This window comes from Rhinoraja longicauda, chromosome 7 (genome assembly GCF_053455715.1).
Source record: "Rhinoraja longicauda isolate Sanriku21f chromosome 7, sRhiLon1.1, whole genome shotgun sequence".
Taxonomy (NCBI): Eukaryota; Metazoa; Chordata; class Chondrichthyes; order Rajiformes; family Arhynchobatidae; genus Rhinoraja; species Rhinoraja longicauda.
In genome coordinates this window covers 77,883,279-78,027,457 of record NC_135959.1, presented here as the reverse complement: position 1 = coordinate 78,027,457, position 144,179 = coordinate 77,883,279, and the positions used below count along the sequence as shown (strand labels likewise).

Sequence of the window (144,179 nt, the reverse complement as noted above, 5' to 3'; positions counted from 1 at the left end):
CATAGAAACATAGAAAATAGGTGCAGGAGGAGGCCATTCGGCCCTTCGAGCCTGCACTGCCATTCATTGTGATCGGCGGTGCTGGCTCGAAGGGCTAAATGGCCTCCTCCTGCACATATAAAATCATAAAAGGACTAGGCAAGCTAGATGCAGGAAAAATGTTCCCAATGTTGGGGGAGTCCAGAACCAAGGGATACAATCTAAGAATAAAGGGGAGGCCATTTAAAACTGAGGTGAGAAGAAACGTTTTCACCCAGAGAGTTGTGAATTTGTGGAATTCTGCCACAGAGGGCAGTGGAGGCCAATTCACTGGATGAATTTAAAAGAGAGTTAGATGGAGCACTAGGGGCTAGTGGAATCTAGGGATATGGGGAGAAGGCAGGCACGGGCTACTGATTGTGGATGCTCAGCCATGATCACAATGAATGGCAGTGCTGGCTCGAAGGGCCGAAGGGCCGAATGGCCTCCTCCGGCACCTATTTTCTATGTTTCTATGACTTATCTATAGAGCGAGGGGCTCTACAGTGAGAGAACTACTTCTCGCAACTCAGTTACCATTTGTATGCAAGTCAACAAAGCAGTGAAAAATATTATAAAAGTGTATACTATTGTATTCTACAGCTCACTTTGCTGTTACATATTTCCAAACAAAACAAGTTTCTCAGTATCAGTTTAAGAGTCTTTTATTAGATGACATTATCAATAATGGCTTTTTTTAGGTAATATTATCAGTTTTTATTTAGAGTAATGTAGAAGGGTCTGAAGAAGGATCTCGACCCGAAACATCACCTATTCCTTGTCTCCAGAGATACTGCTTTCCCAGCTTTATTTTGTAGGAATAAAAACTGCAGATGCTGGTTTAAATCGAAGGTAGACACAAAATGCTGGAGTAACTTAGCGGGTAAGGCAGCATCTCAGGAGAGAAGGAATGGGTGACGTTTCGGGTCGAGACCCTTCTTTAGACTGATGTCAGGGGAGGGGCAGGACAAAGATAGGATGTAGTCGGTGACAGGAAGACTAGTGGGAGAACTGGGAAGGGGAGGGGAAAGAGAGGGACAGAGGAACTATCTGAAGTTAGAGAAGTCAATGTTCATATCGCTGGGATGTAAGCTGCCCAAGCGAAATATGAGGTGCTGTTCCTCCAATTTGCGGTGGGCCTCACTATGACACTGGAGGAGGCCCATGACAGAAAGGTCAGACTGGGAGTGGGAGTTGAAGTGCTGAGCCACTGGGAGATCAGGTTGGTTAAAGCAGATTGAGCGAAGGTGTTGAGCGAAACGATCGCCGAGCCTGCGCTTGGTCTCACCGATGTTGAGAAGTTGACATTCTGGAACAGCGGATACAGTAGATGAGGTTGGAGGAGGTGCAGGTGAACCTCTGCCTCACCTGGAACGACTGTTTGGGTCCTTGGATGGAGTCGAGGGGGGAGGTAACCTCCCTTCCTTCTCTCCTGAGATGCTGCCTGACCCGCTGAGTTACTCCAGCTTTATTCTGTGTAGGTTTCCTTGAATCATTGGACTATCATTGTGCTCTCTTTGCCACAGAAGAACAATAAAGGTTTTAAGCAAAGTAATTTAGGCACTCGGGATGTTTGTGCACTTGAAAATTGAGGATTATTCAAAAAGTGCCAGCATGCAAACAACTACAGGTCCCTTAGTTTTGTGATTCTCCCACTGAGAAGGTGATTCACACCGAATGACAGACTTTGTTTCCGTGGTTGGAGCGTTTGTTGGAAGTTTGATAATGATAATGTTCACTGCAGACAGACAAACATAGCCACAAGGGGGATTTCTGCTTGGACATCAACACTGCTGGGTTAACTCTCAGTTGAGATTGATGAGACTAATAAATCAGGCTGCAAATCAGGCATTCTGTTCACTGCAGCTTTTACAGGACATCTAAGCATCTGCTCACTGATGCATCCAGAGTAAATACAGATGCAACTACTGAAAAGAGTGGAATACAAGGAGGAAGAGTGAAAGGACTGGATGAAGACTCTGTTGGGGTGCAGTCAGGCTGAGTGCGAGGGTCAGACCTGAGAATAAAAACAGCTGCTTTTATTGAATAAGCTCGTCAGAGCTCTTCCAAGCACACAGGCCTGAGCCACGAGCCACTGGGCAGAGAGTGTGTGTTATTTTTGTTTTGTGTGGTACTCCAGCCCAAGAGAACAATTGCCCTGGCTTAAACAAAAATCAATCAAGTGGTCTGTAAAGATGAAGATTTTTAACAAGCTTTTGTCTGTGATCAGTGCAGTTTTCCAAGCATCGTGTTAATTCATATCAATACATTTCTTTAGTGCCCCTCGGTTTTGGATTTGACATATAACCTTTACCTGAAGCGGACTAAATTCACAACATATATTTTGTGTGCAATATTTCATATACATGAAAATATGGATATGATTTTACACAGAACTGTTGTTTTTGGTCAAATCTGTGCCTATTGGCATTGTCTCCACAAAACTTCTAATCAGATTTCTGTAACTTAGAGTCATGGAGTGATACAGCGTGGAAATTTGCCCACACCGGCCAACACTAGTCCCACCTGCCAGCATTTAGTCCATATCCTTCCAAACCTGTCCTATCCATGTACCTGTCTAACTGCTTCTTAAATGTTGGGATAGTCCCGACCTCAACTACTTCCTCTGGCAGCTTGTTCCGTACACCCACCACCCCTTGTGTGAAAAAGTTACCCCTCGGATTCCTATTAAACGTTTTCCCCTTCACCTTGAATCTATCTCCTCTGGTCATCGATTCCCCTACTCTGGGCAAAAGACCCTGTGCATCAATAGTCCAACCTAATCTTGAATGTCAACTTAACTTTTAGCTCACCCATTAACCCTGGAAATGAATTCCACATCCTCATTGCTTCCTGATAAAGAAATTTCTGTTGTTATCTCTATCTAATTTCATTACATACAGTACAAACCTACAGCTATAGCTTCCTGCCTATGACCCTTAAAATGACTGGGAACAGTCTGCTTCTATCTACTCTGCATCTGCTCTCTATATGTGGTCATTGATAGAAATGATAATCATGCGTCATAAAGGTAGTGCTGCCCCCTTCCAGCAACAAACATATGCTCATTTAGAGTCCATATGTCAAGCTGTGTCAAGCTTCTAAATTGTTCAATAAGACATGGCACAGTGTTGTAGAGGTAGAGTTGCTGTTTCACAGCATCAGAGACCCTGCTTCGATCCTGACTATGGGTGCTGTCTGTACGGAGTTTGTACGTTCTCCCCGTGACCTGCGAGGGTTTACACCAAAATCTTTGGTTTCCTCCCACACTCCAAAGACGTGCAGATTTGTATGTTAATTGGCTTGGTGTAAATGTAAAATTGTCCTTAGTGTGTAGAGTAGTGTTAATGTGCAGGAATCGCTGGTCAGCAAGGACTCGGTGGGCCGAAGGGCTTGTTTCCGAGCTGTATCTCTAAAGTAAACTAAACTAAGATTGGAGGGGACGAGAGTTTTTAAAGTTTGGTACAACCATCACCACCCCCCCACTGCCAATATTCAATAATTGTTCAACTTGGTGTCAAGGTGTTAAACCAAAGTTATTAAATATATCTAAAGTGACGTCAATGGAAATTAAAATCAGGTGAATTCCACCACAGGTGAATGAAAAGTAAAACCAGTTTTACATACAGGGTAAAAGTGCAAAGCAACTTTTATGTCATCTTGATTAGACCAACATGACACTATTTGCAGTTTTAAATGGTTTTCGAGGACTGGCAAGCTGTAAACATCAACAAAAGCCTTTCCGGAGTAGGAATCTGTAAAATTTTATTTTTCCTCATTGCAAAGTACTGGCACAACATCTGAAATAACTAAATCATCACATTTCAAACCTGGTTCATTTTGATTAATGGGCAGCACAACACTTCAGCCTTAATGAGGGCGTGCAGCGTAGGTTTACTAGGTTAATTCCCGGAATGGCGGGACTGTCATATGTTGAAAGACTGGAGCGACTAGGTTTGTATACACTGGAATTTAGAAGGATGAGAGGGGATCTTATCGAAACGTATAAGATTATTAAGGGGTTGGACATGTTAGAGGCAGGAAACATGTTCCCAATGTTGGGGGAGTCCAGAACCAGGGGCCACAGTTTAAGAATAAGGGGTAGGCCATTTAGAACAGAGATGAGGAAAAACGTTTTTAGTCAGAGAGTTGTGAATCTGTGGAATTCTCTGCCTCAGAGGGCAGTGGAGGCCAATTCTCTGAATACATTCAAGAGAGAGATAGATAGAGCTCTTAAGGATAGCGGAGTCAGGGGGTATGGGGAGAAGGCAGGAACGGGGTACTGATTGAGAATGATCAGCCATGATCACATTGAATGGCGGTGCTGGCTCGAGGGGCCGAATGGCCTCCTCCTGCACCTATTGTCTATTGTCTATTGTCTATTAATGCTGCTGCTGCTGCCGCTGCTGCTACATATCTGCAGTCACCTGGGTTTGATGTTGACCTTCTGTCCTATGTGTGTGTGTGTGGGGGGGGGTTTGTACCTGTATCCTCAGGTTGCTCTGTTTTATTCCCATGTCCCAAAACCGTAAGGTTGGTTAATGGACCTCTATGAGTTACCCCAAGTGGAGATGAGGTGTCAGGAGGGTCAGGGGCAGTTGATGGGCCTGTGAGAGAGAATAGATTACAACTAAATAAGTGGAGGGATGGGATCGATGGGATTGCTTTGTGAACTGATATGGATTTGATGTGCCAAATGGCTTCCATCTACGTCAGGTTTTAAAATTTTAACCAAATCCCACGATTTGTCTCAGCAATAACATAAAACCTGGGAATGTTTCCGTCAGAATGGTGGGCAACCTGGGACGCTTAGTTTCATTTAGTTTACAGATACAGCGCGGAAACAGGTCCTTCGGCCCACCGGGTCCATGCCGACCAGTGATCTCCGCACACTAACACTATCCTACACCCACTAGGGACAATTTTTACACTTACGAAGCCAATTAACCTACATACCTGTACGTCTTTGGAGTGTGGGAGGAAACCGAAGATCTCAGAGAAAACCCACGCAGGTCACGGGGAGAACGTACAAAAACGTTCTTTCTGCCTTGTCAGTTCTGGCGATAGAAGTTGCCAGTTTGGGAACACACTGTTGGAAGAGCCCAGGTGAATAACTCTCCCGCATGTTAGAGATGGCACAACTGTGGTTCACCAGTTTGGGAACACACTGTTGGAAGAGCCTAGGTGAATAACTCTCCCGCATGTTAGAGATGGTACAACTGTGGTTCACCAGTTTGGGAACACACTGTTGGAAGAGCCTAGGTGAATAACTCTCCCGCATGTTAGAGATGGCACAACTGTGGTTCACCAGTTTGGGAACACACTGTTGGAAGAGTCTAGGTGAATAACTCTCCCGCATGTAAGAGATGGTACAACTGTGGTTCACCAGTTTGGGAACACACTGTTGGAAGAGCCTAGGTGAATAACTCTCCCGCATGTTAGAGATGGTACAACTGTGGTTCACCAGGAGTGGGGGGAATGATTGTTCAGGATGGTTGTTGGGATGCTCGGTGGATGTCTTAACCTGAATGATGCTGAGTTTCTTCAACATTATTGGAGCTGCACCCATCCAGGCAAATGGAAAATGTTCCATCACAAGTCTGACTTGCATCTTGAAGACAGCAGAAAGACTTTAGTGTCAGAAAATGTGATTTTTGCAAAAGGATTAGCAAACCTCTGATCTGCTCTTGTAGACAGAGTATTATATGGCTGCTCCATTTGGCTTTCTGCCCAAGACGTCCCTCTAGAACATTGAGGGTGTCATTTCAGTGAATGTTAAGAGTAGATGGTTATTCTCTTCATTTTTTGAAAGGCCCACTGCCTGGCACTTTGGTAGTGATATGAGTTTAGTTTAGTTTAATTTAGAGATGCAGTGGAAACAGCCTCTCTGGCCCACCAGGTCTACACCAACTGGCAATCCCCAAACATGAGCACTATCCTACACACTCGGGCCAGCTGACCAAAGACAATTATCCTACAAGCCTGTATGTCTTTAGAATTTGGGAGGAGCATTCGGAGAAAACCCACACGGTCACAGGGAAATGGCACAAACTCCACACTGACAGCAACCGTAGTCAGGATCGAACCAGGGTCTGCTGTAAGGCAACAACTCTCCCACTGCACCACCATGTCAATTCCTGCTTGTAACTATCACACCATGTCTCAATCACACTGCATGTGACATGAGCAGTTTAATGTGCTGAGGAATTGCCCGGGATGTATTGTCCAATTAACTTTTGAGTCACAGCTACCTTTGGCGAGAGCCAGAATGATTATTTTCCAGTGGCATCAAACAATAGCCATTGCCTACTGTGTCGATGATTGTTTCCATTAATTACCTGACCCTGTAACCGCATTCTGTAGCTCAGGAGGGTGCATTTGGTGGTGGGGGCAATGTCATTGTATAACGCGATTACCAATCCATTTCCTCAAGTCAGTTTAATATTTCACAAAATCATAACGTTTGTGTGTTGTGCCCTTGCCATCCCCAGGGCTATGGGAGCGTACAAGCAAGGCTTACCACGACACTGTTTTCAGAAATCCCCAGGCCATTTGTCATCAATCATGGTGGTCACTCACGGTGCAGTCTCTCAATTGTTCCTTTCAGTCTCCCTTTTCCTTTTGCTCTCCTTTCCTGCTATTCCTCATCAGCTTGTCTCAGTATATATATCCCTAAACAATGATCACCTCCTTGGGCTTCAGCTGAGCCCGGGCCCAGCAACACAGAGTAAACAAACCTATCTTTCATTTCACATACTTTCAGCACAGGAAGGAGTAAATGCAGATGAGACAGAATGGCACCAACAAAGTAAAAACTCACTGACCAACAATAATTCACTGAAGAAACAATTGGTCTTTAGTAAATGGTATACCAAATCTGTGCCGCTGTGAAATAAGGGGCTATCCTACTGATCCTTCAGATAACAAGAGACTGTATGCATTGTGCCCTGCTCCAAAATAAAAGAAACTCTCAAGCACATTTGCCGATTAATTCAAGCATATCCAATAAAATAAAACATTAATGTGATAACGCAACTGTAAACTTCAGAGTTATTTTATGCTGTTCATTCATGATTAATTCTGAAATAGCTTCTGGAAAAATACAAATGCAATTTAGATTTTACTTTCAATTCAAATTACACACACCCTGCAAATGGTAGTTGAATGCCAGTTTAATACCCATGCACACTCTGGCTCTGAGAGAATATGCAGTCCAGCTATATTACATTTTATGTTAGACTTACAGGGATTTATTTGCTTCCTTACATGAACTGTATTCACTTCAACAGTACAAATCGGCCCAGGAAGTCGATCACCTTGTGCATTGTTTTCAGTTTCATACCTAATTCCAGGTGTGTAGTGCTGTAGTTCTGCAATTTATTGTGGTAGTCACAAAATGCTGGAGTAACTCAGCGGGACAGGCAGCACTTCTGGATAAAAGGAGTGGGTACGTTTCGGGTCGAGACCCTTCTTCAGACTTTCTGTCCTGGACCTCCCCCACTGTCAGTGGGAGGCCAAACACAAGTTGGAGGAACCAGCTCCTCATATTTCGCTTGGGCAGCTCAAAACCTAGTGGTATGAAAATAGAATGTAAGAGTCCTGCACATTTTAATGTCATTTGCTTGAAATTGTTCTGTGCAAATACAGCCCACAGCTAAATCTGACCTTGACTAGGTGGTTAAAGCCTGCTCTGGGTCTCCTCAAAGGGGTTGAAGACTCTGAAAGGTTGTCGGAGATGCATCATATCGTATCATATCATATCATATCATATATATACAGCCGGAAACAGGCCTTTTCGGCCCTCCAAGTCCGTGCCGCCCAGTGATCCCCGTACATTAACACTATCCTACACCCACTAGGGACAATTTTTACATTTACCCAGCCAATTAACCTACATATCATCTTGAAGTAGTGTTAATGTACGGGAGACCGCTGGTTGGCAAGGACTTGGACTTTTAACATTTGGTACAACCATCGCCACCTCCGCACTGCCAATATCCAGTTGCCCAAGCAACCCAAGTTTCCAGCATTGCCTTTTGCCTATCTGTCCTTTGCCATTCCATTAATTGCATACTTTCTTATAAGTAATTCAGGGGGCTATTTTGACCCATTAAGTCTCTGCCAACTCATTGATCAATTCATTTCCCACTATTTTTCCCTTTACATAGAAACATAGAAAATAGGAGTAGGCCATTCGGCCCTTTGAGCCAGCAACCTATTCTCCCACAATTTCCATCAATTTCTCCAGGATTTCACTATTTACCTCCGTACAAAGGCAATTTACAGTGGTCAACTAATCCACCAATACCTACTTCTTTGAGATGTGAGAGGAAACTGGAGCATCCGGAGAAAACCTACATGAACACAGAGAAATTGTTCAAACTCCACATAGAGAACTCTGGAGATCAGAATCGGACATGGGTCACAAGAGCAGTGATACCACCTGCACCACTGTGCCATCCAGTTGAGCAAGCAAATGTTCTTAATGAACTACAATCTCCAATTTCTTTTTTGAGAATACCAGTCCAAAGCACACTGATCATATTCCCTTCCTGTCCAACCAATCACCAAGCCAACTGATTTCCTTGGCAGCTCCACAGGATTGACGACACATAAAATACACATAACTGTATATTTCCTGGACCTAATGGTTTGCAATTTACATTATAAATTACAATTTGTAATTGCATTGTGCCTTTCATATATTAAACTGATACAGGAGCATTAGCATTCATAAGGGGTTATTATGACTGGCAAAAATCATAAACAGTGGAATTAAAAAAATTATGAAGAGGCAGAGAAAGAGCAAAATGTACAAACTTCCAGGAAAGAAGTTAACAAGCAGAGGGCTAGATAGATGAATTTATCAGAGCCAATGATGGAGCAATAAGATAGATAGAAAATAACTCAGCGGAACAGGCAGCATCTCTGGAGGAAAGGAACGGGGTTGAGACCTTTCTTCAGATATCACCCATTCCTTCTCTCCAGAGTCTGTCTGTCTCACTGTCACTCCAGCATTGTGTGTCTTTCTTCAGTCTAAACCATCATCTGCACTTCCCTTCTCCTCATGGAGCAATAAGACTCAGACAAGTGCAAAAGGCTAGTTTAGAAGGCGTAGTAACACTGGAAGATGTTAAAGACCTGTTGAAAGATTATATAGACTTTGTGGGGCAGAATGGCCACAATGTGCTTTAAGGTCAAGTTCAATAAATTGAACATGGAGGCATTGCAGGACCTGGCACCAGTGGAAGTCAATGTCATTACTGTTACTTTAGAATGCTGTAAGCAGGAAACAATATTGGCAAAACACCAGCACCTCTCTGAACATTCTGAAAAGGTTAAAAATGTGCAAGACATTATTAAGCTAATTTCTCTCCAATGAGAATATTAAATAAAGCACGATTAGCATCATCAATGGAAAGTGGACTGAAATAAATGTAACAAACTGCTGGTTTATTTCTGATTACTACCATAGGCTTCCTGTGGGTGGGTAGAAGCTCAGAGAACAAAAGATTTATCTCAGTAGCAGCGCCCATCATGGTTGAATAACCTATTGATATCTATTGTCAAGGTTCACATGTGAATAATAGCTATGCAGGTGAGTTACAGCCACATGGGGAGTCAGGACAGACAGGGAAGGTAAACATAATATTAGCAAAAAAATAAATGTAAGATTTTAAACAGTGCTTCACTGACCTGCAAATTCTCCCTGAATCTTTTCAAAGTTGAGCAATTTTCTCTAGGGCGGCTGAAGTCAAAAGGATTTCAGCTTCAGAAAATGAGAGAAGGGAACTCCAGTATTGCCTATGTCACCTCACTTGACCTAAGCTCTCCACTGACTTATGGTACTGTTTCAGTCACAGCAGAAAGGTCTTCACCACACAGCCTCTGTGACTTACAGTGTATGGCAGCACAGAACAATGGGAAAGCCAGGCTGAAAAAGGTGGGTTAAAATTAAATTATTTCATAAGGACATGTTTGCAAAAGTTACAGAAGTTAAGTGATTTGACCAAAGTAAAAGAGGAAAGGAAACGAAACTTCTTAAAACTGGCATCCATTCTTTAAGATTTTAGCGAGCAATCTATTTACATGAGCAACTAAACAAGCTATCTGGATTTAAAGAAGTCATACAAAAGACACAGCTGCTGCCTGTAGATGTTATGCATGACAAGGCCATAAATACACCCCAAACAGAATTACCCTCATGAAACGTTATGTTACAATCTGAATGACTTTTATGGGGTGGATAGAAGAAGCCGGTTGACACCAATTCCTTTCCTTCTTTTCTAATTGAGTGTAAGTAATGAATATACATGTTGAACAGGTCCATTATTCTCCACTGATTTCACTCACCAGCCGTGGCTGAGGGTCTACCCAGGCCACTATTCTTTGTCTTTGAAGAGGGCCAATCACATTCTAAAGGATTGCCCTCCAGATGTTTCAAGCCACCCACAGAACTCCATCAATAGGCCACAAATTTGTGAGGAATGTGTGAACGATTTGCAAAGGGAATCAGGAGCTACCACTGTGCCGGGTGAAAAAGGAAAGTACTTCATCGGTGGTGCTGGTGACAGGAGATGAACAAACCCTTGAGTTTCATTGAAATCACAATCTGTCCTCAGACATAAATCTAAATGTTTCCACATTAGACCTCAGGGAGTGAATGTTGAGAGAAAACAATACCCCATGATGTCATGCTGCTGAGTGCCAATATACCAGTGAAATAAGTATATAGGCTGAAGCAATCAGACACAATTGGAGACAGACTATATTCCTTTGCACTTTTACATTCTGGTACAATTATTTTCTGTTGCCATCTATCATTATTCATCTACTCTCGAACCCCATCCATGCCTTTCTCTTGTTTATTAATTATTTCGATATGTTTCTCTCCACTTTTTCTAACTATGCTTGCTCCTCTTTATAGTTATTTATCCTTTACTTGTTATTAATATCTATTTGCTTTTTTTATGTTCTTACCTGTTTCTTTCCATGCATTGACTTGTTTTTATCTAGCCCTTGCCATCACTCAATCCTGTCCAATTATTTCTATCTCTATTTATTCACTTTCCACTAACTGCTATTTCCCTCTGTCCTTGATTATTTATTCCTCTCCATCTGCTTCCGATCTATAGGTTACTAGGTTAATTCCCGGAATGGCCGGACTGTCATATGTTGAAAGACTGGAGCGACTAGATTTAGAGATACAGTGCGGAAACAGGCCCTTCGGCCCACCGAGTCCGCGCCGCCCAGCGATCCCCGCACATTAACACTATCCTACACACACTAGGGACAATTCTTTTTAACATTTTACCCAGTCAATTAACCTACATACCTGTACATCTTTGGAGTGTGGGAGGAAACCAAAGATCTTGGAGAAAACCCATGCAATTCATGGGGAGAACGTACAAACTCCGAACAGACGGCGCCGGTAGCCAGGATCAAACCTGAGTCTCAGGCGCTGCATTCGCTGTAAGGCAGCAACTCTACCGCTGCGCCACCGTGCCGGGCTAGGCTGTGGACTAGGCTTGTATACACTGGAATTTATAAGGATGAGAGGGGATCTTATCGAAACATATAAGATTATTAAGGGGCTGGACACGTTAGAGGCAGGAAACATGTTCCCAATGTTGGGGGAGTCCAGAACCAGGGGCCACAGTTTAAGAATAAGGGGTAGGCCATTTTGAATGGAGATGAGGAAAAACTGTTTCAATCAGAGAGTTGTAAATCTGTGGAATTCTCTGCCTCAGAAGGCAGTGGAGGCCAATTCTCTGAATGCGTTCAAGAGAGAGCTAGATAGAGCTCTTAAGGATAGCGGAGTCAGGGGGTATGGGGAGAAGGCAGGAACGGGGTACTGATTGAGAATGATCAGCCATGATCACATTGAATGGCGGTGCTGGCTCGAAGGGCTGAATGTCCTACTCCTGCACCCATTGTCTATTGTCTATTGTCTATATATGTTCCCTTTCTCTTCCTCCAACACCATAGCACAATGTTTAGGTGCTGAGCATCCATATTAACCAGGTTAATTGAGACATGGTGAAAGAACTGTTGTATTCCTGGGCATTCCTGACCAATTCATGCACCAACATCTTTGTTTCAAGATCCCAGTGTTAGTTCCTTTCCCAAATGGTCACAGATGCAATGAATGTCTTAGTCTCCAGGTCATTTAAGGTGGCAGTGACTGGTCTATGTTATGTTTCCCATTTGACAGCACCCCACAGTATGTCTGGCTTTAACGAAAGACTCTACTCAACATGACTGTATGCCCCTCGGTACATGTTCCCCAGCATTTGCAGAAGCCTGAATGAGACTGATATGTTCATGGGAGATAACAGATTAGTTCAGCTTAGTGAGTGAACAATAGCACGCACTTCAAACATGCTCAGAACAGAGAGGTCAATATAGGTTTCCCAGGTGCAAAGCAATGTTATCTTAACAGTGGTCATTTAATAAGTTCAGAGTGAAAGCCCTCTCCTTTGCAGGGCAGGTTGAGGTTCACATGTGAAGACTATTATAGTGCACACTAGATTTTATTTTTTCCATTATCCAGGGAAATTCATGTGCCCCAATATTGCTGTTATGTACTCAAGTAGAAAGGCATAAGTTTCCTTTTCTTTAAGCAGAGAGATCCCATAACATTGTGCATACAGTGGTAGCAAAGAAGCATAGTGCATACGTGTTTACCTGATAAAGGCTTTTATCAGCAATTAATACCTGTGTAATTCACAAAACGTGTATTTAGACTACAATGTATTGATCAATGAATTGATATCAGTGCAGTGGAGCCATCGCACTGTAAACGTTACCATATCTCTCTTCCCATAGTCCACATGCACAAAGCTGTTGTCATTTGGCATTGATTTTCAGGGACGTTCTAACAACTGTTTTATAAATCATTGCAATGATGTTGGATTGCTATGGATGTTCTAATCCAAATGATCATAACACCAATGATCCTAGCGGACTACCTATGAGTATTGTAAGAGACAACTATTACTAAAAATCAAGGACTAGCAGAAAGTTTCAAAGAAGATTTTACAGGGTATTTATTTATCTGCTGAACCAACAAAAATCTGGCATTAGACATAAATTGCTGGAGTAATTCAGCGGAACAGGCAGCATCTCTAGATAGAATGAATGGGTGACGTTTCGGGTTGAGGCCCTTCTTCAGATCCGACCCAAGATGTCACCCATTCCTACTCTCCCCTGATGCTGCCTGTTCCGCTGAGTTACTCCAGCATTTTATGTCTATCTTTGATGTAAACCAGCATCTGCAGTTCCTTCCTACACATTTTGTCTGCAGTTCCTTTCTACACAAAACTTTGGGATTTTTGTGGAAATGTGAAATTCTCAAAGTTGTTAGCAGTTATATATGTCCAACGGTACCTTGTAGCCATTTCCCGGTAATTATGCTGGGGGATTCATCTGAGCAACATACTGCAGGTGAGGCCAGATGCACCACTGGCTTCTACTTTTATTGATAAGTGAACAACTATGATGACAAATCGAAGGTATTTATTCACAAAATGCTGGAGTAACTCAGCAGGTCAGGCAGCATCTCAGGAGAGAAGGAATGGGTGACGTTTCGGGTCGAGACCCTTCTTCAGACACTACACAACTATGATGACAAAGATCAGTTTTTGTTAATTTACCTTCTTTTTAAAGGTAATTCATTTGAATATTCTAATTGGTTTGTGTTTTAATGATATTTAAGTGTCACAAATATATGTTTCTGAAAATGAACATTTTGAACTTGTGTTAACGGCTTAAATATGCCTATAGTTTGCAAAACTATCTGATACTCAGAGACAGTCATAGTTTCTGATAGTTTTGATAGCTAGCCATGAAAAGAAGCATGGTTCAAGTGGCTGTTAAAAACCGATAATCTGTTTGGAGATGGGATGTGTAGGAAGGAACTACAGATGCTGGTTTAAACCGAAGATACTCCAAAAAGCTGGAGTAACTCAGCGGGTCTGACAGTAACTCTGAAGAAAAGGAATAGGTGACGTTTTTGGTTGAGTCTTTTCTTCAGACTGAGAGTCAGGGGAAGGGGATATAGATGGTGATGTAAATAGATGTAGAACAAATGAATGAAAGATTCATGGAGCCTCGGCCGCCTCGGCAGAGCAGTTTACTGGAGAAGAAGCGAAGAGGCAGGGAAGGATGAAACAGTTTGGCCTTCCATCACAGTGATGAGGATTGGAGGGACTCACTGTGATGGATGTTTTTGTGTTGGACTTGTGAATTGTGTTTGTTGCTTTATTGCTTTTTTGATGTTGGACTGCATGGTGGTGAATTTGAATTGCCCTTTGGGGACAAATAAAGTGCTGATGACTATGGCTATGACTATGAGATATGAAAAAAGTAACGATGATAAAGGAAACAGGCCATTGTTAAGTGTGGGCTCCGTGAAAATCAGTCCAGACAATGAGATTCAACAAGACGAATTTGAAGCTGGTACAACTTGGATTAGGGAGGGATGGAGAGAGAGGGAATGCAAGGGTTACTTGAAGTTAGAGAAATCAATATTCATCGACTTGTTTTGGTCCCCAAATCATGGCATTTATAAAAGCAAGGCCCTCCATTCTTTCAGTGTCTAGTTATTAATAATCCAGTTTGCTTGACAGCGTGTAATGTAATGTTCATCTTGATGCTGAACTCTGCGTTCGCAGAAGCAAAGGAAACATGCAGGGAAATGCATGAGGATCAGAGGTGTTAACACAAATAGAGGTCTACAAAAATGCATGAGGATCAGAGGTGTTAACACAAATACAGGTCTACAAAAATGGCATGTAGTTTCTCTTTCAAGTTTAATTGATGCAAGTGACTCAGAACTCACAATTTGTTGATAATTTTGTGGTTCATTTCAAGGCCTGGGGCCTGTGTCGCCTTCTTAGATTTGAAGGTCAAGGTCCCTTCTCAAATTCACTCAGTTCTCAGCCCTTGATTACCATTAGATTTCCTTTGGCATCAAAAGAAGGCTTATTTTTTGTGAACAATGTTCTTCCTCAAAACAGATCTAATTACAGCATTTGACAGGGAGCCAGATTACTTACCAGAAACATCAATCCAGCTTTTCTTTCATTAAACGTGGCGGATCTTTGAAATAGGCCAAAAAAAAGAAAGAAATAAGAAAGAAAAGTCCTAAAGGAGTGATGTTAATGTTCAAGAGTTTAAGATGATGCAGCAGTGACTGATTGTCTTTCTTCAATTACTCAGCTGATTCATCATTAGAGAATTAATAGAAACTGTCGCTGTCAGCATAGAAACACAAACTATGAATGTCCTTTTTTTCCCATGAGCTGCTAAATATGAACCCATTGTTTTTTTTTACAAGCACTAAATTTAGAATCAGAGCAATGATGATAACAACATCTTGTCCAAAACCTTTCAGTGCGCCTTTATCAAAGGTCATCTGTAATGATAAAAAAATACTTTAGGTGTCACTATCAGATAGATTGCTAAACATGCAATAGGATTGATACTGTTGACAAACTGTACTAACAATGCATTTCAGCAACCAGCCTTGCAAAGAAAATGTGCATGTTGCTGCATAACTCAGGGACTATTATAAATATTCCAGATATGTAAATGACCCATGGATTAGGAATAGGAATACTTTATTGTCACATGTGACGAGGCACAGTGAGATTGTTTGCTTGCATACACAATGCATACAAATAGCAGCCATCTGCAGCGCTGACAAAGTTACAAAGCTCCCCCTTTCGTGTCCCCCCCTCACGGCGGTCCCCCCACACCGAATCCCCATTGTCCTTTGCCCCTCCCCCCATTGTCCATTGTTCTCCCCCCACCTCTCCCATGGTGGTCCCCCCACGCCGGCTCCCCCTTTTGTCCCCCCCCCCCCTCACGGCGGTCCCCCCACGCCGGATCCCCATTGCCCTTTGCCCCTCCCCCCATTGTCCATTGTTCTCCCCCCACCTCTCCCATGGTGGTCCCCACATGCCAGGTTCCCATGGTCCTTTGCCCCTCTCCCCCATTGTCCATTGTTCTCCCCCCCTCACGGCGGTCCCCCCATGCTGGATCCCCATTGTCCTTTGCCCCTCCCCCCCATTGTCCATTGTTCTCCCCCCCCTCACGGTGGTCCCCCCATGCTGGATCCCCATTGTCCTTTGCCCCTCCCCCCCATTGTCCATTGTTCTCCCCCCACCTCTCCCATGGTGGTCCCCACATGCCAGGTCCCCATGGTCCTTTGCCCCTCTCCCCCATTGTCCATTATTCTCCCCCCCACCTCTCCCATGGTGGTCCCCCCATGCCAGGTCCTTCATTGTTCTTCCCCTCCCCCCTCACGGTGGTCCTCCACGCTCCCGTCGACCGCCGGCTGCAGAAGGGCATTCAATCCCTCAGCCTACTCTGGCATTCAATGTTCTAATCTATAGTCATCCCTACTTGCTCGCTGCAATTCCTCTATACCTCTATACAAAAATCAAAATCACAATGCTTCAATTAACACAATATTTGCAAAATTTTGTGGAAAAGAATTCAAGAATTTTTTTAATGTTTTCATTTAATGAGTGGTTCTTGGTTTCATTCTGAAATGATCCCTCTTTAATTTTATGCTTTATTCTGGTTTTGCACACTGGAGAAGTGCTTCTGTATCTATTTTACTTGTTTAGAAGTGTAGAAGTCCTCAGATTTCCTTTCTCTAAAAAATCCAAACTGGGTTAATCCAACCTTTCTTCGTAATTTAGTCCCATCTTTGTGGTGAATCAGCATCAAACTATTTGAAGATCGATGTACCCTTCCTAGTTGCCATACCCTCTGGTGGATTTATACTGCATTTTGAGGTCAATCAATTATAAATACCATATATTCTATACCAATACACCATCCTATCTGCTTGGCGAGGCAACGTTTCTGCCTAAAACAATGAGAAATTGTAAAAAGTTGTGAGTGCAGCCTAGTCCATCACCCAAAGCAGCCTCCCATCCATCAACTCCATCTATACTTCATAATGTCTCAGGAAAGCAACCAACATAATCAAGGACCATTCACACCCCTTATTCCCTCTTCTCCCCTTTCCCATCAGGCAAAAGTTACAAAGGCTTGAAATCATATACCACTAGATATAGAGACAGCATCTTCCATGATGTTATCAGATTCTTGTGTCTCTGATGTACTGGGGATAAATACTTGATCTTCCAATCTACCTGTTTGGATTTCTTGCTACAATATTTAATGTGACAATAATAAACACCAATAATATCAATGCCAATAAATTACATTTTCTGCCAATGCTGAGAAAGAAAATGTAAAACCCTTTATTAACTGATTTTTATTTACTCCTCGACAAACTTTTCATGATAAAAGGAGAGCAGTTTTTTTAAAAGCATTTGCTCAAGTTAACAAGGAATAGGATTGTGTAGAAATTGATGTTTGAGTTTAACATGATAGATACGTGTATACAAATGAACAATATCTTCATTGTCGACTCACTGCTAAACCATTAATGGAAAATTAAACTGAAAATAATGGCTAACTACAAATGATTACAAAGCACTAATCTCACAAAGGGGCCTCAAATTGCTTCACAATGACAAGTTTATTACTTTATCTACCAGGTTAAGATTTCAGTTCAGGGTTTTGTCATTTACTGCGAAATCCAGAGGGCAGATTTACTTCACTTTTTTTGTTTTCTTTGCAAATAACTTGTATATTTGGTTTAGTCATCAACCAGAGGTCAGGAGGAAATCCAGGTAAACCTATTCAATGCCCAATTTATCAGCTAATTTATTGCCTCATGTTTTAGATAAAGAAATAATTGATGATTTCAAACATTAAAATGATTTTAAAAAATCAATTGTGTGTGCTGTATGGCTTAGATCCTTGTGTTTTCACACAGTTTGCCAGACAAAGAGGGGAAAAAATATTCCCATGCAGAGTTTATTTCATGCAGTTCCGTCATTTTGGGGATATGAGTTGATATAAAGCATTGTTGTGAATCTTTGCATTGTGCCTGATTGATTGTTCTTTTTCAATGCTGGAGGAGAAGGTGCAAAGCCTCATAATTGCAGCAACCAACTAATTTCAATCAGTCTTCCTTCACAGGCAGGGAGGAAATTGCTGGAGTCTCCTTTTGCAGGGAGACTGAGGTTGCCTGTATTTTTAAGACACTGTTCTCATGGGACTACAAACTCTCTAAACAATGTGGTCCATGTACCAGGCAAGGATCCAAAATGAGTGTTGGACAATATGTGTGTGTGTGTGTGCCTAACCCAGAAATAACATTGTGGTTACAAGGTGCTTCATGATAGCAAAAGTCTAGACTAATTTCATATCTTAGTGATTTGACCTGGGAATTGTACACAAACATAATTTACTCTGGGTTAAATCAATTTTCAATGACCTACTGCTGAAAAGAAACAATGTAATGCAATTTCCAAGACAATAATAAAAGTATTATAGAAATCATTGCATGTCCCATCCACCATGGTGCACTGTGGTTGCAGTTTAACCTTCCACAGGATACAGCACAGCATCACAACAAGGTTGCTTCAGCACTTCTGGGCTTGCAACCTCTACCAGGAGGGCAAGAGGAAAATGACCCTGTCAGTGCAATTGCCTTCTGTGTTTCTGTTTACTTCTTCACGTGCCAATCTTACTTCTGATTATTGCAGGGAGTGTATTGCTGTGTTAATTTTAGAGCTGAACAATACACTGAGATAATGTGCAACTAAAAAAAACCCTCTGAGTCACTCCTTGTGGATGGGAACAAAGAGAAACAGAGCCTGCCGGAAATACATTTCTCATGTGACCATTTTGAGTGCTTTACTTGCTGAGCTTTAACCCCATCTGAGGTTGTAAAACAAATTTTAATCTCGTAAAACATAAGATGAACATTCTGGTATAAGCATTACTACCATTTGTCATTTAAAACAAACATGGCTTTTGTAACAGTGTAAGCAAGATGAAGGAATTGCCCGATATTTTCAAAGCTGGTGAACTGCTTGTAGTGTCACATCCACTCCAACAGAGGGAGCATTCGTACTGCACATTCCTGACCTGCAGGAAATGCTCAAGTTTTGTATTTTAAGCTGCACTGAACCCACTGTCCTCTCAGGTGAGGCAGAGGTTCACTTGCACCTCCTCCAACCTCAACTACTGTGTCCACTGTTCAAGGTATGGACTCCGATATATCGGCAAACTCAAGCGCAGGCTTGGCGATCGTTTCGCTGAACACTTCCGCTCAGTCTGCCTAGGCCTACATGATCTCCTGGTTGCTCAGCACTTTAGCTCCCCCTCCCATTCCCACACTGACCTTTCTGTCCTGGGCCTCCTTTACTGTCAGAGTGAGGCTAAATTCAAATTGGAGGAACAGCACCTCATATTTCGTTTGGGCAGCTTACAACACAATGGTATGAACATTGGCTTCTCTAACTTCAAGTAACCCTTGCTTTCCCTCTCTCTCCATCCCTCCCCCTTCCCAGTTCTCTGACCAGCCTGACTGTCCCCTGATTATATTTTTTCTTTGTATGCTTCGTTGTCAACTTCCCCTAGCTAACAGGATCTAGGAGTACAGGTGCATGGTTCCTTGAAGGTCAGGTCGCAGGTAGATAAGGTGGTCAAAAAGGCTTTTGCCACTTTGGCCTTCATCAGTCAGAGTATTGAGTATAGATGTTGGGAGGTCATGTCGCAGTTGTATAAGACATTGGTGAGACAGCATTTAGAAAATTGTGTTCAGTTCTGGGCACCATGTTATAGGAAAGATATTGTCAAACTTGAAAGGGCGGCACGGTGGCGCAACGGTAGAGTTGCTGCCTTACAGCGAATGCAGCGCCGGAGACTATGGGTGCTATACTGTAAGGAGTTTGCACGTTCTACCCGTGACCTGCGTGGGTTTTCTCCGAGATCTTCGGTTTCCTCCCACACTCCAAAGACGTGCAGGTATGTAGGTTAATTGACTGGGTAAATGTAAAAATTATCCCTAGTGTGTGTAGGATAGTGTTAGTGTGCGGGGATCGCTGGGCGGCGCGGACTTGGTGGGCCGAAAAGGCCTGTTTCCGCGCTGTATCTGAAATATGAAAGGGTTCAGAAAAGATTTAGGAGGATGTTGCCAGGTCTAGCGGGTGTTTAGGCTGGGTCTCTATTCCATGGAGCGCAGGAGGATAAGTGGTGATCTTATAGAAGTGTATAAGATCATGAGAAGAATAGATCGGATAGATACACAGAGTCTATTGCCCAGAGTAGGGGAATCGAGGACCAGAGGACATAGGTTCAAGGTGAAGGGGAAAAGATTTAATAGGAATCCGAGGGTAACTTTTTCACACAAGAGGTGGTGGGTGTATGGAACAAGCTGCCAGAGGAGGTAGTTGAGGCTGGGACTATCCCATCATTTAAGAAACAGTTAGACAGGTACATGGATAGGACAGGTTTGGAGGGATATGGACCAAGTGCAGGCAAGTGGGGCTAGTGTAGGTGGGACATGTTGGCCGGTGTGGGCGAGTTGGGCCGAAGGGCCTGTATCCACACTGTATCACTCTATAACTCTTTAACAATGATCTATTCTACATTTTCCTTGATCTTCATCTGCTTTGATCTCTCGTTCACATAGAAACATAGAAAATAGGTGCAGGAGTAGGCCCCATATCCCTTGATTCCTTTAGCCCTAAGACCTAAATCTAACTTCCATATCTCATTGTCTCCCTCTCCCCTGACTCTCAGTCTGAAGAAGGATCTAGACACAGAACGTCACCCATTCTTTCTAACCAATGATGCTGCCTGTCCCGCTGAGTTACTCCAGCATTTTATGTCTACTTTCGGTTTAAACCAGTATCTGCAGTTCCTTCCTACATCACTGACCTGCCACTCAGGATATTGTGAGCATGATTCTCGCTCATGTTTTTCTGATTAGACATCAAAATTAGTAATGTTACATAAATCATAGGCAAATTGTGTAGGAAAGAACTGCAGATGCTGGTTTATACCAAAGATGGACACAAGAAATGCTGGAGTAACTCAGCGGGACAGGCAGCATCTCTGGAGAGAAGGAATGGGTGACGTTTCGGGTTGAGACCCTTCTTCAGACTGAGAGCCGGAGTGGGTTGGAAATTGGATTCATTGAAGGGCACAAAGCCAATGTAAGGTGTGAAAACGACTCGTTGGAGACTCGCTAGGGGAGAAACATTTAACCAGCCTGGTTTTGGTATCACCTCCAATTTGGAGTAAGATGCTGCCACCGTTCTTTAGCTAAATCTGTTTGTGAACATGGAATATTGAGACGCTTTCTGTGTTGCTGCCTCGAGTGTTCTATGCGTGTGTTCATCGAGTCATGAACAGAAATTTGATTTGGCAGAGGAACTGTCTTTTCAATCAGAGTTTGTAAATGAATGTGATTCCATCATTCGTTGCTGGGATCTGGGTGATGTTGCAATTACTGTTTGGGAAACAAAGGGACAGCATGATAATTGAATAGCAGGTACAGTGTGGCCTTGATAATCCAGCATGCTCTGCACTTTGGCAGAGCTGGATGAGCAAACGTTCTGAACTACTGGTCAACGCATTTTTCATTCACCTTTCTAAGATATTGCACTGCATTATGTTTCAATTTAGTTTCAGTTTCATGTTTCAGTTTAGTTTATCATATGAGGTACAGTGAAAAGCTTGTCAGCGGAAAGACAAAACATGATTACAATCAAGACGTTCGCAGTGTACAGATACATGATGAAGGGAATAGTGTTGAGTGCGAAATAAAGCCAGTAAAGTCCGATCAAAGATAGTCCGAGGGTCTCTAACGAGGTAGATAGTAGTTCAGCACTGTTTCTGGTTGTGGTAGGATGGTTCAGTTGCCTGATAACAGCTGGGAAGAAACTGTCCCTGAATCTGTCCATATCAGCACACTAGGTAAATCAAATATCCTCCTTGTATGCTGTGGGACTGTAAAATATTTGCTAAAGCCTAGTGTGAAATGCCTGTGATACCAGAAGTACATTACAGTAATAAAACAAATTCCCTTGGAGGCAGACACAAAGTGCTGGAGCAACTCAGCGGGTCAGGCAGCATCTCAGGAGAGAAGGGATGGGTGATGTTTAGGGTCGAGATCCTTTTTCAGACTGATGTCAGGGGAGGGGGCGGGACAAAGATAGGATGTAGTCAGAGACAGGAAGACTAGTAGGAGAACTGGGAAGGGGGAGGGGATAAAGAGGGAAGCAGCATTTTGTGTTCGAAACGTTACCCATTCCTTCTCTCAAGAGATGTTGCCTGACCCGCTGAGTTACTCCAGCATTTTGTGTCTATCTTCGATTTATACCAGCATCTGCAGTTTTTTTCCTACACACGTCCTTGGAGGCTGCTGCTGTTGAGTGCCAGGCCTAAAGCTGTTCTGGAAATTTAATTGTGAATGAGGCACAGATCCTGCACCAAACTTACACAAAGCCACAATCTAATAGTGGACCGACCAGCTGTAGGTCAGTGAGTTTTAGATTTTGAAAGTCACAGTGAGAAATGGTTGTTGGCAATCCGGAGGCGGAGGTTCAGGAAGCTGTGTGATCACAGCCCAGGATTGGTAAGTCGGAGAGGTACAAGTGCAGATCAATGGGGAGGTTTGGTTGTCTGTGGGTGAGGTTTAATTATGGCTAGTACTCTGGAGAAGATTGAACACACGAAAGAAAGCTGGCAAGAAAATAATAGAATAACTATTGAAGGGTCTCTATCTGAAGAAGGGTCTCGACCCGTTCCTTCTCTCCAGAGATGCTGCCAGTCCCACTGAGTTACTCCAGCATTTTGTGTCTACAACAGAAGAACTCACCTGATTCAGGTTTGCTATCACCTTGAAACAGCCCATAAAGCTTGAGTGGTGTGAGAAAAATATAAATCACTCCTACGTTCCATGGAAATGGGATTGAATGCCAAGCAAAACCATGAGGTTACGCAATATCATGTATTTACTGTGGAAATAATAGCCCACCTACATGATATTTAACGTAAATTAAAATACATTTTTCAAAAGTGAAACAGATTGATGAAATTTTATTTAAAATATGAGTGGTGCAGCAGTTGAGTTGCTGCCTTACAGCACCAGAGACCCACATTCGATCCTGACCATGGGTGCTTGTCTGTACGGTGTATGTACATTCTCCCCGTGACCTGCGTGGGTTTTCTGCAGGTGCTCCGGTTTCCTCCCACACTCCAAAGACGTGCAGGTTTGTAGACTAATTGGCTTGGTATAATTGTAAATTGTCCCTCGTGCTAATAGGATGGTGTTAATGTACAGGGATCGCTGGTCGGCGCGGACTCGGTGGGCCGAAGGACCTGTTTCCACGCTGCATCTCTAAATTAAACTAAACTAAACTAAATCATGCCATTTGGAGACCCTGAGTTTATTTTATTTACTTCAAGAGTTTGTCTTCAGCCCTGAATTCTGTAATAAATTGGTGACTGCTCTCTCCTCGCAATGGTAAGGAAGATCCTTAACATTTTCTTATCACTGTTCTAATACTTTGGATGTTTAATGTCAAATTTGAATTAATAACTTTCTGATGAAGCATCTTGCCTCATTTTATGTAAGACACAAAAGGCTGGAGTAAGGAGAAGGGTCTTGGCCTGAAACATCACCCATCCCTTCTCTCCAGAGACGCTGCCTGAGCCGCTGAGTTACTCCAGCACTCTGTGTCTACCCATCCCTTCTCTCCAGAGACGCTGCCTGAACCGCTGAGTTACTCCAGCACTCTGTGTCTACCCATTCCTTCTCTCCAGAGACGCAGCCTGTTTTTACAGCATTATGGGCCCCCGGGCAAAGCAGTGTACTGGGGCCCCCACCGTTACTCTCCCCCATCCCCCTTTCCCTACCAGCCCCCCCCCCCCCTGTCGTGCCGGCGAAAAGCACTTAGCGATGGACTTAGGGTGCTACATTGTAGTGAAAAATACTTACAGATCGCTGTGAGAAGCACTTAGGGATGGAAAATGTTGCGAAAAAAGCACTTACAGATCGCTGTGAGAAGCACTTAGCAACCGAAAATGTTGCGAAAAAAGCACTTATTGAACCTACATTTTAAAAGTAGTATTTATTTATTGCAAGTCACTTAACATACACAGATCAGCATGGGGCCCCTATGCTCGTGGGCCCCCGGGCAAGTGCCCATCAGGCCCATGCGTTAAGACGGCCCTGCCAGCCTGTCCTGCTGAGTTACTCCAGCTTTTTGTGTCTATCTTCTTTAATCTTTTGTTTAAACCAGCATCTGCAGCTCCTTCTTACTCATTTTATGTAATCTCATCTCATGTAAAGATGTAATATAATTTCTTGTTATTCTTCAAAGTGTATATAATTGTTCCTGACATTCAGTCAGGCATTTAGGAGTTTCATATCTGTTGGAATTGCCATTGGTTCGGTTGAAGCATCCAATCAACAATGTCTTTTCCAACCTTTTATTATTCACTTGTTGACAGTAGGAACTGCACAGTTTTCTCCTCTGATGATAAATAAACAAACTACCCTATCTGAGAAATCATTTATTTAAAAGCCTGGATCTGATCAACTTTCCTGTTTCCAATCTCGCTCTTGTTGTTAATCTGCTGATGTGCAATGGTGGAGGCCCAGTGGAGTGGGCAACAGCAGCAATAAGGAGATGCAATGCTTTTGCCTCCTGGAATGGTGGTGTCTGTGACCTGAGATACCCATGAAACTGCTGCAGTGACATAAAGCTTCACACGTTTCTCACTATAAAGATGAGTGGACTGCCAATACTTGCAACTTGTAAACCTTCTCAATATTGTTAATTCTCAACTATGACTTGGTTAATGTGATTTCTCTTTCTCATAAGTTGTTACCTCAAGCAGATGGCTAGTGCAGCATTTGAATATTTAACATGTTCATTTGGTACAAAACATTTGTGACCACCTTGCCTATTCTTCATTGCACGACTAATGTGAACAAAAAAAAGGCTCTGGTCAGACACGGTGAACTTTATAAATGATATTCTTAGCTGTAAAAAGAGTTCTTTCTATTATGTTCCACACAGCAGAATAGCTATTATGAGGATGGGAATGTAACAGCTGTAGTTTGTGGTGGTTTTGTTGCTTTCAACATTGTGTGCCAACAGCTGTGAGCTCAGTGTCTATACCGCGCCACAATCTCAACAAAACATGGACCAAAAGGAACACTGTAAAAAAAAGCCATTACTCCTTCCTAATGTGGGCACATTTTCATGGGAATGTGTACCTTAGACTTGTTTGTGCAGACATCACACTGCTATTAAATAGTCTGGGCATCAAATTAATGTTTAAAGTTAAAGGTCAAAACATAAAAAAACGATTTCACTGTTATACTAGTTGACAAAAGAAATATTTACATGAACCTTAAAGTTTCTTAAGAATTTTCCTGTTAGAATGTTTGGATAAGCTAGTCTGCCTTTCCTAATATTCACACATTTGTTCAGAACCCTTGCTGCAGGAAGCACTTATTGTTTAAACTGGATTTAGTCATGTGATGACAAAGTGGCATTCGTCATTCACAGGAATGGAGCATTTCCTGTGCAGGGGTTTCACATGAGAGTTTCCTCCTCAAATTGAATAGACCCAAGTGAGAAAGAGTCGGCCATTATTTAATAAGGCAAACAATGCTGCCTTTCCCTTCGCCAAACCACATATTGTTCGAGCTTAAATAGTAAAATAACTTGACTTGCACTCAACTTTCTTGTCCCAAATTAACCCTATTACTGCCAACTAGAACCGTAATTAAAAAATGCATCCTTTTTAAGACAGATTTTTAATAGAAGGAGAATAGATTATGTGAATAGTCAAAGAAGAAAAAGCAAGTTTTGAAATATATATCATATCAATAATATGAAATTGTGCTTAGGTAAGAATCCAGCTCCTTCCTTCTGATTAAGACATTGCGTGACCAAAAGCAGCGGACACCAATCAATCCATTAGCTTTTTTTCCCCTCACTTGTTTCCCAAGCAGCTTGGAAATTCTTTATTGGCTCGGACAGCAACAGTAGGTGTAGAAACAGTAGGTGTGGCATGGTGGTGCAGCGGTAGAGTTACTGGCTTACTGTAGAGTTAGTGCCAGGGACCTGGGTTTGATCCTGACTATGGGTGCTGTCTGTACGGAGTTTGTACGCTCTTCCCTGATTGCTTGGGTTTTCCCTGGTGCTCCGGTTTCCTCCCACACTCCAAGGACGTACATGTTTGTAGGTTATTTAGCTTTGGTAAAGATTGTAAATTGTCCCTAATGTGCAGAATAGTGTACGGGGATCGTTGGTGAGCATGGACTTGGTGGGCTGAAAGGCCTGTTTCTTCACTGTATCTCAAAACTAAATGAAACAAAGTCGGTCACCAATGCTATCTTCTCTATCCAATTGCTACAAAATGTTATCATGCATAAGCCCAAGACATGTGCATAATTAAACAGGCCTTCCAGCCTTTATGTTCATGGGCCTTTCCTCCACTTGCTCTGCCTTTGCTGAAATGAAAATGCAGAGCCTGTGCTCTGAGGATGAAGGATAAGGAGGTTAAAACTTGACCAGATGGATGACACCCTAGGGTTAGCTGTAGAGACTGTGGAGGCATTAACAGTGATCATTCAAGAATCACTAGAGTCAGGAATGGTTCCAGAAGACTGGAAAATTGCCAATGTACCTCCACAGTTGAAGAAGGGAGCAAGGCAAATGAAAGGAAATTGTAGGTTAGTTAGCCTGAATTCTATGGTGGGTAAGAATTTAAGAGCCCATTGTTAAGGATGAGATTTCTGGGTACTTGGAAAGATTGGAAAGACTAGGCTTGTATTCACTGGAGTTTAGAAGGATGAGAGGGGGTCTTATAGAGACGTATAAAATTAGCACTCATGCGGATTTCGGTTCAGAGGGAGAGCTAATGCAGAAAAATGGTAACACATCATAACTATAACTTTACTATCTCAACATAAGTTTAACGTAAGCATGTCAGCTTGATAATCCTCAATGGAAAGACAGGGCAGATATTTTGCAGATATATGAAGAGTGCAAGAGAGGACATTCGACCACAGGAAAGTGACACTGGAGAAGCAGGAATGGCAGACAAACTGAATAGTTTTTTTTGTGTCATTCTTCACAGTGGAAAACACATAGCAACATCCCAGAAATTCAAGGGAGTCAGGGGACAGAAGTGAATGCAGTCGCTATTAGTAAGGAGAAGATGCTTGTGAATCTGGAGGATAAAACTTGACCAGATGGACGACCCCGAGGGTTCTGAAAGAGGTGGCTGTAGAGATTGTGGAGACATTAATGGTGATCATTCTAGAAACACTAGAGTCAGGAATGGTTCCAGAAGACTGGAAAATTGCCAATGTGCCTCCACAGCTGAAGAAGGGAGCAAGGCAAATGAAAGGAAATTGTAGGTTAGTTAGCCTGAATTCTATGGTGGGTAAGAATTTAAGAGTCCATTGTTATGGATGAGATTTCTGGGAACTTGGAAGCTGGTGATATAATAAGCCAAAGTCAGCATGATTTTGTTAAAGCAAGATCTTGCGTGACAAATCTGTGGGAAATGTGTGAGGAAGTAGCAAGCAGGATTGACAAAGGAGAGTGAGTGGATGTTGTTTACTTGAATCTTCAGAAGGCTTTCGACGAGGTGCTGCACATGAGGCTGTGAAACAAGATTGGAGCCTATGTGTTAGAGGCAAGGCACTTGCATGGATAGAAGAATGGCAGAAGCAAAGAGGCAGAATAAATGGGGCCTTTTCAGGTTGGCTGTTGATCACGATTGGTGGTGCACAGGAGAAGGTGTGGGGTCCACTACCTTTCACATTATACGTGAACGATCTGGATGATGGAATTAATGGCTTCATAGCCAAGCTTGCAGATGATACGAAAATAGGTGGAGGGTCAGGTGATGTTGAGGAAGCAGGGACTCCGCAGAAAGACTCAGACTGGTTGAGAGAGTGGGCAAAGGAGTGGCAGATGGAATGCAGCATAGCAGTGTGTAATCATGCACTTTGATAGTAGTAATAAAGGCATAGACTATTTTCTAAATGGGGAGAGGATTCAGAAATAGGTGGTGCAATAGGACTTGGGAGTGCTGGTGCAGGATTCCCAAAAGGCTAATTTGCAGCTTGAGTCGGTAGGATGGAAGACAAATGCAACATTACCATTCATTTTGAGAGGTCTAGTAAACAAAAGCAACAATGTAATGCTAAGGTCCTGTAAGGTGATGATAGAACACATTTGGAATATTGTGAGCAGTTTTGAGCCCAATATCTGAGGAAGGATGTGCTGGCTTTGGAGAGAGCAGCAAGGAGGTTTACGAGAATGATTCCAGGGATGGTTGGATTAACCTATGAAAAATGTTTCACGGCTCTAGCCTTGTACACACTGGAGTTTAGATGAGGGGGGATCTCAATGAAACCTATTGAATAATGAAAGGCCTAGATAGAGTGGATGAGGAGAGGATGTTTCCAGTAGTGGGAGCATCAACAAGAGGGCAAAGCCTCACAACAGAACGCAGCCTTTGAATGCAGATGAGGAGGAGTTTCTTTGACAGATGGATTGATAGGTCCTTGATAATTAAGGGCGTTAACGATTACGGGGAGAGTGCAGGAGAATAGGTTGAGAGGGAATATTAACCCGCCATGATCCAATGGCAGAGCAGACCTAATGGGCCAAATGGAGTAATTCTGCTCCTATGTATAATGATCTTGTGGAAATAAAGTCAGAAGCCTGAAAGGCAACTCATGGGGTTCATGAAACGTCCGACACGTAACTGCAATTATTTTAGTGCCCAAAGCTGCAATCTTGTCTTCTAGTGATGGAAGCATGTATTGAGAATACATGCCTGACCATGCAGGGCTGACCAACTTACTTTCAAGGTATTGAGATTGAGATTCAGAATTTGAAAGAGTGGCTGATGGCTGCTTCAGATCAGATCCTTGACAAGGAGCAAGATGATGAACAGTAGTGACAAATGAGAAGAATTGTCCTCCTAGAGGCCAGCTATACCAGGTGCTAGCAAAGAAGCCTTCTAGCAGATGTTCTGATAGTGCATGCATGCCAGATAATCTAATCTCATCTGTTTTGCTTCCAAATCCTTTCATGGTCATAGTCATAGTCATAGAGTGAATCAGTGTGGAAACAGGCCCTTCGGCCCAACTCGCCCACACTAGCCAACCAAGCGAGTCCCACGTGCCTGTGCTTGGTCCATATCCCTCCAAACCTGTCCTATCCATGTACCTGTCTAATTGTTTCTTAAACAATGGGATGGACCCAGCCTCAACTACCTCCTCTGGCAGCTTGTTCCATATATCCACCACCTTTTGTGTGAAAAAGTTACCCTCGGATTCCTATTAAATCTTTTCCCCTTCACCTTGAACCTATGTCCTCTAGTCCTCGATTCCCCCACTCTGGGCAAGAGACTCTATGCATCTACCCGATCTATTCCTCTCATGATCTTATACACCTCTATAAGATCACCCCTTATCCTCCTGCGCTCCTTGAAATAGAGACCCAGCCTCTCCCTTTCGCTCACACCCAGGCAACATCCTCATAAATCTTTTCTGAACGCTTTCAAGCTTGACAATATCTTTCCTACAACATGGTGCCCAGAACTGAACACAATATTCCAAAAAGCGACCTCACCAACGTCTTATACAACTGCAACATGACCTCCCAACTTCTAGACTCTATACTCTGATTGGTGAAGGCCAAAATGCCGAAAGTCTTTTTGACCTCTGCTCTACAACACCACCCAGAGGCCTACCATTTACTGTGTCCCAAAATGCAACACCTCACACTTCTCTGTATTAAATTACATCAATCATTCCTCCGCCCACCTGGCCAATCGATCCAGATCCTGCTGCAATCGTTCACAACCATCTTCATATCTGCAAAACCACTAACTTTTGTATCATCAGCAAACTTGCTAATCTTGCCCTGTATGTTCTCATCCAAATCTTTGATGTGGATGACAAACAGTAACGGGCCCAGCACCAAACCCTGAGGCACACTACTAGTCACAGGCCTCCAGTCTGAGAAGCAACCTTCCACCATCACCCTCTGCTTCCTTCCATGGAGCCAATTTGCTATCCATTCAGCTATCTCTCCTTGGATCCCATGCGATCTAACCTTCCAGAGCAGCCTACCATGTGGAACCTTGTCGAATGCCTTACTGAACTCCATGTACACAACATCTACAGCTCTGCCCTCATCAACCTTTTTGGTCACGTCTTCAAAAAAATCATCAGATTTGTGAGACACGACCTCCCACGTACAAAACCATGCTGACTATCCCTAATCATCCCTTGCCCATCCAAATGCCTGTATAACCTATCCCTCGGAATACTCTGCAGTAACTTACCAACTACAGATGTTAAGTTCAATGGCCTACAGTTCCCAGCATTTTCCCTGCAGCCCTTCTTGAAAAGAGGCACAACATTTGCCCCCCTCCAGTCTTCCAGCACCTCTCCTGTATTTGAGGACGACTCATAAATTTCAAACCGGGCTCCCGCAATTTCCTCTCGAGTTTCCCACAATGTCCTCGGATATATCTGATCAGGCCCTGGGGATTTGTCTACCATCATACATGACAGTACCTTCAGTACTTCTTCAACGGTAACCCTGACTGCTCTCAAGACACTTCCAGTGACTGCTCCAATTTCCTCCATCTTACTGTCTTTCTCCTCATATAACATATAACATATAACATATAACAACTACAGCATGGAAACAGGCCTGTCCGGCCCTACCAGTCCACGCCGACCATTCTCCTTGACCTAGTCTCATCTACCTGCACTCAGACCATAACCCTCTAATCCCCTCCTATCCATATACCTATCCAATTTACTCTTAAATAATAAATTCGAGCCAGCCTCCACCACTTCCACCGGAAGCCCATTCCATACAGCCACCACCCTCTGAGTAAAGAAGTTCCCCCTCATGTTACCCCTAAACCTTTGTCCCTCAATTCTGAAGCTATGTCCCCTTGTTGGAATCTTCCCCACTCCCAAAGGGAAAAGCCGACCCACGTCAACTCTGTCCGTCCCTCTCAAAATTTTAAAAACCTCTATCAAGTCCCCCCTCAACCTTCTACGCTCCAAAGAATAAAGACCCAAACTGTTCAACCTCTCTCTGTAGCCTAAGTGCTGAAACCCAGGCAACATTCTAGTAAATCTCCTCTGTACCCTCTCCATTTTGTCGACATCCTTCCTATAATTTGGCGACTAGAACTGCACACCATACTCCAGATTCGGCCTCACCAATGCCCTGTACAATTTTAACATTACATCCCAACTTCTATACTCGATGCTCTGATTTATAAAGGCAAGCATACCAAACGCCTTCTTCACCACCCTATCCACATGAGATTCCACCTTCAGGGAACAATGCACAGTTATTCCCAGATCCCTCTGTTCCACTGCATTCCTCAATTCCCTACCATTTACCCTGTACGTCCTATTTTGATTTGTCCTACCAAAATGCAGCACCTCACACTTATCAGCATTAAACTCCATCTGCCATCTTTCAGCCCACCCTTCCAAAAGGCCCAAGTCTCTCTGTAGACTTTGAAAATCTACCTCACTATCAACTACTCCACCTATCTTAGTATCATCTGCATATTTACTAATCCAATTTGCCACACCATCATCCAGATCATTAATGTAAATGACAAACAACAGTGGACCCAACACAGATCCTTGGGGTACTCCACTAGACACTGGCCTCCAACCTGACATACAATTGTCAACCGTTACTCTCTGGTATCTCCCATTCAGCCATTGTTGAATCCATCTTGCAACCTCACTATTAATACCCAACGATTTAACCTTCTTAATCAACCTTCCATGTGGAACCTTGTCAAATGCCTTACTGAAGTCCATATAGACAACATCCACAGCCTTGCCCTTATCAATTTCCCTGGTAACCTCTTCAAAAAATTCAAGAAGATTAGTCAAACATGACCTTCCAGGCACAAATCCATGTTGACTGTTTCTAATCAGGCCTTGATTATCCAAATAATTATATATATTGTCCCTAAGTATCTTTTCCATTAATTTTCCCACCACAGACGTCAAACTAATAGGTCTATAATTGCTAGGTTTACTTTTAGAACCTTTTTTAAACAAAGGCACAACATGCGCAATGCGCCAATCTTCCGGCACCATCCCCGTTTCTAATGACGTTTGAAATATTTCCGTCATAGCCCCTGCTATTTCTGCACTAACTTCCCTCAAGGTCCTAGGGAATATCCTATCAGGACCTGGAGACTTATCCACTTTTATATTCTTCAAAAGTGTCCGTACCTCCTCTTCTTTAATCCTCCTAATTTCCATCACTACTCTACTTGTTTCGCTTACCTCACATAATTCAATATCCTTCTCCTCGGTAAATACCGAAGAAAAGAAATTGTTTAATATCTCCCCCATTTCTTCCGGCTCAGCACATAGCTGACCACTCTGACTCTCTAATGGACCAATTTTATCCCTCACTATCCTTTTGCTATTGACATATCTGTAGAACCCCTTGGGGTTTACTTTTACATTACTTGCCAAAGCAGCCTCATATCTTTTTTTCGCTTTTCTAATTTCCTTCTTAAGATTCCTTTTACATTCTTTATATTCCTCAAGAACCTCATTTACTCCCTGCCGCTTGTATTTAATGTATATCTCCCTCTTTTTCCGAACCAAGTGTCCAATTTCCCTGGAAAACCACGGCTCTTTCAAATTATTATTCTTTCCTTTCCACCGAACAGGGCAATAAAGACTCTGTACTCTCAAAATTTCACCTTTAAATATCCTCCATTTCTCTATTATATCCTTTTCATAAAACAAAAATTTCCATTTCACTCCTTTTAAATCCTTTCTCATCTCCTCAAAATTAGCCTTTCTCCAATCCAAAATCTCAACCCTTGGTCCAGATTTGACCTTCTCCATAATGATATTAAAACTAATGGCATTGTGATCACTAGACCCAAAGTGCTCCTCAACATATACCTCCGTCACCTGACCCATCTCATTTCCTAACAGGAGGTCCAACATTGCCCCTTCTCTGGTAGGTACCTCTACGTATTGCTGCAAAAAACTATCCTGCACACATTTTACAAACTCCAAACCATCCAGCCCTTTAACAGAATGCGATTCCCAGTCTATATACGGAAAATTGAAATCACCCACAATCACCACTCTGTGCTTACTACTAATATCTGCTATCTCCTTACATATTTGCTCTTCCAATTCTCGTTCCCTATTTGGCGGTCTATAATACACCCCTATAAGTGTTGCTAAACCTTTCTCATTTCTGAGTTCCACCCAAACAGCCTCCCTAATCGAAACTTCTAGTCTGTCCTGCCAAAGCACTGCTGTGATATCCTCCCTGACAAGCAATGCAACACCCCCACCTCTTGCCCCTCCGATTCTATCACATCTGAAACAATGAAATCCTGGAATATTTAATTGCCAATCGCAACCCTCTTGCAACCATGTTTCACTGATCGCAACAACATCATACTTCCAGATGTCAATCCAGGCTCTAAGCTCATCCACCTTTCTTACAATGCTCCTAGCATTAAAATATACACATTTAAGGGACCCATCATTTCTTATTCTCAGTTTATTTCTTTTCCCTTCTTTCTCTCCTACATATTGGGTCTGAGTGTTTCCCTTTTCTGCCTCCTGCCTCACACACTGCCTATTAGCTATCTGTGTTTGAGTCCCTCCCCCCAACCGTACTAGTTTAAAGTCTCCGCAATTATTTTAGCAAATCTCCCCGCCAGGATATTGGTTCCCCTCAGGTTCAGATGCAACCCGTCCTTTTTGTACAGGTCATACTTCCCCCAGAAGAGGTCCCAATGATCCAGAAACTTGAAACCCTGCTCCCTGCACCAGTTCCTCAGCCACTTATTTATCCTCCACCTCACTCCATTCCTGTTCTCACTATCGCGTGGCACAGGCAGTAAGCCTGAGATTATTACTTTGGAAGTCCTTTTTTTTAACTCTCTTCCTAGCCCCCTAAATTCTCCTTTCAGGACCTCTTTTCTTATCCTACCTATATTGTTGGTACCTATATGTACCACGACCTCTGGCTCCTCTCCCTCTCCTTTCAGGATATCCTGGACACGCTCAGACACATCCCGGACACCGGCACCAGGGAGGCAAACCACCATCCGGGTCTCCCGACTGCGTCCACAGAAACGCCTATCTGACCCCCTCACTATAGAGTCCCCTATTACTATCGCTCTCCTCTTCCTTTCCCTACCCTTCTGAGCAACAGTGCCGGACTCCTTGCCAGAGGCCCGGGCACCGTCGCTGCCCCCAGGTAGGCTGTCCCCCCCAACAGTACTTAAACAGGAGTACTTATTTCCAAGGGGTACAGCCACCGGGGTACTCCCTAGTCCCTGCCTCTGCTCCTTGCCCCCCCTAACAGTGACCCACTTGTCTACCTCCCGTGGTCTAGGAGTGACCACCTCTCTGTAACTCCTATCTATAACCTCCTCACTCTCCCTGATCAGACGGAGGTCATCAATCTGCCGCTCCAGGTTCCTAATACGGTCCCTTAGGAGCCCCATCTCGTCGCACCTGGCGCAGATGTGGATGTCTGGAAGACTATCAGACTCCCAGATTCCCCACATCCGACACCCAGAACAAAAAACTGCCCTGGCACTCATACTCTCTAAACAAAGCCCCGCGCTCGGTTACTAAACCTACCGCCCGGCCGCTGCTCCAACCGCTCCAACCGCCCACCCAAAAGAACTGAGTGATCTCCTGGGAGAGGCGAAAAACCAGATTAAAAACCCAGGCCAATTTGGGAAAAAATCCGGGAACTTCCTCTCCGACCCCAAGCTAGGCGATCAAAACTTGTCCGGGAGATCACACAGGTCTTACTCCTTACTATCCCCACACAATCCCCACACAATCCCCACACACTACTTCCCAAGCAACACAGCTTGGTGCTGCTTGCTGCTGCTGCTTCTGCTGCTGATTGCTGCTGCTGATTGCTGTCGGTAAATACAGAGGAGAAATACTCATTTAGGACCTTGCCCATCTCCTGTGGCTCCACACACAGGTGACTGCTTTGATTCCTAGATGAGGTACATCTAAATCCTCTCAATCGGTTCTTTGCAAATGTGTTTTGGCTCATTGTCAAAGATGACAATGACATCAGTGGTGCGTGTCAAGATGAACAATGTGCAGGCTTGTGCCCCTGGATTGGACCACCCATTACACATTTGGTTGCCCTTGGCACCCTGGACTCCTACCCTGAGATCTCATCCACACAGAGCAACACATACATTCTATCAATGTTTGAACAGTGAACAATTACTCAGGAGATCCCTTGATGCTATTAATGGTAATATCAGCTTTTATCAGGCGTTCAAGATCTCCATTTGTAGGTGCCCACAGACTTAAGAAGTGATTGCAAATGAAGCAATCACTAGTAATAGGATGTATTGTTGTGTGTGTTGTATGTAGTACAAACTATGTACCATTTATTCACAAAATGCTGGAGTAACTCAGCAGGTCAGGCAGCATCTCGGGAGAGAAGGAATGGGTGACGTTTCGGGTCGAGACCCTTCTTCAGACTGATGTCAGGGGGGCGGGACAAAGGAAGGATATAGGTGGAGACAGGAAGATAGAGGGAGAACTGGGAAGGAGGAGGGGAAGGGAGGGACAGAGGAACTATCTAAAGTTGGAGAAGTCGACGTTCATACCGCTGGGCTGCAAACTGCCCAGGCGAAATATGAGGTGCTGCTCCTCCAATTTCCGGCGGGCCTCACTATGGCACTGGAGGAGGCCCATGACAGAGAGGTCAGACTGGGAATGGGAGGGGGAGTTAAAGTGTTGGGCCACTGGGAGATCAGTTTTGTTAATGCGGACCGAGCGCAGGTGTTCAGCGAAGCGATCGCCGAGCCTGCGCTTGGTTTCGCCGATATAAATAAGTTGACATCTAGAGCAGCGGATGCAATAGCTGAGGTTGGAGGAGGTGCAGGTGAACCTCTGTCTCACCTGGAAAGACTGTTTGGGTCCTTTGATGGAGTTGAGGGGGGAGGTAAAGGGACAGGTGTTGCATCTCGTGCGGTTGCAAGGGAAAGTGCCCGGGGTTAGGGTGGTTTGGGTAGGAAGGGACGAGTGGACCAGGGAGTTACGGAGGGAACGGTCTCTGCGGAACGCAGAGAGGGGAGGGGATGGGAAGATATGGCCAGTGGTGGGGTCCCGTTGTAGGTGACGGAAATGTTGGTGGATGATATGTTGGATCCGCTGGCTGGTGGGGTGGAAGGTGAGGACGAGGGGGATCCTGTCCTTGTTGCGAGTGGGGGGAGGGGGAGCAAGAGCGGAGCTGCGGGATGTAGAAGAGATCCTAGTGAGAGCCTCATCTATAATGGAGGAGGGGAAGCCCCGTTTTCTGAAGAACGAGGACATCTCGGAAGCCCTAGTGTGAAACACCTCATCCCGGGCGCAGATGCGGCGTAGACGGAGGAATTGGGAGTAGGGGATAGACTTTTTGCAGGGGACCGGGTGGGAAGAAGTGTAGTCCAGATAGCTGTGCGAGTCGGTGGGTTTGTAGTAAATGTCCGTCACTAGTCTGTCTCCTGTGATGGAGATGGTGAGGTCCAGAAACGGGAGGGAGATGTCAGAGATAGTCCAGGTATATTTAAGGGCAGGATGGAAATTTTTTACTCAGTTTGGTTTTTAGAAGGAACGTAGGCTTACAGATCTCATTGTGATTGATGTTTGAATGAGACAAAAATTGCTCCTAAGGTGTAGAGAGAATGAATTAACGTCATGGCAGTATTTGACTCTGGATGGTTTCGAGGAAGTTCAGTGAAACTGAAACATATTCCATCCTGATTCCCTTAAATGGACTCTTATACATCGGCGAGACCAAACATAGACTAGGCGATCATTTTGCTGAACACCTTCGCTCAATCTTGGACCTACCTGATCTCCTGGTTGCTAAACACTTTAATTCCCCTTCCCATTCCCACACTGACCTTTCTGTCCAAGGCCTCCTCCATGGTTAGAGTGAGGCCAAACGCAAATTGGAGGAACAGCATCTCATATTTCGTTTGGGCAGCTTACAACTGTTACACGGGAACAGGTTCAAGAATCTGACTCGTGGAACAGAAATAGTCTCACTCGTCTGTTTAGTTACAAATCAGATTTATTGGCAAGAGAGAGAACAAAAGCAATACTTGTCTCGGTGTGCTCGGAGCCAGTTTTACAGCAGCACACCTCCCTCTCTCTCTCTCTTGGTCTCCGTCCGTGGCACTGATCATGACCCAGCCCGTCAGTGAACCGCTCTCGTCAAGAACTATCTCATGGCGCCTGCCCTTATACCGGCAGAAATCCGCCCATGAAAAAAACGTCGTAAAGTTCAAATTCAAATTCAAACTGCAACCAATGGCAGGGGGCTGCATCCAAGCGAGCCCCCCCTCCCCTGTTTGGAAACAGAGTTTTAAACAAAGCGCTGTCAGCTACAATGCTATCAGCCATTGAACATCGCGCTACAGGCCACAGCGCTGTGAGGCTTTAAACATGGCGCTACCAGCCATGGACTGCTTACAACCCAGCGGTATGAATATTGATTTCTCTAACTTCAAGCAACCGTTGCATCCCTCCTCTCTCCATCCCTCCCCACCCAAGTCATACCAGCTTCGAAGTCGTGGTGTTGTGCTATACTCGTTTTCACCTAGATAACAGCTAACAATGGTCCTTTATCATCGTCACTTTTTTGCATATCTTTCATTCATTTGTTCTATATCTCTCTACGTCACTATCTCTACCTCTCATTTCCCTTTCACATTTCCCTGTTACTCCAGCTTTTTGTGAGTATCTTTGTGGGTGGACAAGAAGCTAATCTTTTCATGTCCACCACCAAGTACCTCAGGGGCCAAGGCCCATCCATCTTCATTAACAATATTTTTCATTTGCACAACACTCTTTATGTTCTGCAAATTTTTTAATAACATTTGCAGGAATGTCATCACACAAAAAATGGAACTAAGTCAAATCGAGATACTTGGGCAGTTGAGCAAAAGAAGAGCAAAAAAGAGGCGGTTTTGAAGAAATGTCTTATAGATGGAAAAAAGTTGTAGAAACATTTCAGGAGGTAATTCCACATGTGGCCGCACTGGTAAGTAAATAATGAGTTTGGGATCATCGAAAAGATCAGTATTGGAGGCCCCCATTTTCCTGCAAGATCTTTGGCCTTCTTCGCATTTATCCCATCCTGAATGTCAACCAAATAGTCTTTAACAATTAGGCAACACGAGCAACATGAATATCATAAGATCAGTGACCACCAAGTTCAAGAATAGTGTCTTCCCATCAACTATTAAACTCTCGAACACGACTCAGTACTAATCTCAGCAACTTCCATGGACTACCGACTTCAATTTTTGTTTTCTACACTAAGACTATGGTTGTTAATTTATTAATTTTTTGATTATTATATTTATGACCATAAGACATAGGAACGAAATGAGACCATTCAGCCTATTGAGTCTATTCTGCCATTCAATCCTGGTGGATCTATTTTACCCTCTCAACCCTATTCTGTTGTTGGTACATATGATAATTAAAGACTTTGCTCTTGTCTCTTGACATGGGAAGGTCAGGAGAGGTGATAATGAGATAAAGTTAAGTACCATCCCAATATATCCCACAAAAATTAGGGGTGGCACAATGGCGCAGCAGTAGGGTCCTGCCTTACAGCGCCGGAGACCCGGGTTCGATCCTGACTACGGGTATTGTCTGTACATTCTCCCCGTGACCTGCGTGGGTTTTCTCCAAGTACTTTGGTATCCTTCCACACTCCAAAGATGTACAGAGTTGATTGGCTTCGTATAAAAATGTAAAAATTGTTCCTAGTGTAGAATAGTGTTAATGTGCGAGGAGTTGGTGCGAAGTCGGTAGGCTGAAGGGCCAGTTTCCGCACTGTATCTCTAAACTAAACTAAGCTAAAAGGGCATGGTATTTTCAGATGATGTTGCTGAAGAACAACATACGGACGAAAAATAGGATAAGATCGTGATCAATCCTGTATATACACTAGGCATTGGGATACAAACCACATGGTGATCTTGTCGTTATGGTTGGGTAGGTGAATCTGTTCTCATCCAAACTCATGATCATATCGGAGCGTTCAAGGCAACATGGTTAGTGTGGCCAACTTTATCAAGGGTGACGGACACCTTAAAAGGTGAGAATAGGTTACCATTGTCCTCATAATTTTAAATGTTTTTGCCATCTTGGATCACAGCCGATTCCACACTGTAGCAAGGTGAAAACTTAATTGGAAAGATTAAATTAAGGAGTAAAATCAGCATGAATTTTGGTTTACAGCATATCCGAGGATTGTGGTGAGGAAAAAGAGCTTGGAGCTGTAGCAATAATGTTTTAAGGATGGAAGTATCAGCGTTTTTTTGTTAACGATGCAAATTTGCATCGAGACAATACTTGAAAAGAAAAGTAAAGACACAAAGTACTGGAGTTAGGCTGTGTGTTACGCAGCATCGCTGGCAAACACTTGAGGAGAGACAGCTAATATCGTCAAATAATGTGGGATCCAGGACCTGGGTGGTTAATGGTCAATAAGTAAATGGGTACAGAGTTCAAACTAGAAAAGCAGGAGTTGAGAACCAAAGTTGTGGGTTTGGAGGGGGGGGGGGGGGGGGGGGTCGGGGGAGGGCATTTGAAGTTGTCTCAGTGAGGGAATGGAAGAAATAGTAGAAGTCACTAACTAAATAGTAACAAAGAAGACTGTGTGTGCTTGTACTTGTTAATTCCCGAACATTTTACCATCATCTAGAAGGCATAGATCAGGAGGGGGATGAACACTTCCGTTTGCCAGGATGAGGTTTGCTCCAATAATGGTCAAGGTGGCCAACACCACTGAGGTGGACCCCATGCACCACCATAAGCTCCCTCAGGTTTCACCATGTACAGAACATACTGTAGAAGCTCTTCAAGGCTTCTTACATATAACGTAACGCAACAACCTAAAATCTCTTACCTCGACGGAGATGTGATTTTTCTCTGTGTTGTATCTCCGTCCCCACTGCGGCCTAACATCGAGGAGTTGGTGGCCTTTCCTGGAGACCGGCCCGGCGCTTCAAACCGCGGGCGAGGCGCGGACTTTAACATTGCGGAGCTGCTATCCTTTGCCGAGGATCGACTGTGGAGAGCTCCAACCGCGGGGCCTGTGGACTTTAACACCGTGAAGCCCGCGGTCTCTGGTAAGAAGAGGCCGACTCGGGAGCTCCATGCCGCGGAGAGAGTTTCAACCGTCCCGACGTGGGGAGTTTTGATCATCCCGACGCGAGGGCCTCGGACATCGGACAGTCGGCAGCGGTGTCTGTGGACGGTTCAACAGCCCCGACCGCGGGTGAACAAAGAGGAAGATGGTTGAACTTTATTACCTTCCATCACAGTGAGGAATGTGGAATCTGCTGTGGTGGATGTTTATGATAAATGTTACTTTATGTGGTTGTGTGTCTTGTTGCTTTTCACTTAGTATGGCTGTATGGTAACTCAAATTTCACTGTACCATAATTAGTACATGTGGCAATAAATTGATCTTGAAATCTTGATTATGAATTAATTATCTCTGTCGTAAAATATTCAGACTTTGCTTCACATCTCTTATATGGGCAAGCCCTTGTTAACAGTGTAACCACTGTTCTAAATTCTACCAAAGAGAAATCAACCTAACAACACTCTTCAGGGTTTTACATATTACTGGAAATACCAGCCCAGTAGAAAATATTACATTATTATGAAAGTTATAGGTTGAATGATGGTGTCATTACATGAAATCATAATATTCACCCTGAAGCATGAAAGAATGAAATAAATATATTTCCAACTTGCATCACAGGAAATAAAATTGATCTTGAATCATAAGAAACATTCACAACCTGTAAGACCTATCCATTTTTTTTAGCTTCTTACATTGGGGGAAACATTTGGATGACAAATCAGTCTTGAGGTGCCTTAAACAATGTAACAAGGAAACAAATGGACGTGGTGCAAGGAAACAGCTATGACTGCCAAATTATAAAAGTTCTGTGATTTATCAGTGAGACTACAATGGAAGAATGCTGAGATTAACTTTAAAAGAGAGAAAAGAAACAATGGTTCTACTGCAAGTACAACATGTGTATTGGCCTTGTGAATACAAAATGTTATTTTGAAGCTCGGACATTTAATTATATTGACCTTCAGTCTAATGAGTGTTATTAAAGATTTCCTATAATAGTCAAACCGATGGAGAGGTCAGTAAATTGGTGTTGGTGATAAGCAACACGATTCTCGAAGCGTGAATCCAGTTTGCAGCAAACATCCCATACAATGTTTCAATTTATATATTTAATTAATGGACCACAATAATGCATTGCAAACCTCGATGGGTGCTATTACATTAAATAGTAAGAAACACTGTTCCTTCACTCCAGATCTCCAACATGATATTTGGCAATCTTTGCTTCTGAAAATCACCTCAATTCACTGTCTCTGAGATTCCATTGAAAATAACCACTTCTACAATTCTTCAGTCTGAGGAAGGGTCTCGACCCAAAACGTCACCCATTCCTTCTCTCCAGAGATGCTGCCTGACCTGGTGAGTTACTCCAGCATCCAAAATGGCGGCGCTGCCATAGCAGCTGCGGCTTACCTGCGGTCCATTTGTCTTTGTGTTTTTGTTGTTTTTTTGTCTTAATTGTAGTTGTGATGTCGTGTTTTTGTGTTTGTGTACTATGTGTGTATGTGGGGGGGAGGGGGGGGAGGGGGGGAACTGTAAAATTGTAAATATGTGTCCCTTCCGAACGGAGACCCGACCTTTGTTTTCTGGGTGTTGTCTCCGTTCCTGCTGCGGCCTACCATCGGCCCAACTCCTGGAGCTGGCGGCCTCCAGGGCTCCGGTTTGCTGAGCCCGCGGACCGGACTTACCATCAGCGGAGCCGGCCGTCTTCGGAGGCTGCGGGAGCGGCTGCGACTCGCCTTAGGCTCGGGCCGCGTGGATGCCGACATCGGGAGCTCCGGCAGCAGCAGCGTGTTCGCCCGCCCCGGATCGCGGGGCTTGGGTCGCGGACATTTCACCTTCCGGCGCGGCCTAAAATATGCCGCGGGATTTTTCTCTGCTGGGCGGGGGCTTCAATGTCGGGAGCCACGACCGCCCCGACGTGCAGCAACAGCGGCAGCGTGTTCGCCCGCCCCGGATCGGACTTATCATCGGCGGAGCCGGCCGTCTTCGGAGGCTGCGGGAGCGGCTGCGACTCGCCTTATGCTCGGCCCGCTGCGGACCGTCCGGCGCGGCCTCCAGTTTTTTCCTACACCATCACCACCACCACCACCAGGCTGGGGCCCGGACACCAGCCTGCACCACCACCACAGCCACTTCCAGGCCTGACATACTGACCTTCACCACCAGGCTGGGCTGCTGACACCTGCCCGCACCACATCCCCTTCCCTCCCTCCCTCCACCCCTCCCCATCCCCCTCAACCTCCCTTATCCTTCCCCTTCCACCCCCTCCCTCCCTAGGAGATGGATGCAAACTTTAAAATGTGAATAACAAAAAATATAACACTGATTTCAATGAAACTTCTTCCATTAGCACCAAAGGGATGACGGTGAGTAAGGTGGGCCTAAAATTGTTGCACTATCGTGTACCGTTTTGGCTGTAGTTCAGGAACAAACAAACAAATGAGAGGTTTAGTATATAGATTGACCTCAGTGCCATTTTCCAGCACAACTACCATATTCCCATATTCTCCAAATGTCCAAATGTCCAGAAGACCATTCTTCTGTGTTCTGAATGAACACTATGTGTTAGTCTCCAGAGACCTCGGGAGTAGAGGATTCCAAAGATTCACCTCCTTGTGAATGAGAGTGGCACCATGGAAGAGCAGATAATGTAGAAATCTCTTAGCTCTAGCAACACTGCATTGTCAATGTGGAGTTTGCACATTTTCCTTGTGATTGTGTGAGTTTCCTCCCATGTCCCAAGGATGTGCATGTTGATAAGTTAATCGGTCACTGTAAGTTACCCCTGGTGTAGGTGGGTGGTTGTAGAATCAGGGTGGAGCTGATATATATATATATATATACCAGGTATATATATAAGGTAGACACAAAATGCTGGAGTAACTCAGCGGGTCAGGCAGCATCTCTGGAGAGAAGAAATGGGTGACGTTTTGGGTCAAGACCCTTCTTCAGACTGATAATATATATATTTATATACACACACATATGTACACACCCACACACGCATGCATCACGCACACACATATCTATGTTCAGAACTTCTTTTTGCTTATTATATTGTTTACAAAGTACTATGTACTATGTACTATGTACATATTCTGTTGTACTACTGCAAGTAAGAATTTCATTATTCTGTTTGGGACATAAGCACGATAGAACATCTTTGACTTTTAATCTTCTGTGTCAGAATGGGTTCAAGAGGAAAAAGTCCACAAACAGGATTAATGGCATCCTATGAGAGCCAGCAATGGCTCAAAGCGACAAGGGGTACCCTTCTATGTTGTGAGAAAATATGAAAGCCATAAGCAAAATGAAAAAATGTATAATGTTGGTCCTAATCAGACTCACTTAGTATGAAACGATGTTCCTGCATCTAGACGCCACAGCCAGGGTAAACATCCTCCCTGCATCTTCCTGTCAACTCTTAAAAGGTTTTGTAAGTTTTGATGAAAGAGTCCCTTATTTTTTAAGTCTTCAGAAAATACTGACAGAAAAAGCTGAAAACACTCAACAGATCAGACAAAATCTGTGGGAAGAGAAATGGTTAATATTTCAGGTCAATGTCATAGAAACATAGAAACAAAGAAGATAGGAGCAGGAGGAGGCCATTTGGCCCTTCAAAGACTAGAAATAGAATCTCTGCCATAGAGGGCAGTGGAGGCCAATTCACTGGATGGATTTAACAGAGAGTTAGATAGAGCTCTAGGGGCTAGTGGAATCAAGGGATATGGGGAGAAGGCAGGCACAGGTTACTGATTGTGGACGATCAGCCATGATCACAATGAATGGTGGTGCTGGCTCGAAGGGCCGAATGGCCTCCTGCTGCACCTATTTTCTATGATTCTATGTTTCTAAACCAATGAGAATGCAAAAGGTAAAAGGCTACCGGAGAGAGGTATAAAGATTCTGAAGATTTGGCATTGTGGGAAAGAAGTTACTGTTAACGCCAGTAACAGGAGGAGCCAGCGCTGCCCTCACAGCTGCGGATTGCCTGCAGTCCATTGTCTTTTGTGTTTTTTGTTGTTTCTGTCTTAATTGTAGTTTAGATATGATGTAGTGTTTGCGGTTGTGTGTTATGTGGGGGGGGGGGGGGTGGGAACTGTAAAAGTGTCTCTCCCGAACGGAGACCTGACCTTTGTTTTCTGTGTCGTGTCTCCGTTCCCGCTGCGGCCTACCACCGGCCATGCACCTGGAGCTGGCAGGCTCCGGCTGGGACCACCTGGACTCTGGTTCGCAGAGCCTGCGGCCCGGACTCACCACCTGCGGCGCTGGCTGCCTTCGGATGCTGCGGGAGCGGCTGTGACTCGTCTCCGCAGGCCCCTGGGTGGGGGCCGACATCGGGAGCTCCGGCAGCGGCAGCGGCAGCGGCAGCGACACCGTCTTCGCCCGCCCCGAATCGTGGGGCTTGGGTCGGCCCAGCCGCGGACCTTTCATCGTCTAGCGCGGCCTGGAATAGGCCGCGAACCTTTCACCAACCGGCGCGGCACTTCAATGTCGCGAGCCCCGACCGCACTGATGTTGCAACTCCAACAGCCTGACCGCGGGAGAAGACGGCAGGGGAGAGAGAAAAAGACATTCTGGCCTTCCATCACAGTGAGGAGGTGACTGGAGGAGACTCACTGTGATGGATGTTTCTTTTGTTTGGTGTTGGTTTATGATTGTGTGTGTTATTGCATATTTTTATTGCTTATTTTTATTGATCTTATTGTTGAACTGCAGGTAATTTTTCATTTCACTGTTCATTTATGTGTATGTGACAAATAAATTGACTATTGACGCCGTTCCTATTTCCACATATTCCTCAGATGCCTGACCTGCTGAGTGTTTCCAGCTCCGCCCTGTTTCAGTTCAGATTTCCAGTACCTGCTGCATACTTCTACTTTACACCTGAAGAACACAATCCCTGCCTTATCAGAGTCCCCTCAAGCAGCAAGCCCACCATCCCTGGAATCAGTTCAGTGAATCTTTGTTGTACTCCCTTAATGTTATGTACTAATTCTCTTAGTTAATAATAGAAAACACAAATCTGTACAATACCCTGGGTGAAGTCGCACTCACGCCCGATGCAGCCAGTTCCTTATTCCTTGTACCTTGTGCCTTGTGTATTTTATCTTCTCATAAAAACCTTTGCCCTTTTAACCACCTGCATGTTAGCTTCAGTTACTCATATACTGCCACACCTCAGTCCCTTTGTACGACAAAGTGACCCAATCTTTCATCATTTAAAAGATAATCTGCTTTCATATTTTTCATATTTATTTTTCATATTTCAGATACAGCGAGGAAACAGGCCTTTTCGGCCCACCAAGTCCGCGCCGCCCAGCGATCCCCGCACACTAACACTATTAACACTATCCTACACACACTAGGGACAATTTTTTTAAACATTTTTACCCAGTCAATTAACCTACATACCTGTACGTCTTTGGAGTGTGGGAGGAAACCGAAGATCTCGGAGAAAACCCACGCAGGTCACGGGGAGAACGTACAAACTCCTTACAGTACAGCACCCGTAGACGGGATGGAACCTGAGTCTCCGGCGCTGCATTCGCTGTAAAGCAGCAACTCTACCGCTGCGCCACCGTGCCGCCCTGTGATATGCACCAATTTTTTCCAATTTACTCCGTTTTTCCATAGATGGTTCTTCATATCCTCTCCCAAAATCATAATCCCACCATTTTAATGTGGTCAGCCACCTCAGAAATATTTGCACCACTTAGCCAAACCTTGTTATCTTTCACAAAAAGCTGGAGACAAGTTTCCCTGTGGTACTTTAAACATCACAGACAGCTAACCTCAGAAGGATCCATGTATTTCCCACCTTCTGCTTTATGTCCAATAACCAACTCTTCCTCCATGTCAGTATATTACCTCCACTACTGTGTGCTCTCAGCTTGTTCACCCACCTCCTGTGCTGGGCCTTATGTAAAGCTTCCAAACATCCACAAAATACAATTTCCACAAATTCTCCCTTATCTCTTCTTTTTGACACATTCTCAAATAATCCCACCACTGTTTGTCTTCCTGACTTTGCTCAATCCAGGTATTCTTTCCACGGTGTTCTGAATTCCAGCTTTTCCCTAACGCTGACATAAGATCTCAGGGCCCATGGTACTATGCGCCCCTTTTTTCTCACTCTCTCTTTTCATTAATAGTGGGGGTCACATTTTCTACTCTAATCCATAAGAACTCTTGTGAAAGATGTAGAATTCTAGAAGCTGACTAGACCAAGTGGACCAGTTGGGCCCAAACCTCTCCTGCATTAGTGCTGCACCCTCTGCTCCCCCATTCCCCCTCCCCTCTCCCCCCTCCCCCCTTCTCCCTTCTCCCCCCTCCCCCTCCCCCCTTCTCCCCATCTCCTCTCCCCCCTCCCCCCTCTCCCCCTCACTCCCCTCCCCAACCCCCCTCCCCCTTCCCTCCTTCCTCCCCCTCCCTGCTCCCTCCCCATCTCCCCCCTTCCCCTCCCCTCCCCTTCCCCCTTCCCAACTCCATCCCCCTCAACCCCCCTTATCCTCCCTCCTCACCCCCTCAATCCCCCCTCCACCCCCCTCCCTCCCTCCCTAGATTTAAACTTTAAAATGTGAATAACTTTACAAATATAACACCGATTTCAATGAAACGTCTTCCATTAGCACCAAAGGGACGACGATGAGTAAGGTGGGCCTGAAATTGTCATGCTATCGTGTACCGTTGTGGCTGTAGTTCAGGAACAAACAAACAAACAAACAAACAAAAGTTTTAGTATATAGATGACTGGGCATCATTATGCCTCAAAACTCTGGATCATTCTTTCCTTGGGATTTATCAGCTTTCATGCTCATTGATTTCTCTTTTAATACATTCATAAAAATAAAAGCTCCGACAGTCCATTTTTATGTCTTTGCCCAGCCCACTCTCTTACTCTATCCTTTCTTAATCAATGTCTTGGTCCTCCTTCACTGAGTGCTGAGATGCTTGCACTTCTCAGGCCTACTGCTCTTTTAGATAAACTTCATAAACCGTTCCTTGGAAGATATCATGTTCAATATATCTTCTGAGGAGTCTCGGAGGATCCATTGGGTCCTCACTCCTTGATAGCATTCTGTCAGCCAGCGGGAGGAGCAAGCATTGTACACATATACCAAAGGTCTTGCTGGTTAACGTAATCAATCTCTCGATAAGGGTGTGGTTACAGGCAAGGCTATTCCCCAGATAACAAATCTGTTTGTTAAGAGTCATAGAGCACAGAAACAGGCACTTTAGCCAAACACGAACATGCCGACCAAGTTACCTCACCGAGCTAGTCACACTTGCCTGCACCTGGTTCATATCCCCCCAAACCTTTTTTATCCATGTATTTGTCCAAATGCATTTAAAATGTAATATGATACGATATAACTTTATTTATCGCAGGAGGGAAATTGATCTGCCAACAGTCATAAAACACAAAATACATGAAACATGAAATTAAAGTGACGAGTGGAAAGGATTGGGGTTGTGCAAAGATTGGGGGGGTGTAGGGGGGAGTCAGTCTCAGTCTCAGTCTCAGTCTACCCCGCGACAGAGGTGGAGGAGTTGTAAAGTTTGATAGCCACAGGGAAGAAGGATTTCCTGTGGCGTTCTGTGCTGCATCTTGGTGGGACCAGTCTGTTGCTGAAGGTGCTCCTCAGGTTGACCAGTGTGTCATGGAGGGGGTGAGCTGTATTGTCCAGGATGCTCCGCAGTTTGAGGAGCATCCTCCCCTTCCAAGACCACCTCCCCTGAATCCAACTCCACCCCCAGGACGGAGCCAGCCTTCCCGATGAGCTTGTTGAACCTATTGGCTTCCGCAGCCTCCGTCCTGCTGCCCCTGCACACGACAGCAAAGAAGATGGCAGACACAAAATGCTGGAGTAACTCAGTGGGACAGGCAGCATCAAAGCAAAGCAAACAAAAGCAAAGAAGATGGCACTGGCTACCACCGATTGGTAGAACATCTGCAGCATCTTACTGTAGACGTTGAAGGAGCAGAACCTTCTCGAAAAGTACAGCCGGCTCAGTCCCTTCTTGTACAGGGCCTCAGCATTCCTGGACCAGTCCAGTTTACTGTCCAGGTACACTCCAAGGAAGCTGTACTCGCTGGTAAACTGCACATCCACACCATTGATGGAGACAGGGGACAGGGTGATCCTCTCCTCCTAAAGTCCACCACTAACTCCTTAGTCTTGTCGGTGTTGAGCTGCAGGTGATTCAGCCCACACCACTCAACAAAGTCATTGACTACACCTCTGTGTTCAGCTTCCCTCCCCTCACTGATGCAGCCCACAATTGCAGAGTCATCTGGAAACTTCTGCAGGTGGCAGGAGTCCGAGTTGTATCTGGAGCCCGAGGTGTCAATGGTGAACAGGAAGGGAGAGAGAACCGTCCCCTATGGGGCCTGTGTTGCTCACCACCATGTCTGAGACACAGTTTTGTCGCCTGACATATTGTGGTCATCCAGTCAGGTAGTTGGAGATCCAGGGCATCCACCGGCATCTCCGTCAGTTTGCTCCCTAGCTGTGCAGGCCGGACGGTGTTAACAGCAATGGAGAAGTAAAAAAACATGACTCTCACAGCGATTCCCGGCTTATCCAGGTGAGCAGAGGAACGATGGAGCAGGTGGATGATGGCGTCCTCAACCCCCATCTTTATTTGGCCAAGCGAACTGCAGGGGGTCCAGGTAGGGTTAACCAGGGGTCACAGGTGAGTGAGCACCAGCCTCTCCAGGGACTTCATGATGTGTGAGGTCAGCGCCACCAGTCTGTAGTCAGTGGAGGAGATGGGGCACGTCCTCTTTGTACAGGAACCAGGCAGGATGTCTCCACATCACAGTAACCCTCTCCAGGCTCAGGCTGAGGATATGCTGGAGTACTCCACACGACTGGCTGGCACACGCCTTGAGAACCCTCGGGCTGACACCATCGGGACCTGTGACTCTACCGCTGTGCCACCGTGACCGCCTGTCACATTGGGCTATGCTCAAAGTGAGAACAAAAGCTTGTCTTCCCAAGGACCGAGCAATTGTCCTTCATTGCATTATGGTCAAGGATCGAGCCACCTCGAACAGATGGATTCATTTGGACAAAATATATCAGCTTACAAAGTCATGTTCCTTCTGCCACCAGCTTCAAGTCAGGATATGGCCACCTCACTCAGTTATTGCAGTATAGAGCCACATTCGGCAATGGACATTGAAAATGCCAAATCAAATAGATCTGTAACAGTTGCTACCTTGGTACTTCTTCTAAATGGTGTTTAACATAGTGCCCATACTGATTTTCTGGCTGAGACATTCCCTGCCTGTGTTTGAACTGATGGCATTGGAATACAGAGGTTAAAAAGATATGATTTTCTGAAGATGACTATGTTAAATTGTTGATAGACACATAAAGTTGGAGTAACTCAGCGGGTCAGACAGCATCTCTGGAGAAATGGAATCGGTGAAGTTTTGGGTTGAGATCCTTCTTCATTCTCAACCCAAAACGTCATCTATTCCTTTTCTCCAGGGATGCTGTCTGACTCACTGAGTTACTCCAGCTTCAGTTTAAACCTGCATCTGCAGTTCCTTCCTACACATTGGACTAAAAGGATGGGCCATGCTTTATTGATCCCCCAAATTAGTATGATGTGTAATTTTGTTCTCATTACACACTGTTGTGGTACACTGTTGTGCAAAAGCTGAATAGGTTGCTGACGCATTTCAGAGGAGCCTTATGGGTAAAATATGTTGAGAAATATGTAGAGCAGATAATGGGAGGAAATTAGTGTCAATAAATTCCAATGAATTAAAAAAGGTGCACTGGAATGGCACATATGCAGTGGGACAATGACTATTTTGGTCAATATCCCAGCACATCAAGTACTGTTGCAGCTGGCGACATGGCTGGTTTTCAGATTCAGCCCAGCCCTTGTGTTGAAATGATGGGCAGGGTGACAAGAAGAGTGTTACAGTGGTAATTGTTTAGGTGCCGGAGCTGTCACTGGTGCTGGAGCGGCCGTTGTTAAATTTCCCCGCTGTTTATTTGGGCTATTTTTAAAGAGGTGCCGGTGCGGCACTCTGGTGAGCTCCAGCAGTACTACACACCTGAACAGGAATTGCTTGCTTCAATTGGGGAAATCAAACTCAGCATTAGGGATGGTGGAGATGTTGGGGGAATGCAGCGAGATGAAGTTAGGATCAGGGAAGTCAGGATTTTCTGGCAAGCAGATCAGGAATAGGACCTGCATTCAGATGGCATTGAGGAGATGGGACAGGAATGGAGGTTGGGATTTAAATGGTGGACAGAGGCTTAGATAAACATGAACGGAAAGAAAGCTTCAGCCGAGGCCATACCTGATATGAACCCAGCCTTTTCTCTTTTCTTGATCATTCTCTAATATGGTGAGCCCAAAATAATTCTGTCTCCACAAACACTGTCCGATCTTCTGAGTACTTCCTGCATTCTTTGTCCTTATTCCCACAGCAACCATGATCACAACTGATCAGAGATATTCCCTTTGCCCGATCCATTCTTCTGCATCCATATTGCAACTGAACATTAACTTGATTTCTATTTTTCTTATTCTAATGTATCGTCTTCGACCTAAAACATTGACACTGATTCTTCTCCTGCAGAAACCACTCAAGTCATTGATTGTTCCCAGCAGGTCCTGTTTCTATTCCAGATTATAGCATTTTATTTTCATGGAGTCAATGAGAGAAAAAAAGAATTAAGAATAGAATAGTGATCTGTTTAGTTTTAGATTGATTTAGAGATACAGCTTGGAAACTGGCCCTTCGGCCCACCGAGTCTGCACCAACCAGCGATCCCTGCAAACTAACACTATCCTACACACACTAAGGACAATTTTTTACATTTATACCAAGCCAATTAACCTACAAACCTGTGGGAGGAAACCGAAGATCTTGGAGAAAACCCACGCCGGTGACGGGGAGAACGTACAAACTCCGTACAGACGGCGCCCGTAGTCAGGATGGAACCCGGGTCTCAGGCAATGTAAGGCAGTAGCTCTATCGCAACACCACCGTGTCACCCTCAGTTATGTTTCGAAGCTGTAAGATAGTCGAAGCTGGTTTCCCAGGTTGCACATTGGGTCCACTGCTTTATGTTAAATATCAACTATTGACTTTGATATAGGGGTAAAGGGTAACACTTCTGAATTTGCAAACTACAATATGTGTTAGAGCAGAACAACCGGCACTCAGGATTTTAAAATGTATACACCTGCACTAGGGTGCTGTCAACTGCTCTATTCAACCCTGACTAACCTTATTGCAATTATATAGGGCCTTAGTGACTGCAACTGGAGTATTATGAACAGTTTTACTTTCCCTACCTCAAAAATAAGCATACACCTGCCACTGCAACAAAGAATCGCTGCATTGGTCCCAGGGAAAGTGGGATTGCCCGATGAAGAAAGATTAGGAAAACCAAAAATATTTTCTCCAGAATATTGGAAAGTGGGAGTTTTAACTGTAACTTTCAAATTCTTGCAGGATTTTTAATTCAAAACTAGACCAAGTTGGGCCCAAACCTCTCCTGCATTGGTGCAACACCCTCTCCTCCCCCCTCCCCTCCCCCTCCCCCCACTCCATTCCTCTCAACTCCCCTTATCCTCCCTCCTCCCCCCCCTCCCTCCATCCCTCCCTCCCTCCTCCCTCCATCCCTCCCTCCCTCCTCCCTCCATCCCTCCCTCCCTCCTCCCTCCATCCCTCCCTCCCTCCTCCCTCCATCCCTCCCTCCCTCCTCCCTCCATCCCTCCCTCCCTCCTCCCTCCATCCCTCCCTCCCTCCTCCCTCTCTAGGAGATAGATTTAAACTTTAAAATGTGAATAACTTTAAAAATATAACACCAATTTCAATGAGAATTCTTCCATTAGCACCAAAGGAACGACGGTGAGTAAGGTGGGCCTAAAATTGTCACGCTACCGTGTACCGTTTTGGCTCTTGTTTAGGAACAAACAAACAAACAAACAAACGAGAGTTTTGGTACATAGATAAAAGAAATTGCTGTTGCTGGAAATCTGAAGCAAAATCAGAAAATATGTAAAAATGTAGCAGGTCAGGCAACATCTGGACAGAGACAGAGTTAACCTTTGAGGTGAAATGCCATTTGTCAGAACAAGGTGAGTTGCAGTTCGGCTTGAGTTGCAGGTAGGATGGACGAGGTATGGATGAGACAATGGGACTGTGATAAGGAAGGAGTAGGGTTGGCATATGGATCAGGTAGAAACAAGATCACCTGGTCATAGGTTTAAAGAGGGCAGGCAGTGAGGGAGAGAAAACCTGAATAAAGGTACATAAAAGCTATAAAAAGGGGGCAATTTGGTAATGAGGAGACAAAGGGAAATAAAAGTTCCAAAATGTACAGCTGCATTCCTTTAGTGTCAGATGCTGGTTTAAGCCAAAGACACAAAATGCTGGAGTAACTCAGCGGGTCAGACAGCATCTCTGGAGAACACGGACAGGTGACGTTTCGGTGCGTAATGCTTCTTCAGTTTTATTCCTTCTGTTTTTCCTGTCCTTTCCACATCACAATCCGAGTTTGATTCCTCCCTTTTTTGATTCTGATGAGGGGGTTTTGTCTGAAATGTTAACTGCTTTTCATTCAATAGACAATAGGTGCAGGAGGAGGCCATTCGGCCATTCGAGACAGCACCACCATTCAATGTGATCATGGCTGATCATTCACAATCAGTACCCTGTTCCTGCCTTCTCCCCATACCCCCTGACTCCGCTATCATTAAGAGCTCTATCTAGCTCTCTCTTGAATGCATTCAGAGAATTGGCCTCCACTGCCTTCTGAGGCAGAGAATTCCACAGATTTACAACTCTCTGACTGAAAAAGTTTTTCCTCATCTCCGTTCTAAATGGCAGACCCCTTATTCTTAAACTGTGGCTCCTGGTTCTGGACTCCCCCAACATTGCAAACATGTTTCCTGCCTCTAACGTGTCCAACCCCTTAATAATCTTATATGTTTCGATAAGATCCCCTCTCATCTTTCTAAATTCCAGTGTATACAAGCCTAGCCGCTCCAGTCTTTCAACATATGACAGTCCCGCCATTCCGGGAATTAACCTAGTAAACCTACGCTGCACGCCCTCAATAGCAAGAATATCCTTCCTCAAATTTTAAGACCAAAACTGTACACAGTACTCCAGGTGCAGTCTCACCAGGGCCCTGTACAACTGCAGAAGGACCTCTTTGCTCCTATACTCAACTCCTCTTGTTATGAAGGCCAACATTCCATTGGCTTTCTTCACTGCCTACTGTACCTGCATGCTTCCTTTCAGTGACTGATGCACTAGGACACCCAGATCTCGTTGTATGTCCTCTTTTCCTAACTTGACACCATTCAGATAATAATCTGCCTTACTATTCTTACCACCAAAGTGGATAACCTCACACTTATCCACATTAAACTGCATCTGCCATGCATCTGCCCACTCACACAACCTGTCCAAGTCACCCTGCAACCTCATAGCATCTTCCTCACAGTTCACACTGCCACCCAGCTTTGTATCATCTGCAAATTTGCTAATGGTACTTTTAATCCCTTCATCCAAGTCATTAATGTATATTGTCAATAGCTGCGGTCCCAGCACCGAGCCTTGTGGTAGCCCACTAGTCACTGCCTGCCATTCTGAAAGGGACGCATTTATCCCCACTCTTTGCTCTCTGTCTGCCAACCAATTTTCTATCCATGGCAGTACCCTACCCCCAATACCATGTGCTCTAATTTTGCCCACTAATCTCCTATGTGGGACCTTGTCGAAGGCTTTCTGAAAGTCAAGGTACACTACATCCACTGGCTCTCACCTGTCAATTTTCCTAGTTACGTCCTCAAAAAATTCCAAAAGATTAGTCAAGCATGATTTCCCCTTCGTAAATCCATGCTGACTTGGAACGATCCTGTTACTGTTCGGGAGGGGGAGCAAAAGCAACGGAAAATTCCACCAAGGACAAGGTTTGGACAGCTGGAGGCAGCCCGGGACTGGCAGATGCTGGTGGATGTGGACCAACGGTTTACAATTCCATCAGAGATAGCCATCACCAACTTGAGGCCTGATCTTGTCCTCTGGTCGAACTCTCAGCGCATGGTGTATTTTGTGGAGCTCACAGTCCCTTGGGAGGATGCTGTGCAGGAAGCCTTCGAAAGAAAGAATCTGCGATATAGAGAGCTTGCAGTGGAGGCAGAACAGCGGGGCTGGAGAGCAAAGAAGTTGGCTGTCGAGGATTTGTGGCAACATCTACAGTAAGACTGATGAAGGACCTGGGGATCAGCGGACAAGCCCTACGCCAGGCTATCAAGGAAACATCTGGAAACGGGTGGCAGAGCGGAGTAGCCAGTGGCTTTGGCTGAAGAGGAAAGACCCCATCTGGTCTCCCAAATAAGCCGGCTAGGCAGATGCAGAGGGGGGGTGGTACTGGGATGCCAGAATGCACTGCTGAGCCTACTGGAGAGGTCGTGGGTCCAATCAGCGAAACGTCGATGAAAGTAGGTGCCCACTTGATAACCCAATGACGTGTCTGCCTAGCCTTTCTCAACATCGGAGGAGCATAGGCAACACTCCCACGAAGGGGGTGTGGAGGAGGTGACTGGTCCATGTGTCTGATAACAGTGAGGAAGAGGTTGTTCTTAAGTCTGGACATACGGGCTTTCACGCTTGTGTCTCTTTCAGAAGTGGCAGGCATCCTTGACAATACTTGTAGCCTTCCTGATGCAACGTATCATACAAATGAGCCGGGTGAAAGAAAGTGATGAGCTCAGGATGGACTGGTCCATGTTCGCCAGTTTCTACAGGTTCAGGCAGTCATGAGAAGTATATTTCATAGCAAGAGGATTTGAGTAAAGGAGCAAGGAGGTCCTCCTGCAGCTGTACAGGGGCCTGGTGCGACCACAACTGGATTATCGTGTGCAGATCTGTACAGCTGTGAGACCACACCTGGATTATTGTGTGCAGTTTTGATCTCCTAATTTGGGGAAGGACATTCTTGCTATTCAGGGAGGGCAGCGTAGGTTCACCAGGTTTATTCCCGGGATGGCGGGACTGACATATGATGAAAGACTGGGTCGACTGGGCTTATATACAATACAATTTATCTTTATTGTCATTGTATAGGGGTACAACGAGATTGGGAATGCGACTTCCATATGATGCAATAAATTAATTATCTAATCAGTATAAATTTAGACAACCCAGTGAAACAAAATTAGAACAGTTTTAAAACAGAATAAAGTGCAAGTAGGTCTGTGCCGGTTTGCTGTGCGATGTGACCATCCGGCTCAGCAGGACCGGTTCATAGCAGCTATGGCCCTGGGGATGAAGCTGTTCCTGAGTCTGGAGGTGCGGGCGTAGAAGGCCTTGTATCGTCTGCCCGATGGAAGAAGTTCGAGCAGAGGTGTGAGTCTTTGTGAATGGTGGTGGCTTTTCTGAGGCATCGTGTGTTGTAGATGTCCTCCAAGGCTGGTAGCTGTGTTCCGATAATCTTCTGAGCTCTATAGACTACCCGCTGAAGAGCTTTCCTTTCTGCCTCTGTGCAGCTGAGATACCACACAGGGATGCCATGTGTTAGGATGCTCTCTATGGTGCAGCGGTAGAATGTCGTCAGCAGCTGTTGGGGTAGACCAGACTTCCTCGGTGTTCTTAGGTAGAACAGTCGTTGCTGTGCCTTCTTGACCAGCGCAGCAGTGTTATTGGACCATGTGAGGTCCTCCGAAATGTGAGTGCCCAGAAACTTGAAGATGGACACTCTCTCCACACTGTTCCCGTTGATAAAGATCGGAGCGTATTCCCCATTATGTGACCTACGGAAGTTGATGATCAGCTCCTTGGTCTTGGTGGTATTTAGGGACAGGTTGTTATCAGAGCACCAGTCCGCCAGGTTCTGCACCTCCACTCTGTAGTTTGTTTCATCACCGTTGGTGATCAGCCCGATCACCGTTGTGTCGTCTGCAAACTTGACAATGGTGTTGGTGTCGAATGCAGGAACACAGTCGTGTGTGAAGAGGGAGTAGAGCATGGGGCTCAGAACACAGCCCTGTGGTGTGCCGGTACTCAGGGTGATAGTGGAGGACAGGTGCGGGCCCATTCTCACTGCCTGCGGTCGTTCCAGCAGGAAGTCCAGGATCCAGTCGCATAACGACGAGCTGAGGCCTAGCTGGTGGAGTTTGGTGATGAGCTTGGTGGGGATGACCGTGTTGAAAGCGGAGCTATAGTCTATGAATAGCATCCTCACATACGTGCCCTGTCTCTCCAGGTAAGTCAAGACAGTGTGAAGAGCCAGAGAGATGACGTCCTCTGTGGATCTGTTTGCCCTGTATGCAAATTGATGTGGGTCCAGTGAGTCAGGGATGCTGGATTTGATGTGTGAGAGGACCAGCCTTTCAAAGCACTTCATGACTATCGGCGTTAGGGCAACCGGGCGGTAGTCGTTCAGGTTGGAGATCTTTGCTTTTTTCGGCACCGGCACTATGATAGCCGACTTCAGGCACTTGGGGACCGTAGCCAGAGATAACGACAGGTTAAAGATCCTGGTGAATACCTCAGCCAGCTGTTCAGCACAGTCCTTCAGTACCCTTCCTTGAACTCCATCCGGTCCTGCAGCCTTGCATGGGTTGACCCTTTGCAGAGCGCGTTGTACTTCCTGTATGCTCAGTTGCAAGACCTGTCCCACCACCTCGGCTGGGGTTCTTCCACTCATGGTGGTGTTGCCAGTTTCAAAGCGGGCAAAGAAGGTGTTTAGCTCGTTGGTTAGTGTGATATCGCTGTGGGGGCAGGCAGGGCTGCTCTTGTAGCCAGTGATGTCCCTGACACCCTGCCACATGCTTCTGGTGTCCGTGGTGTTGAAGTGGTCTTCCACCCGTTGCCTGTGGGTGTCTTTGGCCCTTTTAATACCTTTGCTCAGGTGTGATCTGGCAACACTGTATGCTGAAGTGTCACCAGATTTAAAGGCATTGTTGCGTGCCCTCAGCAGGTTCTGTACCTCCTTGTTCATCCAGGGTTTCCGGTTTGGGAACATCTTTGTTTCCTTGCCCACTGTGACATTCTCCACACAGCAGTTGATGTAGGAGAGCACAGTGGATGCGTATTCCTCCAAGTCTACCTCTGAACCGCAGGTGGCCTGTTGTGTAAACAGGTCCCAGTCGGTGCAATCAAAGCAGTCCTGGAGGTGTAGGGTGGCATCCTCAGGCCATATTGTGACCGTCTTTATTGTAGGTTTGGTCTTGCGGATGAGGGGTTTGTATGCAGGCAGTAGAAGCAGTGAGAGGTGATTGGATTGTCCCAGAGGTGGGCAGGGGAGAGCTCTGTAGGCGTCCTTTATGTTGGTGTACACCTTGTCCAGTGTGTTTGAGCCCCTGGTAGGGCACTGCACATGCTGATGGAATTTGTGGAGCGCGGCTCGTAGGTCGACCTGATTAAAGTCCCCGGCAACAATGAAGGCACCATTGGGGTGGGCATCCTGCTGCTTACTGATGGCCGAGTGCAGCTGTGCTAGTGCTAGGTTAGCATTAGCCTGTGGGGGAATGTATACGGCCATGATGATGACCACCGTAAACTCCCGCGGCAGATAGAATGGCCTACATTTGAGCAGTAAATACTCCAGGTCTGGGGAGCAGTAGCTCTCTATTGCGGAGTGGTTGGTGCACCAGTCATTGTTGATGTAGATACAGAGCCCACCGCCCTTGCTCTTACCGGAGTCCTTTGTTCTATCGGCTCGCTGTAGTGACCGGTTCATGAGCTCCACAGCCCCATAGGGAACCAGCGCGTTGAGCCACGTCTCCGTGAAGATCAGCGCGCAGCAGTCTTTCGGGGATCGCTGGGTGTTGATCCATAGCCTTACCTCATCCAGCTTGTTGGAGATTGACCGGACATTGGCGAGAAAGATGCTTGGTAAGGATGGTCTTTGTGGAGCTCTCCGTAGCCTGGCCCCGCTCTCCCTCCATAGCCTGGCCTGCACCCCCACGTACCCTCTGTAGCCTGCACCCCACCCCCGCTCTCCTGCACCTCCGCTCTCCTGCACCCCCGCTCTCTGTCCGTAGCCTGGCCTGCACCCCATCCCCGCTCTCCTGCACCTCCGCTCTCCCTCAGTAGCCTGGCCTGCACCCCACCCCTGCTCTCCCTCCATAGCCTGGCCTGCACTCCACCCCCGCTCTCCTGCACCTCCGCTCTCCCTCAGTAGCCTGGCCTGCACCCCCGCTCTCTGTCCATAGCCTGGCCTGCACCCCACCCCCGCTCACCTGCACCCCCGCTCTCCTGCACCCCCGCTCTCCTGCACCCCCGCTCTCCTGCACCTCCGCTCTCCCTCAGTAGCCTGGCCTGCACCCCACCCCTGCTCTCCCTCCATAGCCTGGCCTGCACTCCACCCCCGCTCTCCTGCACCTCCGCTCTCCCTCAGTAGCCTGGCCTGCACCCCCGCTCTCTGTCCATAGCCTGGCCTGCACCCCACCCCCGCTCTCCTGCACCCCCGCTCTCTGTCCGTAGCCTGGCCTGCACCCCACCCCCGCTCTCTGTCCGTAGCCTGGCCTGCACCCCCGCTCTCCGGCTACGTTGTTGCTTCCTCTCCCTGCGCTGTCTCCGTCTCCTTCCCTCTGGTGTGGTGGTCCAGGGGGCTGTGTGGTGAGGCTGTGTGGTGGTCCAGGGGGCTGTGTGGTGGTCCAGGGGGGCTGTGTGGTGAGGCTGTGTGGTGGTCCAGGGGGGCTGTGTGGTGAGGCTGTGTGGTGGTCCAGGGGGGCTGTGTGGTGAGGCTGTGTGGTGGGGCTGTGTGGTGGTCCAGGGGGGCTGTGTGGTGGTCCAGGGGGCTGTGTGGTGGTCCAGGGGGCTGTGTGGTGAGGCTGTGTGGTGGTCCAGGGGGCTGTGTGGTGGTCCAGGGGGCTGTGTGGTGGTCCAGGGGGCTGTGTGGTGGTCCAGGGGGCTGTGTGGTGGTCCAGGGGGCTGTGTGGTGGTCCAGGGGGGCTGTGTGGTGAGGCTGTGTGGTGGTCCAGGGGGGGCTGTGTGGTGAGGCTGTGTGGTGGTCCAGGGGGGCTGTGTGGTGAGGCTGTGTGGTGGTCCAGGGGGCTGTGTGGTGGTCCAGGGGGGCTGTGTGGTGGTCCAGGGGGCTGTGTGGTGAGGCTGTGTGGTGGTCCAGGGGGCTGTGTGGTGAGGCTGTGTGGTGGTCCAGGGGGCTGTGTGGTGGTCCAGGGGGCTGTGTGGTGATCCAGGGGGCTGTGTGGTGGTCCAGGGGGCTGTGTGGTGAGGCTGTGTGGTGGTCCAGGGGGCTGTGTGGTGGTCCAGGGGGGCTGTGTGGTGATCCAGGGGGGCTGTGTGGTGGGGCTGTGTGGTGGTCCAGGGGGCTGTGTGGTGGTCCAGGGGGCTGTGTGGTGGTCCAGGGGGGCTGTGTGGTGGGGCTGTGTGGTGGTCCAGGGGGCTGTGTGGTGGTCCAGGGGGCTGTGTGGTGAGGCTCTGTGGTGGTCCAGGGGGCTGTTCTACCCGGCTCGGTGGGGATTTTGGTGAGGGTTCTGTCGTACCCACAGGCCAGTCTCTCGCAGCCACGTCCGATGTTGAGCAGGTCCGTGCGGCTCCATGTGCGGTCCGCCTTCCTTGAGCTGCCATGCCTTGGGGAGCACGCTGCCGCTGCCGCTGTGTCCGGACTCACCGCCGCGGGCTGCGACTCGGTTTCGGTGGAGGTAAGGGTCGCGGATTGTAAATGAAGATTTCGTGACCTGTTTTTCCCGTCGTGTCCGCTGCTGGGCTGCTCTGTGCGGCTCCATGAGCGGTCCACCTTGCGTGGGCTGCAGCGCTTTGGAGAGTGCGATGTTGCTGTGTGCGGACGTGCTGCCGCCAGCACCGTCGGGATTTCAGTGCCGGTGCTGGATTTCCTCGTACTGCTGGTAAGTTTCCGTGTTCGCTTGAGTTTTTTAAGTTTTATGGGTTTCATGGGTGTACTTTCCTGGGTTTTTTGGCATCCGCATTCGGTGCTGGACTGCTCCGAGTTGCATCGGTCTGGGGAGCGCAAAGCCACTGCGTCTGGACGTGCCGCCACCTTAGGGTCAACATTGAAAATATTCACTGGAATTTAGAAGGATGAGAGGGGAAACATATACAATTCTTAAAGGATTGGACAGGCTAGATGCAGGAAAAAAAAATCCTGATGTTGGGGGAGTCCAGAACCAGGGGCCAGGAGTTGTAAATCTGTGGAATTCTGCCACAGAAGGCAGTGGAGGCCAATTCTCTGGATGTTTTCAAGAGAGAGTTAGATTTAGCTCTAAGGGCTAACAGAATCAAGGGATATTGGGAGAAAACGGGGTACTGATTTTGGATAATCTGCCATAATCATATTGAATGGCGGTGCTGGCTCGAAGGGCCAAGTGGTCTGTTCCTGCCCCTATTTTCCATGTTTCTTTGCAAGTACAGTTACTCTACCATGCAGAGTAACATTTTTTCAGAATACTTTCCATGGCACATTTGTAGAAGTTCAAGAGAATCCTCATGGAGATGTCTGAATATAACCATATAACCATATAACAATTACAGCATGGAAACAGGCCCGTTCGGCCCTACCGGTCCACGCCGACCACTTTCTCTGACCTAGTCTCATCTACCTGCTCTCAGACCATAACCCTCCAATCCCCTCCCATCCATATACCTATCCAATTTACTCTTAAATAATAAAATCGAGCCTGCCTCCACCACTTCCACAGGAAGCTCATTCCACACAGCCACCACCCTCTGAGTAAAGAAGTTACCCCTCATGTTACCCCTAAACTTTTGTCCCTTAATTCTGAAGTTATGTCCCCTTGTTGGAATCTTCCCCACTCTCAAAGGGTATTGGGGGTAGGGTACTGACATGGATAGAAAATTGGTTGACAGACAGAAAGCAAAGAGTGGGGATAAATGGGTCCCTTTCGGAATGGCAGGCAGTGACCAGTGGGGTACCGCAAGGTTCGGTGCTGGGACCCCAGTTATTTACGATATACATTAATGACTTAGACGAAGGGATTAAAAGTACCATTAGCAAATTTGCAGATGATACTAAGCTGGGGGGTAGTGTGAATTGTGAGGAAGATGCAATAAGGCTGCAGGGTGACTTGGACAGGTTGTGTGAGTGGGCGGATACATGGCAGATGCAGATTAATGTAGATAAGTGTGAGGTTATTCACTTTGGAAGTAAGAATAGAAAGGCAGATTATTATCTGAATGGTGTCAAGTTAGGAGGAGGGGGAGTTCAACGAGATCTGGGTGTCCTAGTGCATCAGTCAATGAAAGGAAGCATGCAGGTACATCAGGCAGTGAAGAAAGCCAATGGAATGTTGGCCTTCGTAACAAGAGGAGTTGAGTATAGGAGCAAAGAGGTCCTTCTACAGTTGTACCGGGCCCTGGTGAGACCGCACCTGGAGTACTGTGTGCAGTTTTGGTCTCCAAATTTGAGGAAGGATATTCTTGCTATGGAGGGCGTGCAGCGTAGGTTCACTAGGTTAATTCCCGGAATGGCGGGACTGTCGTATGTTGAAAGGCTGGAGCGATTGGGCTTGTATACACTGGAATTTAGAAGGATGAGGGGGGATCTTATTGAAACATATAAGATAATTAGGGGATTGGACACATTAGAGGCAGGAAACATGTTCCCAATGTTGAGGGAGTCCAGAACAAGGGGCCACAGTTTAAGAATAAGGGGTAGGCCATTTAGAACGGAGATGAGGAAGAACTTTTTCAGTCAGAGAGTGGTGAAGGTGTGGAATTCTCTGCCTCAGAAGGCAGTGGAGGCCAGTTCGTTGGATACTTTCAAGAGAGAGCTGGATAGAGCTCTTAAGGATAGCGGAGTGAGGGGGTATGGGGAGAAGGCAGGAACGGGGTACTGATTGAGAGTGATCAGCCATGATCGCATTGAATGGCGGTGCTGGCTCGAAGGGCTGAATGGCCTACTCCTGCACCTATTGTCTATTGTCTATTGTCTAAAAGCCTACCCACGTCAACTCTGTCCGTCCCTCTTAAAATTTTAAAAACCTCTATCAAGTCCCCCCTCAACCTTCTACGCTCCAAAGAATAAAGACCCAACCTGTTCAACCTCTCTCTGTAGCTTAAGTGCTGAAACCCAGGCAACATTCTAGTAAATCTCCTCTGTACCCTCTCCATGTTGTCGACATCCTTCCTATAATTTGGCGACCAGAACTGCACATCATACTCCAGATTCGGCCTCACCAATGCCCTGTACAATTTTAACATTACATCCCAACTTCTATATTCGATGCTCTGATTTATAAAGGCAAGCATACCAAACGCCTTCTTCACCGCCCTATCCACATGAGATTCCACTTTCAGGGAACAATGCACAGTTATTCCCAGATCCCTCTGTTCCACTGCATTCCTCAATTCCCTACCATTTACCCTGTACGTCCTATTTTGATTTGTCCTACCAAAATGCAGCGCCTCACACTTATCAGCATTAAACTCCATCTGCCATCTTTCAGCCCACCCTTCCAAAAGGCCCAAGTCTCTCTGTAGACTTTGAAAATCTACTTCATTATTAACTAAATCTTCTCAGATGCCTAAGAAACTCTATACACTAAAGTGCTAGTGTGAAGGGACCAGGTTAGGTTGCTGGTGATATGGAAACATCTGCACAGCGGCTCTATTGATCGGGACAGGTTGTGTACATCTCATCACTTCCTTAGACCAACAACCAACTCTCTCAAATCACCAGGTTGTTTGTCCTGACACGATGACACAAGCATCTTGCCCTCTTCTCCTGTACTTTGGCTCATCGTTGTTTACCAAGCTGGCAACAGTGGTGTCATCAGCAAATAGAGATCGAGTTGGTATTGTAGTGGGCCACACAGTCATGGGTGTACAGAGACTGGAGCAAAGGACTGTGTACCAGCGTCGGGGGTCAGGGTGGAGGTAATATTATGATTAATTTTATCTGAATTAGTCAGGGTAACCAGAAACCAGTTGCAGATAGAGGTCCCAAGAGGTCCAGAGGTTTCGGGGTGAGCTTATTTTGTATGATATCGATGACCGAGCTGTAGTCAATGTGATCTTATTGTAATAATGATTCAGAGATGAAGGTGATGCAAGGGAGATGGCATCCTCCATAGACTACCTTTCCCTGTTTATAAATTACAAAGGGGTCCAGGTTTTCTAGATGACTGGTCATTTCCAATCTTTCAAATCACTTCATTATGGTCAATGTTGCAGCCATCGGGAGGTAGTCATTGTGGTCAATGTTGCAGCCATCGGGAGGTAGTCATTATGGTCAATGTTGCAGCCATCGGGAGGTAGTCATTATGGTCAATGTTGCAGCCATCGGGAGGTAGTCATTATGGTCAATGTTGCAGCCATCGGGAGGTAGTCATTATGGTCAATGTTGCAGCCATCGGGAGGTAGTCATTATGGTCAATGTTGCAGCCATCGGGAGGTAGTCATTATGGTCAATGTTGCAGCCATCGGGAGGTAGTCATTATGGTCAATGTTGCAGCCATCGGGAGGTAGTCATTATGGTCAATGTTGCAGCCATCGGGAGGTAGTCATTATGGTCAATGTTGCAGCCATCGGGAGGTAGTCATTATGGTCAATGTTGCAGCCATCGGGAGGTAGTCATTATGGTCAATGTTGCAGCCATCGGGAGGTAGTCATTGTGATTATAGTCTATTGTGAGAAGTCACTTTATTTTTCTTGGATAAAAATAAGTTCATAAGTTATTGGAGCAGAATGAGGCCATTCAGCCCATCGAGTTTACTCCGCCATTCAATCATGGCTGACCTATCATATACTCGCAACCCCATTCTCCTGCCTTCTCCCCATAACTTTTGATGCTCTTACTCATCAAGAACCTGTCAATCTCCGCTTTAAAGATACCCAATCCACATATTCCACATATTCAGCTCCTTCTGGCTAAAGAAATTCCTCCTCATCTTTATACGGCTACGTCCTTTTATTCTGTGGCTGTGCCCTCTGATGCTAGACTCTCCCACAAGTGGAAATGTCTTCTCCATATCCACTCCATCTGGCCTATCATTATTTGGTAAGTTTCAATGAGACTGCCCCACAACCTTTTAAAATCTAGCGAGTACAGGCCCAGAGTATAAGAAATTAACTGCAGATGCTGGTACAAATCGATTTATTCACAAAATGCTGGAGTAACTCAGCAGGTCAGGCAGCGTCTCGGGAGAGAAGGAATGGGTGACGTTTCGGGTCGAGATCCTTCTTCAGACTGATGTCAGGGGGGCGGGACAAAGGAAGGATATAGGTGGAGTCAGGAAGATAGAGGGAGATCTGGGAAGGAGGAGTGGAAGGGAGGGACAGAGGAACTATCTAAAGTTGGAGAAGTCGACGTTCATACCGCCGGGCTACAAACTGCCCAGGCGAAATATGAGGTGCTGTTCCTCCAATTTCCGGTGGGCCTCACTATGGCACTGGAGGAGGCCCATGACAGAAAGGTCAGACTGGGAATGGGAGGGGAGTTAAAGTGCTCGGCCACCGGGAGATCAGTTTTGTTAATGCAGGTGTTCAGCGAAGCGATCGCCGAGCCTGCGCTTGGTTTTGCCGATGTAAATAAGTTGACATCTAGAGCAGCGGATGCAATAGATGAGGTTGGAGGAGGTGCAGGTGAACCTTTGTCTCACCTGGAAAGACTGTTTGGGTCCTTGGATGGAGTCGAGGGGGGAGGTAAAGGGGCAGGTGTTGCATCTCGTGCGGTTGCAGGGGAAAGTGCCCGGGGTTGGGGTGGTTTGGGTAGGAAGGGACGAGTGGACCAGAGAGTTACGGAGGGAGCGGTCTCTGCGGAACGCAGAGAGGGGAGGGGATGGGAAGATGTGGCCAGTGGTGGGGTCCCGTTGTAGGTGATGGAAATGTTGGTGGATGATATGTTGGATCCGCTGGCTGGTGGGGTGGAAGGTGAGAACGAGGGGGATTCTGTCCTTGTTGCGAGTGGGGGGAGGGGGAGCAAGAGCGGAGCTGCGGGATGTAGAAGAGACCCTAGTGAGAGCCTCATCTATAATGGAGGAGGGGAAGCCCCGTTTCCTGAAGAACGAGGACATCTCGGAAGCCCTAGTGTGAAACACCTCATGCCGGGCGCAGATGCGGCGTAGACGGAGGAATTGGGAGTAGGGGATAGACTTTTTGCAGGGGACCGGATGGGAAGAAGTGTAGTCCAGATAGCTATGCGAGTCAGTGGGTTTATAGTAGATGTCCGTCACTAGTCTGTCTCCTGTGATGGAGATGGTGTAGGCCCAGAGTAGTCAGACACTCATCATATGTTAACCCAATCATCCCCAGGGTCATTGTCGTAAACCTCCTCTGTACCCTCTTCAATGCCAGCACATCCCTTCTCTGATATGGGGCCCAAAACTGCTATTAATACTCCAAAGTGCCTTATACAGCCTCAGCATTACATCCCTGTTTTTATACTCTAGTCCTCTTGAAATGAATGTGATCATTGCATATTCCTTTCTTACTACCAATTAGCCTTTTGGAAATGTTGCAGCGGTCATGTGTCATTTGCCCGCTTTCTGAATCCTCTCCTCATTTCGTAAATAGTCCACGTCGTTAATCCTTCTACCACGGTGGATGACTCCACACTTTGCCACACTGCATTCCATCTGCCACTTCTCAGCCTATTATCTCAACCTGTCCAAGTCCTTCTGCAGACGCCCTACTTTCTCTGCACTACCTGCCCCTCCACCAATCTTTATATGTTCCACGAACTTAGCCACAAGGCCATCAACTCCATCATCCAAATAATTTATAGACAATGTGAAAAGTGTCATATCCTTGCAGAACACCACTAGTGACTTGCAGCCAACCAGAAAGAACCTTTGTTGCCATTCAGCCAACCTGTTATGGTAAAATCTTCCCTGTAATACCAAGGGTTCTCATCTTCTTTTGCAAGCTCATGTTCTTTATCTAAGGCCATCTGAAAATCCAAGTGAACAAGATCCGCTGACTCTCCTTTGCCTATCCTGCTTTTTACTTCCTCAAAGAATTCCAACAGATTAGTGAGGCAAGATCTCCCCTTCCCCAAACCATGCTGACTTCAGCCTATTTTATCATGTGCTTCAAAGTATTCAGAAATCTCATCCTTAATAATGGGCTCTAAAATCTTACCCACCACTGATGAGACTAACTGGCCTGTAGTTTCCCATCTTTTGCCCTGCTCTCTTCTTGAACAGTGGAGTAATATTTTCAAATTTCCAGTCCCCGAGGACCACTCCTTACACTAGTGATTCTTGAAAGAGAATCACAATCTCTGAAGCTATCTCTGTCAGAACACTGAGGTGAAGTCCACCCGGTTCAGGTGACTTATCCACCTTCAGACCTTTCATCTTCCCAAGCATCTTCTCCTTGGTAATAGTAATTCAACTAATTCTGCCCCAACTATCTTGAATTTGAGGCACGTTGCAGGTATCTTCTGCTGTGAAGACTGACGCAAAAAACGTATTCAATTCATCTGCTATTTCTTTATTTCCCATTACTACTTCTCATGTGTCATTTTGAACTTTGTTTGTGTCTTCCTTAGTGAAGGTTAACTAATCTCCCAGATGTACTAGGGGACAGAGGAACTGAAGGAAATTCACATTAGTCAGGAAATGGTGTTGGGTAGACTGATGGGACAGAAAGCTGATAAATCCCCAGGGCCTGATGGTCTGCATCCCAGGGTACTCAAGGAGGTGGCTCTAGAAATCATGGATGCACTGGTAATCATTTTCCAATGTTCTATAGATACTGGATCAGTTCCTGTGGATTGGCGGATAGATAATGTTATCCCACTTTTTAAGAAAGGAGGGAGAGAGAAAGCTGTGGAACTCTCTACCTCAGAAGGCAGTGGAGGCCAATTCCCTGGATGCTTTCACGAGAGAATTAGATAGAGCTCTTAATGATAGTGGAGTCAAGGGATACGGGGAGAAGGCAGGAACGGGGTACTGTTTGTGGATGGTCAGCCATGATCACGGTGAATGGCGGTGCTGGCTCGAAGGGCTGAATGGCCTACTCATGCACCTATTGTCTATTGTCTAAAGCAGGGAATTTTGACCAGTTAGCCTGACATTGGTGGTGGGGAAGATGCTGGAGTTAATTATTAAAGATGTAATAGCATTTGGATAGCAGTAACAGGATTGGTCCAAGTCAGCATGGATGTATGAAGGGGAAATCTTGCTTGATTAATCTTCGGGAAATTTTTGAGGATGTGACAGGTAAAATGGATGAAGGAGAGCCTGTAGATGTAGTGTATCTGTACTTTCTGAAAGCCTTTGATAAGGTCCCACACAAGAGATTAGTGAACAAAATTACAGCACATGGTATTGGGGGTAGGGTATTGACATGGATAGAAAATTGGTTGGCAGACAGGAAACAAAGAGTAGGAATTAACAGGTCCCTTTCAGAATGGCAGGTATTGACTAGTGGGGTGCCGCAAGGCTCAGTGCTGGGACCGCAGCTCTTTACAATATATATTAATGATTTAGACAAAGGAATTAAAAGTAACATTATCAAATTTGCAATGACACCAAGCTGGGTGGCAATGTGAACTGTGAGGAGGATGCTATGAGGATGCAGGGTGACTTCGACAGGTTGAGTGAGTGGGCAGATGCATGGCAGATGCAGTACAATGTGGATAAATGTGTCGGTATCCACTTTGGTGGGAAGAACAAAAAGGCAGATTATTATCTGAATGGTGTCAGATTAGGGAAAGGGGAAGTGCAACGAGACCTGGGTGTCCTTGTACACCAGTCACTGAAAGTAAGCATGCAGACACAGCAGGCAGTGAAGAAAGCTAATGGCATATTGGCCTTCATAATGAGAGAATTTGAGTATAGAAGCAGAGGTCCTTCTGCAGTTATACAGGGCCCTGGTGAGACCACATTTGGAGAATTGTGTGCAGTATTGGTTTCCTAATTTGAGGACGGACATTCTTGCTATTGAGGGAGTGCAGCAGAGATTCCCAAGGTTAATTCCCGGAATGGCGGGACTGTCATATGATGAAAGACTGGAACAACTGGGCTTGTAAACACTGGAATTTAGACAAATGAGAGGGGATCTTATGGAAACATATAAATTATTCAGGGATTGGACATGCTAGATGCAGGAAACATGTTCCCAATGTTGAGGGAGTCCAGAACCAGGGGCCACAGTTTATGAATAAAGGGGAGGCCATTTAGAACTGAGATGAGGAAAAACCTTTTAACCCAGAGAGTTGTGAATTTGTGGAATTCTCTGCCTCAGAAGGCTGATTCAATGAATGCATTCAAAAGAGAGTTAGATGGAGTTCTTAGGGTTAGCAGAATCAAGGGATATGCAGAGAAGGCAGAAACGGGGTACTGATTGTGGATGATCAGCCATGATCACATTGAATGGTACGAAGTGCTGAATGGCCTACTCCTGCACCTATTTTCTATCTATGTATTTTCCAGTGATCTATTGTCCACTCTTGTCTCTCATTTACTCTTTGTATATCTGAAGAATGTTTTGGTATCCTCTTTTATATTATTTTATACCATCATGTTTCATCTTTTCTCTCCTAATTGCCTTTTTAGTTTAGTTTAGAGATACAGCGCAGATACCACCGGGTCCACGCCGACCAGCGATCCCCGCACATTAACACTACCCTACACCCACTAGGGACATTTTTTACATTTACCAAGCCAATTAGCTACATACCTGTACATCTTTGGAGTGTGGGAGGAAACCAAAGATCTTGGAGAAAACCCACGCAGCAATTCTACTGCTGTGCCACTGTGCTGCCCAAAGGCAGTTTTAGTTGCTTTCTGTTGGTTTTTAAAAGCTTCCCAATCCTCTAGCTTCCCACTACTCTTTGCAATATTATATGCCTTATCTTTTATTTTTTTACTGTCTTTGTCTTCCTTTGTCAGCCACAGTCACCTCATTCTCCCATTAGTATGTTTCATCCTCTCTGGGATGAAATAATGCTGCATCTTCCAAATTACTCCCAGAAATTCCTGCCAGGGTCCCTTTCCAGTCAACTTTAGCCAGCTCCTCCCTCATGCCTCAGTGGTTATCTTTACTCAAGTAATACTGACACATCTGATTTCATCTTTTCCTCCCTCAAACTGCAGGTTGACTTTTATCATATTATGGTCACCACCTCCTTAAGGTTCCTTTACCTTAAGCTTCCTGATCAAATCCAGTTCATTGCACAACACCAAACCCAGAATTATCTTTTCCCTAGTAGGTTTGACCACAAGCTAGTCAGCCATCTCGTAGGCACCTACAAATTTGTTCTCTTCGGATCCAGTAACAATCTGATTTTCCCAGTCTACCTTTACATTGAAATCCCCCCATGATTGCCACAACATTGCCTTTCATTAGGATTGTATCTCCTAATGTAATTTGCCCTCTACATCCTGGATACTGTTCAGAGGCCTGATTTAACTCCCATCAGGGTCTTTTTACCCTTGAAGTTTCTTAACTCAACCCACAAGGATTCTACATCTTCTGATCCTAGGTCATCCTTTGTTGAGGATTGAATTTGTTTTCTAACCAGCAGAACCACACCACCCCCACCTGTCTGTCATTTCAGTACGTCCTGTATCCTTGGATGTTCAGCTCCCAGCTCTGATCGTCATTTAGTCAGGTCTCTGTGATGCCTGTGATGTATATGTGATGTAAATGCCAGTGCCCCCTTGAGGGGGTCTTACAGAGGACATTACATGGTCATAGAGTCATAGAGTCATAGAGTGATACAGTGTGGAAACAGGCCCTTCGGCCCAACTTGCCCACACCAGCCAACATGTCCCAGCTACGCCCGTCCCACCTGCCAGCATTTGGTCCCTATCCCTCCAAATCTGTCCTATTCATGTACCTGTCTGCTTCTTAAATGTTGGGATAGTCCTTGCCTCAACTACCTCCTCCGGCAGCTTGTTCCACACACCCACCACCCTTTGTGTTCAGCTGGTGTTCAACGACCCAAAACAACCGGACAGCTTCTGCTCTGGCAGGTGGAACACCACTACCAACCCAGACTTGGTTTTTGCAAACTGAATGGACCATCCCCACACCGTATCACCCTGGATCACTTCCCAAAATCACAACATCGTCCATCTCTGATTATCCCGGACAACCAACCACACCTGCGAAGAGGTGGAATTTCCGCAAGGCCAGGTTGGACCAGTTGGAGGAGTTGGCTGCGCCTAACGGCTGCGGCTCTCTGGCAGTCTGTTGTCTTTTTTTCTTTTTTTTTGTTTGTGTCGGTGTTGGGATGGTTTTTGTTTCTGTTTTTGGCTGTGTATGTGTGGTGGGGGTGTGTGGTGGGGGTGTGGGGTGGGGTGGGGGGGTGGGGCGGGGGGAAACCTTTATTTTATTAGGTCTCTTCCCCGGGGCGCGGCTCGGCTGCGGGCCTTAACATTGCCGGCGCAGCTCGGCTGCGGGACGTTTCAGTGCCCGGTGCGGCTCGGCTGCGGGCCTTAACATTGCCGGCGCAGCTCGGCTGCGGGACGTTTCAGTGCCCGGTGCGGCTCGGCTGCGGGCCTTAACATTGCCGGCGCAGCTCGGCCGCGGGACGTTTCAGTGCCCGGTGCGGCTCGGCCGCTGGACTTAACATCGCCCGGTGCGGCCGCGGGACGTTTCAGTGCCCGGTGCGGCTCGGCCGCGGGACGTTTCAGTGCCCGGTGCGGCTCGGCCGCTGGACTTAACATCGCCCGGTGTGGCCGCGGGACGTTTCAGTGCCCGGTGCGGCTTGGCCGCTGGACTTAACATCGTCAGCGCTGTTCGGCCGCGGGACGTTTCAGTGCCCGGTGCGGCTCGGCCGCGGGACGTTTCGGTGCCCGGGGCGGCTCGGCCGGGGGGCCTTCCATCCCCTTGCGGGGGCTGTGCGTGTCGTTTGCCTCGGTAGGGGTCGAGCTGCCTGTCCGTGGGTGCGGGGGGAAGAGAGGGGAAGTTTTGTTGCCTCCATCACAGTGAGGGGGTGTTTGGAGTCACTGTGATGGATGTTTGTGTTGGGGTCGGGTGTCCTGTGTTCTTTTCTTTTTGCTGTATTTTGTGTGACTGCTGAAATTTCGCTCGGTGTTGTGCCGAGTGACAATAAAGTGTTGTTATGTTATGTTATGTTATGTTATGTTCACAAGTCTGGTGGACTCCTGGATCGATAGCCTTCCCATCCCCACCCCCACCAACATGAACAATGCCTACTCAGCCCTCTGCAAACTCCTCATCCCCACCCCTACCCCCACCCCCACTAACCCGGACAATGCCTACTCAGCCCTCTGCAAACTCCTGTCAGAAGTGGAGAAGAATGTAAATGCCAGTGCCCCCTTGAGGCCAAGAGCAGAAGCTGGCCAACGGGCTTGTGCCTTGTGACTAAGGTCAGATGACCTTCTAGGGCCAATGTGCCTTGGGACTGAGGTCAGGTGACCTTCTATAAGTTTCCTGGTGAAGGATCAGTAATAAAATCTTCTTACAAGATGTCGGGCGTATATTCATTGTGCTAGCCACAACAGGGTCTTACAGAGGACATTACAATGCCCATGTCACACTTACTGGTTTCAAACTGTGCATCAAGCTCGTCCACTTTGTTCCATATCATACAGTATTACAGAAATTAAGGGGTATCGTAATTTCTGCTGGGAAATAGAGGAGAGGGAGAAGATCAGCCAAAATGTTGATGGCGTGCTCAAAAATGCCTATTACTGCTCCTCAATCTTAGGGCTCATGGTCTAATCACCATTTTCTGTGCTTTGACCAACCTTATTCCAAGCACCAGGTGTTCAGGAAGGAACTGCAGATGCTGTTTTACATCAAAGATAGACACCCAATGGTGGTGTAACTCAGCAGGACAGGCAGCACCCTTGGATGTTCAGATGGTCTGAAGAAAGGCATCGACCCGAAATGTCACCCATTCCTTCCCTCCAGAGATGCTGCCTGTCCAGCTGAGTTTAGTTTAGTTTAGAGATAAAGCACGGAAACAGGCCACCCAAAAAGGTGCCACCCGTTAGGCTGCTTAGGAAGATGAGAACCCATGGTATCAAAAGGCAGATACTAGCATGGACAGCAGGTTGGCTGGATGGCAGAAGACAAAGAGTGGCAATAAAGGGGACCTTTTCAGGTTGGCTGCCAGTGACTAGTGGAGTTCCGCAGGGCTCGGTGCTGGGACCGCTGCTCTTCATGTTGTATATTAATGATTTGGACGATGGGATTGAAGGCTTTGTGCAAAAAGTTTGCGGATTATATAAAAATATGTGATGGGACAGATAGTGTAGCGAAAGCAGGGACGCTGCAAAAGGACTAGGACAGGTTGGGAGAATGGGCAGAGAAGTGGCAGATGGAATATAGTGTAGCAAAGTGTGGAGTCATGCATTTTGGTAGTAGGAATAAAGGTGTAGACTATTTTATAAATGGAGTGAGAATCCAGAAATCAGAGGTGCAAAGGGTGCAGGATTCCCAAAAAATTAATCTGCAAGTCGAATCGGTAGTAAAGAAAGCAAACTCAATGCTAGCATTTATTTCAAGAGGGCATGTATACAAAAATAGGGATGTAATGTTGAGGCTCAAGAAGGCGCTGGTAAGGCCGCATTTGGAATAGTGTGAGCAACTTTGGGCATGAAATCTGAGGATGTGCTGGCTCTGGAGACGGTCCAGAGGAGGTTTACAAGAATGATCCCAGGAATGAGTGGGTTAACCTATGATGAGCGTTTGTCTGCACTGTATGCGCCGGAGTTTAGAAGAACGAGGGGGGATCTCATTGAAACGTACAAAATAGTGAAGGGCCTGGATAGAGTGGATGTGGAGAGGATGTTTCCACTAGTGGGAGAGTCTAGGTCATAGCCTCAGGATGAAAGGACGTTCTTTTAGGAAGGAGATGAGGAGAAATTTCTTTAGTCAGAGGGTGGTGAATCTGTGGAATTCTTTGCCACAGAAGGCTGTAGAGGCCAAGTCAGTGGATGATCCTGCAACTTCTGCATTGTTCCCAGGAATACCTGCCATTGCTATTCCACCGTCTTCCCTGCTAGGGCCTCCTTCCACTCAAATCTGGCCAGCTCATGCCTCTGTAATCCCCTTTACTATACTGTAATACTGACACTTCCGATTTTCCCTTCTCCCTCTCAATTTGCAGAGTAAAACTTATCATATTAGTCCCTTTATCAGATCAGGTTCATTACACAACACTAAATCCAGAATTGCCTTCTCCCTGGTAGGCTCCAGTACAAGCTGTTCTAAGAATCCATCTCGGAGACATAGCCAGGGGGGCTATGTGAGGATGCTGTTCATTGACTTTAGTTCAGCATTCAACACAATAGTCCCCAGCAGACTGGTTGAGAAGCTGCTGGAACTGGGGCTTAGCACCCCTCTGTGTGATGAACATAGGATCCCGCCAGGGTTGCGTCCTTAGCCCCCTACTGTACTCCCTGTACACACATGACTGTGGGGCCAGGTTCAGCTCAAACTCCATCATCAAGTTTGCTGATGACACTGTGGTGGTGGGCCGGATCTCCGACAATGATGAGAAGGCCTACCGGGAGGAGGTGGCTAATTTGGCACTCTGGTGTCAGGACAATAGCCTCCTCTTGAATGTCACTAAAACTAAGGAGCTGATTGTGGACTTTAGAAGGGCAAAACATCCAAGGACGTACACGCCACTGGAGATAAATGGGTCTACTGTGGGAGTCCACATCACAGAGGATCTGACATGGGCAACGCACATTGCCACACTGGTGGGTAAGGCAAAGCAGTGCCTTTACCACCTTAGACAGCTGAGGAAATTCAGAGTGTCTCTGAGGATCCTTCATTGCTTCTACTCTGGGGCTGCATCCTGTCCGGCAACATCACAGTCTGGTATGGGAACAGCTCTGCCCAGGACAGGATGGCCCTGCAGAGAGTAGTGCGTTCAGCAGAACGCACCATGGGAACTACACTCGTCCCCCTGCAGGACCTGTACATCAGGAGGTGCAGATCCAGAGCAAGCAAGATCATGAGTGACCCCTACCACCCCAGTAACGGACTGTTCCAGATGCTACGGTCAGGCAAGCGCCTCCGCAGTCACGCTGTGAAAACGGAGAGGATGAGACGGAGTTTCTTCCCACAAGCCATCAGGACTGGCAACTTTTATAACTCCAGGGACTAAATTTTGTCTACACTATATTAACTTTATTTATATGCTGTAACTGTAATTCTTTTTTGTGCACAATCCGCAGGCATTGCCACTTTCATTTCACTGCACATCGTGTATGTGTATGTGACAAAAACTTGACTTGACTTGAACTCTCTTTCCTGGGGTCCATTACCAACCTGATTTTCCCAGTCTACCTGCATGTTGAAATCTTCCATAACCACCATAGCATTACATTTGCGACATGCCAATTTTAGCTCTTGATTCAACATGCACGCTATGTCGAGGCTACTGTTTGGGCAATGCCCGGGCCCACTCGGCGATGTCCGGGCCCACTCGGCGATGCCCGGGCCCACTCGGCGATGCCCGGGCCCACTCGGCGATGTCCGGGCCCACTCGGCGATGTCCGGGACCACTCGGCGATGTCCGGGCCCACTCGGCGATATCCGGGCCGACTCGGCGATGTCCGGGCCCACTCGGCGATGTCCGGGCCGGAGCGGCGATGTCCGGGCCCACTCGGCGATGTACGGGCCCACTCGGCGATGTCCGGGCCCACTCGGCGAAGTCCGGGCCAACTCGGCGATGTCCGGGCCGGAGCGGCGATGTCCGGGCCCACTCGGCGATGTCCGGGCTGGAGCGGCGATGTCCGGGCCCACTCGGCGATGTCCGGGCCCACTCGGCGATGTCCGGGCCGGAGCGGCGATGTCCGGGCCCACTCGGCGATGTCCGGGCCCACTCGGCGATGTCCGGGCCCACTCGGCGATGTCCGGGCCCACTCGGCGATGTCCGGGCCCACTCGGCGATGTCCGGGCCCACTCGGCGATGTCCGGGACCACTCGGCGATGTCCGGGCCCACTCGGCGATATCCGGGCCGACTCGGCGATGTCCGGGCCCACTCGGCGATGTCCGGGCCGGAGCGGCGATGTCCGGGCCCACTCGGCGATGTACGGGCCCACTCGGCGATGTCCGGGCCCACTCGGCGAAGTCCGGGCCAACTCGGCGATGTCCGGGCCGGAGCGGCGATGTCCGGGCCCACTCGGCGATGTCCGGGCTGGAGCGGCGATGTCCGGGCCCACTCGGCGATGTCCGGGCCCACTCGGCGATGTCCGGGCCGGAGCGGCGATGTCCGGGCCCACTCGGCGATGTCCGGGCCCACTCGGCGATGTCCGGGCCCACTCGGCGATGTCCGGGCCCACTCGGCGATGTCCGGGCCCACTCGGCGATGTCCGGGCCGGAGCGGCGATGTCCGGGCCCACTCGGCGATGTCCGGGCCCACTCGGCGATGTCCGGGCCGGAGCGGCGATGTCCGGGCCCACTCGGCGATGTCCGGGCCCACTCGGCGATGTCCGGGCCGGAGCGGCGATGTCCGGGCCCTCTCGGCGATGTCCGGGCTGGAGCGGCGATGTCCGGGCCCACTCGCCGATGTCCGGGCCCACTCGGCGATGTCCGGGCCCACTCGGCGATGTCCGGGCCCACTCGGCGATGTCCGGGCCCACTCGGCGATGTCCGGGCCCACTCGGCGATGTCCGGGCCCACTCGGCGATGTCCGGGCCCACTCGGCGATGTCCGGGCCCACTCGGCGATGTCCGGGCCCACTCGGCGATGTCCGGGCCCACTCGGCGATGTCCGGGCCCACTCGGCGATGTCCGGGCCCACTCGGCGATGTTCGGGCCCACTCGGCGATGTCCGGGCCCACTCGGCGATGTCCGGGCCGGAGCGGCGATGTCCGGGCCCACTCGGCGATGTCCGGGCCCACTCGGCGATGTCCGGGCCCACTCGGCGATGTCCGGGCCCACTCGGCGATGTCCGGGCCCACTCGGCGATGTCCGGGCCGGAGCGGCGATGTCCGGGCCCACTCGGCGATGTCCGGGCCCACTCGGCGATGTCCGGGCCCACTCGGCGATGTCCGGGCCGGAGCGGCGATGTCCGGGCCCACTCGGCGATGTCCGGGCCCACTCGGCGATGTCCGGGCCCACTCGGCGATGTCCGGGTCCACTCGGCGATGTCCGGGCCCACTCGGCGATGTCCGGGCCGGAGCGGCGATGTCCGGGCCCACTCGGCGATGTCCGGGCCCACTCGGCGATGTCCGGGCCGGAGCGGCGATGTCCGGGCCCACTCGGCGATGTCCGGGCCCACTCGGCGATGTCCGGGCCCACTCGGCGATGTCCGGGCCCACTCGGCGATGTCCGGGCCCACTCGGCGATGTCCGGGCCCACTCGGCGATGTCCGGGCCCACTCGGCGATGTCCGGGCCCACTCGGCGATGTCCGGGCCCACTCGGCGATGTCCGGGCCCACTCGGCGATGTTCGGGCCGGAGCGGCGATGTCCGGGCCCACTCGGCGATGTCCGGGCCCACTCGGCGATGTTCGGGCCCACTCGGCGATGTCCGGGCCCACTCGGCGATGTTCGGGCCCACTCGGTGATGTTCGGGCCCACTCGGCGATGTCCGGGCCCACTCGGCGATGTCCGGGCCCACTCGGCGATGTTCGGGCCCACTCGGCGATGTCCGGGCCCACTCGGCGATGTCCGGGCCCACTCGGCGATGTCCGGGCCCACTCGGCGATGTCCGGGCCCACTCGGCGATGTCCGGGCCCACTCGGCGATGTCCGGGCCCACTCGGCGATGTTCGGGCCCACTCGGCGATGTCCGGGCCGGAGCGGTGATGTTCGGGCCCACTCGGCGATGTCCGGGCCCACTCGGCGATGTCCGGGCCCACTCGGCGATGTCCGGGCCCACTCGGCGATGTCCGGGCCCACTCGGCGATGTCCGGGCCCACTCGGCGATGTTCGGGCCCACTCGGCGATGTCCGGGCCGGAGCGGTGATGTTCGGGCCCACTCGGCGATGTCCGGGCCCACTCGGCGATGTCCGGGCCCACTCGGCGATGTCCGGGCCCACTCGGCGATGTCCGGGCCCACTCGGCGATGTCCGGGCCCACTCGGCGATGTCCGGGCCCACTCGGCGATGTCCGGGCCCACTCGGCGATGTTCGGGCCCACTCGGCGATGTCCGGGCCGGAGCTGTGATGTTCGGGCACACTCGGCGATGTCCGGGCCCACTCGGCGATGTCCGGGCCCACTCGGCGATGTCCGGGCCGGAGCGGTGATGTTCGGGCCCACTCGGCGATGTCCGGGCCCACTCGGCGATGTCCGGGCCCACTCGGCGATGTCCGGGCCCACTCGGCGATGTCCGGGCCCACTCGGCGATGTTCGGGCCGGAGCGGCGATGTTCGGGCCCACTCGGCGATGTCCGGGCCCACTCGGCGATGTTCGGGCCCACTCGGTGATGTTCGGGCCCACTCGGCGATGTCCGGGCCCACTCGGTGATGTCCGGGCCCACTCGGCGATGTCCGGGCCCACTCGGCGATGTCCGGGCCCACTCGGTGATGTTCGGGCCCACTCGGTGATGTTCGGGCCCACTCGGCGATGTCCGGGCCCACTCGGTGATGTTCGGGCCCACTCGGCGATGTTCGGGCCCACTCGGCGATGTCCGGGCCCACTCGGCGATGTCCGGGCCCACTCGGCGATGTTCGGGCCGGAGCGGCGATGTCCGGGCCCACTCGGCGATGTCCGGGCCCACTCGGCGATGTCCGGGCCCACTCGGTGATGTTCGGGCCCACTCGGTGATGTTCGGGCCCACTCGGCGATGTCCGGGCCCACTCGGTGATGTCCGGGCCCACTCGGCGATGTCCGGGCCCACTCGGCGATGTCCGGGCCCACTCGGTGATGTTCGGGCCCACTCGGCGATGTCCGGGCCCACTCGGCGATGTCCGGGCCCACTCGGCGATGTCCGGGCCCACTCGGTGATGTTCGGGCCCACTCGGTGATGTTCGGGCCCACTCGGCGATGTCCGGGCCCACTCGGTGATGTCCGGGCCCACTCGGCGATGTCCGGGCCCACTCGGCGATGTCCGGGCCCACTCGGTGATGTTCGGGCCCACTCGGTGATGTTCGGGCCCACTCGGCGATGTCCGGGCCCACTCGGCGATGTTCGGGCCGACTCGGCGATGTCCGGGCCCACTCGGCGATGTCCGGGCCCACTCGGCGATGTTCGGGCCGGAGCGGCGATGTCCGGGCCCACTCGGCGATGTCCGGGCCCACTCGGCGATGTCCGGGCCCACTCGGCGATGTCCGGGCCCACTCGGCGATGTCCGGGCCGGAGCGGCGATGTCCGGGCCCACTCGGCGATGTCCGGGCCGGAACGGCGATGTCCGGGCCCACTCGGCGATGTCCGGGCCCACTCGGCGATGTCCGGGCCCACTCGGCGATGTCCGGGCCCACTCGGCGATGTCCGGGCCCACTCGGCGATGTTCGGGCCCACTCGGCGATGTCCGGGCCGGAACGGCGATGTCCGGGCCCACTCGGCGATGTTCGGGCCCACTCGGCGATGTCCGGGCCCACTCGGCGATGTCCGGGCCCACTCGGCGATGTCCGGGCCCACTCGGCGATGTCCGGGCCCACTCGGCGATGTCCGGGCCCACTCGGCGATGTCCGGGCCGGAGCGGCGATGTCCGGGCCCACTCGGCGATGTCCGGGCCCACTCGGCGATGTCCGGGCCCACTCGGCGATGTTCGGGCCCACTCGGCGATGTCCGGGCCGGAGCGGCGATGTTCGGGCCCACTCGGCGATGTCCGGGCCCACTCGGCGATGTTCGGGCCCACTCGGCGATGTTCGGGCCGGAGCGGCGATGCGGCGGCCGCGGGAGGGGGAGGGGGAGGGGCGCGGTGCATTGTGGGCGGCAGCCGGCCGGCCGTCCTCCATGTTTACGGGAGCCGCCATTTTGTGTGTGTCGCTGTCGTTGCCGCGTCTCCGGCTCCTCGGAGAGACAGAGTGAGTTTGAGGCGGTGAAAGCAGTTGCTGGCCGGTGGCCGGTGGCCGGGGCCAAGGCGGAGTGTGCGGTCGGGTCGGCCAGCGCGGGGTTGGCGTTGGCGTTCATGGGCAGGTCTCGGAGTCGCAGCTCGTCGCGCTGCAAGCACGCCAAGGCCAGCAAGCACGGCAAGCGGCGGACGCGCTCACACTCGCGGGAGAAGGAGCGGCCGCGGAAACGCTCCAAGTCGCGGGAGAAGAAGGCTCGACGACACGCGGCCGCCCGTCAGTCACGCTCCCGCTCCCGTTGCCGCAACACCCCCGAGCGCATCGACATCTTCGGCCGCAACCTCAGCAAACGCAGCAGCCTGGACGAGAAGCAGAAGCGGGAGGAGGAGGAGAAGAAAGCCGAGCTGGAGAGGCAACGCAAGATGTGAGTGCGGGGGGCTGGGGAATGGGGCAGGGGACTGGGGGATGGGGCACGGGGAGTGGGGCCGGGGCTGGGGGATGCGGCGGGGTTGGGACTGGGGCCGGGGGATGCGGCTGGGGCTGGGCTTGGGGACTGGGGCCGGGGGATGCGGCTGGGGTTGGGACTGGGGCCGGGGGATGCGGCGGGGTTGGGACTGGGGCCGGGGGATGCGGCGGGGTTGGGACTGGGGCCGGGGGATGCGGCTGGGACTGGGGCTGGGACTGGGGCCGGGGGATGCGGCTGGGACTGGGGCTGGGACTGGGGCCGGGGGATGCGGCCGGGGCTGGGGCCGGGGGATGCGGCCGGGGCTGGGGCCGGGGTTGGGACTGGGGGATGCGGCCGGGGCTGGGACTGGGGCCGGGGGATGCGGCCGGGGCTGGGCTTGGGGACTGGGGCCGGGGGATGCGGCCGGGGCTGGGGCCGGGGTTGGGACTGGGGGATGCGGCCGGGGCTGGGCTTGGGGACTGGGGCCGGGGGATGCGGCCGGGGCTGGGCTTGGGGACTGGGGCCGGGGGATGCGGCCGGGGCTGGGCTTGGGGACTGGGGCCGGGGGATGCGGCCGGGGCTGGGCTTGGGGACTGGGGCCGGGGGATGCGGCCGGGGCTGGGACTGGGGCTGGGGATGCGGCCGGGGCTGGGCCTAGGGCCGGGGGATGCGGCCGGGGCTGGGACTGGGGCCGGGGATGCGGCCGGGGCTGGGCCTAGGGCCGGGGGGTGCGGCCGGGGCTGGGCCTAGGGCCGGGGGGTGCGGCCGGGGCTGGGCCTAGGGCCGGGGGATGCGGCCGGGGCTGGGCCTGGGGCAGGGGGATGCGGCCGGGGCTGGGCCTGGGGCAGGGGGATGCGGCCGGGGCAGGGGGCTGGGGCAGGGGGATGCGGCCGGGACTGGGGCCGGGGATGCGGCCGGGGCTGGGCCTAGGGCCGGGGGATGCGGCCGGGGCTGGGCCTAGGGCCGGGGGATGCGGCCGGGGCTGGGCCTGGGGCAGGGGGATGCGGCCGGGGCAGGGGGCAGGGGGATGCGGCCGGGGCTGGGCCTAGGGCAGGGGGATGCGGCCGGGGCTGGGACTGGGGCCGGGGGATGCGGCCGGGGCTGGGACTGGGGCCGGGGGATGCGGCCGGGGCTGGGCCTAGGGCAGGGGGATGCGGCCGGGGCTGGGCCTGGGGCAGGGGGATGCGGCCGGGGCTGGGCCGGGGGTAGGGGGATGCGGCCGGGGCTGGGCCTAGGGCAGGGGGATGCGGCCGGGGCTGGGCCTGGGGCAGGGGGCTGGGGCCGGGGGATGCGGCCGGGGCTGGGCCTAGGGCAGGGGGATGCGGCCGGGGCTGGGACTGGGGCAGGGGGATGCGGCCGGGGCTGGGCCTGGGGCAGGGGGGTGCGGCTGGGCCTGGGGCAGGGGGATGCGGCCGGGGCAGGGGGCTGGGCCTGGGCCCACGGCGGGCCGACAGCGAGAGAGTTTCATTGTCACATGTCCCAAACTGAACGATTACATTCTGATGTGTCGGAAGGAACTGCAGGTGCTGGCCAGGCAGCACCTCTGGAGAGAAGAGAAGGGATGGCTGACGTTTCAGATCCAGACCCTTCTTCAGAATGAAGTTCTAACAGACTATGTACACTGTACACAATATCATAAATGAGAGAGATAAAAATTGTTTTCATGTTTCCATCGCCGGGGAGACCCCCATATTGATCCCTAAACCACAAGGAGGGAGGGAAGAATGCAGGTGGGATGTGTAGGAAAGAACTGTAGATGCTGGTTTACACACAAAATGTCGGAGCAACACAGCGAGTGAGGCAACATCTCTGGAGAAAAGGAATGGGTGACGTTTCAGATGGAGACCCTTCTTCAAACTGAGAATCAGGGGAGAGGGAAATAAGACATGGAAGGGTTGGAAGATATTGAAGATGGGATGTTATTGGTAGATTGGGGGGGTAGCCTTTACTTTGAGTTGCTCGTCTAAAATTGCAGCCCATGGGCCCTGTTCCCCTCAATAAACGAAAATCAGATTAGTCTCTACATTTCACTTTTGACACCCGGTCTCATTGTATCATTGTGTAAGTACCCCAAACAGTATTGGACAGTGATGCACAGGTGTTTTTTACTTGCTTCATTGCAAATTAATAGTTCTATCCAAAGTATTAATCGTTGTATAGTGAGATTGAAAATAAATCGTGATATGTTTTTGAGTGGTTAATTACAAAGTTATGCCCCAAAATATAATGGAAACCAAAAGCTTTTTAAATCTTTACCACATCTTAAACCGATTTGCTTTGAATATCAGCATGTAACACAACCATGTCTGATCATCTTGTGAATGACTTTCCAATTATTGGGAATAGCCATCGCTTCAATGAGCAATGGATTAAATTGTTACTTACATCTTTGAAGAGTCTTGGAAGGGAAATGAAGGAATGTGACTACAGTGTCAGAATAATTCATCGTTTCTACCCAATGTGTGAAGCGAAAAAAGTTTATTTAACATACTGTGAATGTTGAAACTTTCTTAGTAATTCAGTATACTCAAGATAAAACTAAATATTTAAGGGAGTTAAGTATAAGGGGAGCAATGTGAGAAATTGGAATTAAGGAAGTATTCAATGAAGACAGAGCATTCAAAATGGACCAATGAACTTTATCGAGGCATGCAGAACTGATGTCAATCTGGAACTTGTGTGGGAAGGAACTGCAGATGTTAGTTTACGCCAAAGATAGACACAAAAAAGCTGTAGTAACTCAGTGGGACAGGCGGCATTTCTGGATAGAAGGAATGGGTGAGTTTCGGGTTGAGACCCTTCCGAGGGGTCGACAATCTGGAACGTTGAATGACAGGTCCTACTGCACCTGTAGCTAGAATGACCTCGTGTGCTGTCTGCCAGCAGAGCCTAGTCTTGCTTGGATTCATCAGCTTTAGGTGTGCTCAAGTCACCACAGGACGAGAAACATTTCATTTCAGTGGGCCATGCATCGATCAACTCTGGTAAGAGTTTGATCACCAGGTTTGATTTTCAATTGTATTACCAATACCTCACTATAAACCACTTGAGTGTTATCATAAACCAAAAATTCAACAGGACCAGGTATAGTGATTGTAACATGTGGATTGCGACATATATCTTGTGATGCGTGATTTATCACCAGAGATCCCAAACCCATTCCACTGTCCATAAGGTTGAAGTCAAGGGTGTGAATGAATACCCACCATTTGTCTGAGTTTATATCCAGTAATAGTCACGCAGTTGTCTTGGAATTGGGTGAATACAGTTTTATTCAATTTAATCGAGTCAAGGTGAATCCACGATTTAAATTTATAGAGTCATACAGCGTGGAAAACAGTATCTTTCGCCCAAATTGCCCACACCAGCCGGGACATTGTTGGCCGGTGTGGGCGAGTTGGGCCGAAGGGCCTGTTTCCATACTGTATCACTCTATGATTCTATGACCAAGTCAAGTCAAGTTTATTTGTCACATATACACGATGTGCAGTGAAATGAAAGTGGCAATGCCTGCGGATTGTGCAACAAAAAAAAAATTACAATTACAGCATATAAATTAAAATTAATACAGAAAATAAAATTTAGTCCCTGGAGTTATACTTGTTAACAGCCAACATGTCCCAGCTACACTACTCCCAAATGCTTGTGTTGGCCCATATCCTCCTACACCTGTCTTATCCATGTACCCGTCTAACTGTTTCTTGAATGTTGGGATCGTCTCTGCCACAACTACCTCCTCTGGCAGCTTGTTTGTGTTGAAAAAGATATCCCTCGGATTCCTATTACATTTTTTCCCCTTCACCGTAAACCTATGTCCTCTGGCCCCCGACTCGCCTACTCTGGGCAAGAGACTGCAGCTACCCGATCTATTTACACACCTCGATAAGATCAGCCCTCATTCTCCTGCGCTCCAAGGAATAGAGTCCCAACCTACTCGCAACCTCTCCCTAAAGCTCAGACACTCCAGCCCAGGCAATATCCTTGTAAATCTTCTCTGTGCCCTTTCCAGCTTGACAAAATCTTTCCTATGACATGTGCTCAGAACTGAACACAGTAGTCTAAATGCAGTCTCACCAACGTCTTATTCTGCAACTGCAACATGACCTCCCATTTTCTATACTCAATGCCCTGGCTGATGAAGGCCAATGTGCCAAAAGCCTTTTTGACCACTCTATCTGCAACTCCACCTTCAAGGAACCATGCACCTGCACTCCTAGATCCCTCTGCTCTACGACACGTCCCAGAGCCCTACCACTCACTGTGTAGGTCCTGCCCATGTTAGACTTCCCAAAATGCAACACCTCGCATTTCTCTGTTTTAAATTCCATCAACCATTCCTCAGCCTACCTGGCAAATCGATCCAGATCCTGTTGCAATTTTTCACAACCATCTTCACTATCTGCAAAACCACCCACTTTTATATCATCTGCAAACTTGCTATTCTTGCTATGTATGTTCTCATCCAAATCATTGATATAGATGATAAACAGTAATGGACCTAGCACCGAACCTGAGGCACGCTACTCATCACAGGCCTCCAGTCCGAGAAGCAATCACCCCCTCACCCTCTGCTTCCTTCCATGAAGCCAATTTTCTGTCCATTCAGCTATCTCCTTGGATCCCATGTGATGTAACCTTCCAGAGCAGCCAACCATGTGGAACCTTGTCGAATGCTTTGCTGAAGTTCATATATACAACATCTGCAGCTCTGTCCTCATCAACCTTTTTGGTCATGTCTTAAAAAAACTAAAATCAGATTTGTGAGACACGACCTCCCACTTACAGAACCACGCCGACTATCCTTAATCTGCCCATGTCAATCTAAATGCATGTACATCCTATCCCCTCAGAATACTCTCTTGTAACTTTCCAACTAAAGTTAAGCTCACTGGCCTATATAGGTGCTCCTCACCTTACGACTGCGGCTCGCTGCCGTTGCCCAGCTTTTGCACCATTGTAAAGTCGAAATATCGCAAGTCGAAGCATCATAAGGCTTCGGTAGTCAGATGCTCATAAGGGAAGCATCTGTAGTTCCCAATGTTTTCCCTGCAGCCATTCTTGAATAGAGGAACAGCATTTTCCACCCTCCAGTCTTCCAGCATACCTCCTGTATTGAAGACGACTCGTAAATTTCAACCAGGGCTCCCGCAATTTCCTTTCTAGTTTCCTACAATGTCCTTGGATATATCTGATAAGGCCCTGGAGATTTATCTACCTTCATACCCAATACCTTTAACACCTTTGACCACAACACAGACTGCTCTCAATACACTTCCATGTTACTGTCCCAGGTTCCTGTTCTAACTGGAAGATGTTTGTGGGGTACATTTGATTTGGGGTTGGGGAAACTGCCCAGTTGGCATGATCTTGTCCACCGTTGCAGGGAAGACCATTTCACTCACCATCCCACTACAACCCGTAACTTTTTAATTTTAAAATATAAATAAGTAAATAAAATTTGTTAGCCCTAGACAATGCTATAATGTCAATGTATGAAGATCTTTTTGGCTTAAACAAGTTGAATTTTAACCAGTTTCAGAAAACTAACTGAAAATTAATGTGGAGTAATCAGCTTTAAAGAAAGTGAATAAGCCGTGATCATAGATTAAGCATGACGTGCAATCATATGCAGCATTTATATTAATCTAAACACCATTGAACAACATTGTGTTCAGTGCAGTCAGCATACTTAATTTCCTTGGGAGATCTTCCTCCACGACTTCCAACCTTGTATTACCCCAGATCATACAGCCTGCATTGAACTTGTATCTTCCTATATTTACTTTTGCTGTTGTACAGGGCCCTAGTGAGACTGCACCTGGAGTACTGTGTGCAGTTTTGGTCTCCAAATTTGAGGAAGGACATTCTTGCTATTGAGGGGGTTCACTAGGTTAATTCCTGGAATGGTGGGACTGTCGTATGTTGAAAGACTGGAGCGACTAGGCTTGTATACACTGGAATTTAGAAGGATGAGGGGATCTTATTGAAACATATAAGATTATTAAGGGATTGGACACGGTAGAGGCAGGAAACATGTTCCCAATGTTGGGGGAGTCCAGAACCAGGGGCCACATTTTAAGAATAAGGGGTAGGCCATTTAGAACAGAGATGAGGAAAAACTTTTTCAGTCAGAGAGTTGTAAATCTGTGGCATTCTCTGCCTCAGAAGGCAGTGGAGGCCAATTCTCTGAAAGCATTCAAGAGAGAGCTAGATAGAGCTCTTAATGATAGCCGAGTCAGGGGGTATGGGGATACGGCAGGAACAGGGTACTGATTGTGAATGATCAGCCATGATCACATTGAATGGTGGTGATGGCTCGAATGGCCTCCTCCTGCACCTATTGTCTATTGAATGAAAAGCAGTTAACATTTCAGACAAAACCCCCTCATCAGAATCAAAAAAGGGAGGAAACAAACTCGGATTGTGATGTGGAAAGGACAGGAAAAACAGAAGGAATAAAACTGAAGAAGCTCTTAATGATAGCAGAGTCAGGGGGTAGGGGGTGAAGGCAGAAACGGGGTACTAATTGTGAATGATCAGCCGTGATCATATCGATCAATCTGGCTCGAAGGGCCGATTGGCCTACTCCTGCATCTATTGTCTATTCTCCTTTGATCCAGTCCCTCCCACATATAGTGGTGACACTTTGAATGCCCTCTACCAATTTGATATTTTCCAATTCCCTGGTCCTGAATGCTTCATCATTCCCTCTGCACTTCCCTCTGAAAGCGATTTGTTTCTTTTTCAAACAGCGGCTTAGTCATTCCACTCCCCCATGCATTAATTCACTTGGCTGATTTTTGTCCTTTGGTTTAGAGCTACAGCATGGAAACAGACCCTTCAGCCTACCGAGTCTGCACTGTCTAACGTTTTATTACCCATACACTAGTTCTATCCTACACACGAGGGGCATTTTACAGAAGCCAATTAACCTACATGCCCATGTGTCTTTGGAACATGGGAGGAAATTGAAGCGCCCAGAGAAAACCCACACAGACACATGGAAAATGTACGAACTCTGTACAGATAGCACCCGTCGTCAGGATCAAATCCCGGTCGGTCTCTGGCGCTGTAAGGCAGCAACTCTACTGCTGCCCCACTGTGGGAACAACTTCTCTTTCAATTCCACTCAGTTTCTCCCGATCAAATCTGTAGCTGTGAATACTTGAATGGTCCCAAACTATGCCTCTATTTCAGTGTTTTTCTGCGCAAGATGGCAGCATCTCCAATTTCTTGTCTCTATTTTACTGTTCTACTGCAAAAGCTCCTCAAAGTATGCCAACTTAGAAGACTGGAGACACAAGTAACACAGCAGTCGGGTTGCTACCTTACAGCGCCAGAGACCCTGGTTTGATCCTGACTACGGGTGCTGTCTGTACAGAGTACGTTCTTCCTGTGACCGCATTGGTTTTCTCTGGGTGCTCCAGTTTCCACCCACACTCCACAGACGTACAGGTTTGTAGGTTAATTGGCTTCTGTAAATTAGAAAAGTTGTCCCTGGTGTGTCGGATAGTGGCAGTGTATGGGTGATCGCTGGTTGGTGCGGACTCGGTGAGCTGAAGGACGAGTTACTCCACCCGTAGTCGGGAATTTATATAAATGACTTAGAGGAGGGGACCAAGTGTAATATATCCAAGTTCACAGATGACACAAAAATGGGAGGAAAAGCAGGGAGTGAGGAGGATAGAAAAAGCCTGCAAAAGGATGTAGATAAGCTAGGAGAGTGGGCAGCGACTTGGCAGATGAAATTTAATACTGATAAATGTGAAGTTATGCATTTTGGGGGGAAAAATCATAAAGCAAGTTATTTTCTAAATGGGGAGGAGCTGCATGGTAATACAACACAAAGGGACCTGGGGGTACTAGTACAGGAATCACACAAACTTAGTATGTAGGTGCAGCAAGTGATTAGGAAGGCCAATGGCGTCTTAGCCTTTATTGCCAGGGGATAGAGTATAAAAGTAGGGAGGTTTTGCTGCAGCTGTATACAGTATTGGTAAGACCGCATTTGGAATACTGTGTGCAGTTTTGGTGTCCATATTTAAGAAAGGATGTACTTGCTCTGGAGGCAGTGCGGAGAAGGTTTACACGGTTAATTCCAGGGATGAGGGGGTTGACATATGAGGAAAGATTAAGTAGGTTGGGACTTTTCTCATTGGAGTTCAGAAGAATGAGAGGCGATCTTATTGAAACGTACAAGATCGTGAGGGGCCTTGATCGGATGGATGCGCTAAAGATGTTTCCGATGATCGGGGAGACCAGAACTAGGGGGCATAGTCTTAGAATGAGAGGGGGCGCTTTTAAAACTGAGATGAGAAACTTCTTCACTCAGAGGATGTTTGGCTGTGGAATTCGCTGCCTCAGGGAGCTGTGGAAGCAGGAACGTTAAATAAATTAAAAACGGAAATAGATTGTTTTTTAATAGACAAGGGAATTAGGGGTTACGGGGAGCGGGCAGGGAAGTGGACATGAGCTATTGTTAGTATTGTAAGACCTGAGTAATCTGGACAAGTTTCGATCGCCTAGCTTGGGGTCGGAGAGGAATTTCCCGGATTTTCCCCCCAAATTGGCCTGGGTTTTTATCTGGTTTTTCGCCTCTCCCAGGAGATCACACGGTTCGTTTGGGTGGGAAGAAGGGCGATAGTGGGAAGGGGGTTGGGGTAGGATCAGCCATGATCGTATTGAATGGTGGAGCGGGCTCGAGAGGCCGGTTGGCCTACTCCTACTCCTGTTTTCTTGTGTTCTTGTGAATGAACCCAGGTCTCCGGCGCTGCATTCGCTAACTCTACCACTGGGTTGGGCGGCACGGTGGCGCAGCGGTAGATTTGCTGCCTTACAGCGAATGCAGCGCCGGAGACTCGTGTTCAATCCCGACTACAGTTGCTGTCTGTACGGAGTTTGTACGCTCTCCCCTTGACCGTTGTGGGTTTTCTCCAAGATCTTCGGTTTCTTCCCACTCTCCAAAGATGTACTGGTTTGTAGGTTAATTGGCTTGGTAAATGTAAAAATTGTCCCTAGTGGGTATAGGATAGTGTTCGCTGATCGGCACTGACCCAGTGGGCCAAAAGGGCCTGTTTCTGCGCTATATCTCAAAACTAAACTAAATATCTCTAAACAGTAAAGTCTAAAGAGACTGCAGATACTGGAAACTTAAGCAAAACACAAAGTGCTGGAGGAATTTAGCTGGTCAGGCAGCAAAATGGATAAGCTGTGTTTTGGGGTCAGGATACTACTTTCGTCTGATATTCTCCTCTTCTGGGACTTTTGTGAGTCTCCTCTCACAGCTCCCCCTCTGCTTCCTCTTGCTCTCTGTTCTACGACCATGTTTTCATATCGACCTGCTGCAGCTATTGCATTGCCAATTTGTCCTGCACGGCTGCCAGCTCCATTTTCAGGCCTCGACGTTTGGGCTCAACCAGGATCTAAACGATATATACTGCATCTATTGTCATTCGCACCAGTTCTCCCTGAGTAGAGACCTAGTCCTCACTCAGCAGTTCCTGTAGCTCCTGGCCTTGGTCTCCCAGTCATGCCATGGACCTCTCCTCTACCTCAACCTCTGACTTCAATCTCATGCCTACAATCAGTATTTTAGGTCAGGCATTTCACCTACCTGTCCTAACTGCCTCCAGGATAAAATCTCAATACCATCATTGCCAGATTGAATAGGGCACACAATCCCACTCAATCTAGCCTTCCCTGGGCCTGCCTGGCTGGCCACAGGCTAGGGCTGTCGATGCTTCTGGTTCCTTCAGCTTCCCTGCCTGCCTGCCTGCCTGCAGACTGGATCTGCTGACTGCTAATAACACCAGCCTCCCCGGTTGGGAGCCAATGCCTTTCCTTTAATACTGATCACACCTTTTCCCATACCCCCCAACCCCTACAGCAGCACACACAACCCTATCTCCACTGTTCCTCCCCTGAGCCTCCTTGTGTTCATCGTGATCTTATCAGACTGTGTCTGACCCAAGCGCCAACCCCTTGTTGACAGTGCCTTCTCCTATTTCCAACCCTCATCCTGGTCTCCCCCACCCCCACCCTCAATCTTTCATCTCCAAATGCTGCCACGACATAGACCACCTCGACCTCTCCATCCCCTATCCACTCCACAAAGAATTTCACAGAAGGCTGTGGAGGTCATCAGTGGATATTGTTAAGGCAGAGATAGATAGATTCTTGATCTGTACGGATGTCAGAGGTTATGGGGAGAAGGAAGGATTATGGAGTCAGGAGGGAGAGATAGATCAGCCATGATTGAATGGCAGAGTAGACTTTATGGGCCAAATGGCCTAATTTTACTCCTATTCCTTCTGATGTTTTATAGCATGACCCTTCTTCGGACTGATAGGTTGGGAGATGGTGGCCTGCTGTTCATCAGTGTGGTCATGTTCAAGGAGTAGCTAGGAAGAGGTATCTGCGAGCTGACAACCAGCCTCAGTATTGTAGAGATCAGTCTGCCAGACTATAATGGTATTGCACTTTGCAACGGGGTTTGATGAAAGTTCTGAAATTGGGAAGGAGCAGAAAGCAGTGTTTTTGGAATGGGCGAGTCTGGAGTGGATAGGGGAATGGAGAGGTCAAGGTAATCTATGTCGTGGCAGCAGTGAGCTGCCTACAAGAGCTCCCTTCCATTATCTCCATGCTCCTGTCTCCATAGAACTTGCTCTGATGACTAGATATCTGCATCAATGCCTCTGAAATGTATTCCTTAACCACGGCTTCCACTCTATCCCAGTGGAAAAGGTTCTTGACTATCTCAGCTACTTCCTGCTTTCCATGCTCGCCTTTCTTCTGGACAATGAAAAGAAAATGTGTAGGAAGGAACTGCAGATGTCGGTTTAAACCGAAGATAGATACAAAATGCTGGAGTAACTCAGCAGGACAGGCAGCATCTGTGGTAAGAATGAATGGGTGGCATTTCGGGTCGAGCCCCTTCTTCAGACTAGTCAGGGGAAAGGGAAACGAGAGATACAGACAGTAATGTAGTGAGGTTTCAAACAAATGAATGAATCCCACTGGGTTGTAAGCTGCCCAAGCAAAATATGAGATGGTGTTCCTCCAATAAGTAAGTTCGGCATCTCGACCACTCATGCACAGGTCATAGGTCACAAGACCCAAACATTCTCGCCGGCTGATAACAGTGGGGGAAGAAACGGCTCTTGAATCTGGTAATGTGATTGCAAGCTTTTATATCTGGTGCCCAAATAGGAAAAAAGATGATGAGGAAGGCGTGTGATTGTTGCCCTTGTTTTCCAGGCGTCGCGACGGGGAAGAGGGAGTCCACGGGAGTTTTAGCCTGGCCTGTCCGCCATCCCGGGCAATGGGGAAAAAGACAAAAGGTTGCGAACTGTGCAGTTGGACTTTCGCCCAGCTGCAGGGCCACCTGCGCATGCATATGGTCGAGCTGTTGTTGAGTTGCGAGGTGTGCAGAATGGGCTTTGGGCACTCCCTGAATTTGGCGAGGCACTGACACAGGCACACCGGCGACCAGCCCTTCCGATGCAAGGCATGCAGCCTCAGCACTGCTGCAACACCGGCGCTTGCAAGAATTCCGCTGCATGCTCTGCGGCGAGTTCTTTCCCATGCGGCCGCAGTTGGCGCAACACGGTCACATCCACCGGTGGCCGGGTATTCGCAACCCACTCCTTCGCAACCCCTTCCTTCAGCTCAGCTGTGACACCTCATAGGCGAATGGGGTCTCGCCACTGTGCAAGGGCCAGGTAGTTGCCGCGACAGCCCGGAGCGGGTTTAAAATACCCGGCCGCCAGTGTTGCGCCGACTGTGGCTGCACGGGGAAGAACTCGCTGTGTTGCAGCAGTGCTGAGGCTGCATGCCTTGCATTCGAAGGGCCTGTGTCGGTGCCTCGCCAAATTCGAGGAGTGCCCAAAGCCCTTTCTGCACACCTCGCATCTGAACAACGACTCAACAGGGCATGCGCCTGTGGCCCTGCAGCTGGGCGAAAGTCCACAACCATGTGGCTTTTTCCCCATTGTCATGGACGGCGGACAGGCGAGGCTAAAACCTGCCATGACGCGACAAAACCCTGCCACGACGCCTGGAAAACAAGGGCGACAATCACACTCCTTCCTCATCATCTTTTTTCCTATTTGGGCACAAGATATAAAAGCTTGCAATCACTGATCATCAGATTTAAAACCCGTTTCTTCCCCGCTGTTATCAGCCGGTGAGAATGTTTAGTTCCTCTGACCTGCACATGCGCGGTCGAGATACCTAACTCGCTTATTTGTGATTAGCCTCACTCTGACCATGGAGCAGGCCAAGGACAGAAAGGTCAGTATGGCAATGGGAATTAAAGTGTTTGGCAACCGGGAGATCAAGTAGGTGGGTCCAGGTAGACTGAGCGAAGGTGTTCAGTGAAACGATCGCCAGTGTGCATTTGGTCTCGCCGAGGTATAAGAGTCCACATCTTAAATAATGGATACAGTGGATGGGGTTGGAGAAAGTGCAAGTGAATAGACAATCGCCCGGTGCGTCTCGGCCGCGGGACTTTCCATCGCCCGGCGCGGCTCGGCCGCGGGACTTGCCATCGCCGGTGCGGCTCGGCCACCAAGCCTTCCATCGCCCGGTGCGGCTCGGCCGCGGGGCCTTCCATCGCCCGGTACAGCCGTAGGACTTTCCAGCGCGGCTCGGCCACGGGACTTACCATCGTCCGGTGCAGCTCGGCCGCGAGACTTTCCATCGCCCGGCGCGACTCGGCCGCGGGGCTTTCCATCGCCGGTGCGGCTCGGATGCGGGGCCTTCCATCGCCCGGTACGGCCGCGGGACTTTCCAGCGGCCGGTGCGGCTTGGCCGCAGGAACTTTCCATCTCCTTGCGGGGGCTGTGCGGGTCGGTCGCCTCGATAGGGGTCGAGCTGTCTGTCCGTGGGAGGGGCATGGGGGAAGAGAGAGGAAGTTTTTTTGCCTCCATCACAGTGAGGGGGTGTTTGGAGTCGCTGTGATGGATGTTTGTGTTGGGGTTGTGTGTCATGTGTTTCTTGTTTTTTTGTACTGCTGGCAAATTAATTTCGTTCGGTAAAACGAATGACAATAAAAGCTATTCTGTAGACAATAGACAATAGGTGCAGGAGGAGGCCATTCGGCCCTTCGAGCCAGCACCGCCATTCAATGTGATCATGGCTGATCATTCTCAATCAGTACCCCGTTCCTGCCTTCTCCCCATACCCCCTGACTCCGCTATCCTTAAGAGCTCTATCTAGCTCTCTCTTGAATGAATTCAGAACTTCTGCCTAACCTGAAAAGGCTGTAGGGAAGGAGGTGGTATGGAAGGGAAGGGGTGAGTTAACCAGGGTGTTGTAGAGGGAACAGTCTCTACGGAAGGTGGAAAGGGGTTTAGATGGGAAGATGTGTCTCGTGGTGGGATCCTGTTGTAGGTGGTGAAAATGTTGGAGGATTATTTATGTGTTGTATGCCATGGCTGATGGGGTGAAAGGTAAGGACTAGGGGTACCCTGTGCCTGTTGCGACTAGGGGAAGCAAGGGCAGAGCTGCGTGATACCAAGGAGACACGTGAGGGCCTCGTTCATGACGGAAGAGGGGGATCCCCGTTCCCTAATGTTTTAACAGAAATGTTGGTCCTTGCATTTCATCCCACCAGCCTCTATTCAACAGATATTCCTTTGGAATTTTGGCAATTTGCCCTCAATTTGAGTATTTATAAATTCCCTTTCTGATTGCCTGGCCTGCCACTCTGTACCTGCCTGCTACTCCTGCCTTTCAGAACTCTCCCAGGAAACCAGAGGAAGTGCAGTACCAGTCCTTTCATCTCTTCATTTCCCACATTCAGGAACTTAAATAACCTTTCCAGGTAAAGTAGTGATACACTTGCACTTTTGATCTCATGAACTGCATTCAATAGTCTGAAAAAGTGTCTCGACCTGAAACATCGCCCATTCCTTCTCTCCAGAGTTGCTGCCTGTCCCGCTGAGTTACTCCAGCATTTTATGTCTATCCACAATGTTCACTATGCATTTTTGTCAACATTGGAGAAATCAAATACAGTTGTGTTTGCTTTATGGACTCGCATTTGAGTGAACTGCTACAAAGTGAGCCGTCACCACCTTGAGGAACAGCACCTCATCTTTTATCTGAGCACATTACAGCCGGTGACTTTGAATTCTCGCAAGATCAAGTGATTGGTACATTTTTTTGGTTTACGACTAGCCATTTTCCCTTTTATTGTTTTTTCCTTTTATTTCTATGATCTGGCATATTACAGCTTTATACAGACTTTGCTACATAGGCACACATTATAGACGAAGGATCTTAGTGGCCACACATTCCACCTTATCAAAGAAATTCAAAGAAACCCATTGGTCTCAAGAGTTCAGAATGTTTAATTGTCATATGTACCCACAACGGAACAATTAAATTCTAGCAGCAACGCAACAGACCTCTAAACACAATGCTTATAGATAACATATAATGAACAAAAAAAAAATCACCCCAACCCCACTTTCTCAGACTAGGTTGTTTTTTCTTTCAGTTCTTACTCAGTAAGGGTCCCTGACCTGAAATTTTAACTTTCTTTCAGCAGATGCTGCCTGCTCTCAATTTTTCCAGGATTTTATTTTTTATTTCTCGCCAAAATATGACTTGCGCTGAATGGGAGGGATTGTTAAGAGATGTAATTTGTGTATTAAAGAACAACTTTACTTTCATTTATTTTTCAGGATCTGGGGATTCTTTACAATACTAACATTTATTGTCCATCCCTAAATGGCCTTAAGGGGATAGTGATGTGCTACCTTGTTGAACTGCTGCAGTCCTTCTGGTGATGGTACTCCCACAGTGCTGTTGGGTAGGAGATTCTAGCATACAGATCCTGTGGTGATGAAGGACCAGCAATGAAATTGGTAAACGGGTCAGCTAAGGACCACTGAGAATTTGAGGCTTTTACATTTTATAATTTAAAAATATATAAATGGTGGATTGTTTCCCTGATGCCCAAATTCTGTAAATGGATAAACAAAATACATGTAAGAGTTTAGGAGAAAGTTCTTTTGTGCAGTTAGGAAATTTGCTGTCACAATGAAAATTTGACGGCAAATAATATTGCCTTTGGAGGCAAGCTAGATAGATTATGGGAAAGCAGGAATCGTTATCGCCAAAGATGCACTTTTGAAGAGATGTCCTTGCTGTGAAGTAGAAAATTACAGGAAATGAATTGGAGGCTTGCCCAGGTAGGAATAGATGAACCAACGAGGAGAAATCATGTCTGCTTTGTTTCTTTGTAAATTCTTAAAATCTTAGAAAATAAATCATATCAGCTTCAACTCTTAAATGATTTTCATAGTTTTTACAACTCTGAGAAGTTTGCAACCAAAAAGGGCACGTCCATTTATTTATAAATTCTTGCCTTGTATCAATGATTTTGAAAACAAGTTCAGAAATGCTTTGAGATAAACACTTGCACACAATTTTTGTTGAACTGACACCCAGCACAAACTAGTGAAATATTGTCTTCTGTTCACTTTAGGTTGTTGTTTTACAACCTGATGATATGAATACTAAATATTCCAATTTTAGATAACCATCGCATCTAATACAGGTGCTCCTCGACTTACGATGGGGTTACATTCTGATAAACCCATCGTAAATCGAAAATATCGTAAGTCGTAAATGCATACCGCTAGCCCGGGAAAAGATCAAAATTGAAAATTCGAAGAACGGATTCTACTGAAGGTGTATCGTTTTTGCACCATCCTAAAGTCGAAATATCGTAAGTCGAAGCATCGTAAGTCGAGGAGCATCTGTATATCCCCTCTCTGCTCTTAGCGGAGGTTTCAATGTGGGGGTTTCAATGTTAAATATTGACAATTCCTTTCAACCCCAAAGATGTTGCTGAACCTGCAGAGTTCCTCTGGCAGATTGTTCTTACTCCAGATTCCAACATCTGTAATCTCTAGCATCAATGGTTTGCATGCAGAAAAATTCTGTTGTCGAGATGCCGAGATTTGGTTTGAAGATTTATTTAAGATTGTGAAGTAATTTTTGGTGATTATGAAATTATTTTGGTTAGCAAAGATTAAGGATGATGATTTTTTTGAGGAAGTACCTGAAAATGTTTGAATAGTACCTGAAACTGTGTAAATAGTAAAAATTCAACATGAATAATCACATTCAGAATTTCAGGATGGTATGAAATTATGGCTAAAAATAAAAATTATGGACAGGATGTCTACGTAGACAAGACTTTTCATGTGAAATGTGTGTACTGTCCCAACATTATTATACTTGGACTTGAATTATGTGCTACATTCTAAATTATGTGATGAAGAAATTCTAGGACTGAAAATAACAGTGAAGGAGTCTTATGATTTCAGGGAAATCTGCAGGGGGGTGTTGATACCTGTGGCTGATGAGAAGTTAGGAGCTACTTTTGGAGTTATCTTGGCAATTAATTGCTGTGCACTTTATAGACTGCAGCCACAGTGTACCAGTGGTCAAGTAGATCAGTTCAACGTGGATGACGTGCTTCTAAACATTGTTGGAGTTGCATTCATCCAGGTAAATGAGAGTTCTTGTTCTCTTGGCTTGGTCATGTTGATGAAGTTTAGGGGAGTCATGATGTATCAGTCATGATGTAGTATATGTTCCAGTTACACCACTGGTCAATAATGAGAAATTCAACAATAACACTGCTTTATGAATTATGTGAAGTTGTTTATTCCTTTCTTGTTGAATTTGGTCACCATCTAATCAGTGTGATTTCCTGCAATATTTCAAAAAGATGGCATAGGTTTATTGTGGTTGATGTTGCTGTATAAAAACTATCAATGGGAATGGTAGTATATAACTAATGACGCTGAGCTCATGAACTCATTTTGGTTAATTAAGTCATGCAGATTTTCTTAGATCTTTTTCCTGGTAATTCATTCATTTTCCAGCTTTCCTCAGAAAATTTCCGAATGTCAGAAAAAAGGAAGGCTTTGCAGTATTAAGATTGATTGTAACTATTTGAAAGACTAAATACCCATTTTCAATTTACTGTCACATTTAACAAACCTCACCCGTCTAGAGTGACAAACTGTTGATAGAATGCCCATAGTAATAGATTGATACAGTGTGGAAACAGGCCCTTCGGCCCAACTTGTCCACACTTCGGCACAACTTGCCAACATGTCCCAGCTACACTAGTCCCACTTACCCACATTTTGTACATATCCCTCCAAAGTTGTCCTGTCCATGCATTGTCTAACTGTTTCGTAAGTGTTGGGATGGTCCCTGCCTCAACTACCACCTCTGGCAGCTCCTTCCATACACCCACCACCCTTTGTGTGAAAAAGTTAACCCTCAGATTCCTATTAAATCTTTTCCCCTTCACCTTAAACCTATGACCCCTGGTCCTTGATTCACCTACTCTGGGCAAGAGACTCTGTGCATCTACCCAATCTATTCCCACTTGCCCACAATTCCTATGATTGCCCACAATCAATTCTTGACCACTTGAGAAAAGTCAAGCAGGCCCAATGTTTTTATTTGGAAAAGCGGTCCAGATTATTTTCAGAATTTGACATATTCTCAATTAATTTTTAGTTCAGTAGTTTAGAACATAAACAGGTACTACACAGGGATGGGACATTCATCCCACCATGTCTTTTCCGACCGAACATGATGCCAAGCTAAACTAATCTCATCTAAACTGCACACAGATCATATTCTCCTTTCCCTGCACATCAATGTGCCTATCTGAAAGACTATTAAACACCACAGTGGTACCTGCCTCCACCACCCAGGGCACTGTCATGACTGCGTAGTCCTGCTCTGGTTTGACTTCCCAAAATGTAACACCTCACACTTCACTTTATTAAACTCCATCAGCCTATCCTCAACCCAACTGATCAAGATCCCGCTGCAGTTTTGGACTTCAAGGCATTTGAGATTCTGCATGGTAGGCTTCAAGGCATTTGAGATTCTGCATGGTAGGCTGCTTTGGAAGATTAGATCAGATGGAATTCAGGATAGGCTAGCTGACTGGATAGAGAATTGGCTTCATGGATGGAAGCAGAGGGTGATGGTGGAAGGTTATTTTTCGGACTGGAGGCATGCGACTAGTGGTGCCCCTGGGGGGTGGGTGCTGTTTGCTGTTTGTGGTTTACATCATTGCTGTTTGTGGTTTACATCATCGACGTGGATGAGAAATATACACGGTATGATTGGTAATTTTGCAGATGCCACTGAAGTAGTGTTACAGGTAAACGGAGTATTCAAGAAGGCTGTCAGTACATGTGGCTTCATCAGTCAGGGTATTGACTGCCACAAAATGCTGGAGGAACTCAGCTGGACAGCAGCATCTCTGGATAGAAGGAATGGGTGACGTTTCGGGTCGAGACCCTTCTGAAGGAGAGGTTGGGCAAGCTATGACTTTATCCTTTAGAGCGCAAAAGGCTTTTGGAGGTCTATAAAATCATTAGATAGGGTGAATGCACAGTCTTTTACCCAGAGTAGGGGAGTCAAGAACCAGAGGACATAGGTTTAAGGTGAGAGGAGAAAGATTTAAAAGGAACCTGAGGGTCATCTTTTCCTCATGGAGTGGTGGGTTTACGGAATGAGCTGCCAGATGAGATAGGTGAATCAAATACTATAACACCATTTCAAAGACAATGGACAGATACATGATAGAAGTCTAGAGGAATATGGGCCAACAGTTGGCAGACAGGTGGGACTAGTCTTGATGAGGCATCTTGGTTGGCAAGGAAAAGGTAGCCGAAGGGCCCATTTCAATGCCGTATGGCAATGACATTTCAGCTAGTACTGCCAAATCCTGGCATATGCCTTTGTGTTCTGGTATATGCCTTTTTTTATGCTTCTGTCCAGAGTTCCAATGCCTCCACATTCTTCCTGTAATGGGGCAACCAGAACTGCACACAATATTCTGCCCTAAATGTGCTCTAACAAAAGTCTTAGAGCAGATCATGATTATTATATTCAAAGCCCACACCAGTGAAGGTGAGCATACCATATGCCTTCTTTATCACTATCGACTTGTGTTGCCACTTTCAGGGACCTGTGGACCTGGATCCTAGGATCCTGCTACATATTAATATTGTTAAGGGACTTGCCATCAACTGTATATCTTCCCTTCGCATTCTACCTCTCCCAAAGTGCAATACGTCACACTTGCTTGGATTAAACTGTCGTCTCTCTGCCCATTTCTGAATTTAATCTATATCCTGCTGTATACTTTGACAGTGTTCCTCGGTGTCCACCAATCTTTGTGTGGTCTGCAAATTTACTCGCTAAACGGAGGTCCCAGCAGAACTTCACAGTTCATGGACCTCAGAATAACACTTCCACCACTACTCAATTAGCCTGTTTTGAATCCATATGACCAAATCACTGTAATTAGAAGTTTTATTTTATTTTATAAATGTTAACATTTGTAAAGTTTCAAAGTATTTCCTGCCACTGGGCTTTCATTCAGAGACAAAGTTTGTTCTGGAACATATGTGTTTCTTGGGACCTTGTCCCTGCACTTCAGGATGCTTTAGGCAAGCAATATAGACCTCTGAATCTGCAGTGAATTTGAGAGGTACTGTTTGCAGTTATGAACACATCTACTTACTGACAAAAACAGTTGCATTTTGCTCGAGTCAGATTGATTGCAGACCGTTCAAAGTTTAACTTGCTCAATTGCTCAGGCCAAGCAGCATCCATGGTGAAAGAAACAATGGATCAATGATGAAAGATCAATGATCTTTCATCATGTGAAAGATGATCAAATTCAAAGATTAACTCTGTTTCTCGCTGTATGACCTTGCAAGTTCCAACATTTTCTATTTGGATTTCAGATTTCCAGCATCTGATCCTCCAACATTTGATATGCACGTAATATTTTTCGTGATTCCAAAAAGTTTACCTTTGGAGTTCCCCATCTAACAAAGACTGGCATCTTTTAAAGGTTGGCTGCTCTGACACATCTTGTCAACAGTTTTTTGCACATGCAAACATGCAATGTTGAGAGTCAACCTCACTTAACCAAGTAACTTCTTGAAAATGTTTCTAGAAACCTTTGAGTAACTTTAATAACGACTGCTTTATTTGTTGACAGTGGTTGTATTGTATACCGTTTTGACTATTGACAGCATTAGGCATTAAGTACAGAAGTAGACCAGGTCAGCCACTTGAGCATGTTTTATGGTATAATAAGGTCATGGCTGTAATTTCAACACGTTCCCACCTACTCCCAGTAACCTTTCACTTAACAAGAATCTAATCAATTTTGTGTTAACATCATCCAAAAGATCTGCTTTATCATCATTTGTGGAAGAATTCCAAAGACATCTGAACCCTAAAGAAGTAATCCACGTCCATCCAGTGAAGACCCCTGAGGATTTCAATCAAATCATCTTTTACTGTTGCAGCAGATCCAAATGCAGTCCAACCTTTCCTTATAAGACAATTCACATCCCATTCCACGAATCACTTTTAGCAAATCTTCTCTGATTTTCTTTTATTAATAAGGAGACCCTACTCCACACGAGGTTGCATCAAAGCCCTATATGATGCAGACATATCTTTGTGCATTCATGTTTAGTTTCTGAATGATAAATTATAGCATTCCATAGAAACATAGAAGATAGGTGCTGGAGGAGGTCATTCGGCCCTTCGAGCCAGCACCGCCATTCATTGTGATCATGGCTGATCAACCACAATCAGTAACCCTACAGCCTTCTCCCCATATCCCCTGATTCCACTAGCCCCTAGAGCTCTGTCTAACTCTTAAATTCGTCCAGTAATTTGGCCTCACTGCCCTAGGTGGCAGAGAATTCCACAATTTCACAACACTCTGGGTGAAAAACTTCCTTCTCACCTCAGTTTTAAATGGCCTCCCCTTTATTCTAAGACAGTGGCCCCTGGTTCTGGACTCCCCGACATTGGGAACATTTTTCCTGCATCTAGCTGGTCCAGTCCTTTTATAATTTTTTATGTCTCTATAAGATCCCCTCTCTTCCTTCTGAACTCCAGTGAATACAAGCCAAGTCTTTTCAATCTTTGCTCGTATGACAGTCCCGCCATCCCAGGGATCAATCTCGTGAACCTACGCTGCACTGCCTCAATTACAAGGATGTCCTTCCTCACATTAGGAGACCAAAACTGTACACAATACTCCAGATGTGGTCTTAGCAGGGCCCTATACAACTGCAGAAGAATCTCTTTACTCTTATACTGAAATCCTCTCGTTATGAAGACCAACATGCCATTAGCTTTCTTCTCTGCCTGCTGTACCTGCACGCCAACTTTCAGTGACTGGTGTACAAGGACACCCAGGTCTCGCTGCACTTCCCCCTTACCTAACCAGACACCATTGAGATAATAATCTGCCTCCTTGTTTTGCCGCCAAAGTGGATAACTTCACATTTATCTATATTATTATACTGCATCTGCCCACTCACTCAACCTGTCCAGGTCACCCTGCAACCTCCTAACATCCTCTTCGCAGTTTACACTGCCGCCCAGCTTTGTGTCATCTGCAAACTTGCTAGTGTTACTTCTACTTCCTTCATCCAAATCATTTATATAGACAATAGGTGCAGGAGCGGGCTATTCGGCCCTTCGAGCCAGCACCACCATTCAATGTGATCATGGCTGATCAGTCTCAATCAGTACCCCGTTCCTGCCTTCTCCCCATACCCCCTGACTCCGCTATCCTCAAGAGCTCTATCTAGCTCTCTCTTGAATGCATTCAGAGAATTGGCCTCTACTGCCTTCTGAGGCAGAGAATTCCACAGATTCACAACTCTCTGACTGAAAAAGTTTTTCCTCATCTCCGTTCTAAATGGCCTACCCCTTATTCTTAAACTGTGGCCCCTGGTTCTGGACTCCCCCAACATAGGGAATATGTCCCCTTTTCCTAACTTGACACCATTCAGATAATAACCTGCCTTACTATTCTTACCAGCCCTCTTTGATGTGTACATGAATGATTTATCTGAACAGCTTAGAGGCTGTAAAACAGGATGTATGATTGGTAACACCCTGGTAAACCATCTTATGTATGCCGATGATCTGGCGGTTTTTTCTCCTAGCAGTGCTGGGTTTCAGCAGATGTTGAATATATGCTCTGAGTATGGTGTCCAATTTGACGTGAAATACAATGCTAAACAGAGCGTTGTCATGATTTGTAAAGTAAAAGGGGACAAAGATCTAGCCTTCCCATCATTTTACCTGTCAGGGCAGGTTCTATCTGTCTGCTGTAAAGCTAAGTATCTGGGACATGTCATCACAGATCAAATGTCTGATGATGAGGACATGTATAGACAGCGCCGCATGTTGTATGCACAAGGTAACATGTTGGTTAGGAAATTCCACTGGTGCTCAGGAAATGTCAAGATAAACCTGTTTAGAGCGTACTGTACTCCTCTTTACACTGCTCCTTTGTGGATAAAGTTTAATAAGTCAAGCATTCATAAACTTACGGTTGCCTATAATGACTGCATGCGCATATTGCTTAGAAAGCCAAGGTGGTGCAGTGCAAGTGAACTGTTTTGTAGTGCAGGAGTCAATACATTTCATGCCCTGTTGAGGAATCTCATGTTTAAATTTATATGCCGATTGAATGGTTCTCAGAATTCCATCATTGTGCTGCTGGTAAATCCTGGTTTCAGTGCCGTGAGATACCTGTCACCTATGTGGAAACATTGGTATTGTTGCCTTTTCTAATTTAATTTAATTTTATATGTATATACTGTGTGCTGTATGTGTATTCTAATGGACCATGAGTCTGCTTAATAAAATTTTAATAAAAATAATTACCACCAAAGTGGATAACCTCACACTTATCCACATTAAACTGCATCTGCCATGCATCCGCCCACTCACACAACCTGTCCAAGTCACCCTGCAACCTCATAGCATCTTCCTCACAGGTACACTGCCACCCAGCTTTGTATCATCTGCAAATTTGCTAATGGTACTTTTAATCCCTTCATCCAAGTCATTGATGTATATTGTAAATAGCTGCGGTCCCAGCACCGAGCCTTGCGGTACCCCACTAGTCACTGCCTGCTATTCTGAAAGGGACCCATTTATCCCCACTCTTCGCTTTCTGTCTGTCAACCAATTTTCTATCCATGTCAGTACCCTACCTCCAATACCATGTGCTCTAATTTTGCCCACCAATCTCCTATGTGGGACCTTGTCGAAGGCTTTCTGAAAGTCCAGGTACACCACATCCACTGGCTCCCCTTCATCCATTTTACTTGTCACGTCCTCAAAAAATTCCAGATGATTAGTCAAGCATGATTTCCCTTTCATAAATCCATGCTGACTTGGCCTTATCCTTTTACTGCTATCCAAATGCACTGTTATTACCTCTAATAATTGACTCCAGCATCTTCCCCACCACTGATGTCAGGCTGATTGGTCTGTAATTCCCTGTTTTCTCTCTCCCTCCTTTCTTGAAAAGTGGGATAACATTAGCTACCCTCCAATCCACAGGAACTGATCCTGAATCTATTGAACATTGGAAAATGATCACCAATGCGTCCACTATTTCTAGAGCCACCTCCCTGAGTACCCTGGGATACAGACTATCGGGGCATGGGGATTTATCAACCTTCAGTCCCATCAGTCTACCCAATACTATTTCTCGCCTAATGCAAATTTCTTTCAGTTCCTCTATCCCCCTAGATCCTCTAGTACATCTGGGAGATTGTTTGTGTCTTCCTTAGTGAAGACAGATCCGAAGTACCTGTTCAACTCTTCTGCCATTTCCTTGTTACCTATAATAATTTCACCCCTGTCTGCCTTCAAGGGACCCACATTCGTCTTTGCTAATCTTTTTCTCTTAACATATCTAAAGAAGCTTTTACTGTCCTTCTTTATATTCTTGGCTAGCTTCCCCTCATACTTCATCTTTTCAGCCCGTATTGCCCTTTTTGTTACCTTCTGTTGTCCTTTGAAAGTTTCCCAATCCTGTGGCTTCCCGCTACTCTTCGCTGTGTCATACATCTTTTCTTTTTGTTTTATTCCATCCCTAACTTCCCTTGTCAGCTATGGATGCCTCCTACTCCCCTTAGAATCTTTCTTCCGCTTTGGAATGAAATGATCCTGCATCTTCCGGATTATCCCCAGAAATTCCTGCCATTGCTGTTCCACTGTCATCCTGCTAGAATCCCTTTCCAGTCAACCTTGGCCAGCTCCTCTCTCATGCCATCATAGTCCTCTTTGTTCAACTGTAACATTGACACTTCCGATTTAACCTTCTCCCTCTCAAATTGCAGATTAATACTAATCATATTATGATCACTACCTCCAAGCGGCTCCTTTACCTCGAGTTCTCTTATCAAATCTGGTTCATTGGACAACACTAAATCCAGAATTGCCTTCTCTCTGGTCGGCTCCATTATAAGCTGCTCTAAGAATCCCTCGGAGGCACTCTACAAACTCTCTTTCTTGGGGTCCAGAACCAACCTGATTTTCCCAGTCTACCTGCATATTGAAATCCCCCATCACCACAGTGGCATTTCCTTTGTTACATGCCAGTTTTAACTCCTGCTGCAACTTACACCCTACATCCGGGCTACTATTTGGGGGTCTGTATTCAACACCAATTTGTGTCTTCTTACCTTTACAATTCCTCAATTCTATCCAAGTGACTACCTCGTCAGTCCCTATGTCACCCCTCGCAAGAGACTGAATTTCGTCCCTCACCAACAGAGCTATCCCTCCTCTGCCCACCTTCCTGTCCTTTCTATGGGATGTATAACCCTGAATATTAAGTTCCCAGGTCCGATCCTGTAATCCCCACAATGTCATATCTACCAATCTCTAACTGAGCCTCGAGCTCATCTACTTTACTTCTTATACTTCGCGCATTCATATACAATACTTTTAGTTCTTTACGCATCTCACCTTTCACATCGATTCCTATTACACTTGGCCACACTCTCCTATCCCTTTATGAGCTTTCTTTCCCTTTTATTCTGGGGTCATTGACTATCCCTTTACTCTCTTTCCCTTTAATTCCATCTTTGACTATCCTATTTGACACCCCCCCCCTCCCCATTAGTTTTCATTCCATTAGTTTTTCTAACCAGTTCCTGCACCTGTATTATTTGCATTTGTGAATCATGCACTGGGACATCCAAATCCCTCTGCATCTCAGAACTCTGTATTCTCATTTAGATAATGCTTTTATTTTTTTCAATGGAATATTGAAACATTTTCCACGATACATTTCTTTTCAGCCTTCTTGCATCGTCTTCACAGCTTGCTTTTCTACCTATCTTTTCTTAAATTTACCAACTATGACTCGTTACTTTATTCAAATCATACAAATTGTAAACAAATTGAGGATCTAGCACCAATTTCAATGGTACATCATCTTATCAATCCGAAAAAAAATGTATCTCTATTTTGCTGTTGAATCAATCTTTTGTTCACATCAACATATAAAGTGCCCTTCATAATGTTTGGGATAAAGACCCATCATTTATTTATTTGCCTCTGTACTCCACAATTTGAGATTTGTAATAGAAAACATCCTATGTGGTTAAAGTGCACATTGTCAGATTTTATTAAAGGCCATTTTTATACATTTTGGTTTCACCATGTAAAATTTAAAGCTGTGTCCCTTTAAATTTTAGTCCCCCCCATTTCAGGGCACCATAATGTTTGGGACACATGGCTTCACAGGCGTTTGTAATGCTCATGTGTGTTTAATTGCCTCCTTAATGTAGGTATAAGAGAATTCTCAGCACCTAGTCTTTCCTCCAATCTTTCCATCACCTTTGGAAACTTTTACTGCTGTTTATCAACATGAGGACCAAAGTTGTGCCAATGAAAGTCAAAGAAGCCAGAATGAGACTGAAAAACAAGAGTAAAACCGTAGAGACATCAGCCAAACCTTTGGCTTACCAAAATCAACTATTTGGAAAATCATTAAGAAGAAAGAGAGCACTGGTGAGCTTACCAATCGCAAAGGGACTGGCAGGCCAAGGAAGACCTCCACAGCTGATGACAGAAGAATTTTCTCTGTAATAAAGAAAAATCCCCAAACACCTGTCCAACAGATCAGAAACACTTCAGGAGTCAGATGTGGATTTATCAATGACCACTGTCCGCAGAAGACTTTGTGAACAGAAATACAGAGGCTGCACTGCAAGATGCAAACCACTGGTCAGCCACAAAAATAGGATGGCATGGTTACAGTTTGCCAAGAAGTACTTAAAAGAGCAACCACAGTTCTGGAAAAAAGGTCTTATGGACAGATGAGACAAAGAATAACTTGTATCAGAGTGATGGCCAGAGCAAAGTATGGAGGAGAGACAGAACTGCCCAAGATCCAAAGCATACCACCTCATCTGTGAAACACGGTGGTGGGGATGTTTAGGCCTGGGCATGTATGGCTGCTGAAGGTACTTATCTTCATTGATGATACAACTGCTGATGGTAGTAGCAAAATGAATTCTGAAGTGTATAGACACATCCTATCTGCTCAAGTTCAAACAAATGTCTCAAATCTCATTGGCCGGCGGTTCATTCTACGGCAAGACAATGATCCCAAACATATTGCTAAAGCAGCAAAGATGTTTTTCAAAGCTAAAAAATGGTCAATTCTTGAGTGGCCAAGTCAATCACCTGATCTGAACCCAATTGAGCATGCCTTTTATATGCTGAAGAGAAAACTGAAGGGGACTAGCCCCCAAAACAAGCATAAGCTAAAGAAGGCAGCAAATCAGGCCTGGCAGAGCATCACCAGAGAAGACACCCAGCATTCATGATGTCCATGAATCGCAAACTTCAAGCAGTCATTGCATTCAAAGGATATGCAACAAAATACGAAACATGACTACTTTCATTTACATGACTTTGCTGTGCCTCAAACATTATGGTGCCCTGAAATGGGGGGGGACGGGGGGGGACAATGCTTCAACACTGCTGTAATTTCTATATGGTGAAATCAAAATGTATAAAAAGGGCCTTTATTAAAATCTGACAATGCGCACTTTAACCTCATGCGATTTTTTTCCTATTACAAATGTAGATCAATGTGAGGTTATAATATAATATATTCCTTTATTTGTCCCACACCGGGGAAATTTACAGTGTTACAGCAGCAAAGTGGATAGCAAGAGATCATTATAAATAAAAGATACATATATTGTCATCAGTTTTCTGTGTGTTCTTAGCTGTTATTGTTGACTCGTCTGCTGGGAGCAATGCTGGTTGTGTAGTCTCTGCAGTGGGAAGGAAGGATCTCCTATATCTCTCCTTCACGCACTTGGGGTGAAGGAGTCTGACACTGAAGGAGCTACTCAGTGCAGTGACAGTGCACTTGTCCACTTTGGCAGCAAAAACAAGGAGGCAGATTATTATCATGGTGTCAGATTAGGTAAAGGGGAGGTGCAACGAGACCTGGGTGTCCTTGTACACCAGTCACTGAAAGTAAACATGCAGGTACAGCAGGCAGTGAAGAAAGCTAATGGCATGTTTGCCTTCATAATGAGAGGATTTGAGTATAGGAGCAAAGAGGTCCTTCTGTAATTGTATAGGGCCCTCGTGAGACCATATCTGGAGTATTGTGTGCAGTTTTGAGGAAGGACGTCCTTGCTATTGATGCAGTGCAGCATAGGTTCATGAGGTTAATCCCTGGGATTGCGAGACTATCATACGAGGAAAGACTGGGCTTGTATTCACTGGAGTTTAGAAGGATGAGAGGGGTTGTTAATAGAGACATATAAAATTATAAAAGGACTGGACAAGCTAGATGCAGGAAAAATATTCCCAATGTTGGGGGAATCCAGAACCAGTGTAAGATTAATGGGGAGGCCATTTAAAACTGAGGTGAGAGAAGCCTTTTCACCCAAAGAGTTGTGAATTTGTGGAATTCTCTGCAACAGAAGACAGTGGAGACCAATTCACTGGAGGAATTTAAAAGCGAGCTAGATAGAGCTATAGGGGTTAGTGGAATCAAGGGATATGGGAGAAGGCAGGCACAGGTTACTGATTGTGGACTGATCAGTCATGATCACAATGAATGGTGGTGCTGGCTCGAAGGGCCAAATGGCCTCCTGCGCCTATTTTCTGTGTATATAAATCTCAAATTGTGGAGTACAGAGGCAAATAAATAAACGATAGGTCTTTGTCCCAAACAGTATGGAGGGCACTGTACTTCCTACACAGTGAGCTGTTATTTTATGCAGTATATGTTGGTGTGGCAATTTACCAGATGCCTTCTATGAATCTAATTATAGTACATCACCAATTCTTCTTTATTCACAGGACATGTTACCTCAAATAAATCCAATAACGTTTAAATGCCTTTTCAAGACTTTGACTTTAGCTGACTATCTTACCAATGTGCCCCGTGGTTTACACTAATAACTCCCAAATCCGATTTTAATTACCTGTAGTTTTCTGGTTTCTAGCTTCCTTTTTGAGTAAAGAGTTACATTTGCTTTTTTCCAAAGTAATGAAACCGCAATTATAGGGAATTTTGGAAAGTTAAAACTTCTGCATCTGCCGTCTTAAGTTATTTTTAAGATGGTCTTAAGTCCTGACATAAAATCGTCAGGATCTGTGTTGTGCTCATTTGCACTCCAACAGTTTACTCAGTAGTTGTTCCCTGGTATTGATTGCTAATTTATTAATTCATTATATTATTGATTATTGTATATTTGTATTATCGCATTAACGGGCCTGTTAAGGTGCAGCAAGTAAGAATCTCAATGTTCTCTTCTCGGTCCATATGACAATTAAACACTCTTGACTTCATTTCCCTGAGTTTCTCCCTTCCAATTCCCAATTTACAGGTATTTCTGGAGAGTTTCTTGTGTCCTTGATGTTGAAGACCGATTGAAGATGAATACCTATTTAAATTTATCTGTCGCTATGGGAACAATGCTTTTTAAAATGTCAAAACTTTACTTTAAAGCATTACTTTTTAAAATGTCAAAAGAAACTCTTATTTTTACATTTTTGACTAACTTTATCTCAAAGTTCTAATTTTGTTCCTCACTCCATGCTTGTTTTTATTAATTTGCTATTTTATAAATCTTTTTTATTTGCCTCCTGTGTTTCATATCTTTTTTTCTTTAAGTTTAATATTATTTTATTCTTTTTGGTCAGCAAGTAAGAAGATATTTCCAAATTTCTTTGGAAATTTTCCCTTGTTGGAATGTATTGTATGTTAACCAAAATCTCCTTGAGTATCTGTCAATGTGCTTTATCCAATCTATTAATCTAATTTGCCAGTTCACTTCAGGTAGCAATGCTTTCATGTCCTCGTGGTTATCCTTAAATTTGTAATATTGCTAAGGGGTCTATTTTCTTTCTCCCTGCAGTGAACTTGAAAAGGCACTGAATGTAAAAATAAGCATTTGTTTTATTGTTTCATTGTGTTTCTAATTCATCCCAAGATATTCCTTCCAGTTCCTCACTCAATGCTTGGATATCTTAAACTGTTTTCTCCATGACAAATCTTCTATATCATAGATAGTTGGTCATTTTCCCACAGTGGAAATATCAAATCCTGGAGGATAAGATTATTAAGGGGTTGGACAAGTTAGAGGCAGGAAACATTTCCCAATGTTGGGGGAGTCCAGAACCAGGGGCCACAGTTTAAGAATAAGGGGTAGGCCATTTAGAACAGAGATGAGGAAAAACTTTTTCAGTCAGAGAGTTGTAAATCTGTGGCATTCTCTGCCTCAGAAGGCAGTGGAGGCCAATTCTCTGAAAGCATTCAAGAGAGAGCTAGATAGAGCTCTTAATGATAGCGGAGTCAGGGGATAAGGGGAGAAGGCAGGAACGGGGTACTGATTGAGAATGATCAGCCATGATCACATTGAATGGTGGTGCTGGCTCGAAGGGCCGAATGGCCTACTCCTGCACCTATTGTCTATTGTCAGGTGAGAGGGAGACGTCAATGAGACGTGAGGCGACTTTTATTTTAAGAGGAATTCACTACCAAGCAGATATGATGGCAATGTTTAAGAGGGATTTGGTCAGTCTCATAACAGATACTGGATAGTGGGATTATGCGCAGGCAGATGGGTAAAACACAATGTGCTGGAAAAACTCAGCGGGTCAACAACATATCTGAAGGACATAGATAGGCGATGGATCAGGTTGAGACCTTTCTTCAGACTGATTGTTGTAATGGGGATAAAGCTGAAAAAGAGGAGGGGCAGGACAAAGTCAGCGAAGTGATAAGTGGATACAGGTGAGTGGTATTTTGGTTGGTAAATGGGTGGAATGAGGCAATTGAGATGAAAAGATCATCAGATAAGGAGAAAAGAGGTTTGGTGCTTTAAAATGACAGCTTGGAAACAGCCCCTTCGGCCCACAAAGTCCATGCTGTCCATCAATCACCCATTCATAGACAAAGAATGCTGGAGTAATTCAGCAGGTCAGGGAATTGGAGATAAGGAATAGGTGATGTTTCGGGTCGATCCTTCAAACTGAGATTGTTTTTCCTTTTCTCCAGAGATGGTGCCTGGCCCGCTGAGTTACTCCAGCAAATGGTGTCTACCTTTGGTGTAAACTAACATCTTGCAATTCCTCTCTACTCAATCACCGTTCACACTGATTCTATTTTATCTCACTTTCCCATCCATTCCCTAAAACTCTGCAATGTTAGAGTCTAGTTAACTACCAAACCTGCATGCTTAGAATGTGCCAAGAAACCAGATCACTTGGGAAGAACCCACAACGTCACAGGTAGAAAGTGCAAACTCAAGGCGCACGTACAGCACTCGAGGTCAGGATTGAACCTGGTTCTCTAGCATTGAATTATGCTGCTGAAATGCCCAGAGGGGAGGATGTAGGTGGAAGGGGAGTTAGGTCCTGGTTGGACCCAAACTGGGAGGCCTAGACACGCAGCTGGAAGGCATGTGGCATGAGGTGACGGTTTAGGCAAGTGTTGAGGAGACACACATGGTTGCAGTAGTGAGTGGGAGAACATGCAGACAGAAGGGAGGGAGTAGAGAGGATCTCACAGAATTCTTGCCGAAGAGAGGAGGAGAAAGCTTTCAAAGTAGGCATACTTTGGGGAGATTTTGCAGTGGAATGAGCTGTCTTCGGGTTGAATATAAACCCTTTCTGTGTAATGCTTCACAAAATAATTAACTGTTTTCACAACAGTTATTTCGAGTAGCACTGTCCTGAATTAAGTTATGCCAAGTTGTATCTTTATATAAATTATGTTAAATTTTCTCTGAATACCCTAGTCAGCTAGTAACCTACTAGGTGGCATGTTAAAATAGGAATTCTGGGTACCGATGGAACAGGTACATAGTTACCTCATGGCAGTATAGCCATTTTCTTTGATCTGGCTGCTAATTCGTGTGAAGTGGGCTTGATATAGCAAGTACCCATTCAGCATGTGTCACAGCTTTGCATGGGACTGAATGTTAACATCGAAGCTGTGAATAGGTTTCCTTGTAGGCGTTGCAAAGAAAGCAAGACAATGTCTGCAAATATATTGTCATTTGCTGAATGATCACCCTAGCGAGCTTTTCATATATCATTGAGGAAAAGAAACCGTGTCACTGGTGGTTTCCTGAAGCTTGTCATGGTGCTTTGAGATGAGTGTAATTCTGGGCTCTAATTTGGTCCCATGAAATAGATGAAAAGAATAGAAAGCAAGTGAAAGGAATTGGAAAGGGAAAATGATGGTGTTAGTGCAGTTTAGGATAGGCATACAACTGAAACTAGTTATACCAGCTCCTAAAAATAAATGAGCCAAGAGAGGTATTGATGTAGAGAGCGAGAGAGTATTTTTCTGTTTAATAATTCATGGCAGGAAAATTAAGTAAAAGCATTTTGTCATCTTGCTGATTGAAGCATAATTTCACAAGTAGGTTTGATTAAAAAAATATGTGTGCAGATTATGCACGACTGGAATTCTTTTGACTTTGGGACTTCATGCAGATATGTTATTTCCAGTATATTTTAAAGAGAAACTTTGATGGTGTGGTCATCTAATACTTCTGTCTGGATTCACTGTTACTTGTCTAATTTCATGCAAATATAAGACAAAAGCCACTTTTATTATGCATCTGGAATCACTCTTCTGGGCTTTTGTGAAGAACAAAGCTTGGAGGAGAAAAACAGAAGTTTGTTCCTGACAAGTTGATATTGACCAGTCAATTCAGCATAGTTTTTTAGACAATTCTTTCATGACTAGCATAGGTAGCCTGAAGCCTATATGTGGTTTAATAGGGCAATTGTGCAGAAAAAACATAACTGAGATCAAAATGTTAGGAGGGAAGGGCTTGTGTGCATATAGTTTGTTGCATCATGATGAAATGGGGCAGTCATTTAACACATGAAAAGCCACAAACTATTATTAATTACTGGCTGCGTTTTTCAGCTCTGAATTGAAAGCTACTGGCTAGGAGACTACAAAGAGCTCTCCTATTTGATTAATGCTGCCAAATTATTTGTCTTCTACATTGGTGTGGGGTACTTAAAACAATGTTGTGCTTCCTTAGTGACATTATATTATCAGCCTACTTTTTGTAGCCATGGTCTGAGTGGAATTTAGGCTCCCAACTTTATAACAAAAGCAAGGGAGGCTATTATAAGCTAGTGATGGGATATTTGATGTTTGTTTTGACTGGTATGGTCAGTTTCTTGTCGAGATATGTTTACTAATAGTTTTCCCTTGTTTCTTGCAGCCGACAGCAGGAAATAGAAGAAAAGTTGATTGAAGAAGAAACAGCAAGAAGAGTGGAAGAGCTTGTGGCTAAACGTGTAGAAGAAGAGTTAGAGAAGCGTAAGGATGAGATTGAGCGTGAGGTACTCCGGCGTGTCGAGGAGGCCAAGCGTATTATGGAAAAGCAATTGTTGGAGGAGCTTGAGCGACAGCGACACGCTGAGCTTGCTGCACAGAAAGCTAGAGAGGTAACGCTCGATCGTTGGAAAAGCAAACGACAGTCCATGGCAAAACTTTCAGTCACGGTCAATGGTCACCACTTAACCGTCAGCAGTAAATGGAATCAGAATGCAACTATCTACCCCTTTTCCAGCAGTCTGCAGTACCACAACATTGTTTTTAAGTTTTATTTCTTTTCCATTATAGCTTAAGGTGCCGAATGTAGTATTTAATTAGGCTACACAAAGCATTGTGCCATGGCATTTGCTGTTTAAATTCAGGAGCTATGGAAGAAATAATACTAACGTAACAATATACCTGTTCAAAGTCTTTTTTCACACTTATTTAATTGAAACTTTTGCCATGGCTGCAGACTATTATCTAACTATGCAAAAGCTTTTTTTCTTCAAAGGCACTTTCAGGATAATGATTTGCCCTTCATTTGTTTAATCACTTTGTATTCCATTCTGACTCCGTGACTTGGTCTTTCCAGTGCTGAAATAAGTCAAAGTGGATAAGCCTACAGTCATCTATGGCAAGTGGTTCATGTTTGCTGCATATCCATCTTAAATAAGATACAGCAGGGGGACTTTTAACATTAGGTTTCTGGCATCAGTCTCCATTGTATTCAAAGGATTCTTGTGGGGCTGGAACTCTGCCTTTATAACCCTCCTCCATAGTGTAGTTCTAAGTGCATTTTCCTCCCATGAGAGCTATTGACAGCTGGTGAGTCCCTCAGTGTGAAGCTAGACATTCTGTGTTACATGGTCACAGTAGCAAAAGCAGAAAAATGTCTTCCTGTGAAATAGTGAATTGCTACTTTATTGACGTTTGCTGACACTCATTACCTCTCGATTCTGAAATGAAATAGTTTTGCAGTGTAGAGCAGTACAGTGCCAAGTTAACTGTAACTTTAAAGATCTTGCAGTGACCCTTCGAGTATGAAGTAATTTAGCTATCTTCATTGTACATAGTTTCTTTCACGTGATTTGTTTAACTAAGTATTGAGTAGAAGTAGGAAAGAGCAAAGTTGCACAAAATGGTGCTCTATTCATTAGAGGCTCAGAAAAAACTAAAACTGTTATGTAATGTTTAATATTTCATAGGTCCGTCCACAAGGCAGTACACCACTGTTATGAACAAGGTGGTTCCAGTTTCTTTATGTATGTCAGCAATAAAAAAAACACCCTGGCATGTTTTCTTACTTATTCTTTGACAAACCCTTTTCAAATTGGTTTGTTTTATGTTTACATTCCAGATCGGATTTGTTTCTAGATATTGGAGGCAGAAATAAAAATGATTTCATTCATTTTGAATTCTGTTGAAACTTTGAGTAACTTCCATTTAAACATCGCTGACAAGCCTCCCGTTCCCTTCCCTTCCTCACCCGCCAAGTGATTTTCCTTTGGTTTTGCGTCACCATTCGACACAAGCTAGGTAACTAAGCTGCAGTAGCTATAGATTTCCCTATGGTGAGATTATTTTCTCCTGCGGCCTCTTAAAATATATAGTAAGCAATTTGATCTTCGTATTTCTATTTTGCCACTTTAAATCCGGGGATGAGCATTATTTAGCCAAGTGTTGTGTCCCACAGCAGATTTTATTGTTTTAGTCAAAACAATTTTACTTCTCTTTGTTCCTTTATATTTTTGAATGATGATTAAAGACTGAGCCTACCACTTTTGTGTGATACCAGCTTTTGTTTCTTCAGTGTGCTGTCTCTCAACAAAACATTAAGCAATGTTGAATGATTCCCAGCCTGCGAAAGTAGGTAGAGTTAGGTCTTAAAATTCCATAAAGACTTCAAAGGGTTAGTTAGTAGTTAGGTTTTCATGCATATTATAATGTATTGGTGAATTGTTTCAAAAATCAATCCTCCAATATTTTTGGCTACAATGCCTGGCAATTTGATATTTACAATTTTTTGTGTTTATGAACTCAGTCTTTAATTTTTTACTTTTAAGTGAAAGAATATTAGTGATTTTTTTTTTACTACGTCAGTTTGTATCTTGGACAAATTTTAATTTCAGAATATCGGCTACCTTAGAGTGAGAATTGGTTTATATTATCTTTGTATTTGATACAGGCACGAGAGACGAGGTTTATTAGGAAACTTCCATGGCACTTTCATGAATTTATAAAATGCCTTCAGATCAAAATTTTGTTATGAACAGTATTGTATTATAAGTTGCATGATGGTACTACCTTATTTTAATGTGCTTTTACTTAATTTTATAAAAACACTCCATTTTGAAATATAGTGCATTATACCATAAGATACAGCCTTTTGTATTATTTACTTTCTAACTTGTATCCAGATGATTTGAATTTCTAGGGTTGATGAGTATCGGCTTGTAGCACGTTACTATTCATAGTAAGATTATTTTTCTTTCTCATGTCTCTTGATAGCTTTGCTTAGCTTCATGTTTACGTTGCCATCCTACAGTCAAAGGGCACATTTCCTGGGCCATTCACAGTATTGAAAATGTATTTTTTCTGTTCTGGAAACTTAATTGAAAGCACTTTATTTTGTAGTGTTTAATCATATTTTGTGAGGTAATTGGAAATTTGAAGTCTGCATTGAAATGACTTTATTACAAAATCAATATAATTTAACCAGTACTCATGAGACCAGTAATAGCAAATGGAAAGTTAGTAGATCATCAGTAGCTTGAAGGTCACCTGTGTGATTTGATCTCAGAGCAGAAAAAAAATCATAATTTCTTCCAACTGTGAAAGATGCTCCCAGTTCCACAAAAGGATGGATTAAAGCTTGTATTTTTCACTAACAGTAAATGTATCTTTCTTATTAATTGTTTGCCTTAGGAATGGTGATTTATATTGTTTCTTCTTACCGTAAACATCTGCATTCCTCAGCTCAGCCTGCGTTGTGTTGTGTTTCTTGTTATTGGCTGAGCTGCTGATGCAGGTGTTGCCAAGCTAACAGTACAAATCAGTTTAAAGAGGAAGCTGGCGCATATGGCAGCCGAGGAGCACACTCTGCAGGACACTGGACGAGACAGTAAATATTCAACTTTTAATGCCGATTAATGGAGTTATAGGTAAAGCATACGTAGGTATTTGTAATTGATGAAAAAAACTATTTGTTTTTTATTTTTTAATGTAATTGGTAAAGTTTTTTTAGAAGTTGTATTATGTGTGGTTTAAAGAAACTAGTAATATCAGCAAGACTGGAAAAAAAGGGTGTGGGTCATTGCTGTTTGAGGGCTGGGGGTGGGGGAATGAGATAATTCAGGAAGAATTGTAACTAGGGGCAGAATAGTTTACCAGAATGACTGGCAATAAAAAGAGGTGGCTGTCTTGGGCATAGTGAAGGAAAGGATACTAAGGGAAGAAGCAGCTAGTCTAGATGCAATCTTAAAATGATTTCGCTCCATTAACATCTTATTGTCTCCTATTTAGGAGGAAGAACGAGCTAAACGAGAAGAACTTGAGCGAATATTGGAGGAAAATAATCGAAAAATAGCAGAAGCTCAGGCTAAGTTGGTAAGTGTGAATGTATGGTTGCTTATTTGATAGAACCATAGCACAAAATCATGCCCTTTTGTCCAGCTCAACCGTGCCAACTGTAATGCCTATCTATGCTAATCCCATGTTCTTGGATTAGATGAGGCCCATATCCCTCTTTCCTGCTTAAGTGTCTATCCAAATGTCATTTCAGCCTTGTAAATTATATCTGCCTCCATTACCTTCTGTGGCACCTTATTCTAGATATTCACCACCCCTGCCACTGTATGTTGTTTCTTTTTTTTTTTTTTTTCCTAATCAGATGTGCAGCACTTTGGTCAACGTGGGTTGTTTTTAAATGTGCTATACAAATAAAATTGACTTGACTTGACTCTGAAAAGTTAATTTCAGATTACCTTTAAATTTCTTACCACTTAACTTAAAGCGGTAACCTCTAGTGACTAGAGTAGTCAAAGATCCCCCTACCCTTAGGGAAGATAGAATCCTCATACTTGTCTGGAATAAAGTTCATCTGCCACTGTTCCGCCTATCTTTCAAGGTGATCTCTATCGGCTGTATCCTTCACTACATCTCCACCAATTCTCATGTCATCTGCATAAAGCAAGTTACATATTTCCATTCAGAAAATCACCCATCCATGCACAAAATCATGCTGATTCCTCCAAATCTATTCCTGACTTTCCATGTGAACATAAATCCTGTCCTGCAAAATATTTTCAACTTTCCTACCATTCTTGTAAGGCTCACAGGTCTGTGGTTTCCAAAAGCAATTATCTTTGCGTTTTGGATCTTTGCCAGTGGCTAATGCCAATGCAATATTTTTCGTCAAAGCCCCAACAATCTCCCCTCCTGCTTCTATTGGCATCCTGGGATAGACCTTGTCATGCCCTGGGGATTTAGCCACCCTGATGTGCCTCAATATTTTGAAAAGCCCTCCCTGCCTGTTACTGACATCCTCCAGAATTACAGCATACCCCTTCCTTAACTCTCCAATGTCCACATCCTTTTCCCTTATGAATACTAATGAGAAGTATTCATTTGAGATCCAGCTCATATTCCCAGGCCCCAAATGTGTATTTCTCCCGTGGTCTCAGAGGGAACTTATTCATTTATTTCCTCCCCTACTGCTTCTAACACACTTGGTCGGATTAAGGATTTTACAAGGTCATTACATGAACCCATGTACCCTCAGGACTTCTTAAATTTTCTTTTAATCCACTATAAACCTCAAGTGACATGCTTAATACCAATTTCCTTAATTGCCCCTTATACTTCCTTTTTCCTGATCATACCTTCAATATCCTTTGATATTTCTCATTTTTGCATCACTCCCTGCAGGAACATGCTGAATCTGAACTCTAAATATCTTTAGAAGCATCACACTTATCAGATGTTATTTTTCCCCTCCACAGCTGCTTCCAAACTAACCTTCCCAGGTCCTTCTTAGGCAATTGAAATCTGCCTTCACCCAATTTAGTGCCCTAACTCAAAGGTTGCACTCTATCTTTTTCCATAAACATCGGAAGCATGCAGAACATTATTCATTGTTCCCAAAGAGTTCCTCCACAGAAACTTTTATCGCTCGTATATTCTCATTCCGTATGATAAGGTCAAGTATCTCCTTCTGCATAAGCCCCCTCCCTAGAGGTGCTCTCGACATAATGTCTCAGAAAACCCTTGAATGTACTTCACAAATTCCACCCTATCAAAGTTCCTTGCACAGTAATTCCAGTCCATTTTGGGAAAGTTACATCCATGACTACATCTACCTTGTTGCTTTTATACCTTTTGCAATCTGCCTACATACCTGTTCTAGTCCCTTCTTACAACTGGAGGCTTATTGTACAACCCCATTAAAGTGATCATTCTTTTCTTATTCCTAAGCTCCACCCATATAGTCTTAATGGCTGATGCTTCTAGGATATTCTTCCTGAGTACTACCGCGATACTCCCATTGATTAGCTGTACAACATACCCCTTTTTGCACCACGTGCTATCACAGCTGATAAAATTATCCGAGGGCATTGAATTGTTAATCCTGCTCTTCTCCCAAACATATTACTTGCTGAAATGTTACTCTGGGTCCTATCATCCTGAGTAGCACAGTGCAATGATATTGGGTCCCAATACCTTTATACAAGCAACCTATCTTTATACAGGCCTTCCTGAACCAGAGAGATCCCAATGATCTGCAACCCTAAAGAGCTCCCAACTGCACTAACTCATCAGTCTGGCTTGATAGAGGTTTTTTAAATTTTAAGAGGGACGGACAGAGTTGACGTGGGTAGGCTTTTCCCTTTGAGAGTGGGGAAGATTCCAACAAGGGGACATAACTTCAGAATTAAGGGACAAAAGTTTAGGGGTAACATGAGGGGTAACTTCTTTACTCAGAGGGTGGTGGCGGTATGGAATGAACTTCCGGTGGAAGTGGTGGAGGCAGGCTCGATTTTATTATTTAAGAGTAAATTGGATAGGTATATGGATGGGAGGGGATTGGAGGGTTATGGTCTGAGAGCAGGTAGATGAGACTAGGTCAGAGAAAGTGGTCGGCATGGACTGGTAGGGCCGAACGGGCCTGTTTCCGTGCTGTAATTGTTATGTGGTTATATGGTTATTTGTTCTATCCTCACTGGAAGTAGCACAGGGAGCAGCCTGGAAATTATAATCCTCGATGTTTTGCTTTTCAACTTTCTACCTCACTCCCTAATTTCTCTTTGCAGGACCCCATCATTCTTCTTACTTCTGTTTTCACTATCAGTATGGACTATGCCCCCCCCCCCCCTTGCTGCTTGACCTCCCCTTTCAGAATATTCTGTAGCTGCATTCTGTAGAACATCCATAACCATGGCACTGTGAGACAACACCTCATCCCAAAGTCTTGCTTGTGGACACAGAAATATCTATCTGTCCGCTCTGAAGTCCCAGATCACTAATGCACATTTAGACCTTGTCCTTGCCTACATTACAGTTGGTGCCACTGCTTTGGCTGGTGCTACTTTCCTACCCAAGATCATTCTTCCTTCATCTCCCCCCCCCCCCCCCCACGCATCTCCCTAACAGTACCTAAAGAGGTAAACCTGTAAACTAATTTAACTCCTGTTCCCATGCTGAAGGTTCTGTCTTGGGCATTCTCCATTGGGCTCCTCTATTGCCAGAGTGAGGCCACATGCAAACTGGAGGACCAAGGTCCGCTTGGGTGGCTTACAACCCAACGGTATGAGCGTTGAATTCGCCAATTTTAAGTAACTTACTAAACCCCCACACCTCACCTCCCCTCCCCCTCACGAACCCCACCTAGACTGCCACCAATATATCCCCTCCTGCTGTTTTCCTTCCTCAATCTTCACAACTCCAACCTTTTGCTTTTATCTCTGGCCTTTATTCCATCTATCTGCCTATCAAAACAACTTTCCAGTGTCCATCTATTACCTGCCATGTTTTGTTTTGCCTCTCCCTGCTAGCTTTCTTGATGTCGTTCCCCCTACAATCAGGCTGGAAAAAGGATCTCAGCCCAAAATGTCATCGATCCATGTTCTCCAGAGATGCTGCCTGACCTGCTGAGTTACTTCAGCACTTTGTGTCCCTTTGTGTATTAACCAGTATCTGCAGTTCCTTGTTTCTATGAATCAGCAGAGTAGATGTGTGATCGGCAGGGGAGGAGGTGCTATCTATCACCTATGTCCCTGAAGATCCAATCTTTGATGCGCTGTGCCTCCTGTGTACCCCTCAGTGAGTCCAACTGCTGCTCCAACTGATTCATGGAAGTTGAGCAGAGCTGCAGTTGGTAACACTTTATATAAACGTCGTCATTACGACATTTGACTTTGCCCTGATCTCCCACGTTTTACAGGTGGAACATACACTCCACTGACTTTCATTAACCCTCTAGAAACAACTGTGTTCGAAGGAAAAAAAATAATCAAAATAGACCACGGGAACGTTAGCAGTGCTTGTGTAATATAGAAACATAGAAAATAGGTGCAGGAGGAGGCCATTTGGCCCTTTGAGCCAGCACTGCCATTCCTTGTGATCATGCCTGAACATCCACAATCAGTAACCTGTGCCTGCCTTCTCCCCTTATCCCTTGATTTCGCTAGCCCCAAGAGCTCTATTTAACTCTCTTTTAAATTCATCCAGTGAATTGGCCTCTACTGCAGAGAATTCCACAAATTCACAACTCACTGGGTGAAAATTATTTTTCTCATCTCAGTTTTAAATGGCCTCTCCTTTATTCTTAGACTGTGTGGCCCCTGGTTCTGGACTCCCCCAACATTGGGAACATTCTTCCTGCATTTAGCTTGTCCAGTCCTTTTATTGATACAATGCGATACGATAAAACCTTTATTCATCCCCGGAGGGAAATCGGTCTGCCGACAGTCACAACACACAACAAGGCACACGAAAAAGTTGGAATTAAAATTAAATTTAAAGTGGGAAAAAAAGAAAAAGACAAGCGATTATTGGCTGGCTGCCATGTGCACAGCGCCTTCACCGGAACAAACGAACAAACAAACAAACGAACGCAGGCTTATCCCCTGGACAGAGGATTCTAAACTAGAGTGCCCCATCCCTCCCCCACACCAGCTCCCCCTTTGTTCTCACGGCGGTCCCTCCATGCTGGGTCCCTATTGTTCTTCACGGTGCTCCCCCCACACCATTCAATCCCCTGATTCACCATTGGGATGGGCAATGTGTGGAAAGCTTATCTGCAACGAGTGCATAGCTATTATTTCTGACTTTGTGCTGAACACGATGCCAAGTTAACGTTGGTCTCTGCTTCCGCATCGAGACCCTTCTTATGGCTGGTCTCGACTCGAAACCTCATTCAGTCTGAAGAAGGGTCTCGACCCGAAATGTCACCCATTCCTTCTCTCCAGAGATACTGCCTGTCCCCGCTGAGTTACTCCAGCACTATGTGTCTATGTTCGGTGCAAACCGACATCTGCAGTTCCTTCCTACACATTAAACTGATCTCATCAGCCTGTTCATGATCCATATCCCTCTATTCCCTGCACTTCCATGTACCCGTCCAAAAGCCTCTTAAACGCCACTATTATAGCTGCCTCCACCACCACCCCTGGAGTTCCATTAAATATGTTCCATTACATTTAAAAACCAAGAGTGATTTTGGTTTCTACATTTATTTCAAAGATTGGCATTCTAAGTTACCTTCAAAATATAAATCAGATAGTTCCATTATCCGCTAAAAATGGTAAAGGGAATTTTACATGATTTGGCCACTTTGACCGACCAACCAAGCAGATCTCAATAACATAACACTACATTGAGCGCTTAGCTTTTATTTTAGACAATAGACAATAGGTGCAGGAGGAGGCCATTCGGCCCTTCGAGCCTGTACGCACCACCATTCAATGTGATCATGGCTGATCATTTTCAATCAGTACCCCGTTCCTGCCTTCTCCCCATGCCCCCTGACTCTGCTATCCTTAAGAGCTCTATCTAGCTCTCTCTTGAATGCATTCGGAGAATTGGCCTCCACTGCCTTCTGAGGCAGAGAATTCCACAGATTTACAACACTCTGACTGAAAAAGGTTTTCCTCATTTCCGTTCTAAATGGCCTACCTCTTATTCTTAAACTGTGGCCCCTGGTTCTGGACTCCCCCAACATTGGGAACATATTTCCTGCCTCTAACGTGTCCAACCCCTTAATAATCTTATGTTTCGATAAGATCCCCTCTCATCCTTCTAAATTCTTTCCCAGTGTCAGTTACTTGACCTGCTTGCATTAAATCTACCATCGTCACTGATTAATTACAGGTTTAAGTTTTACAATTTGTCACTACAAAGAGTTGCTGTGATCATCATTGGAATTCTATTTCAACTTTTAAACTCATGACCTGTTTAAAGTTGAAGCTTGTTCTAATACACCTGGTCCTACGTTTAATGGAATTGCCCCAAGTTCCAAATGTAACTAAGAAAGTAATGCAAGTACCTTAATCTTATGTTTTCATTTTATTGCCTACCCTACCTATTGCTAATTATGCAACAGGCTGTTTATAGAGCATGTTTGGAGATATCATGAAACTTTACCAAGGAAAGACGAGCAAATTATACTTAAAGGGTTGATAGTGAAGATGTAATGGCAAAGATTTAAAGACCGCATGGATGATCTCCAAAAATTGTTCATCACTGTCTGGGAAAATAAAACTGGGAAGGTGGCTAACGAGGGAAATCAAGGAAAAGGCATATAAATTGGTCAAGGGGAAGCAGCAAACCGGAGGACTGCGTGAAATTTGGAACTCAGAGGACACAGGTTAATTAAGAGGGAGGAAAAGAGGATGAAAGAAAGCCTGCGGAGAATATAAAAACTGACTTTAAAAGCTTCTTTAAATATGTAAAAAGGAAAAGATTAGTGAAGAGAAAAAAGGTCTCTTACAATCAGAGACAGGTGAATTTATAATGGCAAACAAGGAAATGGCAGAACAGTTAAACAAGTACTTTGGTTCTGTCTTCATTAAGAAGACACAATCTCCCAGAAATACTAGGGGACTGAGGATCTAGTGGGAGCGAGGAACCGAAGGGAATCCACATTAGTCAGGAAATGGTGTTAGGTAAACTGTTGGGACTGAAGGCAGATAAATCCCCAGGGCCTGATGGCCTGCATCCCAGAGTACTCAACTAGGTGGCCAGTTAGCCTTACATCGGTAGTGGGAAAGATGCTGGAGTCGATTGTTAAAGATGTTATAGCAGCGCATTTGGAAAGCAGTGACAGGATCGGTCAAAGCATGGATTTATGAAGGGAAAATCACGCTTGACTAATCTTCTGGAATTTTTTGAGGATGTAACAAGAGAGCCAGTGAATGTGGTGTATCTGGACTTTCAAAAAGCCCTTGATAAGGTCCCACAGAAGAGATTAGTGCGCAAATTTAGAGCACATGGTATTGGGGTAGGGCATTGACATGGAGAGAGGACTGGTTGGCAGACAGGAAGCAAAGAGTAGGAATTAACGGGTCCTTTTCAGAATGGCAGGCAGTGACTAGTGGGATGCCGCAAGGCTCAGTGCTGGGACCCCAGTTATTTACGATATATATTAACGATTTAGACGAGGGAATTAAATGTGACATCGCCAAGTTTGCGGATGACACAAAGCTGGGTGGCAGTGTGAGCTGCGATGAGGATGTTATTAGGCTGCAGGGTGACGTGGAAAGATTGGGTGAATGGGCAGATGCAGTATAATGTGGATAAATTAGGTTATCCACTTTGGTGGCAAGAACAGGAAGGCAGATTATTATCTGAATGATGTCAGATTAGAAAAACGGGAGATGCAACAAGACCTGGGTGCGCTTGTACATCAGTCAGTGAAAGCAAGCATGCAGGTATAACAGGTAGTGAAGAAAGCTAATGGCATGTTGGCCTTCATTGCGAGAGGATTTGAGTTTAGAAGCAAGGCTGTTGTACAGGGCCCAGATGAGACCGCACCTGGAATATTGTGTGCAATTTTGGTCTCCTAATTTGAGGAAGGAAATTATTACTATTGAAGGAGTGCAGTGTAGGTTCACCAGGTTAATTCCCGGGATGGCGAGACTGACATCTGATGAAAGAATGGGTCGACTGGGCTTGTATTCACTGGAATTTAGAAGGATGAGAGGGGATCTTATAGAAACATATACAATTCTTAATTGGGCAGGCTAGATGTAGGATAAATGTTGGGAGAGTCCAGAACCAAGGTCACAGTTTAAGAATAAGGGGTAGGCCATTTAGGACTGAGATGAAGAAAAAAAATTCACCCAGAGAGTTGTGAAGCTATGGAATTCTTTGCCACAGAAGGCAGTGGAGGCCAATTCACTGGATGGTTTCAAGAGAGTTAGATTTAGCTCTTGGGGCTAAAGGGATATGGGGGAAAAGCAGGAACGGGGTACTGATTTTAGATGATCACCCATGATCATATTAATGGTGGATGCTGGCTCGAAGGGTCGGATTGCCTAGTCCTGCACCTATTTTTCTATGTTTCATTGGAATGAAAAGATTGTAAAACAATCACTGTTCCAATAATTGTGTAAACTCCAGTAGTTTTAGAGATTGATCAATTATTTGGAGCTAGTTGCATAATTTTACCATTTTCTGCATAGAAAAGCTGTTATTGCGCTATTAAACAATATTGTTGCAATTTACAGGCTGAGGAGCAATTGAAAATTGTTGAAGAGCAAAGAAAAATTCATGAAGAAAGGATGAAGCTTGAGCAAGAAAGACAGCGTCAACAAAAGGAAGAACAAAAACTGATCCTGGGCAAGGGGAAGTCCAGGCCAAAGCTGTCCTTCTCACTGAAAAGCTCTGTTGGATAACTTTGTGCTTGTGTTCTTTTTTTAAACCTTGTAGCTTCATGTTGAAGTGTTTTTGGGAAAGACAAAGTTCGAATGATCAGATGTGGGCTGTGCTCTACAACATTTCTTAACAGAATAAGAAATGTGATTTTAAAACTGAAATTCAAACATCTATCAGTACAATGGAACCCTGTATAGAGCATCTCTGATTTGCCGATGTAAAATGTTATCACGCAGAGATCATCCTCATCAGTTTCTATAACAAATTGGCTGCAGCAGATTTGGACTTTGAAAGAGTAAGGGGATCAGTGGAGGTGATCTAAAAATGGGTTCCGCTGTAGTCAACTTAGTAAACCCAATGTGATGTAAATGTTAAGTAGTATTGGGATGATGTAGTAATATCGACTGTAAATGAACCAAATTGGAAAATATACCATTTTAAAAACGTTTTGGATCTGTAATTGAAATTGACTGCCCAAGCAACCCTGAATGAACTTTGGAGTCTCTATGGTGTGTTAACAAATCTAATGCTGTTGTCAGTGGAATGGCTCCCGTCATTCACAGGTAAGGAAAATAACCACATTTCTTGGAAGGGGTGAGAAGAATTATTGTTCTGGATTTGCAGTACACGCACCTCTTAATGTTCTGATTTGTTTTTCATCATTTAGCAAGAGTTAGCCTGCTTTTTTTTCCCCTGTATTGTAAATGTACAAACTTCACAAATAAAATAAGGTCTTAAATGCATGATAGACTGGTGTGTTTTTATTTTAAAGCACCTCTTAAACCATTGCAAATGCACATTGTGTTAAGTTGCTTAATTTGTGAAAATGTGAAAACAAGAATCTGGATAGATGCTGTTTTCATATAAGCCAAGCACTCAAGGGGCATGTTGCAAATGCACATTATGACCAAAAATGGGGCATCTGGAAACAACAGATCTAACAGTTGTTGAATGTGCATTAAGATTTCTGCATTCTATCTGAACCATATGACACAGTGGCTCAGCGGTAGAGTTGCTGCCTCACAGCTGCAGAAACCCGGATTCAATCCTGACCACGGGTGCTGTCTGCAGAATTTGTATGTTCTCCCTGTGACCGTGTGGGTTTTCACCGGGTCCTCTGGTTTCCTTCGACATTCCAAAGACGTTTGTAGGTTAATTGGTTCTGCAAATTTGCCCCTAGCGTGTAGGATAGAACTCATGTATAGGTGAGCGTTGGTCGGCGTTGGCTGAGGGCCCTATTTCCATGTTGTGTATCTAAACTAAACATACAAAAAATAAGGTGATTCTGTTTGGTACTGAGCTATAGGGAGAGGTTGGGCAGGCTAGGACTTTATTCCCTGCAGTGCAGGAGGCTGAGGTGATCTTACAGAAATGTATAAAACTATGAGGAGTATGGATTGGGTGAATGCACAGAGTTTTTTCATAGAACTAGAGGACATAGTTTCACAATGAGAGGAGAAAGATTTAATAGGTACCTGAGAGGCAACCTTTTCACACAGATGATGGTGGGTACCTGGAATGAACTGCAAAGGAAATATGAACTGCAGACTAATACAATAATGACATTTGGACAGGTATATGGATGGGGTTATGGGGAATATAGGCCAAATGCGGGCAAATGGGACTAGCTTAGAGGGGCCATCTTGGTTGGCATTGACGTTGGGTGAAGGGCATGTTTCTGTGCTATATTACTCTTAACTTCTGTGGCTACTGTACAGTGGCACTTTACTATCATAATGGTGTCTGCTCTGCCTATTATGCATTGCGCTATGTACATTTATGTATTGCATTGAAACCTAGAATTGTAACCAGGATTTGTACCAGCATCTGCAGTTATTTTCTTACACCATATTTGTGTGGTCATTTGCCCAAGTTTATGCAGGCTGTTTCTTTTCCTGTTCTGCCTTTTTTCCCCCCCTATAGTTTCCCTCCCCCCTTCAATTTCCTTTCATTAGGGATAGGGTTGCCCTGCTCCCTGTAGAAAACTAGAATTGAATTTGCTGCCAGTACATTGTTTGGCAATGCATCAGATCCTTTACTTTTCTTAATTCATGTCATCCTTTGTTCTTTTACCAATTACTTTAAATTCTTTATGGTCCATCCACCAGTGAGAATTTTTCCGTCTAAACCCCTAATTATTTTGAACATGTCGCACCTCCCAACCTGTTACAAAAACAGCTACTTCTGTGGCACAAATCCTTTATTCCTACAAGTAAATCTTTCCAGCATTCTCATCAGAGGCCTTTATATCTTCCGTGAAATATAGTTTCCAGAATTGGATGTAATATTTCAGTTGTGAATTGTTTTTGAAAATTCTTAACTTAGAAAGTGTTGTTTTTTGTGCCTCTACTTATGTCCAATATGCATTTTCTGAACACGCTCTGTCACCAAAGATTTATGCAGAGATCCATGCAAATCTGCATCCGTCAACCTTTCATCTTGCCTCTTTTCCAACAAATTATACCACTCGTGTTGAATTCATCATGCCACATGCAGATCCACATGACCATAACCACCGGTCTAGCACTATCCTCATGATTCTCCACATTTCCACAGTTTGTACGATCTGCAGATTTTGAAAATGCTCCCAAATTGGGAGCATTTCCCGGGGGAACATGAATCTCTCTTCCAGCCTTAAAAAGCAACTGTATGCCATGACATTTTTCATCTCTAGATTAATTTCTTATGTTGCCACTGCTTTCCCCTCACCCGGGTTTCAGGCTTCCTGACCAGCACAGTACTTCATTTAATATCATTTAGAAATTTAACAATCACAACCTAAAAAACATTTATATCCTCAATCCGAATACCTGATCAAATAAAAACTATCCAGTTAGTTAAATAAGATATGTGTTTAACAGATCTGCTGGCTTCGATTAATTAATAGTGAATTTACTTTGTCCTGGATAATTGTTTAAACTTTCCCCAGCAGTAAGGTTAAACTAACAGATGCATCTACTTGGTTTAACCTTCCTTATTCCGACTTTAGAAGCAGGATTTTGTCCCTTTGTCAGTCCGCTGGTACCATCTCTGTATCAAATATCAGAAACTCATTGCCACAATCTACACAATATTTAACCCTACTTGGCAACTAAGGATGCATCACATAAAAGCCTACATAATTCCTGTATACACTGAGAATATTCCTGTGAATACACACAGCTTATTCACAATTTATATTACTATTAGATTTCTATTTGACTATAAATTTCATTTGATTTCTATGTTTAATGCCAGTCTGCCACCATTGCCATTTATTTAATAATAACATGACCCACGGTACGGCACGGTAGCGCAGCGGTAGAGTTGCTGCTTTACAGCTTTACAGCGAATGCAGCGCCGGAGACTCAGGTTCGATCCTGACTACGGGTGCTGCACTGTAAGGAGTTTGTACGTTCTCCCCGTGACCTGCTTGGGTTTTCTCCGAGATCTTCGGTTTCCTCCCACACTCCAAAGACGTACAGGTTTGTAGGTTAATTGGCTGGGTAAATGTAAAAATTGTCCCTAGTGGGTGTAGGATAGTGTTAATGTACGGGGATCGCTGGGCGGCACGGACTTGGAGGGCCGAAAAGGCCTGTTTCCGGCTGTATATATATGATATGATATGATAAGCATTATCTTGTGATCTGTGCGACAAACTGTTTTCAATACTTGTAGTTCTATTCCTTTGAAGGTAGTGAGTAAACACATGAAATTAATCGGTACGCTTCAAGCTAACATTTATGGTAATTACACATAAATATTGCATGGCTTGTTTTTGTGCAGTAATAAGTGCATGGTGGTCTAGAAATTATTTAGCATAATATTTTTGTGCTTTACATGAAGGAATGTAATCAAAAACCTGTCTGCTAAATTCAATTGGATAGTTATTGCAGTGTGAGAAATTTGTTCTGTGGCTGCAGATGGTGCATTTATGTATGGAAACATCCTGCTTCCTTCTCTCCTGAGATGCTGCCTGACTCGCTGAGTTACTCCAGCATTTTGTGTCTACCCTTAATTTGAATCAGCATCTGCAGTTATTTTCCCACACACCTTGCTGCTCCACTGCAAATTCTCCTCAAGGTATGTCTACTTTGAAGAAGTTCTCTCTTCGACAAGAGTTTAGCAACATGCTCTCTCGCTGCTCCCCTTCTGTGATGCCTCCTGCCCTCCTACTCTACAACCACGTTTTGACCCAGACTCGCTACCACAGCCACGTCTGTTTTCTTGGGACTTGCCTGCGCCTCCATCTTCTCGCTTGGGCAGTTTATACCCGAGCGATATGTACATTGACTTCTCCAACTTCAGATAGTTCCTCTGTCCCCCCTTTCCCCTCCGCCTTCCCAGTTCCACTGTCTTCCTGTCTCCTACTACATCCTATCTTTGTCCCGCCCCTGACATCAGTCTGAAGGGTCTCGACCCGAAACATCACCCATTCCTTTTCTCCTGGGATGCTACCTGACCCGCTGAGTTACTCCAACATTTTGTGTCTACCCTCAATTTGACCCAGCATCTGCAGTTATTTTCATACATATCAAATAGCTTGTAATGCAACGTATCAGCATTTAAAATGTTTAAACTATTCTGCGAGATAGAAAAGTCAAGAAAGGGTAAGGAGGATTCAGAGTATACCAAAAGTCAGGAGTGTGCCATTCATAAGATCACGACTCGGTGGTTGGCGTCCGTCCATCTGCAGGAGGTGATGGTGCGGCTTGGTGTTCTGCTTGGAGCGGGGGAACTTTCATCTGTGGTCATCTGGTTGGCATCCGCCCATCTGGTTGGCATCCGCCCATCTGCAGGAGGTGATGGTGCGGCTTGGTGTTCTGCTTGGGGCGGGGGATCTTATCTTTCATCTGTGGTCATCTGGTTGGTATCCGCTCATCTGCAGGAGGTGATGGTGCGGTTTGGTGGTGTCATCTGACCAGCAAGGATGAAGTGTCCTCTCCATTTGTTTTGGCCGCTGAGCCTGGGCAGGTAAATGGGAATACAAACTTGCCCAGCATCTGCGTTCCCCTCTCAACCAGGTAGGCTGATTCCAGAGGAACAGCGTGGCTGCTACGTCTGGGGCTACTCCGTTGCAGGAGTTGCCGGAAGGCGGACGCACGAGGGATCAGCCGACCGTCTCTAGGGACTCCAGCTCCAGTGTCTGGTTCTCCTGAGCCTTATCCACAAAGCAACGGGATGCTATTTAACCCGTCGCTGGGACCTGGTTGATGGACGTCAGGACGTGTCCACACGCCGGTGGGCCTGCACGTCGCATCTCTGGGGGGCCAGAGTTCCTCCCAGATCCTCACGCAGTGGTATTCTGTGGTACTCTTCTGCAATCCTATATTCCTTTAATGTTCACAAGTCTATTGACGTCAACACATTCAGCAGCGGAACTTTCACATCCCGAAGAGAATTCCAAGGATTTTCTACCTTCTGACCAGAGGTATTCTAATCTGCCCCAAACGACTTAACTCTAATATTGAAACTGTGATCCCAGTTCAAGGAACCCCAAAGGTTTCCTGTAAAAACTCTATCCCCTACTCCCAATTCTTCCGTCTATGCTGCATCTGCGCCCGGGATGAGGTGTTCCACACTCGGGCATCAGAGATGTCATCGTTCTTTAGGGAACGAGGCTTCCCCTCTTCCATTATTGATGAGGCTCTCACTAGGGTCTCTTCTATATCCCAAAGCTCCGCTCTTGCTCCCCCTCTCCCCATTCTTAACAAGGATAGAGTCCCCCTTGTCCTCACCTTCCACCCCATCAGCCGTCGTATACATCAAATTATCCTCCAACATTTCTGTCGCCTCCAACGGGATCCCACTACTGGCCACATCTTCCCATCTCCACCCTTTTCTGCTTTCCACAGAGACCGTTCCCTCTGTAACTCTCTGGTCCACTTGTCCCTTCCCACCCAAACCACCACCTCCCCAGGTACTTTCCCCTGCAACCGCAGGAGATGCAACACCTGTCCCTTTACCTCCCCCCTCGACTCCATCCAAGGACCCAAACAGTCTTTCCAGGTGAGGCAGAGGTTCACCTGCACCTCCTCCAACCTCATCTGTTGTATCCGCTGTTCCAGATGTCAACTTCTCTACATAGGCGAGACCAAATGCGATCATTTCGCTCAACATCTTCGCTCAGTCCGCCTTAACCAACCTGATCTCCCGGTGGCTCAACACTTCAACTCCCTCTCCCACTCCCAGTCTGACCTTTCTATCATGGGCCTCCTCCATTGTCATAGTGAGGCCCAGCGCATATTGGAGGAACAGCATCTGATATTTCGCTTTGGCAGTTTACACCCGAGCAGTATGAACATTGACTTCCAACTTCAAATAGTTCCTCTGTCCCTCTTCCCCCTCCCTCTTTCCAGTTCTCCCACTGTTTTCCTGTCTCCTACTACATCCTATCTTTGTCCCGCCCCCTCCCCTGACATCAGTCTGAAGCAGGGTCTCGACCCAAAACGTCACCAAGTCCTTCTCTCCTGAGATGCTGCCTGACCCGCTGAGTTACTCCAGCATTTTGTGTCCACCTCCAACCAAAAGAATCATCATTCCTACATTTGTTCTGTCAAATAAGTATTTTGTACGATTTCAATAAAATTGTCCTTCAACTGTGCACGGCTGAGTTTGTTTAACCTCTTCTCCCAGGAATTAATTTGGTTTCACTCCAATCATAAGCATTTCTTATAGATAAGGAAATCAAACCTCTGCACAATATTCCACTCGGATCTTGGATGACTTCTTTCGTATGTCAACTCCAACAATCAAAAGTGGCAATTAGTGAGGTGTCTCTAATTAGGGGTTATCAAGTTGGGATAGTGGTCAGGGAGGTCCTGTCACAGGGAGGGAGGTCCTGTCACAGGGAGGGAGGTCCTGTCACAGGGAGGGAGATCCTGTCACAGGGAGGGAGGTCCTGTCACAGGGAGGGAGGTCCTGTCACAGGGAGGGAGGTCCTGTCACAGGGAGGGAGGTCCTGTCACAGGGAGGGAGGTCCTGTCACAGGGAGGGAGGTCCTGTCACAGGGAGGGAGGTCCTGTCACAGGGAGGGAGGTCCTGTCACAGGGAGGGAGGTCCTGTCACAGGGAGGGAGGTCCTGTCACAGGGAGGGAGGTCCTTTCACAGGGAGGGAGGTCCTGTCACAGGGAGGGAGGTCCTGTCACAGGGAGGGAGGTCCTGTCACAGGGAGGGAGGTCCTGTCACAGGGAGGGAGGTCCTGTCACAGCACATTCCCTTAGGACATGTTTGTTGGCCAGCACCAGTTCGTAGCCTGTTCAGTTGAACCCAGGCCTTCCTGGGGAGGTTGCTGCCTGGAGGGTGTGGTGACCAGGTCACAAAGTATGGCTGGAGTCCTTCTGGGACAGCTAGTGCTGCATTACTCACTGCATCCCAACTCTCCATGTACGGGCGCAGAGGCTTCCGTGAGCACAACATACAACGTATGACTGTAGTGAGATGTCTTTTGAAGATAGACACAAATTGCTGGGGTAACTCAGCAGGACATGCAGCATCTCTGGATAGAAGGAATGTGTGACTTTTTGGTCGAGACCCTTCAGGATCAGAAGAAAGGTCTCGACCCGAAACGTCACCCATTCCTTCTATCCAGAAATGCTGCCTGTCCAACTGAATTACTCCAGCATTTTGTGTCTATGTTCGGTGTAAACTAGCTATTGCAATTACTTCCTACACATTTTGTGAGATGTCTTTCATCTTGTATTTAGATCCCTTCCAATGATCTGATTCCAAAGGCCATTTAAAACAGAGGTGAGAGAAACCTCTTCCCCAGAGAGTTGTGAATTTGTGGAATTCTCTGCCACAGAAGGCAGTGGAGGCCAATTCACTGGATAAATTTAAAAGAGAGTTAGATAGAGCTCTAGGGGCTAGTGGAATCAAGGGATACGGGGTGAAGGCAGGCACGGGTTACTGATTGTAAATGATCAGCAATGATCACAATGAATAGCGGTGCTGGGTCAAAGGGCCAAATGGCCTCCTCCTGCACCTATTTTCTATGTTTCTAGTGAAGGCCACACTCTGCCTTCTTAATGACTTGCTCTACCTGCATGGTAACTTTCAAAGATTCCTTTCTGAGGACATAGAGATCTCAGAATGCCAGGAAAATTAAGTTTAATAAGTTTTGTCCCTCGAAAGTGGAAGCAAACATGTAGTTGGGCAGATTGCTGATTACAGAAATGCCCAGCCAGATGAAAGAATATATACCATGCTATTAAAATTTTGAAAGTAAAATCTCAAGTAAAATAGTACAAAGCTTCTTCCAGAAAAACTCAGAGGTGATTGACAGGTGGTGAAGAATAGGAAGAAATGATCAGAATGGCCCTCTTTATGACAGATGATAGGGGAGTGGAGTAACCCGAAATGCGAGCTCAAGGCTCAGCCCATGAATAAAAATCTCCCCTGTCACTCCCAATGAGTAGCAAAAGCAGTCCTGCATCTCCTGAAAGTTATGTTGAATTCCGTATGAAGATGGAAAAACTATGGAATATATCTTGGACAAAAAGCAGCCTACTAGTGGAACTGAGCGGATCAGTCAGCATCTGTGGAGGGAAATGGATAAGTGTTTCGGTAGGGACCCCTCTTATGAATACATATTGGAGACAGAATATATTGTGGATTTTTGCCTTTGTATAACAGCATTAGTGCAACAGAATGGAAATAAATTGGTAGGTATCATTGCTTTTAATTTCACTAAAGAGCCATCATTCTCTGAAGACAAACTTACCACCATTGCTACTACGATAACAAATTATGCAGTTTGTTCGAATCTCAAAATAGATTGGGTTAATTACAAGCTCCTTTCTTGAACAGATTGTCCTTCCTATGTGTAAGGTTCTCTCTGTTAGTTCAAGGATATGATTATTGTAGTGTAATGAAGTTAATTAGCCTAATTTACATATATAAATTGTGTCCCTTTGCTATGCTTTCTATCATTTAAAAATCATAAGACACAGCTTTTTGCTAAAATTGGAAGCTTGTCAGTTTTTCTATTAGTTAATTCATTATTGGCTGAGATTTAATTTACACATTCCAAGTTGTCATATGGATGATAGAATCATAAGTACTTATTCTGCAAAAGAATCAATGTAGTCTGTATTGCAAAGAACATTTTTTTTTTAAAGAGTCGCAAAGATCTTCTCTCAACAGCTGCTAATCATAATCTTCAATATTAAACGTTAGATTTTGTCATTGAATTCTTCAATTGCATCTGCCTCTAGCTGATAAAAAGTCTTGGGCTCTAGAATTAAAATGTTACTGTGGAAACAAAGCCTGTCTCATTGAACGAAACTCAAACTGCAGATCTATAAATACCTATATAATGAAAAGCCAAGCATCCATCGTATCCTTCACAATGCACTTTTCATTGGTGTCATACATCAGATATAGTTCTCTAAATGTCATTATACTTCATTACAAGTCATCATGGACAAAAATTAGTGATTGGCTGAAGTATCCATGATATCAAATAACTCAAAAAATAACAAGCAAAATGGGAGCAAATTACAAAGTAGTTAGATAAGATTGAATTATGAACATAATTAGCGAAAGAATGTAAGTTTCCCCGTTTTAAATCCAGCATCACTTAGCAAGCAAAATCATATGATGCATTTTTTTTCATTGTTTTTAATAGATAGGCACATGGGATGCAGGGATATCGATCACATGCGGGCAGAGGAGATTAATTTATCTTGACATTACATTCTGTTTGGACATTATGGGCTAAAGGGCCTGTTCCTGTGCTGTACTTTTCTATGTAAAGTCTGAAATATAACAGTTTAAATAGATTTAAACGATTAAAAAATAAAATAATTTTATTTTTTAAAGTAAAATTAAAATTAATTTTTTTTAAAGTAAAAAAAAATACAAAGACCTCAAGCAACTAGAAATTAATTAAAAGGAGAATGAAGATATTATTTTATTGAAATAAAAATAAATCATTTATCTTGTCCTTGTTTTGAATCATGTTCCTTCAAGCAAATTCTGTAATAAATTCATTTCACTTATTCACTTATACAAGACCATAGCTGGTCTAAAAAGCATAGTACCTTTAGCCCCACTGCTCAGTACATTCATGTGTTGTCCCTGGACTCAGTGCTGAGATAAGTTGTCAATTATGAGGTCAGTCTGTCAGCATTTGACTTCAAGTTTGCCTCTGGCTTTTGCATCTCAATGCAGACATGGAAGTCAAAGAAAGAACACTGAGGATATTGAGACTGGCATCTTTCTAGAGAACCATCAGCCAGGGGTAAATACATTTAGCCCAGTAATCTTTGTGTAAGCTTGCTGACAATCAATTTGCCAGACACAATTCTTGCATTAGAGCAGTGTCTAATGGACTTTGGATGACCAGGGGATAGGAGACGTGCAAGAGAAGGAACAGGTCTTTTTTTCAGTTCATTACATAAAACATGAAATGGGACAGATATGTCTTGGCACTGAACTTTGATGCAACAATGAACATTGAGCACACATGATCTTGTATAGTAAAGATAGACACAAAATGCTGGAGTAACTCAGGCAGCATCACTGGAGAGAAGGAATAGGTGACTTTTTGGTCGAGACCCTTCATCAGACGTTCATCCTTATAAGCCGTTGGAGAAATAAAGCCAAATTTAGGACTTCAATCCAGCAACTATCATGCGTTTGAGGCAGATTCTTCACTTACCATCCCAGGATATGCCTATCATTGATGGAAAGAACCAAAAGTGATGGCAGTATAGAAATGTAGAATCAGTATGGCTGGCCACTACATCAGTTCTTTTGAAATCTCATTGATTGAGTTCAAACATGAGCAAGAATATCTATTGAATATCCAAAGAGGTGGGGGTGTTGCATTGCTTGTCAGGGAGGATATCACAGCAGTGCTTTGGCAGGACAGACTAGAAGGCTCGATTAAGGAGGCTGTTTGGGTGGAACTCAGAAATGAGAAAAGTTTAGCAACACTTATAGGGGTGTATTATAGACCGCCAAATAGGGAACGAGAATTGGAAGAGCAAATATGTAAGGAGATAGCAGATATTAGTAGTAAGCACAGAGTGGTGATTGTGGGTGATTTCAATTTTCCGTATATAGACTGGGAATCACATTCTGTTAAAGGGCTGGATGGTTTGGAGTTTGTAAAATGTGTGCAGGATAGTTTTTTGCAGCAATACGTAGAGGTGCCTACCAGAGAAGGGGCAGTGTTGGACCTCCTGTTAGGAAATGAGATGGGTCAGGTGACGGAGGTATGTGTTGAGGAGCACTTTGGGTCTAGTGATCATAATGCCATTAGTTTCAATATCATTATGGAGAAGGTCAAATCTGGACCAAGGGTTGAGATTTTGGATTGGAGAAAGGCTAATTTTGAGGAGATGAGAAAGGATTTAAAAGGAGTGAAATGGAAATTGTTGTTTTATGAAAAGGATATAATAGAGAAATGGAGGATAATTAAAGGTGAAATTTTGAGAGTACAGAGTCTTTATGTCCCTGTTCGGTGGAAAGGAAAGAATAATAAATTGAAAGAGCCGTGGTTTTCCAGGGAAATTGGACACTTGGTTCGGAAAAAGAGGGAGATATACAATAAATATAAGCGGCAGGGAGTAAATGAGGTTCTTGAGGAATATAAAGAATGTAAAAGGAATCTTAAAAAGGAAATTAGAAAAGCGAAAAAAAGATATGAGGCTGCTTTGGCAAGTAATGTAAAAGTAAACCCCAAGGGGTTCTACAGATATGTCAATAGCAAAAGGATAGTGAGGGATAAAATTGGTCCATTAGAGAGTCAGAGTGGACAGCTATGTGCTGAGCCGGAAGAAATGGGGGAGATATTAAACAATTTCTTTTCTTCGGTATTTACCGAGGAGAAGGATATTGAATTATGTGAGGTAAGCGAAACAAGTAGAGTAGTGATGGAAATTAGGAGGATTAAAGAAGAGAAGGTACGGACACTTTTGAAGAATATAAAAGTGGATAAGTCTCCAGGTCCTGATAGGATATTCCCTAGGACATTGAGGGAAGTTAGTGCAGAAATAGCAGGGGCTATGACGGAAATATTTCAAACGTCATTAGAAACAGGGATGGTGCCGGAAGATTGGCGCATTGCGCATGTTGTGCCTTTGTTTAAAAAAGGTTCTAAAAGTAAACCTAGCAATTATAGACCTATTAGTTTGACGTCTGTGGTGGGAAAATTAATGGAAAAGATACTTAGGGACAATATATATAATTATTTGGATAATCAAGGCCTGATTAGAAACAGTCAACATGGATTTGTGCCTGGAAGGTCATGTTTGACTAATCTTCTTGAATTTTTTGAAGAGGTTACCAGGGAAATTGATAAGGGCAAGGCTGTGGATGTTGTCTATATGGACTTCAGTAAGGCATTTGACAAGGTTCCACATGGAAGGTTGATTAAGAAGGTTAAATCGTTGGGTATTAATAGTGAGGTTGCAAGATGGATTCAACAATGGCTGAATGGGAGATACCAGAGGGTAATGGTTGACAATTGTATGTCAGGTTGGAGGCCAGTGTCTAGTGGAGTGCCCCAAGGATCTGTGTTGGGTCCACTGTTGTTTGTCATTTACATTAATGATCTGGATGATGGTGTGGCAAATTGGATTAGTAAATATGCAGATGATACTAAGATAGGTGGAGTAGTTGATAGTGAGGTAGATTTTCAAAGTCTACAGAGAGACTTGGGCCTTTTGGAAGGGTGGGCTGAAATATGGCAGATGGAGTTTAATGCTGATAAGTGTGAGGTGCTGCATTTTGGTAGGACAAATCAAAATAGGACGTACAGGGTAAATGGTAGGGAATTGAGGAATGCAGTGGAACAGAGGGATCTGGGAATAACTGTGCATTGTTCCCTGAAGGTGGAATCTCATGTGGATAGGGTGGTGAAGAAGGCGTTTGGTATGCTTGCCTTTATAAATCAGAGCATCGAGTATAGAAGTTGGGATGTAATGTTGAAATTGTACAGGGCATTGGTGAGGCCGAATCTGGAGTATGGTGTGCAGTTCTGGTCGCCAAATTATAGGAAGGATGTCGACAAAATGGAGAGGGTACAGAGGAGATTTACTAGAATGTTGCCTGGGTTTCAGCACTTAGGCTACAGAGAGAGGTTGAACAGGTTGGGTCTTTATTCTTTGGAGCGTAGAAGGTTGAGGGGGGACTTGATAGAGGTTTTTAAAATTTTGAGAGGGACGGACAGAGTTGACGCGGGTAGGCTTTTCCCTTTGAGAGTGGGGAAGATTCCAACAAGGGGACATAGCTTCAGAATTGAGGGATAAAGGTTTAGGGGTAACATGAGGGGGAACTTCTTTACTCAGAGGGTTGTGGCTGTATGGAATGGGCTTCCGTTGGAAGTGGTGGAGGCTGGCTCGATTTTATTATTTAAGAGTAAATTGGATAGGTATATGGATAGGAGGGGATTGGAGGGTTATGGTCTGAGTGCAGGTAGATGAGACTAGGTCAGGGAGAATGGTCGGCGTGGACTGGTAGGGCCGGACAGGCCTGTTTCCATGCTGTAGTTGTTATATGTTATATATGTTATTACCAACTCACCAGGCGATAAATCAATAATCCTCCATGGCAAATAACACTTGAATGATTCAGCAAGTTGGCAAAATATATTTAGGGTGAGGATCTTTAATGTCTATCACCAAGCATAGCTCAGTAGTGTCTTGTTGCCTTGCTGACCCGAGTTTCATAAGAAGACTAGGATGGAGAGACTAACACCAAACTATCGTTCATGCGGTCTTGCCTCACCAATCCACTTGTTGCTAATACAATCGTACCAGTGTGCAAGTGTGATGACTGCACATCCCTTTGATGGACCTGGGACCATCTTCACAATTATTGATATCCCCATTGTTGTGCATGATCCCACCATATTACCAACGGCAACAGATCCAGCAGCTCCAAGCCAAACATCCATGAGATTTTCATCGGCAGCAGCCCACCTGTATGTCACTATAAATGTTAACTTTAGGGTGTGGTCAATCCTTTCCCACTTCATTCCATTAACAAGTTGACCAACCCTAGCTCAATTGAGGGCAATATGTTGAGAGCGGTACCATGGGAACCTAAAAACTAGGTGTCATGTAGGTGAAGCTAGGACTTGTTAATACATACATTAATGCAAACTGTACAACCAAATACTAATGAGTAAAATGATCCCACAATTAACAGATCTAAAGGAAGCTTTTGAGTTCTGACATGTCAGTTTGAATAATGATGGAAAATGTAGTAATGAACTGGTGAAGGAGTCTTCATAAACATCAATCATAAAGCAAGACCAAACTGATAACCTTTTTTCTTCAAAATGTATTGAGTAGCTGATCCATCGTGGTCTTCTCCTGAGGCTGCCATCATATTGTTGGAAAGGCACAATGAAAGATATTGGACTCAGACAGTGCATTCAGAAAGTATTCACACCCCTTCACTTTTTCCACATTTTGTTACGTTGCAGCCTTATTTTTAAATGGATCAAATTCTTTTTTTTAAATCATCAATCTGCACACAATACCCCAGAATGAAGAAGCAAAAACAGATGTTTAGAAATTTTTGCAAAGTAATTAAAAAGAAATAACTGAAATATCACATTTACATAAGTATTCAGACCCTTTGCTATGACACTCAAAATTGAGCTTAGGCTCATCCTGTTTCCATTGATTATCCTTGAAATGTTTCTACAACTTGATTGGGGTCCACCATTGGTAAATTAAATTGACTGGACTTGATTTGGAAAGGCACACACCTGTCTATATAAGGTCCCACAGTTAACAGTGCATGTCAGAGCAAAAACCAAGCCATGAAGATGAAGGAATTGTCTATAGACCTCCGAGACAGGATTGTGTCAAGACACAGATCTGGGGAAAGGTATAAAACAATTTCTGCAACATTGCAGGACCCAAAGAGCACAGTGGCCTTTGTCATTCTTAAATGGAAGAACTTTGGAACCACCAGCTTTTCATAGAGCTGGCCGCCTGGCCAAACTGAGCAATCAGGGGAGAAGGGCCTTGGTCAAGGAGGTGACCAAGAACCCGATGGTCACTCTGACAGAGCTCCAGAGTTCCTCTGTGAAGATGGGAGAACCTTCCAGAAGCAAAACTATATCTGCAACACTCCACCAATCAGGCCTTTATGGTAGAGTGGCCAGACGGAAGCCACTCCTCAGTAATAAAGCCCACTTGGAGTTTGCCAAAAGGCACCTAAAGGAATCTCAGACCATGAGAAACAAGGTTCTCTGGTCTGATGAAACCAAGATTGAATTCTTTGGTCTGAATGCCAAGCGGCACCGCTCATCACCTGGCCAATACCATACCTACGGTGAAGCATGGTGGTGGCAGCATCATACTGTGGGGATGTTTTTCAGCAGCAGGAACTGGGAGATTAGTCAGGGTCACGGGAAAGATGAACAGAGCAAAGTACAGAGAGATCCTTGATGAAAGCCTGCTCCAGAGCGTTCTGGACCTCAGACTGGGGCGGAGGTTCACCTTCCAACAGGACAACGACACGAAGCACACAGCCAAGACAAGGCAGGAGTGACTTCGTGACAAGTCTGTGAATGCCCTTGAGTGGCCTACCCAGAGCCCGGACTTGAACTCAATCGAACATCTCTGGAGGGACCTGAAAATAGCTGTGCATCGACGCTCCCCATCCAACCTGACAGAGCTTGAGAGGATCTGCAGAGAAGAATGGGAGAAATTACCCAAATACAGGTGTGCCAAGGTAGCCTCATACCCAAGAAGACTTGAGGCTGTAATCGCTGCCAATGGTGCCTCAACAAAGTACTGAGTAAAGGGTCTGAATACTTATGTAAATGTGATATTTCAGTTATTTCTTTTAAATTACATTGCAAAAATTTCTAAACACCTGTTTTCGCTTTTTTATTATGGGGTATTGTGTGTAGAATGATGATGAAAAAAATGAATTTAATCCATTTTAAAATAAGGCTGTACCGTAACAAAATGTGGAAAACGTGAAGGGGTCTGAATACTTTCTGAATGCACTGTACATGTTGGCACGCTGAAGCCTGTACTTCAGAACAATCTCCACATTGCACCATAATGTTCCAGCAAATCTACATCTGCATCTATCTGACCTTGTATTATATTTGCTAGGCATGTACTGTCCATGAAATGCTGCACAATTCTTATCTAACCAGCCATGAAATGTGCTGTTGTGGCTGTTATTATAAAATTATTGAAACATGCATCACAGAAACAAACCCTTTCAGCCCACCTTGTGATGCCAATCTGTGCTAATCCCATTTACCCGCATTTGGCATGTAGTCCCACCTATTTTCCTATCTTTCCTATTGAAATACCTGGCAAACATCTTTTAAACATAGTAGTTATCTGCCCTCGCTGCCTCCTGTGGTAACTCACCCAGACATTCACCATCCTTGCTGCAAAAACATAACTCTCAGATCTCCATTAAATTCTTTCCTCTCACCAAAACCCTGTGCCCTCCAGTTCTAGACAGTCCTGGCCTGGGAGAAAGATCCTGACTATCGAGCCTATCTCTGTCTTTCATAATTTTATAAACCTCTTTATGTTCACTCCTCAGCCTCGTCTGTTGCAGAGCAAATAAACCGTATCATCGATAATGTTAACCACTAATGATGACTTTGAGATCCACCAAGGCCACTTAGCCAAAACTTCCTTGTAGATTTTGATTCCACAGGTGAGATGAGAGTAATGTCATGGCAGCATTTGACCTGATGTGTCCACATATGAAATCTGGAGGTGCTACTCAAGGGAATCAGTAGGAAAGATCTCCAGTGATCGTAGTTTTATCAAAGGAAGATGACTATCGCTATAAGAAACCAATCATCCAGAACAATGCTGCTCGGGACTGCGTACCAGATCGAACAGCTTCATCAACGAACTTCCCTCCAGAGTAAGCCCAGAGGTAGAGCTGCTCATTGATAATTGCACAAGGTTCAACTCTATTTGAAATTCCTTCGATAATTAAACAATCTATGCATGCATGCAGCACATCCTGGGCAATATTCCAATTTAGGCAGGTGTTTTTCAAACAGCTTTTATGCCAAGCAAGTGGCAATTACTGAGCATCCTCAAAAATTTGAGTTAAACGCCTCTCCTTGACATCATAACTGAATTCCCATTATCAATTGGGTTATCATTGGCCAGAATTTCAAATATTCCTGCCATACAAAAAGTAGTATTAGATCAGGATGCAGCATTCTGCCTGTCTGCCTCACTTTCAACCCAAAACATTTCCATCACCTACAGATACAAACCAGAGGTGTAATACTATTTTAACTGTTGGAAGGAGACAGCTACAACAATACTCAAGAATCTCAACACAATCCGAAGAAAATAATCTTTCCTTTTGATTTTCCATTCACTAGCTATTCATTCCTTCAATATCATGCTATTATCTAACGGGTCTGTCCCACTTAGGCGATGTTCTAGGCGACTACAGGTGACTAGGCTGTCGCCACACGGTCACTGCGGTGTCGCCTGTATGGTCGTGAGTCGTCTCCAAAGAGTCGTAGCATCTTTCTGGTCGCCGCTGGATTTTCAGAATGATGAATATTTTTTGGCGACAGTGGGTTTGACGCCAATGATCGTAGCTTGACGTCTTCCTGACGTAGGCGCTGTCGTAGGTTGTCACCAGGTGATGTAGGTTGTCACCTGTGTGGTGAATTCCATTGGTGATTACCTACGTCAACCAACGTCAACCGGCGACAGGTACCGGCGTCAAAACCGGAGGCCAAAATGACATGAATTGTCTTCAGTGTTCGTTGACAGGGTTGTAGCTTGTGGACGTAGTTTGACTTTGGTTGTCATAGGTTGTCACCTGTGTGGTTGTAGGTTGTCGTAGGCACGGTCGTGGGTGGACGTCGTCGGTTGTCGGTAGCTTGACGTCGACTAGGTGGTAGGTTATTGTAGCTTGTCGTAAACATTGTGTTTGGGGGTTCCAGTCGCCGATTTTTCGGCGACCTGCTATGTCTATGATAGTCGCCGGTAGTCGCCTAAAAAATCGCCTAAGTGGGACAAGCCCTTAAATCTCAGAGATGCTCTGCAGTGTCGTTCCAAACCCATGTCCTCACGGCCTAGCAGGATATGTACATGAAGAAGTGCAGTGACCTCTGAGTTCACCACCACCACCTCACATGCAATTTGAACTTTGCCATTCCTTCATTTTTACTGGTTCAAACTCTTCGAATTCCCTGCCTAACATAACTGCAAGTACCTACAAAACAAAACGGAGAAACTTGTCAGTTCTAACTACTTCATGGTAAATTCTATTTGCCAACAGAAACAGGTTATGTGAAATGTTCATCTAATTTATATTCATAAATACGTGTATACAAGGGTGAGAGAAAGACAGATGTAGTTTTCCACTCAGGTCTCTGTAAACATATGATTGTGACACCTCAAAACCCAGTAGTAATTTCACCCTGTTCATGAAAATGATAGATTTTAAAAATGGGTACATTAAAAATCAAAAATTGCAATGTAAAAGTAATTGATTTTCTCGAAGAGAGAACTATTTTGTCAAAAATTGCCTCAGTCATACAGTATGCCTCTTGATTGTGTGGATAACAACTACAAACACTTAAAAAAATAGAGCTGTTGAAACCACTACAGAAACATTGCAAAATAAATATTACTTAAAAAATATATATACACGGAATTATTTCATGAGATAACTTGCAACCATTGTGTCTTGCAGTTTAAAGGCCATAAGGTACACTTACTAACCGTCCCAGGGGAGGCATGACAGCTTGTAATCTTGTGCTGTGATATTTCACATGGGTAGCAGCACACAACAGGAATCAGCAGTTCTTTATTGATTGTGACAGCTAAGCATCTGACCACATATTCTGGTATGGACTCACAATTCTATTGAGGTAGCTACTTCATGTTGGGAAGTTCAGTTGTCCTATTGTTTTAATCTCAATTGAAGTGTGAAGGTGTTCAAATGACATTACACCAAGTAAAATGTTGGTGGCATTAATCGACTGGCATTTTAACTTTTTTCAATGTTTCCTGTTGAGAGTGCTAACCAGATGTGTCATACACATATTAACCCTCAGGTTGTCAGCAACCACAGGGAATAACAAATCCCCCCAGCTTCCCTGATTTATTTGCCAATTACCTGAAATCTATATATTGTGGTTACTATTTATTTATTCGTGTCATCACACAACTGTTTGCCAATAGTGAGCACATTTTAGTGCCAGGTCATTGGCCTCTGCAAGATCCTTTACAGTGCGTGTGTCATGCAGCACGTCACAGCTCAGGAGATGTTCCATAGTCTGGAGGCCCCGTCCACACTCGCAGTCTGCCACATCTTCAGTGTATCCCCACTTCAGCACGTTCGATTTGCTCCTCCCCACGCCTGTCCGCAGTCTGTTGTGACCGCGCCAGGTTATCCACGGTTGGTCGGAACCTGGTGGGAGTTTCTCAGAGGGATCGATTGCCATGTGAATATCTTCCGGAGATTGTGGTTACTGACATCTCTGTTGTTGAAAATACTTTGGCTTTTTTCGATATCCGTCACCAGTTCAACATCTCAGTTGATTATTTCTGTAACTCCTCTGCCCTGTGGAAAACAATTCCAGCTTCTCGAAATCTGTCATGTAACCAACATCCCACATTCTTTGGACCATTCTAATAAATCTGTTCCACATTTTCTCTAATGTCTGGACATCCTTCATAAATTGTAACATCTAGAAGTGAACACAATTATCCATTATTAAAGCAACAATATGTAGACATTTAGCTTTATCAACCTGTCCCCTTTTTAGAATATCCCTTCAATTCTCCAGCACTATCTTGAGGAGGAAGGGAAGCTGTTATCTCCACCCCTACATCTCTCAGCAACCTGATATGGATCCTATCCACACCGAGTACATTTTCTGCTTTGGGTAATGTCAACCTTAAGAACTCTTTCCACTTATCCAGTTTAATCCCCTGCTTTTATTTCACTCCTGCCTTCTTTATCATGATGTTGACAGTTTCCATTTAATCTAGCAAAACTGCAGACTCAGGTTTCATTTAGTACCCTAGAGATTATCTCAGCCTCCGCAAGAAATGTACTCTTTTGCTCCTTAAACAGCCCACTTTAGCTTGACTTCTATCTTGAACGATAT

The 144,179-nt window shown here is 45.7% G+C and overlaps 1 protein-coding gene across 3 annotated transcripts; it reads left to right on the top strand.

Annotated features, from left to right (window-relative positions):
* Positions 1-78,953: 78,953 nt before the first annotated feature.
* On the top strand, positions 78,954-124,833 carry arglu1b (arginine and glutamate rich 1b). 3 transcript variants are annotated; one of them, XM_078402901.1, is made up of 4 exons: positions 78,954-79,461; positions 112,128-112,353; positions 115,748-115,831; positions 123,949-124,833. In XM_078402901.1, exons 1-4 carry the CDS (start codon positions 79,157-79,159, stop codon positions 124,114-124,116), a joined length of 783 nt encoding a protein of 260 aa, XP_078259027.1. In that variant the 5' UTR covers positions 78,954-79,156; the 3' UTR covers positions 124,117-124,833. The 3 variants fall into 3 exon arrangements, 1 of the variants encoding a protein (XP_078259027.1); XR_013547494.1 differs by lacking the exon at positions 123,949-124,833 and having other exon boundaries at positions 112,128-115,346; XR_013547493.1 differs by lacking the exon at positions 123,949-124,833 and having other exon boundaries at positions 112,128-115,386.
* Positions 124,834-144,179: the final 19,346 nt, after the last annotated feature.

Excerpts from the sequence above, each read along its gene's own strand:
- arglu1b (XM_078402901.1), top strand. The coding sequence starts at position 79,157 with ATGGGCAGGTCTCGGAGTCGCAGCTCGTCGCGCTGCAAGCACGCCAAG. Across the intron at positions 79,462-112,127 it reads CTGGAGAGGCAACGCAAGAT|CCGACAGCAGGAAATAGAAG; the intron begins GTGAGTGCGGGG and ends TGTTTCTTGCAG. Across the intron at positions 112,354-115,747 it reads CTGCACAGAAAGCTAGAGAG|GAGGAAGAACGAGCTAAACG; the intron begins GTAACGCTCGAT and ends TCTCCTATTTAG.